The sequence below is a fragment of the Dipteris shenzhenensis genome, chromosome 27 (assembly GCF_047967505.1).
Source record: "Dipteris shenzhenensis isolate YYH24624 ecotype China chromosome 27, Dip_SZ_1.0, whole genome shotgun sequence".
In the NCBI taxonomy this organism is placed as follows: Eukaryota; Viridiplantae; Streptophyta; class Polypodiopsida; order Gleicheniales; family Dipteridaceae; genus Dipteris; species Dipteris shenzhenensis.
Genome location: NC_141622.1, coordinates 43,280,777 through 43,424,955, shown reverse-complemented (window position 1 = coordinate 43,424,955; position 144,179 = coordinate 43,280,777). Strand labels below are relative to the sequence as shown.

Here is a 144,179-nt window from a genome sequence, read left to right as displayed (position 1 = left end):
CCATGTTAGGGAAGTCTTTTGGTGATCCTGTTGCTATCTCAAATATTTCCTTTTTCAGTTTCCCAAGCAATCACCATATCAATTAAACTTGCTAGAAATATTGTGGCCTTCCTTGCTATAGCAGTGACTCTAGATCCAATTGCAATCATTTCTTCCTCCTCCTCCGTCATCTATGAAAAAATACAAAAGCTTGTGAGATTGATAGATTATCGTTAAATACAATGCTTGTAAACGAACAAGTAAATTTGAAGAGACAGATTTTATACCAAAATATACGTCCGTGGTTTCTTTGCATAATCTTGTGAGCCATCAAGATCATCCATGTCATCATCTGCAATCATCTCTACATCATTACATGCATCCTCTTCATCATTATATGCATACTCTTTATCTTGGGAGCCATCAAGATTATCCATATCATCATCTCCAATCCTCTTATGTTCCACCTATGACTTGTAGCCGATAGTTAGATCATCTTGCAAGTGAAAGTGTGCCATACAAGCCTTTCTTTCAATAATATTGGTGGAATATCCTTTTTTGACAAGATCTTCAAAAAGATATCCCATCTGCAACAATGAGGTGACCTCCAATTAGGTGGTTGTTGCAAGTATTTCAACATAGTAATCAATAAACTTCCACTTTTCGCTCGACATTTGTAGATTTTTGAGTGCTTTAGATGATGAGAGGACCTGTGGGTTTCTTGCTTTTCTAGCATGAGATGCAAACTCTTGAAAGTCCCCTTATGTTATCCTTTAGTGAGTGGTCAAGATATGGATTGTGCATGCACAATAAGAATGATTTGAGGCATTGGATCTTTAATCCACATTCTCTCTTACATCTCTTTGTTGCATACACACCATTGTAGATCTTGAAATTAGAGGAATATACTTTTTCCAAAGTGTTATGCATCTCTTCTTTGTTTTCATTATTAATAAAAATGACAATGTTGCAGATTCCCACTCTACTAATGGTACTATATAGGATTCTATCGATGAATTGGTGAATATCATTGGAAGAAACCTCATTCATGAAGAATACTTGGGGCTTATCCCATCTTGATTCATCAAGTAGAAAGTCCTCATCTGAAACTCCCCTATACGGTACAACCTTCCAGATTCCAAAGTGATCTTCACATTGAATTGAAAGCCATGGTTGACATCCCTCGATATCCTCATTTGGTGCTCATTCACCAGCTTCTCAACATACAAAATCACCTGTTGTGGGATTTGGGCTCTTATGAATGAGGTAACTACTTCTGACCCATCTTCCTGGTTCTTTGTGCACTTATGTGCCTATGTGATTTGCTTAGCTACAAATAAAGCTGCTATATGCTTCACAATACTAGGGACAATATTGCATTGACCAATAGGGATATCTTTTTTTGTGAGCAAATATCTTATTGCACTATCCACTACATCATGTTCCCCTATACGTTGACGTACTCCTCCATCAATGACCTTTGTACTCCTTACCAAAAAACCATTCTTGCTAGAGGAATCTCTTCACTGCCATGGTTACACAGATGTCCGACAAATATTTTATGGGACTCCACATTCTTGCCATTGCCTCTTTTTTCTCAACCTTTGACTTTTGTGATAGAAAACAAAGGACCTTCATAGGTCACATCACCCATCTCATATGCAGGGCAGACCTCCACAACTTACTGAAACACCTCATCGGGCCAAAAAATAATACTTGTGTAGTCTACATATCTATCTCTCGTTACCTTCAAGCTTGTGAGAGATTCTTCCAATTCTTGATTTCCCCTTGATAAAACTGCACTTAAACATGTATAAAAATTTACCAATGTGTCTGCATTTGCTTTTGCGGTAGTTCTCTTCAAATGCATTGTTGGAGAACCAAGTGTCATCCATAGACACCTCGCTTTCATAGGATTTTCGATGTCGAGGTTATGTTACACTTTGCAAAAATATCATGATTCAATCTTTTAGACTCAATCAAATATTTTTTTAGGTGCTTGAAAATACATATTGTGGCCATATAAAAACTGAAGGGAAGAACTTTCAAAATTTGCATTGGAGTCAGTCTTCTAGACTCCCTTGCTTGTCTAGTGAGTTCATTGCAAGCGTAAGTGTAATGCTGACCATCAATCCGCTCAAATTTACAATGTAGCAAGATTTTTTCTTTGCCTCTTTCAAATTTCTCTCAGAATTCACCTCCTTTCGTGTGGGACTTGCTAAAGGTATTGTGTGAAGAATCAGGTGAACGTCTCCTCAAAATGCATAGGTTCTTCAAACATAACTCCATTGTCACAGCTGCCTATCTTTGGACAGAACATCATTGGATGCACCACTACATTAGAGACCACCAGTTTCTTGCCATCCACCAAAGCCTTGAATATTTGCATAGCAGAAGATATATCAAGATTCTTATTGTTAGTGAGAATGCTTGTTGCCTCCACATCCCAAGCATTAACACCCCCCCTCAATGTCCACCCACAAGTGAACTACTTTTTTGGCCCAATGCCAAGTCGATGAAGATGCCTCTCCAGCAAGTCTCTTCCAAGAGCCTTTGTGAAGATGTCCGCAGCATTCTCTGTAGTCGGACACTACACCAAGTCGACCTCTCCATCCATGATGATCTCGCGTACAAAGTGATATTGAATCTCAATGTGTTTTATGAGAGCGTGGAACACAGGCTTCTTGGCGATTGCCATGCAACTCTGATTGTCACATGATAACTGCATAGGCTTGTTCTACATTGCACCCATGTCCCCTAGAATCGTTCTCAACCACACTGCCTCACAAGAAGCAAAACATGTTGATTTGTACTTAGCCTCGGTAGAAGAAAGAGCAACTATAGGCTGCTTCTTACTGACCCATGAGACAGCTCCAGATCCAAGTGAGAAACAATAACCTGTCGCTGATCTCCTACTGTCCACGTCTCCTGCCCAATCCGAGTCACAAAATTCGGTCAAGGTGTTGCCCTTGGTATAGGTGATGCCATAATCAAGTGTGCCTTTGATGTATTTCAGCACCCGCATCCCTGCCCTCCAATGATTCTCCTGAGCTTATTGGAAAACTTGCTTAGTACACCAGTTGCAAAACTGATATCCGACCGCATGTTGCACAAGTAAATCAAGCTACCCACAAGCCTTCTGTACTTCGCTTCGTCCACCAATGGTGATGAATCCTCTTTTGAGAGCTTCACATCAACCTCCATAGGGGTGCCAACTGTCTTGCACTCAGCCATGCCAAATGCCTTCAGTATCTCTCTAGCATACTTTAGCTGTGAGATGAAGATCTGTTTTGGCTCTTGCCAAACTTCAATCCCCAAACAGAAATACGTCAGCCCGAGGTCTGTCATTTCAAACTCTCTTCTTAGCAACTGCTTTGTCTGCGGGATCTTCTCTTCATGGTTCCCTATTATGACAAGGTCATCCACATAAAGGACCACGATCATACACCTACCTCCTTCTCTGTAGATATACAAATTTGCATCAGATGGGCTCCTCCTAAACCCGTTTTGCAGAAAGTAGGCATCAATCCACTGGTACCATGCTCGTGGGGCCTGTTTTAGCCCATAAAGTTCCTTCTTCAGTTTACAGACTTTACCTTCTGAACTAGGGATCACAAATCCTGGTGGTTGTTCCACGTATACCTCCTCCTTGAGATGTCCATTCAGAAAGGTGGATTTTACATCCATCTGAAACACGGGCCAACTTTCCTATGTTGCTAAGGCCAAAACACTGCGAATTGTGGTTAGTCGAGCTGTGGGAGCGAAGGTATCCTGATAATCAAAACCATGTACCTGTGCGAATCCCTTTGCCACGAGCCGAGCCTTGTACTTATCCAATGTGCCGTCGGACTTGTACTTGGTCTTGTACACCCACTTGGTGCCAATTACCTTGCGTTTTGGTGGTCGATCCACAAGGTCCCAAGTGTTGTTCTTCATTATGGAGCCATACTCCGACTGCATAGCCTCCATCCACCCATCATCACCCTATGCCTCTTTAAGACACTTGGGTTCTTTAGCACGGATCACCTCTGTCATCAAAGCGTAGTTGACTAAGTGTTCCTGTGCCCTTCTTTGCTCCTCTAATCTATTGGACCGGAGGTATTCGGATGGTGCTTCCTCAATGGCTAGAGGTTCTCTGCTATCCAAAAGCTGCTTTACCCACTTCGGGAATGGCCGTTGCTGTTGTGGTTCTAAAGGCTCATCTTCCTCTTCTTCTTGAATCCTCCCAAGCACCATTGGGGGAGTTCGGTTTGCTGCTGGTGGTTGTACTGGATGGATATCCTTGTCCTAGTTGTTTGGAAAGGAAGCATCCTCCTCCAATTGATGCGGCTGTTCTGAGAAGACCACATCGCGACTTACTATTACCTTCTTGGTAACAGGATTATAGAGACAGAAACCCTTTGCCTCTCCACTGTAGCCCAAGAAAAAACATTTCCGACTCTTCAGTTCCCATTTGGTCCTGTTGGCATCAGGGACATGCACAAAACAGTCACAGCCAAAAACTCTTAAATGTGCAGCTGAAGGTTTCTTACCAAAAAAGGCCTACAGTGGAGTCGTCCCATTCATAGCCTTTGTGTAGCTACGATTCAGAATGTAAACTGTCGTGCTACAAGCTTCAGCCCAGAAAGTCTTTGGCAATTCTTTCCCTTTCATCATACTCCTGCCCATTTTGCAGATGACATGCATCTTGCACTCTGCTACTCCATTTTGTTGTGGTGTATGTGGCGAGGGTTTCTGCTCTTGATCCCGTGACTTTTGCAGTAACTTTCAAATTCACCTAATGTGAACTCACCACCTCTATCTGATCTTAACTTCTTCAACTTCCTCCCCGATTCTTTCTCGACCATTACATGCCATTCTTTGAACTTACCAAAAGCCTCATCTTTAGTCTTTAGGAAGTATATCCATATCCTTCTACTGTAGTCATCGATCAGCGTCATGAAATAGTAGGAACCACCCAAAGCTTCCATCTCCATCTTTCCGTAGAGGTCCGTGTGAACGAGCTCTAGAGGAGCCTTTGCCCTACTGGCCTCTTTAGGAAAGGGCTACCAATGCTGCTTGCCCATCATGCAAGCTTCACATACATCAGGCAGATCTGTAATTTCTAGTAGGTCTGCAATCATTCCACTTTTATGCATCTCCTTTATAGAACTAAGGTTTAGATGACCAAACCTCTCATGCCACAACTTACTGTTGCTCACATCGGCACAAGCACTGAAAGATGAGAGTTTGTAGATGTTGTTGCACCATGTACCTTTACCAACGACCTTCCCTTGATCTAAAATCTGTGCACCATCCTTATCGAAGTGAACTTTGAGGTCCCGATCCCTGATTGCAGAAACGGACAAGTTCCTCTTGATGTCTGGCACATGAAGAACATTGGACAACTGTTTTACAACTCCATCTGACTTGAGAGCAATCGTACCTTTTCCTTTTGCTTGACATTTTGCATCATTGTCAACTGCTACCAAGATGTCATTCCCTACCGGATGTAGAGAGGTATACCAATCCTTACGACTGGTCATGTGGCGCGATGCACCACTGTCAATAATCCAAGGTTCATCTGCAGGTACATGAACTGCCTCCGTGCAAATCTCCTCAATCGCTATGAACAACTCTACTAGTACTGCCTATGCACTATTGCTGGACTCTTTCTTTACTCCGTTCTTCTCATCTACAATCTTCTTCCGATACTCATTCTACTTGTGCCTTGCCTTGTTGCAATAGAAGCACTTGATCTTCTTCTTTTTCTTTTTGTCCTCAAAAGAAGATGGGTTACCAGAGTCCTTACCCATACCTTTCTTTGATCCAGCCAAGAAAGCTAAATCTTCTCCAGTCCTCATCTTTTGATGCATCTCCTCCTCCAGAAGCATCGCGCTGAAATCCTCAAAGTTGAGGGGTGGACTTCTGTTCTACGTACTCAACGCCATAACAAGGCCATCGTACTTTGGTGGGAGAATCTATATGCACCTTCATGCTAGATTTTTGCTGGTGATGGTGATGCCAATCGCAGTCATCTGATCGTGCAGATTCTTCACCCTGGTGATGAACTTCTCTGCCGTTTCAAACTCAGATAGTTTCTCGTTCGCGAGTTGAGTCTCCAGATTCTAAATCCGCGTCTGATTCGTGGTCTCATACTGATTTTTCAAGACCATCCATGCCTCCTCCGCCATGGTGACATGTTGAATTAATGCCATGACAGAATCACTTACATTGCAGACAATAGAACACAGCGCATTTGCATTTCTTCTTGTCCACGCGAGAATCTGATCCGCAGTTGGTACTATCTGTTGTCCTGCATTGGCTAGATCTGGCCTCGTAACCAGCTTCACATCCACCCCAGTAGCAGTATTCCAAAGCTCCTATGTGCTCAGGATGGTCTTCATCTTGAACTTCCAGAGTGGATAGTTAGAGCTGTCCAACTTTCTGCTTTCACCGAACGGTGGGATTCACAGACTTGCGGGCTGGGCCATTTCTCACAATCTGCTCGCAAACAGAAACACACTACCAAATCTTCTTGCTACCAAGCTCTGATACCATGTAAGAAAACAATACAATGTCTGTGCTCAACAGATAACACGATCTCGTATGCAAGAGAGAAAAGCTAATAGTATGGAGAATCAAAGATTTGATTACTATAGAACTGGTACAATAGATGGCGCTGCCTCCCACCCATGCACTCCTATGTGAGAAGCTTTAATGGCATGCTGGAAACAATAGAGGATGGAGGCTGGATGCTAAGGAATCAGGGTTGCTATAGCTAGTGATGATTATGGGCTTCATGAGCTTGCTCTTATATAGCCACCAGTCGTAGTCGATTAGACCCAATTGGGAGACTGACTCAGTCAGCCCAAAACGGCCAACTGGAGTTGGTCCCGAAATAGGCCACCGACCACTCGTTAGAACAATGGCGCAAAATAGAGCAACTAACCTACGGTCTCCATTTAGCCCAGAGCCATCCGGGATTATCTGGGGCTCCAAACGGGCCCCGCAACTCGAGAGTAAGCTGCCCCGAGAAATGCTCCATCTACCCTCAGTGCGGTCAGTCATGGGATGCCTTCCCGCACTTGCATGTAGCCTAGTTGGCAGTGTGCCAATCAGGCCACACTTGGCCCCCATCTAGTATCCAAACCAGGACCTACTGGATAACCTAGCTACTCAAATGCCTTCTCCTCATATGGGGGGCTCACAAGTAGAGTTAGCTAGTTCCCGCATAGTTACACGAGAGTGGAGCATTGATATCTAACAATCTGACTCTTGTTCATCTTTCTCTTTTCTTTCTTGTTCCTCTTTCACCTATAGTTTCTTAAAGGAGGGACATTGTCTTTTTTTGGAGGTAGCCTTTGGAACTATGTCCCTTGCAATACTAACCTTTCGCATTTTGTGTCTTTCTTTGGATTTGACAAACTACACCAACATGGCTCGTCCTTCCTCTTCTTCTATCTTTTGTATTTCTCTTGCACTCAAGGGTTGTGTTGCTTCTTTTTTTTTCTCTTCAATTGCAGCATCTGCTTCCGTTTCTATCTCAAAGAGTTTGTGTGCAAACCCTTGATTTGGGACTCCTTGTCTAGGCTACTTTTAAACCAAAATAGCATCCCTCTAATCTTGCTTGTGTCCTCCTTGGAATTCGTGTTATATCTCACATGGAGATCTCTTACAGTACTCAACCATAATCTTTTTATCTACTTGCCTCTGCACTTAGAAATATGCTCCATTCATCCATGAGAGCCTCCAATGCAGCCCGTAATTCTATAAAGTTTGATGGTGGAGGAGGTGGCATTGAGAACCTCTTTACAGCTCTTGATAAGATAAAATGATACCCCCCAATGTCAGGTTGTGAACACTTCATGAAATTTTCTATGAATGGTTTCTTTGGCACCATAATGATTCCATGCTAGAAGTTATATCTTTCTTAGAATAGCTTTCATTCCACGGCTCCTCATTTTGCTCGATATCTTTCCTCAACATCATAAGATGTGGCTCAGTTTTTCTTTGAAGGAGAAACCAAACTTTTCTTCCCATGTGCATGTGAGTCCAGTTCCCAAACTTATCATGGGCATACTCTTTCCCATTGAAATCTAAGGTGGTTCCGTAGAAAAATGCTCTAATCTCTTCACAATGCTCCATAATAATTAGAAATCCTACATGAAAAAATAATGAAGATTTTAGATAGATACAATGTATCAACAAATACAATCTCCAAAATACCTATATATTAAATGTGTTACAAGTCTTGATATAGAAATAGATGAGGGAAATAGCCCAAAAGGCTTTACAAGGCTCAAATATGTCAACAACTGCAACAAAAATAGCCAATAAGGCTTTACAATGAAGTTATATAAAGTGTAAAATGTAAGACAATGCATTTTGCCCATCATACGATTGTAATGTGCCCATGCAATTGCAATAATGTAATGTACCAAATGATACAATTGCATGTGCCCACTCATAAAATTGCAATATCTGAAATGTGCCCAATGATACAATTGCAATATGCCCACTTATACAACCGCATGTGTCCACTCAGCAATATCTTTGAAAACTTTGCGGTGGATGGTCAGGAAACACCCTTGAAGGCTTTACAAGGCTCATATATGTACATAAATGGGAAAAGGATAGCCAATAAGGCTTTGCAATGATAGCATGGAAAGTGTAAAATGAAATCACAATCTACCCATGATTAACAATTGCAATGTGCCCATTGAAACTCTGCTCATTGATCCGTCAACAATCTGTCCACTGAAAGTTTGCTTATAGGATTATGCTATGAGTGTGAAACCGCATGTGAGCAAAGGATCGTCGCTCCGATTAGGAACTAGTTGGCAATTTTTTAGCATGGCTTTGATTGGTTACTTTGGAGTTCTCTCCTCTATGGATAAACTAATCTATGCTAGCCTAGGCTACACCAACCATTGAAGCAAAGAAAATGCAAGAAATAGTTTCTTTTCCTTGTTCTTTTTAATAGGTTATCTACAAGTGACAAAGGAGCACTACATATTATATTCAAATTTCAATCAACTAATATATATATATATATATATAAAGTATATTTAAGTTACTTTTAAATATTTTGCTAGATTAAATATACTTTGTGTGTGTGTGTGTGTGTGTGTGTGTGTGTGTGTGTGTACTAACTAATTGATTTGAATTTTAAAATCTAAACAAATTTAATTGATTTAAATGTAAATTCAACACCATAATTGATTTAAATTTAAATATCTAAACAAAATTAAATATATTAACCAATTGATCTAAATACAATTTAAAAAATATGAACCATAAGATAATATAAATATTAATTTAAAAATTAAAAATTAAATTAGTTAGTTAGTATATATTAAAACTTATATATTTGATTTAAATATTTGATTTAAATTAAAACTTTACTTTAAATAGAATTTATCTTTTAATATATACAAAGTAATCAATTTTAATTTTTATACATATGATTAAATTTAAAGTCGAAATTGAATTTTATTTAAAAACAAACTAATTTCCACTTTTGAAAAATATATATAAATCAATTAAAGTAACTAATTAATATATAAATTAATTAACTAAAAGATTAAATTAATGAATTTTAATAAAAATTAGCATCTTCCCTTACTTCTAGTGACCACGGCCACCGTCGAGAGGGGGCTACAACCCCCCTCCCTTACCACTTGGAGGCCCCCCTCCCTTACCTCACGGTGGCCGCGACCGCCGAGGGGTAAGGGAGAGGGGGGACTCCACCATCCCTTACCCCCTGGTGGCTATGACTATTGAGGGGTAAAAGAGGGGGAATATAATTCCCCAAACCTCCCTCTAGTGCTCCTCTAGCATCCCCTCCCCACTACTTTCCTCGTGATCCTTCCCTGCATCGATTCTTTCCACGTCACGCCATCACCGCCGCAATTGTTGACCAAAGGTAGAGAGACACACCAGTGGAAGGTAGAGGGATAGGAGAAGGAGCGGACAGTAGAAGCTAGAGGAGAAGGAAGGGATGGGGTAGGGAAAGGAGTCACCGTGAGGTGAAGAGAGAGAGGGGGGGAGAGAGGAAGAGGTCATGGTGAGAGGGGATATGAGAGAGATGTGATTAGTGAGAGGGAATGGGAGGGTTGGAAGAAAATCTTACCAACAAGAGTGGAGAGAAGGAAGAAACAATGTTACGAGAGAGAAGACAGGAAGAGGAAAGAAAAGGGGAGTGCGGGGAGATTTAAATTTCAATTAAGAAAAGGGGAATGCAAGAGATTCAAATTTCAATTAAGAAAAGAGGAGTGCGAGAGATTCAAAGTGCAAGAAATTTGAATTTTTTCGTGCACAACACTCTCTTAAACATTCTCCTAGATATTCCTTCACTTTATGACATTCCTTCCTTGCTTGATGACATTCCTTCCTTACTTCACAACATTCTCTTCCACACGACATTCTCTTTGTGCATTCTAGTACGTTGGTAAGTTCTTTGCCTCTCTCTCTTTCATCGTACTTCACCCGATAGTCTTTCTCTTTCATCGTACTTCTCTTGACACTCTTTCTCTCTCTTTCATCGTACTTCTCTTGACACTCTTTGTGTCTCTCTATGTCGTATTCTTCTCTCTCTCCTTTCATCATCCTTTCTCTTCTCTCTCTATGTTCCCTCACACTTCCTCTCCCTTTTGCAAATTCCATCGTCCCTTCTCCTTTTCGTCTACCCTCCCAACGCAACTTTCCTTTTCCATTCCATCCACTCCTCCCAATGCAACTTCCCTTCTCTTCCTCTCCTCATCCATGTCCATCACTTGTGTCCCACCACCCCATGAGAGAGTAAGGAAAGGGGGAAGGAGGTTTTCCCATCCATCTGTCTATTGTTGACTTCCGTCTAGCCATTGTTGGTCGTCCATCCATCTATCATTGACCACCGTCTACCCGTCATTGACCATCCATCCATCTACTTTCCCTCAGCCCCACCGAGGGGTAAGGGAGGGGGACCATAGCCCCCTCTCCCTTGCCCCTTAATGGTTGTGGCCACCAAGGGGTAAGGGAGTGGGGCTAATCCCTCAAACTCTTGCTTCTCCTCTCTCGCTGCTACCACCACTTGAAACTCTGAAACTTCATTGTCGTCACCGATCCCCTCCTCTTCCTACCTCTCTCCCTCGCACCGGCCTCCCTTCATCTTTCTCTCATGGCTGATCCAACCCTCCCTCTCGCCATCTCGACCATCAATCCCCTCCTTCACCCATCCGCGCTGCCCCTGCTGAATCCCTCCTTCCCTCAGCTACAAGGAGAGCCACTAATATTCTCCTTTCCTTGGTTGTAGCACCACACCTCTCCCTCCCTCTTCTTTCCTCCCACCATGGCTGTGCCTCCCCCTCCCTCCTCCTCTCTTCTCCTTCCTCCCACCCATGGCTGTGCCTCCCCATCCCTCCTCCTCTCTTCTCTCTTTTCCTCCTCCATCCTGTAGCCATCCCATCTCTCCCCTCTCTTCTCTTGACAATTTCTCTCTCTTTATGTTTTACAATTGTAAAAAACAAAAGTGAACGTGGACCTAAATCTTCATACCTGGCTCAGAGTTGGTAGATAAGGAGTAGACTCGCTCTCCTTGCTCAAATCGATTGAGGGAAGAATGACTGAAGGAAAAAGACTTTTTATATGGAAAATTAGTATTTCCCTTCCTCCCCTCTTCCTTGTGATTTTCTATTCCTTTCCTTTCCCTCTCCTCTTCCTTCCCAAATATGCTCCACAAATAATCTAATAAGAACAATGTTGAGATATCGAGCTCCACTCGTGATATGCTAGGGTGATCGTTGTGCATTTACGTCACCAACTTGTTAGCTGTAGATCCGGTTGGTACACCGCCCATGAATAATAGCTAGATGACAGCTATCTTTATGTACTCTAGTTAGTGGCTCAATTAGTATGCCACCTTAGTTAGCTGAGTTTGGTTTGAGACCCACATATAGGGTTCACCTATTCCTTTGTACTTAGAGTTCTTTTGGCTTTCACAACTAAGAAGAGGAAAATTGTTTTCAGCCTCCACCTTTGTGTGTATTCCCCCATTGTGTATGTGAGAAAGCTGCAAGTGAGACTCCTTCCTTCTCTCCCACTCTCTTCACAAACAATTGTCCATAAATATGTTCCATATATTCATAAATGTGCTCCACAAATAGCCTAATAAGAATAATTGTCCATGAGAGTAGCCGCCTTTCCATCGATCAGATAGATTATGACAATCGTACCAACAAATCAATTCAAATCAGCACCATTAAATATGTGTGAATCATGCCTTTTTGAAGCCATTAGATCTAAAGAAGATCTAACTGTCTACAAATGGCATCTATTTCTGACAATTAGATCTTCACCAAAATGGCTGCCATAAAGCTGCCATGAGCAAGTAAAAAATCACATCACTTACATCGAACTTAGATCCATTTTCAAATTCTATGGACCATTTGATGGGTGACAAGTGTCACCCATTTTCAAATTCTACGGACCGTTTGATGGGTGACAAGTATCATTCGACTCTCCACTGCTTTTGATGGTTGTGAATCCGATCTCAATCTAAAGGCATTCTATGGTGACACATGTCATGCCACCTCCTCATCCTGTTGATGGCCAAGAATCTAGCCTCGGTCAAAAACGGGAGCAATCAGCTTTCGACCTCGAGCCAGATGCCACATGGCCTTGGTTTCCTTTTGAGAATCCCACTTTTAGAGCCTATTTCGTACTTCTTTCAACTCGTTGCCTTTTATCCTTCTTTCTAGATAATGTTTTTATAAATCACATAGCCCCTCCTTCCTCCCCGGTAACATAGGAAGGCCCAAAACAAGCCTCAACTGTTGCGGCAACAACAATTTTGAAACAATTCATAGAGAAAATGCTTTACTCAATCCCATCTATCTGAAATGCACCTTCCAATAGGCTTGATGAAAAAAAAAGTATTTGACTCTATTGGAGAAACATAAAGGCAAAGAGGGCATGCTTCGGTGTCTTCTCACTTTTTGTATACTCTTTGAAGGAAGATATTTGGACATGTTAAAGTCCTAAAGAGGCAAAAAATATCAAAGTGTAGTGAAGACTGTGATGATCTAAAGCGAAAAATTGAGATTGCAACGTCTCTAGAACAAAGACAATCACAAAAGTAAGCAAAATTTTCATCATGTACTTGTTCAGCATTCTATACTAAATTTTGCATTTTGGAAGGAGCAAGTTATTTCCCATCCCAATGAGTACATGTGTCTTATTATAGATGGTATGGATCAAAATACAACAACATTTCCTCTATTTGTTAACACACCACCTAAGCTACAAGGAAAATACTTTTTTAAGACACATTTATGTGGAGTATTAGTGCATGGATTTAATTTTTTTGCAAACATATGGATTGATTCCTTGCATTTACATGATAGCAATCAAGTTGTAACATGCATTAAGAAGGCAATTCACAATGTACATGCAGAAATGTACATGCAGAAAGCAGTCGCCTACTAGCAATTTTGAGAATAGAAATAGACAATTGTGGAAAAGAGAATAAGAAAGTACTCTTGTTTGAATTTTGATTAATGCTAATTGCTCATCAAATCTTCAATGAGATTGAAGTTGGATTTTTGTTGGTTGGGTATACACATGAGGATATCAATCAAGTTTTTAGCATGGTCTCAAGAGAGCTAAACACAAGGGATGCATGACTTGATAAGAAGATGTGGGAGGAAAATTGGTCATTGTAAAGAAGGTACACTATGCTTTAGAATCGAAAGAATGTATTATTGGAAGAGCTTTATTCTACCTTTCATACAAGTAGGTACCTGGTGATGCCTTGATAGGTCAACACTACTTTTGCTTTTTCTTAAAGGATGAAAAACTAGTGATGTAGTGTCAACAATATTCTCATGATACAACATGGGAACCTGAAGAACCTTATAGTCTCTTGACTTCAATTACAAGCAAGGAAATTTATCCAAAATGGGTTCCTAAAAAATAATTCACAAGAAATCCAAGTGTGATATAGAATGCTTAAAAGCTTTTATTACATACAAAGAGGAAATGCTTCAGAGATTTCTTGATTGGAAGCCCTCTTAGAAGGAACACACTATTACTATAATTAACAAGACCTTGTTGAGAGTTCACACTCAACATCATGTGATCACGTGTGCATAGCACCATCATGTGATCATGTGTGCATAGCACTAACCTGATAGAGTGCTATAAAGGAAAGGGTTAGATCCCCAAGCCCTAACCCTAAATGGGTTTGTATATATTCTATTTTTTCAACTAAATCTAGTGTATAGTTAGTCATTTGTGGTGTGCTCTCTCACTGTGCCCTCTCTCCTCATCTCCACTCTTCTCCCCTCCCCTCTTCATATTTTGTCATGGTATCAGTGCATGGTTCTGCCTTCCACTGAGGCACCATCCTTCTTGTGAGAGTGACAGAGTGATTGAGAGATTGAGATCGAGTTTTCTCTTCTGTGAGAGAAATTTTCGTTCGTGTGAGAATCCCGTCCATGATAGATTAAGAGAAGAATTTCCATCCATTCCGTTCATCTCTATGTGAGAGAGAGTTCCTTGATTGAAAGCAAGAGAAATTGAGAGAAATCTTCTAAGAGGGATTCAATTCATTACTGAGAGAGAGAGAGAAAGAGAGAATTTTCGTCGAATTCTAGTCATTCTGTCTGAGAGAGATATAGGGAGAGATCTGTTCTTTCGAGAGAAACGAGTGAAAGAGATAGAGAAAGAGTAATCTCTCGACTAAGGAGAATCATTCGTAGAGCTCCTACATACAAGCTACGACTTCCATAGCTCCCAGAGCTCCTAGTGCCTGATGGCTCATCCTGTCTCCTACAAACAAAGCAGTCAGCTAGCTCGTCGACCTCAACAACTAATAGCGTCTTATGACTGGCTGCACAGTCATGACCAGGGCCACCTCTAAGGATTTTGAGCTCCCTACATCTTGCAAGCTCTAAGGCTCCAAGGCTCCATGAGACTGCAACGGCCTCTGAGACTGACGGCCTCCAGCTGCCAATGTTCATAACAAGGCGGCTCCATCACGAGCTTCAGCGCCTTGCATCCAACTTCGAACAACGAGCTTCAGTGCCTTGCATCCAACTTTGAACAACTGCTGCACATAGGTCATAGCCAAGCAATGGCCTCTTCAGAGATTCAAGTTCGGACGGCCACTCCAAGCCTCTAAGGCTCACCGCCATCAATGTACTTACCGTCAACCTCAAGCTTTAGCCCACCGGCTCTCTTCTTCAAAGCATCCAACCCAAAGACTGCTTCAGATCAAATGGGACGACAAGGTGCTCAACTCCAAGGATAGGATCAACAAGCACTTCAGATTATGGCTCCTAGAGCCACTCCAACGATCGGTCACAGTACCTTCTCCACAGTACCAAGGCAGCTCCTCCAATTAGCTATGCCAACTGACCTTCAATGATCTCTAGCAAACACTCCATTTTGAGATGCCTACGAACTGTGCTAGCCTCTCGACTAGTTCACAGAATGTAGCAGACAAGGCTCCATCCAAGCCTTGCTCCTACAAGCGAGCTCCTTACACTTGCCTCCAGTGACCAAAGCAGCTACAACCACTACCTACCACCAACGTGATCGGGAGGAGCAGAGCATCCATGCTCTATGACAGCAAATGGACCCCCCATCAATGCCACACAGTCAACGAAGGCTAGGTGACGGAATCCTGAAGATTTCATTTGGCACACAAATTTCGTCATAGATTTCGACAGCCCACATCAAGCCACGTGTCTTCTTGTGGCACTTTAGCCACAACTACCATGTCATCTGTAGTAAAGTGACACGTGGCTCGAGTGCCATGTCATCTTATCTGCCATGCGGCAGATAAGGCTCTCTAATCTTGACACATGGCACGATTGCCACATCAGCTCATCAGCCACATCATTTGGCCACATCATCCTACCAACTCATCAGCCACATCATCACTGACACGTCAATTGCCACATCATCACTTTAACCAATCAATAGTCAACTACCACCTCATCAATCAACAGTTGACCAATCAACACTGCCACCTCAGCATCCTAGTCAACTGCCACATCATCAGTGCCACATGGCATACTGGACCTCTGCAGGCGCACACACAGTGATCCACAGTCACTGCATGTCACCACTCCTGCCACCTTAGCACAGGAGTCCATTGGCACACCTCTTGCTAGGAACAGTGCCACATCATCACTGCATGTGACCCACAATGACACATTATCATTGAGCACCATTTGCACTCCTTTTGCCCCTCCTAGATTAAGCCACATCTCTTGATCCAGGAAGAATTTGAGGGTGCTCCAAAAAGGAAAGTCGCTCGATTTTTTATGCTCTATGCGCTTGTTACATCATACACACATTTTGGTGCAAGTTACACTCACATTTGAGCCTCATTGACAAAACCACTTTCCTTCAGGCACATTCGCCTCTACATCAACGCATCTGACCCAGCACTTAAAAAGAACAAAAGAAAAGGAATTATTTATTGTTCTTTCTTCGATAGACAGTTGGTATAGATCTAGATCAACGTAGACTAGATCGCCATAGAGAGGATGCTTTGAATTTCCCCAAGTTGCCAATCTAAGCCATGCCCTAAATTCCCGACTAGTACCTACTCAAAGTCAGCCCATACGCTCACATACGGTTTCACATCATTACATTACCTGAAACCTTACGTTCATCAGTTCAGTAAGCAGACTTCAGAGAGCAGAGAGTACAGAGGCATTGCAGATTGTTTCAGTGGACAGATAGCACTTGATTTCACACACACATGCCACCATTGTAAAGCCTATTCGGCTATTTCATGACATTGTGCACATCATTTCAGCCTTGTATAGCCTCTTGGCTATTCCTGGCATCATTTGCCACAAGCCTTGTAATATAGATCAGATTTTATATATTGCAGTTCTATCTTCACCAATGGTTCAGAGATTTCACTTGGCACAGTCAGTGTATTTGCAGTTGGACACTTTTGAGTACATTTCTTGCACCATGTCTACGACTAGCAACCTCAATCTGGAGGCATCTGCTAAGTTAGACAACTCCAATTATGGTACATGGAAATACCGAATGGAGACCATTCTTGTACTTCAGGACAAATGGGAGTATGTCGATGGGTCTACACCTAGACCATTGGATGATCCAGCCACCAATAGCTCTACTCCACCTGTTGTCAAAGCACTAGCAACGGGATCTACAATGGCATCTACAGCTACACAAGCAGTTTCTGCACCAGTAGCATATCCTGCCATCGCCTGAGCTCAGGCAGAATGGGATAAGAAAGACAAGTATGCCTATCATCTAATCAAGCAGAATGTGCAAGATGTCATGCTAGGACAACTCAACACAGTCAAGACATTGAAAGAAGGATGGGATATGTTTGCAGCTCTCTACAAGTCCAAGAACACATCGAGGATTCTCACACTGAGAAACCAGATCAACCAGAGTTTTTGCAACAGCAGTGAAACCGGTCATGCTTATGTACTCCGCATAAAAGACTACAATAATCAACTTGCAGCAGCAGGAGAGACTATGAACCCCACAAAAATGGTTCAAGTCATCCTGAATGGACTAGGAGAGGGATATGAGAATCTAGTCCAGAGTATTGCCATCCAATGACAAATTTCGACACTGGAAGAACTTCAATCAGTCCTACTTGTGAAGAACTTGAGACTCAAGCCATCCAAGCATGAAAAGGTCATTCTAATGATCAGGCATTTACAGCTTCAGAAGAAGCAGAGGCAAAGGCAGAGGCAAAGGTAGATCACATCAAAGAAGTGGTAATCATTAGCAACAACAAGGTCATCATCAGCAAAATCAAAATCAGCATTAGCATCATCCTCAGCAACATCAGAATCAGCAAAAAGAGGAAATCATTCCAATCGAGGAAGATTTCAAGGATGAGGGAATGCATCCACCAACGTGTCAAACATCCAGTGCAATTACTGTCACAAGTTTGGACACTATGAAAGAGATTGCCGCAAGAAGCAGTACAATCAAGGCGGTCAATCCAGCAATAATCGAGGGAATTTTTGAGGCAGAGGAAATCATCGTGGTGGACATTCTAGTCATTGTCATTTTGCAAATGAACATGGGAATATGTTTCTTGCAAGCGAGGAAATGCAACAGACTGATACAGTGTACCCACACACTGATTACAATCCCAAAGAGGATTTCAGCTATCAAGTCGACCAAGCGGAACAGGATCCTTGGTATATCGATAGTGGTGCATCATCTCACATGACAAATCATCAGGAATGTGGTTCACAGAAATGAAACCATTAAAAGGTAATAAAAATGTCATCTACACAGTAGAAAATACACCAAATCCGGTTCAAGAAACAGGCATTATCCCTATGAACAATTTCACTGGTATGAAAGGATTGGTGAAAGATGTGCTCTATGTTTGAAAGCTTAACAAGAACCTCTTGTCAGTAGGTCAAATGACGGAACGCAACTACAGAGTCATCTTCGACGGAGATGAATGCACTATCAAAGATAAATCCAAAAGATGTCAGCTAGTAGCAAAAGGTGTCAAGGAAGGACGCTTATACAAAATGCTAGCTACATTACCAGATAAGCATGCCATGTCAGATCAACTGCAACATATGCCACTATCTGCAGAATGGCACGAGACATATGGTCATGTCAACTTCAAGTACTTGTTAGATCTCAAGAATCAGAATATGGCAATTGGGATTCCGAAGCTACAATTTCTTGGAAAAGTTTGCAAAGCATGCTGCTTCGACAAACAAAAGCGAACCAACTTTGGTAGAAGTACCTCTCATGCACGAGGTATTCTTGATTTAATTCATACAGATGTATGGGGTTATGCCCAGACCCGCAGCATCAATGGTTCACTTTACTACTTGACTTTCATCGATGACTACAGCAAATATTTTTGGGTCTACTTTCTGAAAGAGAAGTCTGAAGTCTTTTCCAGATTTCAAGAATTCAAAGCCATGGTAGAAAACCAGACAGGCAAAAAGATCAAGGTCATGAGATCAGATAGAGGAGGTGAATACATGTCTTTAGCATTCATGAACTTTTCTAGAAATCACGGCATTTGAAGACAATTCACATGTGCGGAGAGTCCTCAGTAGAATGCAAGAGCTGAAAGGAAGAATGGGACTTTAGCAGACAGTGTTAGAGCAATGCTTAGTGAAAAGCATCTTTTGAATCAGTATTGGGCAGAAGCAATAGCTACAACAAACTACTTGCTTAATCGGCTTCCTACCAAACCGATACAGGGTATGACTCCTTATGAAGCATTCACTGGACATAAGACACACATTGGGCATCTCCGCATATTTGATTGCATAGCATATACCCACATACATGATGATCATCATAGGAAATAGGATGCGAAGTCACACAAATGCATCATGGTTGGCTACAGTGAAGAAAGCAAAGAATGCAAGTTGTATGATCCCATCAACCGCAAGGTCATTATCTTCAAAGATGTAATCTTTGATGAGGAATCTGAATGGAAAACCTCACCTACACAGGAGATAGAACCATCGACTTCACAGTCATCTACAGAATAGGTTGATGAAGAAGAGCAAGAATTGCCAGAAACACCCCAAGCAGAGCCACAGCAGCTCAGACGGTCTACTAGGGGAAGCAAACCACCAACCAGATTGGCATATCCTCAAAAAGGAAAAGCAATTCAAATGGAAACCACGAACTATGCTCTTATGACTACCATTATGGCTATAGAAGAGCCACTGTACTTCGAAGATGCAGTAGACAAGCCAGAATGGCAAACTGTTATGAATGAAGAAATAGATGCTTTGTATAAGAATAATACTTGGGAATTATGTGACCTACCACCAGGAAAGAAGGCCATAGCAAACAAATGGGTATACAAAGTGAAGTACAATCCAGATGGAAGTATTCAGAGATACAAAGCCAGACTAGTTGCAAAAGGATTTGCACAGGAATATGGTCAAGACTATGATGAGACTTATGCTCCAATAGCAAAGATGGATTCCATATGGTTCTTGATATCCCTAGTGACACTCAACAGATGGAATGTGTACCAGCTCGATGTCAAGAATGCATTTCTCAATGGTTACCTAGACGAGGAAGTCTACATGCAACAACTAACAGGTTATGTTGAACCAGGAAAGAAGAATAAGGCTTGCCATCTCAAGAAAAGTCTCTACCGCTTAAAGCAAGCACCCAGAAGTTGGTACAGCAGAATTGACAAGTATTTTGCTAATCTGGGATACATGAAATCCAATGCAGATCATACTTTCTACTACAAAGTTCAAGGGGAAGACATTACTATTGCATTTTTGTACATAGATGATCTGATTGTGACAGGAAGCAAGGATAGCTTCATTAGAAAATTGAAACAAGACTTATGTGCAGCTCATCGAATCTCTTATATATCTGACTATCACTCGGCCAGATATTTGTTATGCAGTAAGCTCACTAATCACAATTTATGGCAAATCCAAAACAGTCTCATTGGAATGTAGCCAAAAGAGTCTTGAGATACATCAAAGGTACAAGATAGTTTGGGATAGAATACAGAGGAAGTCATCCACGGTTGCATGGATACTGTGACAGTGACTATGGCGGAGATCATGAGACCAGGAGATTGACATAGGGATATGCATTTTTCCTTGGTCAAGGTGCTATATCATGGTTGTCAAACAAACAGCCAACTGTTTTTTTATCTTCGACTAAAGCAGAAAAATATAGAGCACTCACTACAGGTGCATGTGAGGCTATATGGCTCAGAAGACTATTGTCAGAAATAGATTACTTTGATGAGTCAAAGCCAACAACAATATACTGTGATAATCAATCGGCTCAAGAATTGGCCAAGAATCCAGTATATCACTCCAGGACAAAGCACATTGATGTCTTCGGTGACATCACACTGCAGCATTGTGATAGCAAAGAGAACGTTGTAAACATCTTTACCAAACCACTCGGTAAAGAGCTATTCGAGAAACACCGACTAGCTCTTGGTTTGTCTCAGAGGAAGGGCATTCCCATTAAAGGGGTGTGATGGAATGTAATGCTCAGTCCTTCTTTGATTCCCCAAAATCATCATCTTGCCTACTTCATGATGTTGATCTTGAGGGAAGGTGTTGAGAATTCACGCTCAACATCATGTGATCACGTGTGCATAGGACCATCATGTGATCATATGTGCATAGCACTAACCTTATAGAGTGCTATAAAGGAAAGGGTTAGATCCCCTAACCCTAACCCTAAATGGGTTTGTATATATTCTATTTTTTCAACTAAATCTAGTGTACATTTAGTCATTTGTGGTGTGCTCTCTAGCTGTGCCCTCTCTCCTCATCTCCACTCTTCTCCTCTCCCCTCTTCATATTTTGTCAGACCTACCAATTGATAAAGGACCTTGAGAAAATATGGGAAGAGGATGTTAAGGAAGAATGCCCTTTATTTTGTCCAAATCTAGGTAATGACTTGCACCCAGCTTGTGGACTCTTTGAAAATGAATTCAAATCACTACTCCTACATCCATAATGTCGTGGACCAAAGAAGAGAGAGTTTATGCCACAAGTAGATATAGAATTCCATTGTTGTCACATTTTTACTATTGGATGATGAACATGAGAATGTGAAGTTCTAGGTTGCAAAAGTGGTGGACGTGAGCATGTATGACCAGGGGAGAGCTACAACATTTATAGTGGTATGGTATGATCCAAAGGGCAAGAAGAAGAATATGGATAACAATACATTGTATACTAATTGTATAAAAAAGGAATTGGTCCCAAACCATGAAGCAGTTTCAAAGCTTTCCACAGAGATAGTCATAGCATCTTGGAGATCAAGGACAAAGAAAATAAAGAAGCACATGGGGTATGATGTAGAAGAAAAAATAAGAATACCACCAGCAGCAATCACAAAATATTAGTGGACCTGCAGTGTCCTCTAGCAGTGGTTCACATACTTCACCATGGACAGGCAGATTGAGATCAGGAGAATCTCCTCAAAGCAATGTAGATAGTGGTATGCAGGTATCACAAAAAGGAAAAGAGAAGGTAGATCATGCCATGTATGATGTGAATGCAGGTCACTCTTATGTGGATGGTGAATCCAGTGGCTCAGAATAGAGCATTGATGATGAGTTGGGTATTCCTTCTGTTGTTACACCTGGAGTAAGGAAGACCAGGGATGTTTTGAGAGCACCTGGAAGTGAGCCTATTTTGTGCAGGTCTACTAGAGCTAGGTATCCTGTGGATAGGCTGAAATATGATGGATTTATAGCCCATTCACTATGCCTATATGGTCAAAGTGATACAGGAACCAGAACCCACTTCTTTTGAGCAAGCCATGGGAAAAGAAAAATGGGAGAAAGCCATGGATGAAGAAATGGATGCCTTGGAAGCAAATGCTACATGGGAATTGGTGCCTTTGCCTAAAGACAAGAATGCAATTGGCTGTAAGTGGGTTTATAAGGTGAAGCACAATGCAGATGGTTCTGTGAACAGATACAAGGCAAGATTAGTTGTTAAGGGGTATGCACAAACATATGGCATTAATTATGAAGAAACATTCAGTCTGGTTGCAAGGATGGCAACTGTAAGAGTAGTCATTGCTATGGCTGCATCAAAGGGATGGTCTTTACATCAGATGGATGTAAAGAATGCCTTCTTGCATGGTGATTTGTAAGAAGAGGTCTTTATGGAGCAGCCACCAAGTTATGTACATGCTGTTCATCCTGAGTTTGTTTGCAGGTTGAAGAAAGCCTTGTATGGCTTGAAGCAAGCACCTAGAGCATGGTCTGACAAGATAGGACAGTATCTTGTCACTATTGGCTTTCAGATTTCCAAGGCAGATTTCTCACTTTATGTGAGAAAAATAGAGAAAGGTATTATGCTGCTTGTCATTTATGTTGATGATTTGATCATCACAGGTGATAGTGATGAAGATATCCTTCATGTGAAAATGCTATTGAAGCAGAAGTTTGACATGAAGGATTTGGGAGAGCTGCGTTATTTCTTGGGCATTGAGGTGATTAGATCACCAAGTGGGATACGGCTCTTGCAGAGGCAATATGGATTGGACATGCTGTCCAAATATGGGATGACAGGCTGTAAGCCTATTTCAGTTTCTTTGGAGCAGAATGTGAAGCTGAACACAGATGCAAGTGAGCTTCTGGAAGATGCTACTATGTACAGGCGCATAGTAGGAAGTTTGATTTATATGACTATTACCAGGCCAAATTTGAGCTATGATGTTGGATTGGTAAGTCAGTTTATGCAGGCTCCAAGGAAACCGCATTTGGATGCGGCTAGACGCATACTCAGGTATGTGAAGTCCACATTGCAGTATGGACTATTTTATGAGACTGGGGTTCAGATACAGTTGCATGGATACACTGATGCTAATTGGGTTGGTAGTATTTCTGATAGACGATCTACCAGTGGATATGTGTTCTCTTTTGGGAGTGCTGCAGTCACTTGGAGCAGCAAGAAAGAGCCTACAGTTGCCTTGTCGATCACAGAGGCTAAGTACAGGGGTGCAGCAATGGCTGCATGTGAGGTAGCTTGGTTGCATAAGCTACTTTATGATATGCATCAGTCTACAGATGGGCCAGTTGTCATTTATTATGACAACATGAGTAGTATACACTTGGCAAATAACCTAGTCTATCATGCTAGAACAAAGCACATTAAGGTGCATTATCACTATGTGTGGGAGAAGGTTTTACTAGGTTTTATTGATCTAGTTTATGTCAGCACAGAGGATCAGGTAGCTGACATATTCATGAAGGCATTGGGCACAGAGAAGCTGCGCAAATTCAGAGACCTGTTTGGTGTGCAGGAATTGGGATTGAGCTCGAGGGGGAGTGTTCAGATATCGAGCTCCACTCGTGATATGCCAGGATCACCGTTGTGCATTTATGTCACCGACTTGTTAGCTGCAGATGCGGTTGGTACACCGCCCATGAATAATAGCTGGATGACAGCTATCCTTATGTACTCTAGTTCGTGGCTCAGTTAGTATGCCACCTTAGTTAGCTGAGTTTGGTTTGAGACCCACATATAGGGTTCTTCTCTATTTCTGTATACTAGAGCTCCTTTGGGTTTCACAACTAAGAAGAGGAAAACTATTTTCAGCCTCCACCTTTGTGTGTATTCCCCCATTGTGTATGTGAGAAACTCGTGAGAAAGCCGCAAGTGAGACTCCTTCCTTCTCTCCCACTATCTTCACAATAGATTGGTAATCACATCATAAGCACAATTTGCATGCACAAGATGTGGGGGCGAGAGTTGGAGAGGATGGGCTATCTCATTAGAGTCAATCTCTATCTCCTTCTTTGTCCATATATCTGGTTTTATATCTTTCAATGCTTCCATCTGGATTGTACTTCACTTTGTAAACCCATCTATTTGCAATGGCCTTCTTTCCTAGTGGAAGGTCGCAAGTGTTGTTTTTGTACAGCTTCCATTTCTTCATTCATAGCATTTTGCCATTATGGCTTATCAACTGCATCTTCAAAGTACACTGGCTCTTTTGTAACCATGATGGTAGTCACAATAGCATAATTAGTGGTTTTAATCTAAATTCTTTTCCCTTTTTGAGCATATGTCAACCTAGTTGATGGCCTGCTTTCTCTTCTTGGGGTGGATCCTCTCACAATTCTTGCTCTTCTTCATCAACCTTTGCTATAGGTGACTGAGTAGTCGATGTGATCATCTCCTATCTATTTGATGTTTTCCATTCTGATTCTTCATCAAATATTACATCTCGGAAGATTATTAACTTTTGGATATCTTTTCACTATAGCCAACCATGATGCATTTATGTCACTTGACATCCAACTTTATTGTGATCATCATGTATATGGGTATATGCTATGCAACAAAATATGTAGAGATGCCCAATGCATGGCTGATATCCAGTGAATGCCTCATAAGTTGTCATACCCTGAATCGGTTCAGTTGGTGGAAGCCAATTAAGCAAGTAGTTTGTAGTGGAAATTGCGTCTGCCCAATATTGATTTGGAGGATGCTTTTCACTTGGAATTGCTCTAGCACTTTCTGCTAAAGTCCCATTCCTCCTTTCAGCTATTGCATTTTGTTGAGGAGTATCTGCACATGTGAATTGTCTTCAAATGCCATTATTTCTGCAAAAGTCCATGAATGTTGAAAATATGTATTCACCTCCTCTGTCTGATCTCATGACTTTGATATTTTTTCCTGTCTCGTTCTCTACCATGGCCTTGAATTCTTGAAATCTAGAAAAAACTTCATATTTCTCTTTCAAAAAATAGATACAAGAATATATGCCGTAATCATCAATGAAAGTCAAGTTATCTAAGTGAACCATTGATGCAACAGTTTGTGCATAACCCCATACATCAGCATGTATCAAATCAAGAATACCTCTTGCTTGAGAGGTGCTTCCACCAAAGCACTTTTGTTTACTAAAGCAACATAACTCGCAAATTTTTTAAAGAAACTGTAGTTTTGGAATGCCAAGTGCCATATCATGGTTTCTTAACTACATCAAGTTTTTAAAATTGACATGTCCATATCTCTTGTGCCATATTGTAGAAATTAGCATTGGTTGCTACTGAGCTGACATGGCATGCAAGTCTGGTACTAAAGCTAGCATTCTAAACAAGCACCCTTCCTTGACTATTTTTCCCACTAGTTGTTGATATCCTCTAGATTGATCTTTGATTGTGCATTCATTTCCATCAAAGATGACTCGATAGTTGTGTTTCGTCATTTGCCCAACTTACAAGAGTTTTTTGCTGAGATTTGGAACATAGAGTACATCTTTCACCAATCCTTTCGTACCAGTGAAATTGTTCATAGGAATAATGCATTTCCGTTGAACTGCATTTGATGTGTTATTTGCAATGTAGATAACATTCTTTGGACCTTCTAATGGTTTCATCTTTGTTAACCATTCGCGATACTTTGTCATGCGCAATGATGTATCATTGTCTATGTACCAGGGATCTTGATCTACTTGATCAACTTCATAGATGCATTCCCCTTTGGAATTATAATCAATGTCAATATACACTATGTAAGTCTTTTGCATATCCTCACTTAGAAGATACATTGTCTACATTTCATTGGCATAATGACTATGACTTGAATGTCCACCACAGTGATTTCCTCTTTCACAAAAGCTCCCTTTCTTCTGGTAAATTAACCTCCTTAGTCATACATCTTCTTGCGGTAATCTCTTTCATAGTGTCCAAACTTATGACAGTAGTTGCATTGAATATTTGACATGTTGGTGGATGCATTCTCTCTTCCTTGAAATCTCCCTCAATTGGAATGATTTTCTCTTGGATGCTAATGCTGATGCTGCTATGGACGTTGTTATTGTTGCTGATGGTGATGACCACTTCTCTGAGATGCTCTACCTCTACCTTTGCCTCTGTCTGAGGTGTGAATGCTTGATTATTAGGATGACCTTTGCATGCTTGAATAGCTTAAGTCTTGAGTTCTTCACCAAATAACACTGACTGTAGCTCTTTTTCTATTGGAATTTGTCTTTAAAGGGAAATACTCTAAACTAGAAACTCTTATCCCTCTCCTAGTCCATTTAGGATGACTTGAACCATTTCTACTGGATTCATAGTCTAACCTGCTACTACAAGTTGATTGTTGTAATCCTTGCTCCTGAGTACGTAAGCATGACTAGTCTCGTTGCTGTTGTAGAAACTTTGCTTGATCTATTTCCTCAATGTGAGAATCTTGGATGTGTACTTCGACTTATAAAGAGCTACAAACATATCCCATGCTTCTTTGGATGTCTTCACTCTGTGTTGATCTATTTAAGCATGACATCTTGCACATTGTGTTTGATCAAATGATTTGCATATTTATCTTTATTTTCCCATTTTTCTTGTGCTCAGGCACTGGTAGGATCTTTTGCAGGTATGGACACCGTTGGTGAAGGTTTTGTGGGGGTTAAAGGTCATTGTGCCTTTACCCCGGTTATGTACAATACTCAAACACATATATAAATGAATGAAAAAGAAGATTAGAGTGTTCTGCACCCACCAAAACTTGTGTGGCTCTCTATTTCTCTCTCTCCTTCTTCCCTTCTTGCTTTCGTTGAGAGCACTCTCAACTGGTATCAGAGCTCGGGTGATCTAGTTGAGCATGCATGAATGCTTGGAAGCTCATCAACTCTGTGGAGGAAGGAGAAGCTCTGTGGGAAGCTTTGTGGGTGATTTTACTTGCATCCAAGTGCGCAGAGACCTTGAAGGAACCTTTAAAAAGTCACTTTGGTTTTGTGAAATGGTTTTGAGAGCCTGTTAAGTGTTTTCAAAGAAAAAGTCGTTTTTAAAGCTTTTCCATGTTCTGTTCGATAACAGAGACTCCGTATTGACTTATAGAGGCAACTATTGCTTGCTTTTGGTGTCCACTTCACTTCAAGAGCTTGGAAACACCTTCATTCTTGAATTTGGGATCATTTCATTGGTTTTTTGACTCACTGTGTCAGTTCCTACGTTTTTCTGCCTAGGTGTTGGAACTCAAGTTTGGAGCAACCATTTGCAGATCTGTCAGTTCCGGTGGACTCAGGAGGTCCTAAAACTTCTATGTTGCTCATTATTCGCACTCCGGTGGAGTTTACAAACAGTTCAGTTTCTAAAACGTTTTTCAGTCTGTGTGTTGGACCTAGTGATTGGGACCACGGTTTCCAAAACCATCTGTCCCATTGCGTTTCCAACGCCTAAAACCCCCTACTTGTCAGTTCTTACGTGATTCGGTGGAGTATTTTAAGAGTTATAGATCTCTGTGTATTGGATTTCGTCTCTCTGCTATGCATTTTTCATTCTAAGGTTTTGAAACCTTAGATTTATGCCACATGGCAGTGGATAAGTGTTGACTCCCATTTCTCACTCATCAGTTGGGATTTTGGAGTTCCAGTAGAAGAGAGATATTTGCATATTTTTTTGTTAAGTCCGATTATGCAATGGCGCCCATGGTTTGAGGCATCTCAGGTTCTATTTTCAGTAGCGGTCATTGCCGTGGGACCATGATTTCTTGAGCATACCTTATGCAGATCACTCTGGTTGCAGTTTGAGCCATGTGCAGTCATTTGTGGTGCATTGGGTTGTAGTGGATGATTTATAGGCCTTTTGGATGCATTGCGATCCTTATTGGATGCACTGATAGGCCCAGATTGCCTTGTGGGATGCTATTTTTATGGACGCTTTGCACATGGATGCTATTTTATGCTGAGGGACAACTTTGACACATTGTAGTTGATGCACTGATAGTGTTATGCTCTCTTGGATGAGATATTATTGATGCTTATGCCCATGGATGGTGTTTATGCTTAAGGCATTTGGCACTTATTGGCATTTTGGATTGCCATTGCAGTTGGCATTTTCTTTTGGGCTAGATTTGCTCATATGGATGCATAGTACATGCATATGAGTCAGCTGCATATTTTGATGCTTTGAGCTTTGAGATTTGGTGATATTTCACTCTATTGTGGCATACACATTTGGGTGCACCTGGTATTTTGTGTGATTCTCTCTTGCAGGCACTAGCATTTGGGATTTTGTTTCATTTGCATCATGGCATCCTCTTCCATGTCTGAAAATTCAGCATTAAAAAGTTTGATGGGACAAACTTTTCTTTGTGGAAAGAACAAATAAGGGATGTGCTTATTCAAAAGAAGCAGATTAAACCCTTGGCAAGGATTGAAGCTAAGCCTGCAGATATGTTTGAGGATGATTGGAATGAGTTGGATGCATTAACAAAGTCTACTATTAGACTTCATCTTGTAGAGTCAGTTTATTTCACAGTAGTAAATGAGCAAACAACGAAAGATTTGTGGAAGAAATTGTGTGCCACTTACGAGAAGGAAACTGCCTCTAATAAAGTTTACCTCATGAAGAGGTTGTTTGAGTTACAGATGAAGGAAGGGGTCTCCATTGCTTCTCACTTGAATGAATTAAATATTATTTTCAGCCAGCTTCAGGCTCAAAAGATGAATTTTGATGCAAAGACTAAGGCAATATTTCTCTTATGTTCATTGCCATCCTCATGGGATACCTTCCGTACAGTTGTCAGTAACTCTGCACCTAGTGGAGTACTGAAATTTGATGATGTTGTGGGTAGCTTGTTGGCTGAGGAGATTAGACAAAAGTCTATGGACGGCAACAAGTAGGATGCAGCCTTGAATGTGCAAAGGGGTAGATCACAGTTCAAGGGGAAGTCCCAAGAAAGAGGGAAGTCTCGTAGCAAATCCAGGGCACGGAACATTGAGTGTTATCACTGTGGCAAGAAGGGCCACATGAAAAAGGATTGCTACAAGCTGAAAAGAAAGCAAAAGGATAAGAAAAAGAATGCAAATTGGGGTGCAAATCAGAAGGAAGAGAGTCCAAGGGAGGACAAAGGAAAAGTGAAGATCGAGGAGATCAATGCAATCACACATGATAGTGACAATGACATTCTCTTCATGTCTAGTTTATCTGCAGAGTTGCTTACCACTTCAGATGATGCATATTCCCAGGATTGGATTTTGGATTCTGGTGCTTCATTCCATGTTACTCCCCATAGGGAATGGTTCTCCACTTATGACAGTGGAAAGACAGGTTGTGTGCATCTTGGAAATGACTATGCATGTGACAAAGTGGGAGCAGGTGACATAAAGTTTTCTTTTGCAAATGGGTTGCATTTGTTTTGAAACATGTGAGACATGTGCCTAAGTTGACCAAGAGTCTTATTTCAGTAGGTCAGCTAGATGATGCTAGTTTTCACACCACTTTTGGCTTTCAGAGTTGGAAAATTCAGAAGGGCTCTATGCTTTTGGCCATGGGTGCCAAGTGTGGGACTTTGTATCCCTTACATGTATCAGGGGTGTTTGATCATGTTGCTGCAATAACCGACCAGCCAAGCACTTCTTTATGGCATTGCGAGTTGGGCCATATGAGCCAAAATGGGATGAAACTCTTATGTCGTTTGGGTTATGTACCGCATTTGAGTTTCTCTGATTTTGAATTTTGTGAGCACTGCCTCTATGGGAAGCAGACTAAATCAGCCCATAAAAGAAGGGGAAAGAAAGAGTCTGAAAAGCTTGATTTGGTGCATTCAAACGTATGTGGTCCCATGCCTACACGATCATTAGGCGAGGCTGAATACTATGTGACATTCATTGATGATGCAACTAGGAAAGTGTGGGCTTATGCTATAGCTCAAAAGAGTGATGTGTTCCAGGTATTTCAAAAATGGCTGGCCTTGGTTGAGAATCAGTCAAGTAGAACGCTTAAATGCCTACGGACTGACAATGGTGGAGAGTATCTCTCTCATGACTTTCAGCATTTCTGTGATACACGTGGGATTAAGAGGGAGCTCACATCCCCTTGTACTCCAGAGCAAAATTCAATTGCAGAAAAGATGAACCATACCATTCAAGAAAGGTTGCAATGCATGCTTTCCAATGCAAGTCTTTCTGGTGGTTTTTGGGCTGAGGCAATGAAGAGTGCAGTGCATGTGATCAAAAGATCACCTAGTAAGAGTTTGGATGGTGGTATTCCTGAAGAGGCATGGAGTGGCAAGAAGCCCTCTTACTCTCATCTATGTATATTTGGGTGTAAGGCATATGCACATGTGCCAAAAGAGCTTCGAAAGAAGCTAGATCCTAAGTCTAGGAAATGCATCTTTCTAGGTTATGGTGAAAGTGGAGAGATGGGCTATCATCTCTGGGATCCAGAAGCAAAGAAAATCATACGCAGCCATGATGTAGTCTTCAATGAAAAGAAGATGCATAAGGCACCCATGAGGGATGTGGAAATGAGGAGAATCACTTTCCAGGACATGAATCCACTTGCATATGTTGATAGACAGCAAGCTGTCCATGCACCAAATGCACAAGAAATGGTACCACCAAGTACTCCCACAGGTATACAATCAAGGGTAGATGATGGATCATCTATTGTGGAAATGATAAGCCAAATGTGGCTGATATGCAGGTGGGACAGCAAGCTGAAATGCCCTTGAGAAGATCATCTAGAGTGTCTAGACCGCCTGATAGGTTTGTTCCAGGGGTAGACTATGTGATGCTTACTGATTGCGGGGAGCCTTCTTACTACAGAGAGGCTATGATGCGCGAGGATCAATGCAAGTGGGAGTATGCTATGCAATCAGAGATGAGTTCACTTATGAAGAATAAGACTTGGGACTTGGTTTCTTTGCCACATGGAAAGAAAGCATTGCCATGTAAATGGGTCTACAAGATGAAGGTCACAGGTGATGATGTGCCTAGGTACAAGGCCCGTTTGGTCGCTAAAGGGTTCAAGCAAGAGAAGGGTGTGGACTTTGATGAGATATTCTCTCCGGTTGTGAAGATGACCACACTTAGATGCATGCTTAGACTAGTAGCAGCAGAGGATATGGAGCTTATGTAGATGGATTTCAAGACAGCTTTCTTGCATGGGGATCTCCATGAGGAAATTTACAAGGTGCAGCCGGAAGGTTTTGAAGAAAAGAGCAAAGAGAATTTAGTTTGCAAGCTGAAGAAGAGTCTCTATGGTCTTAAGCAAGTGCATAGAGAATGGTATCAGAAGTTTTATGCTTTCATTTGGTCCCAGGGTTTTACAAGGAGTGAAATTGATCACTGCCTCTACACTAAAAGGGCTAAGGATAATAGCCTGATACTCCTGGCACTATATGTGGATGATATGCTATTGGCTAGCAAGAATACTTATGAGCTAGATGCATTAAAGACCAAGTTGCATGAGGCCTTTGATATGAAGGATTTGGGACTTGCATGTCATATTCTTGGTATGCACATCACGCGTGATCGGGGTAGGAAACTCCTTTGGCTTTCATGGAAGGAGTATGTTACCAAATTATTGCAGCGTTTCAATATGGAGGGGGGGAAGGCAGTGAGTACTCCATTGCCTCCATATGTGAAACTGAGTCATACAGATAGTCCCAAATCAGATGAGGAGAGGGCCATGATGGCCAAGGTTCCTTATGCATCAGCGGTTGGGAGTCTTATGTATGCTATGATAGCTACTAGACCAGACATTGCATTTGCAGTGGGAGTTGTTAGCCGGTATATGGCTAATCCAGGAAAGAGGCATTGGGAGGCAGTTAAGTGCATCATGAGGTACATGAAGGGTACCAAGGAGATGTGCATCTGCTTTGGTAGAGGAGACATCCATGTACTTGGGTACACAGATTTAGACTATGCAGGGCATGTGGATAGTAGGAGATCCACTTTTGGTTATGTGTTCACCTTTGCAGGTGGTGCGGTGTCATGGATGTCTCATGCACAGAAGTGTGTTGCTTTGTCTACCACAGAGGTTGAGTATGTTGCAGCCATAGAGGGTTGCAAGGAGGCTATATGGCTTGATGGGCTAGTGGGAGATTTGGGGATTCATACAGGTGTACTGACATTGCATAGTGATTCCATGAGCGCTATTCAGCTAGCATGGAATCCGGTCTTTCATGCAAAGACCAAACACATTGAGGTCAGGTACCATTTCATCAAGGAGGTACTTGAGGACAAGCGCATAGAGCTTGTCAAGGTTCATGCAGATGATAACCCTGCATATATGCTGACAAAGAGTCTACCTAGTCAGGGGTTTGAGTATTGTCATGTATTGATGGGCATAGGATAGTATTCTCACTGGTTGTTCTCCCTTAAAGGCACATTGTCCTTTAAGTGGGAGGTTTTGGGGGTTAAAGGTCACTGTGCTTTTACCCCGGTTATGTACAATACTCAAACACATATATAAATGAATGAAAAAGAAGATTAGGGTATTCTGCACCCACCAAAACTTGTGTGGCTCTCTATTTCTCTCTCTCCTTCTTTTGTTCTTACTTCCGTTGAGGGCACTCTTAGGTGTAGATCCTTTTGCTTGTGGTGGGGCAATGGTGGGAGTTGTTGCTAGTGCATTAGATGGTCGAGGTGTAGATCCATCGATGTACTCCCATTTGTCTTGAAGTACAAGAATTTTATCCATTTGCTATTTGCATGTGCCGTAATTGGAATTGTTCAACTTAGAAGATGCCTCCAAATTCAGGTTGCTAGTGGTAGACATGATGCAAGAAATGTACTCAAAGTGCCTGTGAAAAACACTCTCTGAATCAATTGCAATTTGAAGATATATATCAAATCTATTACAAGGATTATGTGGCAAATGATGCCAAGAATAGAAGAGGCTTTACAAGGTTCACATAAAGTGCACAGATGCCAAAAAATGGCCTATAAGACTTTACAATGAAGGCATGTGAGTGCAAAATGTATCGATGTGCAATTTGCCTACTGATCAATCTGCCAATACCTCTGAATACTCTAGAATCTACTCACTGATGTGTAGATGATTAGGTTTCAGGTTATGTAATGATGTGAAACTACATGAGAATGTAAGGACTGACTCCGAGTACAAACTAGTCGGGAATGTTTAGGCATGGATTTGATTGGTTGCTTTGGAGTTGTTGAAGAACAAATTGATGTACTGGGATCTTACCAAGGGTCATAAGGTCTATGGTTGTGAGTGTGATCACATGAGTGAGTGTGTGAACACGTGTGTGTAGGTGTGCTTGAGTTAGGTGTGACTGATGATGTGTTAGTTAGTAGGTGTGAATGAGTGAATCTAGGAGTGTGGTGTGTGATTGAGAGATTCATGGAGATGATTGTGGATCTAGATGCTCCCTATTGAGCTCACATATGATGTAATCTATGGATGTACCCAGTTTCTATATAATGACACTCTCTCAATGAATAACCAAGCTTCATAGTTCATCTTGTTGCCTCTACCTTGTCACCATGCATTTCCAACATGTGGTATCAGAGCCACTCTGACCTCCATGAGCCTTTAAAGCTTCCAAAACTGTCATGTCATCATCTTCCCCATCTCTCTCCTTCTTCATGTTTTCTTCCACCTTATTTCCCAATTTTCCTTAAGCTTGTTCTCCCGATCTAGGCGACCATTTCCCAAACCCTTTGAGCTGAAGCATCCTTGTGTTGGGACAAATTCTTAGCTAGGTGGAATTAGGGAATAGTTTCCTCTATCACTTGTGCCGACACGTTTTCCAACCGACCGAAGAAATGCGCAATTCTCCCTATAGGCGCTGCCATTAATCAAATGGCTCTAGCTACTGTTGGGCGATGCTACAAGGAGCATGCTGTTGAAGTTTGAGCAACAATGGTCTAGTATACAAAGCCCGAGGGGGTCCACTAGGGTTTATCATATGGTACCACGTGAGTGTAAGGGAGGGGGGTTATATAAGGGAAGGAAGGTACATTTTATAAGGTAAGGTCCCATAAATAGGGGTAGATAAGGGGAATTTTCATATATTTATTGCACACAGGTGACGTCTCCTTATTGCTACTAGTGAATCCCCCGTGTATACAAGGAGAATAGATAGAAAAACCAGTCGAGAAAGGCACTACTCTTACAAATGTTATGACATAGCATTGCACAATTCTTCTCTAGGGGATCCTCTCTGGTAATAGAGCTTCCTTTCCATGCTAAAATCCCTCTAAAAGCCAACTCTAGCAGTGCAAATTGGATCCTCCAGTTCTTGACTATTCGATTTGGGGGTTTCTTGCATTACTTCCTCATGTTACATGCAATGTTGATGGTTATGTGCTCAAAACTTTGGTTACTTTGCTACTTTCACTTTGCATTGATGGCTGTTTGTCATATAAGTGGATGGATGAAGTATTTTATGGTCAAAAAATTGATTCTCACTATGAAAATCATGGTCTTTGAGTCATATGTTTGGATGAAGGGCTACATTGACAACAAGAATGTAGCATACATGATGTTTGGAGATGACTTAGTGGTCTATGAAATATATTTTGTGATGTATGCAACTTCTTTGCATCTATATGGGGATGACATGATGATTGTGCTCTCGAAGAATGAGTTCTCAAGTTCCACTTGCTTGAGTCTATTTGCCAAACCTTGTAAGGCATTAGACACTGCCCATGTGGTAAGACCTTGCCTAGAATTGGATACTTTGCTTCACATGGACAAAAAGATTATGCTTTGGTATACCAAGAAGATACACAAAGAAGGAAAGCTTTGCTTCATCATCGACACTAAGTACAATGCAATGGACAAGCAAGTTTATGAGTCTGATGTAATGGTGGCTTGGAAACGACACTAGAAAAAGATTGCGATCAAGGGGGGGAATTTCCCCACATCTTGAACTTATAATTTTTGTGTGTGGTCAATAAGGGTTCTCTGGCCTGGGATGTCCCCCCTAAATGATTGTTAGTTTTATGTGTGAGTTCCTTGTTAGACCCATGGGATTTCCCATGCATAGTCATTGTCCAGTCTCCCAATTGTAAACCAAGAGACCAAAGTAAGAGTGAGATCATGTTGGGATGAGGATGCCCAAATGAGTCTACTGCTGATGCAACTAGAGTGAGTACCGGGTTGGGATCATGAGTGTTGTCACTAAAGGTGGACAAGCCATGAAGTTTCCCATGGACTACTGCTAGGGTTGAGGTCATTAATTTGTGGGGGGCTATGAAGAACAAATTGATGTATTGGGATCATACCAAGGGTAATAAGTTCTGTGCATTGTTATGGATAAAATTGTCTAAGGAAAAAGGCATTAATATGTGTGTGTGTTTGTATGTGTGGCAATAGTATAATAAAATATGTGCATAGGGCCCAGGGTTGAGGTGGCAGGGCATGACCATGTGCCACCCTTCCACGTAAGAGGACCCATAAGGTGTGATGTACATAATCCATGGTAGTAATATTATAAAATGTAAGGTGGCATGGCTCCTCCATGTGCCACCCCTCCACCTAGGCTGCATTTAGTGAGATATGGCTCAAAGTCCATGGGAGAAGTAATATAAAATAGGTGGAGATGGATATTATATTGGGTTATTCTCTCCATATAGGATAGGCTCATGTGGGGGAGGTATAGAAGGTCCAAGAGAGCAAGTTAAATAATGGGGAAAGTAGGATGAGGTGGCAAGATTCCTTGTGCCAACCCTCCACTTGTCCTCCTAGAGGTTTGAACATATTATAAAATTGGGGAGAGACCAAGGGAGTATCATAGACTTGAGATATGGGGCTTGATTTATGTGGAAATTTGAGGCAAAGGGTTGTCGCACACAATTGAGAGTGCGTAACCGCCTAGCCCACATGGGAGACTTTTCCACACACACCATACATGTGGGAGGATGCATTTATTGGGAGAGAGCCCCTCTCTTGGCTATAAAAGGAGGGGGCTATTCCTTGATGAGACACGCTCATTCTTGTAAAGCCACCTAGCTAGTACTTTGATTTCCCCTTCCCTTCCTTTCAAATAAAGCATGGTCCTCTCCCCTTGATGTCTCCATCTTTACATTCCTCCTCCCATCATGTACATGCTTCTCTTCCCCCTCTCCCTTTCCCCTTGTGTCATAGTCTCCCTCTTCATTCCCTCCCCTTCTAATTCTTTTTCTCCTCTCATGATAACGTTTCGCCCTCACGTTCTCCTTTCCTCTATGGCCCTCGAGCATCGCCATGCTTAGCCTCTAGCCTCTAGTCCTGATTTCTTTTCTGGCTAATAGCACACACCATGATTTAAGGAAAGAAGGTGGCATTTGTATGGTTTTGCAATAGTATTATGCTAGATACATGGAATGTAGATCATTTCATTCAAAGTGTCCCACAAAACTCTCTAGATGTATGGAATGTTGCTTTAGGGGATATCATTGACTGTGGATGAGAGGGATAACCTCATAAGAGACTAATGATGCCAAGGCTAATGGGACCCCTATCTAATGGGATGTCACTAACTTTGGATGAGGGGGGCAACTTGACAAGAGTAGGGTTGATGCCAAGGCTATGTTGGGAATAAAGAATTCAAAGAGATAATTAAAAAAGAAAGGGAGGTTCTAAGGGATCATGCCCAAGGGTTCACCTCACAGAATTTGAGTCTTCCATGTGCATTCAAAAGGATGGTTACAATAATAGGAGGGGTTTTTTATTTCAAACGTAGAGAAAAATTCATCAGTTTATAACTAAAGAGGGGTGGTTTTAATGGAAGGAAAATTTTAGCTGAGGGTTTTTAAAATATCCCTTGAACGCATGTGATATGTAAAATTTATAAGTAGTGCACACCCCGAGATAGCATTACTATTTCAAAGAGGTGCATGTGTTTCATGTTCATATTCTTGGTTCAATTGCCATGTGATTGACATCATCTATTGTTAATTTAAAATTTCCATGCTGCACGTGTCTTGAATTCACACATACGGAAGCAAGAAAGCTTGTCCTTATATGCCCTATACATACATACATACATGCATGCATGCATGCAAATATATATATATATATATATTGATACTAGGCATCAATTTATGCACCAGTTAGCATTTACAACGGCTCATCTCTTCTATAGTGTTCTGCTCTACATATTGATTATACAGTTTATTCTCCTTTTATGTGTATAATTCATTTTGTCTTTGGATAAGGTCAGGTATATGGAAAATCTACTTTTACGAGCATCGGTAGGATGGTATCTTAAACTAAAATGTGAGCTACATTAGTTATTTTGGATCAAATTTATGACTTATAAAAAATTTTGGTTTTTGTGCTTGGTTCTCTATAGCCACTATGAAAGATGCTACAATGTGATTCTGAGTTGCAATTTCAAAGCCATGAGTACATTTGATTATTATCTTTTACCATTGAAAATACTTAACATCTTTGAAGTGATCTTAATGAGGTGATATTTGAAAAGGGATTACTCACGTACTTATTGTTTTATCTCACTTCCCTTGATGGGATTTCGCTCCTTTTCTTGTTATCCTCTCCAAGATGTGAGCCCAAGATGGTCCATATTAGTGTTGTTCTAGAGTATGATTTCAAAGAAAATTTTGAAAACCTATAGGTATGTGTTTGCATGGAGATATGAATGGCATTGAGCCACAATTTTATCAAGGGGGGTCCCTTTGTGGCACATCCTCCAACACACAACTTAAAGAAGGAAGCTAGTAGTCTTCTAGGAACTAGTAGAAGGAAATATGAAATGAGACTCTTATTCATGGAAAACCTCACTCTCTAATTGGAACTTTTAGCGTGACATAACTTGAGCTGTACAACTTTGTTTTAGTAGCTACAAGGACAAGAGCTAAACAAATTAGGCTATACGAATTGGTATGGATCTGAGCAACAATTGAAGTAACCATGAACTTAAAAGTTGAGCACTATGACTAGAACTACAAGTACTATGGCAGAACCATTTTTTATGCCTTGCCTTCTCCACTCGAAGGCAATATTTTGTCCACAATCTTGTCTCATCTAGTCGTTCAAGATCGATAGGCACTCAGCTAAAGCATTTCAGTGAGCCTTTCCTTGATGCAAAGGCTGGGGCACTACATACTCCATTGGCATAACTGCCTCCACTCCGAAAGCTAAGTTGAAGGGAGTGCAGTTTGTTGCCACTTTGTAAGATGTTTGGTAGGCCCACACTGCTACGATGGCCTTGTGCTCCCAGTCGGTATGACTGGCTTCAACTATACAAGTTATAATCAGGTAGCATGTTTTGTTTGAGTTTTCAGCTAGGCCATTTGCTCTATGATAATATGGCGTAGATTTCCTATGTATGATCATGAATTTGCTAGTTAGGATCGCTATTGTTGCATTGAGGAAATGAGTTCCTCAGTCGTTGACTAGTTCTAAGGGACAGCCAAACCGTGTGATTACTTGTTCATATAAAAACTTAGATGTGAACCACACATTAGCTTTCTTTGTGGCTCAGCCCTCCACCCATTTGGTGAAATAATCTGAAGCTAGTATGATGTACCTACAAGTACTCTTGCTTGAAACAAACTCACACCTTGAATTCTACAAGTGTGGAGAAGCAAGGTGGAGTGGCTATGGCTTTGATACCTGTTGAGAGAAATGGGAGGAGGAGAGTATCCTTCATATACTAGGATCTCTATGCAAAAATATACACTTCTCGATATTCCTTTCATGTTCAAAATGAGGGTTACAATGATATATAGGTAAACCTTAGATTGGGACCCCTATTGGTTACTTTGCAATCACACTTTAGAATTCCTTTTACCACTCTTATGTACTTGTTTACTTTGAATTATTCAATTTACATACCAACATGGAGTAATAGGCTCCCATTAAGGTCATTAGAATTCTAGTTCCATCTTTATACTAGCTCCACCCAACAAAGATCTACTTTTTCTAGCTACCCATCATCCCATGGCCAATGTAGAGGTTGATAGAAGGGACATATCATTGTTTGCAATAGTAGATTTGGAGATGGAAGCGCATTGCTTTTGGAGCTACCCTTGGCCTAGAGAATTTGATTGGGATCTCTCAAGATTATGGCCAAAGTGCAAAGCATTTGTTGGATTTTCACTTGGAGCATGGTGGCCTGGCTACCTAAGGGGGTTTCTCACTTCAAACAATGCTTTTTCCCAGTAGTAACTCCTCGTGGACTCTTTGGTTTTTTCCTTCTATTCGAAGCATCCATGACACCGGAAGAAAGGTAGTACCATGGGTACACCCCAATGTTGATGGAATGGTGACTTGACTTACAGAGGGAATGGTGGCTCTCACTTGGGGGATGGTTGCTTGACTTAAAAAGGGGAGGCATGCCTTCTGCCTTGGGATAACCTCACCAACCTACTTGATTGATTGTGAGCAAGTCACCATCTAGGATATCCTTGAGGCATTCTCTTTGACATGATGCAAAGCTCTCATCGAAGGATAATAGTTGAAAAATAGTTTTTAGCATCACCACAAGGAATATTTGGGTGGCTCAATGAAAGGGGGTCAATAAAACCAATATACAACCACCCTCATTAGCATTTGGTCTCATCTATACTCTACATGATATCGCCTTTATTCTGCATCCCACATGGGAGAAAGGTAGTACAAATTCTAGCAAGACCACCAAAAGGTGTGAGAATTTATGCAAGGCTTGGCCTACGTGTATCTTCTTCTATATTTTCATGGATCATATCCATTGATCGGATATACCCCCCCCAACATTGTTGGCACCCGCTTTTGGGGTACATTGAGTGGTGGGTTATAGAACATCCAACGTTGATTTATTAAACTACATTTCTATCGCTGTAAGTATGATGGGACGTGCGGTTTGCACTTTGACCTCTAGCTCTCCTATGAGAAACCTTTTGTGAATTGTCTCTATTTTTTTCAATATTCGATGGAGAGTCAAAATGCACAGGCATTTAGTACCATTATTTGAACAATCTTTGTGCATCGGACCTTCTGCATTTCCTAGTTCAATAGATGTACTTTCTTGAAATTGGTTTGGTAGTTGTATAAATCTTTTAAGCCTCTTATGATTCTTCTTTCCACCTGTGCATTCCACTTGTAGGTGTTGTCAAAGTTAAGCCCCAAGTATTTGTAGGCTATGACTACTTCTAGGGTTTGCCTTTGAACATGAAGGGCATTTGCCTATTTCTTATTCTAGTTACCATAAATTTGTCATTGCAATATAAACTTTCATCTGAGAGAGAGAGAGAGAGAGAGAGAGAGAGAGAGAGAGAGAGAGAGGGAGAGGGAGAGGGAGAGGGAGAGGGAGAGGGAGAGGGAGAGAGAGAGAGAGAGAGAGAGAGAGAGAGAGAGAGTGCAAGAAATCTAGCTATTGAGAGTGATCAATGCCGATCTTAGTTTTTAATCCCTTCTCACACAAAGAAACAATAGATAGGACATCATATGAGATCTTTTATTGTCAATGAAGGATCATTTTTGGAGGATCATTCGGGTTCCTATTCACATTTTTATCTCTTTTTTAAACTCATTTTTGTCCTTGAATGCATATTCTTGCTTTATTCAATGGGCTAGTTAAGGGAGCTTGTAGCACTCCTTTTGGTCCCCAACACTCTTTACTTGATCTTGTGGTGTTTATAAAATGCATGCTTGGTATCACTCAATAGTTTCAAGTTTGTAACATTGGTTGTCAAGTTCCTAGGCTCTCAGATTTAATATTGAAGGGGCATACGATGCGTTAGTGAGGTGATGCCTCATTTGTAAATGTAAGATACGATTTGTCCAATCAAGACCTTTTGTTTGGGGTGACCCTTCTTTGGGATTACTTGGCCATGCTTTCAAGGTGTGGGCACCTCATGGATTGGTCCCCTTACCATAGCGACATGACTCAAATCAATTTACTCACATTAGTATCTTGTTAGTGTTGTATCCAAGCATACTCATGAGAATCAAATACTTAAATCATACCATAGTCTTAGGGGATTCAACCTTGAATAGTCTACCATGTAGTGCTATTGGCCCACAACTTTTGTGAGCATTATTTGAACCACGAGCAGAGCTAAGGGTTTGGTAAAACAAGTTGTCATTTGTTTCACACATTTGTGGTATGTGGAGAAAACATAAAGTTTATTCATCAAGGGAATACATAATCATATGAAAACAACTCCAAAAAGCCATGCCAAATCCCCAAACTACTCATATAAAACTAGCACTTAACCAAGCATTTGTGTAACATCCTTATCAGACTTTCAAACTTACCTAAAACTAGCACCTAACCAAGCATTTGTGTAACATCCCTGTCAGACTTTCAAACTTACCTCTGAGGATAGTCTAGAGATATATGTGTCCAAACAAATCAAGTCACCCTCCTTCACCTCAAATGGGTACCCTCCTTCACTGGGGCAAGATTCCTATCTTAGCAAGTATGATGGGATGTGTGGTTTGCTCTTTGACCTCTAGCTCTCCTATGAGAAATTGTTCCTATTTTTTTATGGAGAGTCTAAGCGCACAAGCTTGGAAAGCATTTAATACCATTGTTTGAACAAGCTTTGTGCATACGAACTTCTTCATTTCCTAGCTCAGTAAATGTACTTTTTTTTGGGGGTGATAAAAGGAAACTTTATTAACATAAAAAGAGTAATACAAAAGAAGAGAGACTGGACAACTTTACAGCTAGGACATATTCAAACCCAACACCTTGGCAGCAGCACAACTAGAAAGACTTCTCTCTTCTTCCCAAAGAAGAAAAGAGCATCTCGAATGTCTCTGCATATTCGACAATGGAAATCAATTGGCACCGGCATTGTCTGAAAAACCAAGCGGGTCAGATCATGTGAGCAGATATCGCCCCGAGCAAATGCCAAACAAGGAGCCGAGAGTCATGACATTCTTTGAAATGGGTTTGGAAGTTGTATTGGGACCTAGGTTATGGGTGAATGCAAATGGAATTTGAAATTGGGCCATATGAAATAGGTTCCCTCCAACAAAGAACACTTGCAAGGATGAATCATTTCCTCCACGTTCGTCCCCCCTATGTCCATGCCAAGCATTGGGGCATTGCAGCCCCTTTGCACCATCCTCTTTTTCCTCCCCCAGTCCACCTCTCACCTTTTCCTAGTCTCACTTTTTCCTCTTGCAGCATGAGTCTCTTTAGTGCTCTCCCCAAGTCTACCCTGGCCCTGTCCGTAGATTACGACCCAGAGCCCACCTCCTCTTCACTAGACGAATTTGTGCAATTGGGCCATAAGCTTGCTGATGCAGCGGGAGAGATCGTCAGGCAATACTTTCGTCAGCCGTTCGATATCGTGGACAAGGAAGATCTCAGTGAGTGAGTCATAAAGATAGTTAGACAGATGGATTCCATTAAAACCATGTAGAGGCTTTTGAAAAGGAAAAAGGACAAAGATCTTGTGTCCAGATTGCATTGTTATTGTGCATGTTTAGTTCATCCAAAATTATTTTTAAGGTGTGTCGTTTGTGTTGGCCCGATGCAGCCCTCCTGTCCCCCTCTTTCATTTTTCACTATTTCTCTTTTGGTTGGAGTTGATGTATTTTAGACTTTTGTACATATATGTACACATAAATGTATGTCTAAAATACGATGCATATACAATGTATTTATGTATTTCGCAGCAAAGCATTTTATGTTTTTTAGCAGCTATGTATACAAATTCATGGTAGAAGATGTGTTTATGTATTTAGCAGCTATGTATACAAATTCATGATAAAAGATCATGAGACCTTTGAATGTGTCAAAGGCATTTCTGCTTCATTTTGCTGAACGGGTTTTGGTATTTTAAAAGCTTGTTTGTGTTGGAAGTATAGGGTCAATGGTCCACTCACGAGCCCCCAAATGAGGAGAGCAACGGGGTGTAGTCTATTCCACAGATGCACAAGTAAAGGAGTGAAGAAGACTGCCATGTGGGCAGCCCTCTAGGACATCGTTCACTTGGGCTGATGTGCAGGTCTGCGCAGGCCCTGGTACAGGCCCAAGCAGTGGGCAGTTGGGTTGGTATGCAGCCAGCAGAATGAGTCAGCAGGAGGCATCTGATAGGCAGGGGAACTGAACAGCAAGTCGGCAAACCTGGCTGCTGATCGGGTTAGTTACAGACTGGGTTGGCAGACCCTGGTCTGTGGTAATACAGACTTGCCACGTCGGCAGTCTGTTGTAGGTCGGTTGACCTGTTGCTGGGTCGGTTGGTTGGCTGACTGGGTCGACCAGCTAGAGAGCTACCCTGTCCTATATAAGGCCCCATTGTGGGGGACTTTTGTTAGTTCAGTCTATGTGCAGCCCTTGGTCAGTATTGGGCTCTACGGGACGCGCACTTACAGTGTGTAGAGATTGCATGTGATTGCAGGAGGGAGAGCACCACCCTAGGGCAAGCTCTTGAAGCCTACAAAGAGGTGCGTGGTGATCCAGGAGGGTTCTACTTCAGAGGATCAGCAAACAGAGCTCATGGTATTGCCAAACCTCAAGGTATGCTTGTTGCAGGTGGTGGTACATATTTTGGAGCTGCTTGTGTATGGCTTTCTGTTTTGTAGATGCCTAATCCCAAGTTTGGGGAGAAGGGGATGTTGGACATGAACAATTACCTGATTTGGAAGATCAAGCTGAGCGGCACATGGTGATGAGGGAACTTTGGCAGGTTAGTAAGGTTGTTGAGGTCAAGCCCTAGGACCTAAAAGGTGCGACAAGCAAGGCGGTGATGAAGGCAGATCTAGACGATGTCAAAGATTGGGTGCTTAGAGATGTTGAGGCATTGTCGTCGATGATTATCAGGACGATTGCAGATTTCACATTCAATTGCAGTCTCGATCGCAAGTGAGGCCTAGAAGATTTTAAAGGATATGCATGAAACCAACAATGTGGCATGGATACTTGCTCACTGGAATCAATTATTCTTGATGACTTTGGTAGAGGGAGAATTTATTAATAACCTTTTGGTCAAGGTTACTTTTCTCAAGAATCAACTTGTGGTGGTGGGCTAGAAGATTGATAGCAATCAGCTTGCCATGCTGTTTCTCAGCAAGCTTGCATGCAGCTCCAATTGGTTGGTGAGTGCCTTGACGGCTGGAGAAAGTTGAGGCCTCTCATGTTCGAGAGGTCTGCCCTTTGTTGCTCAAGTAGGAAGCGAGGTGGAAGTTGTAGGATCTAGAGAGTGAAGAAAAGACATTTACCCAAACCTGATAAGGGTAAGCCAAATAAGAAGGATTGTTCAAGGGATAGCAACTCTTTTGACAATGACAGTAAGAAAAAGTCAAAATGCTATTAATACATAATCTTGGACGTCCTTATTTAAAAGAATTGTCTTTTCAGAAATGCATGTCTTTTGAATTTCCAGGTGTCCTGTACTAGGATTATCATGACAATAAAAAAGATTGTGGCGCCTGATGTCCTTATTATCTGGGAGACATGCCTTACCTTTGTGGAACAAGTAGCCTTTTTCAACAGTATTTTTTGTCCCCTTGAGCTCTTTATCATCTACTTGCTGTGTGTCACCATTACCATGCTACTGTTCAATGAAAGCTCCTAGACCTATCGGACCCCTTTCATTAATTGCTTTCAATATTTAGAAAAGTGAGGATCATGCTCACATTTTCCTTTTAAAGACTCTAGGAAATTATTTTGAAATTGATAAAACTCAATTTATTAACCATTGGCATTTGGCTTAGGGAATTTGCTACCACATTGAATTTCCCCTTCGATATGCTAATTGCATATCAAATTCTTGCATTAAATTCAGCCCATCTTTCATTTGATACTTTCTTGATCAAGTATGTAGCCCTCTCAACATGAGTAAATTGAAGACAACCAAGAACTACTACGTCGCTCCCACTCGAGCTCCTACTAGCACTGCCCTCGACTCTCTCGTAGCCCTCCCGCCTGCTGTTGCTGCTCTTTTGTCCTCAGCTGCGCCTCCATCCCCCTTGCTGCAGTTTTGCTGCCCCACCCGTGCAAATTGCTTTGCCCTTGCTCTGAGCTAGTTGGCTCCCACTCTTGCTCTCCCTTCTCCTGCTTGTGTGCACTTACGTTCAGAAATTCTACCGTTTGCATGCAATTTGTTGGATGCGCAGCAGCAATAGCTTGCTCCTTGCATCCTTTGGATTGGTTGCGGGTCTTTTTCTAGGCGTAGTTTCTTTGTGCTTGCTTTCCAGATGCCTCGCTCGATAGAGACGGCTGATCAAGATAGGTCTCCACGTCCCCCCTGATGGCTTCAAGTAGCTGAGTCTTTATTTGGGTCTGTTTTTTGGGACTGCAACTGCTTCACAGCTCCCTTTCCCTCTTTTCTCTTCTTGACTACACTTTGCAGCGCCTTCTTGGTTATCCTTTCCTTTCTTTTTCTTTTTCCACCCCTTGCCACTACTTTCTCCCTTTGCTAGTACGTGTATCTCATTAGTTTATTTTTTGTGCCTTAAGGTGATCGTTGAGTTCTGTGAGTCTTTGTCGGATGAGATCTTTCTCGAGGCTAGACAGGGGAGAGCTTCGGTTGAGGGTTGAGGTGTTTGCCCCCTTGGGTCAGTGCCTTCCAGGCGGATGGGCCACTTGGCAAGGGCCTATCTTAAGGGAGCAGGTTAGACACCTCCTCTCTCATAGCCTTGACCGGAACAACAGTGTGAGGACAGATCTTAGAGACCGGCCAAGCAGGCGCAGGAGTCTCAGACTCGTGGAGCCTTTCAAGGACGCTTGGACTAGGGTGCTCCGGAAGAAGCCATGCAGGAGAGCCACAAAGAATTGCAGATGGCCAGCTTGCAAGCACCACCAGGTGAGCTTAGGCCCTGCACCAGATTCCTCAACTCAGGGGGAAGCATGCAGCTAGAGTGTTAGAAATGACCCAACAGAGCGTATGCACAGCGGAATGGTCCGGAAGAAGCCATGCAAGAGAGCCACAAAGAATTGCAGATGGCCAGCTTGCAAGCGCCAGCAGGTGAGCTTAGGCCCTGCACCAGATTCCTCAACTCAGGGGGAAGCATGCAGCTAGAGTGTTAGAAATGACCCAACAGAGGGTACGCACAGCGGAAGACTTATAGTAATGCCTAGGAGCTCACACAGTGTGCGTGTGGGGTGTGGAATCACAAATTTCTTTACTCATGTGCATAAAATAGATGTGCAGACTCATCAATAGACAATGAACCAGCCAGATATAGAAGACACCAAAACTCATATATTTCCGTCCAAAGCTATGGACACAATACAAAAGAGAGAGATCCAGAGTCCCACCAATGGTGTGGTCCTCTGATCTTACCTCAAGGTCCTTCTCCTATCTGCCAGTTATCTCTAGACTCGAGCCCGTGTGGTCCACCTCGAGCGTCTGTAGACTTTCCGTCTAGTGTGTTCTTCTCCACCTTACTGCTTGTGAATCAGCCTAGGTGGGCAGCCCTTGCCAAGCTTTGTTTGCAGCACACAGGTCCCCTTGGTCCTCCTAAATGTAGGTCCCAAGATAGCTGTTCCACTGCTCCAACCTGCTTGTGAATGGCTGCTCCAGAAGGTATGATGATCTCAGCACCTTGCTGCCCTAGAAGACAGCCAAGGTCCAGCCTCTTGCTGGAGCTAAGTCTTGCAGCACTTGTTGCACTCTCTCACCTCCTGTAGATAGGCCCAAAGAGTAGGCTCCTACCTCCCACTTAAAGGACAATGTGCCTTTAAGGGAGAAAACAACCAGTGAGCATACTATCCAGTGCCCATCAATACACGACAATACTCAAACCGCTGACTAGATAGACTCTTCGTCAGCATATCTGCAGGGTTATCATCTGTATGAACCTTGACAAGCTCTATGCGCTTGTCCTCAAGTACCTCCCTGATGAAATGGTACCTGACCTCAATGTGTTTGGTCTTTGCATGAAAGACCGGATTCCGTGCTAGCTGAATAGCACTCATGGAATCACTATGCAATGTCGGTACACCTGTATGAATCCCCAAATCTCCCACTAGCCGATCAAGCCATATAGCCTCCTTGCAACCCTCTGTGGCTGCAACATACTCAGCCTCTGTGGTAGACAAAGCAATGCACTTCTGTGCGCGAGACATCCACGACACTGCACCACCTGCAAAGGTGAACACATAACCAGAAGTGGATCTCCTACTATCCACATGCCCTGCATAGTCTGAATCTGTGTACCCAAGTACACGCATGTCTCCTTTACCAAAGCAAATGCACATCTCCTTGGTACCCTTCATGTACCTCATGATGCACTTAACTGCCTCCCAATGCCTCTTTCCTGGATTAGCCATATATCGGCTAACAACTCCCACTGCAAATGCAATGTCTGGTCTAGTAGCTATCATAGCATACATAAGACTCCCAACTGCTGATGCATAAGGAACCTTGGCCATCATGGCCCTTTCCTCATCTGATTTGGGACTATCTGTATGACTCAGTTTCACATATGGAGGCAATGGAGTACTCACTGCCTTCCCCCCCTCCATATTGAAACGCTGCAATACTTTAGTAACATACTCTTTTTGTGAAAGCCAAAGGAGTTTCCTACTCCGATCACGCGTGATGCGCATACCAAGAATATGACCTGCAAATCCCAAATCCTTCATATCAAAGGCCTCATGCAACTTGGCCTTTAATGCATCTAGCTCATAAGTATTCTTGCTAGCCAATAGCATATCATCCACATATAGTGCCAGGATTATCAGGCTACTATCCTTAGCCCTTTTAGTGTAGAGGCAGTGATCAATTTCACTCCTCCTAAAACCTTGGGACCGAATGAAAGCATCAAACTTCTGATACCATTCTCTAGGTGCTTGCTTAAGACCATAGAGACTCTTTTTCAGCTTGCAAACTAAATGCTCTTTGCCCTTTTCTTCAAAGCCTTCCGGCTGCACCATGTAGATGTCCTCATGCAAATCCCCATGCAAGAAAGCTGTCTTGACATCCATCTGCATAAGCTCCATATCCTCTACTGCCACTAGTCCAAGCATGCATCTAAGTGTGGTCATCTTCACAACCGGAGAGAATATCTCATCAAAGTCCACACCCTTCTCTTGCTTGAACCCTTTAGCAACCAAACGGGCCTTGTACCTAGGCACATCATCACCTGTGACCTTCATTTTGTAGACCCATTTACATGGCAATGCTTTCTTTCCATGTGGCAAAGAAACCAAGTCCCAAGTCTTATTCTTCATAAGTGAACTCATCTCTGATTGCATAGCATACTCCCACTTGCGTTGATCCTCACGCATCATAGCCTCTATATAGCAAGAAGGCTCCCCGCAATCAGTAAGCATCACATAGTCTACCCCTGGAGCAAACCTATCAGGCGGTCTAGACACTCTAGATGATCTTCTCAAGGGCATTTCAGCTTGCTGTCCCATTTGCATATCAGCCACATTTGGCTCATCATTTCCACCAATAGATGATTCATCATCTACCCTTGATTGTATACCTGTGGGAGTACTTGGTGGCACCATTTCTTGCACATTTGGTGCATGGACAGCTTGCTGTCTATCAACATATGCAGGTGGATTCACATCCTGGAAAGTGATTCTCCTCATTTCCACATCCCTCATGGGTGCCTTATGCATCTTCTTCTCATTGAAGACCACATCATGGCTGCGTATGATCTTCTTTGCTTCTGGATCCCAGAGACGATAGCCCATCTCTCCACTTTCACCATAACCTAGAAAGATGCATTTCTTAGACTTAGGATCTAGCTTCTTTCGAAGCTCTTTTGGCACATGTGCATATGCCTCACACCCAAATATACGCAAATGAGAGTAAGAGGGCTTCTTGCCACTCCATGCCTCTTCAGGAATACCACCATCCAAACTCTTACTAGGTGATCTATTGATCACATGCACTGCAGTCTTCATTGCCTCAGCCCAAAAACCACCAGAAAGACTTGCATTGGAAAGCATGCATTGCAACCTTTCTTGAATGGTACGATTCATCTTTTCTGCAACTGGATTTTGCTCTGGAGTACGAGGGGATGTGAGCTCCCTCTTAATCCCACGTGTATCACAGAAATGCTGAAAGTCATGAGAGAGATACTCTCCACCATTGTCAGTCCGTAGGCATTTAAGCGTTCTACCTGACTGATTCTCAACCAAGGCCAACCATTTCTGAAATGCCTGGAACACATCACTCTTCCGAGCTATAGCATAAGCCCACACTTTCCTAGTTGCATCATCAATGAATGTCACATAGTATTCAGCCCCGCCTAATGACCGTGTAGGCATGGGACCACATACGTTTGAATGCACCAAATCAAGCATTTCAAACTCTTTCTTTCCCCTTCTTTTATGGGCTGATTTAGTCTGCTTCCCATAGAGACAGTGCTCACAAAATTCAAAATCAGAGAAACTCAAATGCGGTACATAACCTAAACGGCATAAGAGTTTCATTCCATTCTGGCTCATGTGTCCCAACCTGCAATGCCACAAAGAAGTGCTTGGCTGCTCGGTTATTGCAACAACATGATCAAATACCGCTGATACATGTAAGGGATACAAAGTCCCACACTTGGCACCCCTAGCCAAAAGCATAGAGCCCTTTTGAATTTTCCAACTTTGAAAGCCAAAAGTGGTGTGAAAACCAGCATCATCTAGCTGACCCACTGAAATAAGACTCTTGGTCAGCTTAGGCACATGTCTCACATGTTTCAAAACAAATGCAGACCCATTTGCAAAAGAAAACTTTATGTCACCTGCTCCCACTATGTCACATGCATAGTCATTTCCAAGATGCACACAACCTGTCTTTCCACTATCATAAGTGGAGAACCATTCCCTATGGGGAGTAACATGGAATGAAGCACCAGAATCCAAAATCCAATCCTGGGAATATGCATCATCTGAAGTCGTAAGCAACTCTGCAGATAAAGTAGACATGAAGAGAACATCATTGTCACTATCATGTGTGACTGCATTGATCTCCTCGATCTTCACTTTTCCTTTGTCCTCCCTTGGACTCTCTTCCTTTTGATTTGCACCCCAATTTGCATTCTTTTTCTTATCCTTTTGCTCTCTTTTCAGCTTGTAGCAATCCTTTTTCATATGGCCCTTCTTGCCACAATGGTAACACTCAATGTTTCGTGCCCTGGATTTGCTACGAGACTTCCCCCTGAACTGTGATCTGCCCCTTTGCACATTTAAGGCTGCATCCTGCTTGTTGCCATCCATAGACTTCCGTCTAATCTCCTCGGCCAACAAGCTACCCACAACATCATCAAATTTCAGTACTCCACCAGGTGCAGAGTTACTGACAGCTGTACGGAAGGTATCCCATGCGGATGGCAATGAACATAAGAGAAATATTGCCTTAGTCTCCGCATCAAAATTCATTTTCTGAGCCTGAAGCTGGCTGAAAATAATATTGAATTCATTCAAATGAGAAGCAATGGAGATCCCTTCCTTCATCTGCAGCTCAAACAACCTCTTCATGAGGTAAACTTTATTAGAGGCAGTTTCCTTCTCATAAGTGGCACACAGTTTCTTCCACAAATCTTCGGTAGTCTGCTCATTTACTACTGTGAAATAAACTGACTCTGCAAGATGAAGTCTAATAGTAGACTTTGCTAATGCATCCAACTCATTCCAATCATCCTCAAACATATTTGCAGGCTTAGCTTCAATCCCTGCCAAGGGTTTAATCTGCTTCTTTTGAATAAGCACATCCCTTATCTGTTCTTTCCACAAAGAAAAGTTTGTCCCATCAAACTTTTTAATGCTGAAAAACTCCTTTTCAGGCATGGAAGAGGATGCCATGATGCAAATAAAGCAAAATCCCAAATGCTAGTGCCTGCAAGAGAGAATCACACCAAATACCAAGTGCACCCAAATGTGTATGCCACAATAGAGTGAAATATTACCAAAAGCTCAAAGCTCAAAGCATCTAAAGATGCATTTGACTCATGTGCATATACTATGCATCCATATGAGCAAATCTGGCCCAAAAGAAAATGCCAATAAGTGCCAAATGACTCAAGCATAAACACCGTCCACTGGCATATGCATCAATAATGTCTCATCCAAGAGAGCATAGCACTATCAGTGCATCACCTGCAATGTTTCAAAGCTGTCCCTTAGCTTAAAATAGCATCCATGTGCAAAACGTCCATAAAAAATAGCATCCCATAAGGCAATTTGGGCCTATCAGCGCATCCAACAAGGACCGCAATGCATCCAAATGGCCTATAAATCATCCACTGCAACCCAATGCATACCACGACGAATGAGCGCACACTGCTCAAACTGCAACCAGAGTGATCTGCATAAGGTATGCTCAAGAAATCATAGTCCCACGGTAATGAGCGCTACTGAAAATAGAACCTGAGATGCCTCAAAACATGGGCGCCATTGCATAATCGGAATCAGCAAGAAAATCTGCAAATATCTCTCTTGTGCCAGAACTCCAAAATCCCAACCGATGAGTGAGAAATGGGAGTCAACACTTATCCACTGCCATGTGGCATAAATCTAAGGTTTCAAAACCTTAGTATGAAAAATGCATAACAGAGAGACGAAATCGAATACACAGAGATTTATAACTCTGAAAATCCTCCACCGAATCACGCAAGAACTGATAGGTAGGGGTTTTTGGGCATCCGGAACGCAATGGGATAGACGGTTTTGGAAACCGTGGCCTCAATCACTGGGTCCAACACACGGACTGAAAAACGTTTTTGGAAACAGAGCTATCTGTAAACTCCACCGGAGTGCGAATGATGAGCAACATAGAAGTTTTAGGACCTCCTGAGTCCACCAGAACTGACAGATCTGCAAATGGTTGCTCCAAACTTGAGTTCCAACACCCGGGCAAAAAACGCAGGAATTGACACAGTGAGTGAGAAATCCACTAAAATGATCTCAGATTCAAGAATGAAGGTGTTTCCAAGCTCCTGAAGTAATGTGGACACCAAAAGCAAGCAATAGTTGCTTCCACAAGTCAATACGGAGTCTCTGTCATCGAACGGAACAGGGAAAAGCTCAAAAAACGACTTTTTCTTTGAAAGCTCTTAACAGGCTCTCAAAACCACTTCGTAAAGCCAAAGTGACTTTTCCAAAGGTTCCTCCAAGGTCTCTGCACACTCGGATGCAAGTAAAGTCACCCACAAAGCTTCCCACAAAGCTTCTCCTTCCTCCCACAGAGCTGTTGAGCTTCCAGCATTCACGCACGCTCAGCTAGATCACTCGGGCTCTGATACCAGTTGAGAGTGCTCTCAACGGAAGCAAGAATGAAAGAAGGAGAGAGAGAGAGAGACAGAGAACCACACAAGTTTTGGTGGGTGCAGAACCACCCTAATCTTCTTTTTCATTCATTTATATATGTGTTTGAGTATTGTACAGTGACCTTTAACCCCCACACTCCCTGCTGCTCCTTTCTGCCCTGGAACTGCTGGCTATGCTGGATGTTGAAATGAGGCAAGTGCCTCTCCTTTTATAGGCCTAGGGGCCTGTCAAAAAAACTGACCAGTCAGCTTCATACTGGCCGACCAGTCGGCTGCTGGTCCAGCCCTTTAAGGGCTCTAAAACTGGGGCCCTTTGGCCCAAACTTCTAGGGCCTTTGGCCCACACTTCCATGCAAGGGCTGAGCCCTTGGCCAGCCCTAGATAGGGCCTGGTTGGCTGGCTTTGCCCAGCCCAACCAGCCCTCCATATGGGCTGCCATGTGCTGCTCCATCCCCCCGCCATGTCAGCGCCTTTTTGTCCTGCTGGTTCTGCTCTCTGCCAGGCTCTTCTCCAGCGCCGTACAGTTCCGTACAATTGCTGATGTCATCGTGCCTTTTACCTAGGACACCCCGCCAACCATGAATGCTCCAGATCTGTCCCAGATCCACACATCTAGGTAATCTCTCTTTGGGCACATCCTGCCCTAGGTCTCCCTCCCCCATGCTCTCCTCATTTGGGGGCTTACAGATGGGGAGGTGACCTTTCCAACATAGAGTCCCCCCCAAGAGACCCCGAGACTCCTGAGGGAGAGATCTTCTTTGACCTCTTAGTAGAGTTGCCAGAATAAGAGGCCTAGAGCTCGCAGGTGGCTTCTCAGAGGTAGGACACATGAGAGCCCATCTTACCTACCCTGGCTGTCCCTCTTTTACACCCCTCCCCCGCCTCGCCCCCTAGATCTTCCCCCCTTCCTTCCTCGCTGCCTTGCTCTCCTTTGCCCACCTCCCCTTCCTCTCTGCTCGTTCATTCCTCCTTGTCACACTGCACGCTTGCGCCCGGTCTCACAGTTGCCTTTGCGTAGCAAGTGATCACCCTCACCACCCACCTCGTATCTTTATCTCTTCTCCGCCCCCTCTCCCTCTGTTATAGTGGGCTCTATAATACTCTCTATGCCTAATTCACGAAGCTCTATTCCTATCTTGGATACAAATCACGGGCGATGGCATTTGGTTGTTCCACCCAGCCAAACTCTCATGGATGGCTCTCATTAGATTTCTACGTTATTTCATTTCTATCCATGAGACCCTCAATTCCCTAGATAGTTCTCCCTGCCAAATGTCATCATTATAGCCTCTCCACTTGGTGCACCTTTTTACCCCTCTCTTGGGCACATTAAAATCCACTTGCCCCTTGGCATTATTGCACATTTAGGTGCACCTAGGCCTTAGCACTTAGAACTATCTAGTCAATGCCATTCCGCCCTCACCTAGGACCTTGGCAGTTACTTCTCTTGACCATTTTAATTACGCACATTAACTATTACAAAAGTTGGTCATCTAAGAGAAAATGCCCACCGATCTATCCGAGGTCATGCTATCTCAGCTAGAGCATAACATTCCTTCCCTCTTCAAGCATTAGCGTCCTCGATGATGAAATTTGGGAACGCTCTCCGTAACTGGTATACGGATTCCCAGGTAGCTTCCGATAGAGGTTGACCATGCCATGCAACCAACACCGTGGGTATCTTCCGATTTCGTATTTGCATTGTTCCTCGGTCCAGGATTCTTGTTGGCTGGCGCCTTGCAATATCCTCTATCTCCTGAAACAAAACCACACCTTCGATTAGTGAGTCACCTGTATGCAAAAATTTCTTTAAGCGCGAAACATGAAAAACCGGGTGCACCTTACACCCCTGTGGCAATTCTAATTTATAGGCTACACTGCCTATTCTCTTTAGAATTAACCACGGCAAGTGCTAGCATCTCCCGCATCTGAACTACAAAGTTCGCGGCACTAGGCACTTTCTGAGATACTCCAACTATAGTCGGATTGGCTGTTCTATAACCATAGTTCAGCTCAAACGGACTGAACCCGGTAGAGGAATGTTTCCTATCATTGTAGGCAAACTCCAACAATGGCAACCACTTGTCCCATGTATGTTGCCTCAATGACACATATGCCCTCAGCATATCCTCTAAAGTCTGGTTGACTCTCTCCGTCTGACCATCCATCTCAGGATGATCCCCACTACTCATTCCCAACTCAGTCCTTAGTGTCTCAAATACCGCTGTCCAAAAATGACCAGTAAATCTAACATCTCTGTCTGACACTATGGATCTAGGCAATCCATGCAGACGAAATATATGTCTAATGAACAAATCCGCCACTTGCGGGGCACTAACAGACTCTCTAGTCGGAATGAAGTGAGCCATCTTGGTTAGACAATCAACCACCACAAGGATAGAATTATACCCTCCTTGTGTTGCAGGTAGCCCTACAATAAAATCCATGGAAATGCTCTCCCACTTACTTAGTGGTATTTCCAAGGGCTGTAAAAGTCCGGGTGGCTTCACCCGCTCGGCCTTACTTACCTGACACGAGAAACACCGTGTCACATACTCATGAATATGCTTTTTCATCTTTGGCCAAAAGAAATCTCGCTTCACGAGATCATATGTCTTCTCGACACCTGGATGTCCCGCACACGGGCTATCATGGCATTATCGAATGACTCTCTGCCTGAGATCATTCTGACCATGTACTACAACCTTGCCATTTCTAACTAGCATACCATCCCTTATGGTATATCTTGCATAAGTTTGGCCTTTTCTGGATGCCAGGTCATCCTTTTCACTTTCCCCGGGTTTTAACACATGAGCTTTAGGCCATAAGCTCTGGACAAACTCGTCCACTCTTTGAGTTTCTCTGATCTCGGTCATTAGAGCACTCTCTAATACCGTGAAACTCAGGTTGTGCATAATGCGCGACAACGCATCAGCCACCTTATTGTCTTTTCCTCTTCGGTACCGAATCGTTAGATTAAACTCCTGCATGAGCTCTGCCCACCTAGCTTGGCGGCCCCTCAAGTCAGGCTGTTTGCAAAAATGTTTCAGAGTATCATGATCCACATCCACATAAAACTCTGAACCATACAGATAATGCCTCCATGTTTTCAAAGCATGGATAACAGCATACAACTCCAATTCATGAGTTGGCCAATTCCTATGAGAGGGAGAAAGCTTCTTGCTTTCAAAGGCTACTGGCCTTCCCTCTTGAAGGAGGACTGCTCCTACCGCAATACCACTTGCATCGGTTTCTAGGAACAACGGTTTCTGGGGATCAACTATTTTTAACACCGGTCCTGAGACCACAGCTTGTTTTATGGTGTTAAAACTTTCTTGTTGATTCTGTCCCCAAACAAAAGGTACTTTATCTGAGGTCAGATCAGTCAATGGCGATACTATTCCGGAATATCCTTTGATATGCCTTCTATAAAACTGGACAAATCCCAAGAATGATCGCAACGCGGTCAGACTCTGAGGGATTGACCAAGTTAGTATCGCAGCCACTTTCTTCGGATCCATTTCTACCCCCTGTGGAGTAATTATGAACCCTAAATACTCAAGCCTAACCATACACAGTATAGTTTTCTTTTTATTCACATAAAGACTGGCTTTCCTCAAAGTACTGAACACTATCCTTAAGTGTTCACGATGTTCAGTAACACTCTTACTGAATATCATGATATCGTCACTAAAATGTACTACGAACTTTCTGATATACGGACGTAGTAAATCATTCATAAGCATGACGAAGGTCGCTGGAGCATTGGTAAGTCCGAAGGGCATTACCAAAAACTCATAATGACCAAACCTGCTCCTGAAAGCGGTTTTATGCACATCCTCGGCTCTAATCCGGATCTGATGGTAGCCACACTTAAGATCTATCTTACTGAAAATCACGGCTCCATGTAATGCATCTAGCAAATCATCAATCCGAGCCATCGGATACCTGTGCTTAACAGTGATATTATTCAATGCTTTGTAATCTATACAGAGGCGAAACGTATCATCCTTTTTCCTCTTTAATATCACTGGCGAAGCAAAAGGTGAGAAACTTGGTTGAATCTGCCCCAACTTGAGGTATTCTTCCAGTTGTCTACGCACCTCCGCCTCTTCAGCAAAACTCATTCTATAGGGAGGTCTATTTACAAGTTCTGCCCCCGGGATCAGTTCAATCTTATGCTGAACTTTCCGCTCTGGAGGTAACCCATAAGGTAGTTCATCCCTAAAACATTCAGAGAACTCCTCTGTTATAAGATTAGCCAGCTTGGCCATCTCACCACTTTGCGTAACATCAGTGCTAGCCGAAGACTCATCCACCGGCTCTACCGATGCTGTGCAAAGGAATAAAAACTCAACTTGAGCTTTTCTGATTTCCATCACGGAAACCAACGGTCCCTGAGGTATATCTTTTTCACCTCGTAAGACATAAAGCACATCATTCATCTTGAATTGATATATGTGCTTTTTCCAATCAATGGCTGGATTCTTCTTAGAATGCCACGCCATTCCCAGGGCTATATCTGCATGAGCAAGCTTGGTCATTTCAAAATCAAGCTTCTTAGCATAGTCCTGAATCCGAAGCTCCAACTGGGTAACCCTTTGGTCCCATACTTCAGTTGAACTTCCATCGGCCATCCTGACTGTATACGCATAGTCAGATGGACTTGTCTTTAATTTCAGCCTCTTCACGAGCTTGGAGTTAATCACATTGTGAGTTGATGCCGAGTCAAACAACACAATGACATCATGACTGGCCACTTGCCCTTTCATTTTAATTAACTCCGTATCATTAAAGGCCGTATACCCCGTTGCTGCGGGCTTAGATAGGATGTTATCAGGTGCACTCGTCACTAACTTAGCAACAGATACACATAACAAACAAGGTACTAACCTCTGAGAAGGTCCCGCCAGTTGCATCTGCATATGTTCCGCACTGGGACTCTCCTGCATTTCTACGTCGCATTCAGATATTATCATATTAGCCGTGCGACGGTCTTTATTCAGTGGACAATCCTTCCACTGATGTCGCTGAAGGCAGCCGAAGCACAATCCTTCTTTTCTAGCTTTCTCTTTTTGTTCAGGGGTCAACGAGGACTTTGACCAAGCCCGGGCTGCCATTGGAGTTATTTTCCTTTTCACCCCAACGGTGGTACTTGTTTTTACTGGTCCCTCAATCGGCTTCACCTGCTTGGTTTGGCCACTTGGCTGCGAGACACTTGTCTTTGAAACCCATTTCCTCTGAAATCCCCCTTTTCTCGGGTGCTCATATTGAGTCCCTGCCTGCACAAATCCACCAGATCTGCCTCTAGCATCCTCATAGTTCAGGGCTACTGCTATAGATTCATCTAGTGTAGTCACATATTTAGCCCGAACTTCCATTTTGATCTTATCGTTCAGTCCATAGATATAGTCTTTTAACTGAACCGACATAGGGAGAGGGTCTGTTCTTTTCATGACACATTCTCTGAATTTGTCAGTGTACTCTGCCACTGACAAACTCCTCTGACGAAGATTTCTATAAGCATCCCAAGCTCGGGATTCTTCATCAGGTGGGAGAAAGTGTTTCTTGAATTCAGCTTTAAACCCTTCCCAGGTGGTTGGAGCAACTTGATCCTTCTATTGCTTTATCCACCATCTGTCCGCTGCCTCAATAAACAGGTGTGTGGCCTCGCGGATTTTCTTTAGATCGGATCTAATCTCACAAATGGCGAAGGCTTCTTCCCACTTGTGCAACCAAACCTCGATCACATCAGAGCTGCGCTCGGTCATCCGACCAGCGTACTTCTCCGGTCTATAATTAGCGATATTGGGCACTTTGACCCTTGCGCGCTCTAAGGAATGTATACTGGGCTCTGGCTCTGCTGGAGCTTTGCCCTTATCAATCCTAGACGGTCTAGCCGACAAGGCTTGCACCATCTCCCCGATCTCATTTTGACCAGCGTTCACTTGAAGCTGCTGGTTCATAATCTGCTGTAAAGCATCCTCTAATATCGAAATCCTACCAATCAAAGTAGGTGCTGCCTGATGTGACATCTGTTGTGTAGACTGTACTCTAGACTCACTAGGATTCACTCTTGAATTCTGTCCTTCTGCTTCCATAGGTTCACAGTGGAAGAGGGGTTTTTTTTTTTTTTTTTCCCTACGGTGCAGAAATAACAGGACCATATGCAAACAAAAAAACTGTATGGAAGGAAAGAGCTCCCTGATTTCTCCTCAAAGGCTGTCTTTGGTCCCCTGCTGCTTCACTGTAGGAGCGTGATCCTCCGTCTACGCAACCGAATGCCCACGTAACAAAATCTCACGGCCCAAACTGCAGGCTGTCTACTGCAGGCTGTCTAAACTCTTCATCTAATTCAACCGTGCGCAGTCGTTTAATCTCTATGCACTACCGACTTGCCCCTACAGCCACCAGTGCATGCAGTAGACACGGTCCAATCCTGACGCTCCAAGCAACGCCTAAACGAGCAAGCCCTCCTGCATCTACTTTCGAATCAGCATCCAGTCACGAACCACGAACTAGCTCTTCCGTTTGTGATTCTGCCTCTTTCGCTATCTGGTTCGACCGATTGACCCGCAAGCTGCGTTGAGGCCTTCAAAGATCATACGTGAGGTCTTCACCCGCAAGCTGCTCATCAAGGATTCCAGATCGTGCGCTGCCTTACGGGACATAGGCCGATTCCAATTCCAGATCGTGCGTTAATTAGATCCTACACCTTCACCTACGAATATCCACGTCCCCTCTACGCTGCAGTTTCGATTTAGAAAAACCGGCCTGGTTTTCTTTCCCGTCGACTGCCGAACCACCACGCTAATTAAATGCTTCATAAGCCACGGTATCCCTGCGCTCAACCTGCTCCCAGCCGCTGCGTCACGTCTGATCCCGTGACGAATTCCAGGCTTAACGACTTCCTATCCCTTATTAGACCCTACGCTCCTCTTGGCGTAGATCAATCACCCGTCAGCGCGTCACCCACACCGGTCGTCGTAGCAGAAGACCAAACAAAATTGGCCGTCCACCTTCCCTTCACGCACCGCCTTGGCCTAGGTGAGGATGAGCCCGTCAGCTTTCCGTCGATCTTTTCCTTGCCTTGGCTCTGATACCAACTATAATACTCTCTATGCCTAATTCACGAAGCTCTATTCCTATCTTGGATACAAATCACGGGCGATGGCATTTGGTTGTTCCACCCAGCCAAACTCTCATGGATGGCTCTCATCAGATTTCTACGTTATTTCATTTCTATCCATGAGACCCTCAATTCCCTAGATAGTTCTCCCTGCCAAATGTCATCATTATAGCCTCTCCACTTGGTGCACCTTTTTACCCCTCTCTTGGGCACATTAAAATCCACTTGCCCCTTGGCATTATTGCACATTTAGGTGCACCTAGGCCTTAGCACTCAGAACTATCTAGTCAATGCCATTCCGCCCTCACCTAGGACCTTGGCAGTTACTTCTCTTGACCATTTTAATTACGCACATTAACTATTACAAAAGTTGGTCATCTAAGAGAAAATGCCCACCGATCTATCCGAGGTCATGCTATCTCAGCTAGAGCATAACAGGCTCTCTAGCTTACACAACCTCGGCTTCTTCCTCGCATCCTTGGCTCTCTCTTGGCACAAGATGCAACTCCCATGGAGCCTATGGAGGCAGATGACCCTTTCAAGACTGATCCTTGTCGAAGGTTGTGGTTTTGACCCTAGGGCACTCGGATAGGGTGGAGGAGGTGCCCTTCTTCTCGTGCACGTCTCGCATAGGCAGACGTCTTTAGGTTGAGGCAATAACCTGGACCCCCTCGAGAGAGCGTCATTGGTGGGAGCAGCAGGTTCCTCAAGAGATTCTCTCTCGCTTTGGGTCACGTCTATGGAACAACGGAGGTCACAGAAGATCTACTTCTGGATGGTGGTGCATGGAGGCTCGCCTTGGCTGGAGCAGATCAGATAGATGGTAGTTGCCACTATTGTGGAGACAGTTTTGGAGACAATCCCACATTGTCTCTGGGGCTGCCTAGCAACGTAGATGATTTGGATGGGTGCCCTTTGGATTTTGGCTAGCACGCAAGGATGCAGCGAGTATTCACGTGGAGGATGGCTGCATGGTTGACTGTGGGGGGTCGTGCCTCCTCCATTGATCCAGCCTCTTTAGCCTACAAGATCTAGAACCAATGGGCATTTAGTATAGAGGCATATGATGCGATGCCTGTTACAGCAAAAGAATGCAGCGGAAGCCTAACCCCAACGTTAGTTATGTGGGGGAGGAACTCATACAGTGGTGTACTTGGAATCCAAAACTTCTTTCCTTAATGTGTACTTAGCATAGATGTGCAGCAAGTAAGTGAACAATGCACAAAAGGGATGTAGAACCCGCAAATATATATTTCCGTCTATGGGAAAGAATAGAGTGAGAGCTGGTGGTGGGGGCAGATGAGAACAGAGATGAGAGGGAGTGTCTTGCCAACGCTCCCCCAACATGATTCAATAGATACAAGAGTTCCATGAAGGGTAGTGAGAGCCAACGCCCCTGGATTCCCGAGAATGAGAACAGATAACTGAGGGAAGATGGACACAATACAAAATGAATGTCCAGTGTCTCCCCCTTGAGTATACTGGGGATATTCATGGCGCCTCATTGTAAGTCAACATTCTGATCGAGAAGCAGAAGGAGAACAGAGATCTACATCACCATTCAAGGACCACAGAATTGGGCTCCACTCCAGGGCAGCAAAGAGGTCAGGAATTGTTGATGTCGGAGCAGACATACAACAGATCCAGAGCAGACCATGTTGCAGACTTACATTCAGTAGGAGAGCATAAGGATCTGCGGAGGAAGCCTCTATCAAGAGAGGATATCGGAGCAGAACTTTGCAAGAGCACTCAGCCTTGAGCAGCTATTGAAGCCTACCATAGAAGCGTGTGGCAGAGGGGAAGAGTTTCTTACAGAGGGTGCAGCGAATCAGAGCCTATTTTGGTACCTTACCTCATAGATTGTCTCCAGAATGTTGGTACATATGTGGCCAAGTTTTTGTACTTAAGATTCATCTATATATCTTTCTGTTTTTGGCTATACATCTGAGTACTCTTTCAGATCTAGATTGTCCTCTTACATTGAAGTAAAGCACATAAGTTTGAGTTGTGTTCCACATTAATGGCTTGTGATCATGGGATACGTCTTCCGCTGTGGAGTGGTGTAGGCCTTAAGCAAACAACTTACCTCTAGTTTTCTAATAGAAATAACAGTGAGGGCATAGAAGGTGTACAAACGTGGGAGGAGGAAGGAAGAGAGTAGGGGGATAACATTAGATGTCGCAGCGAAAAGTCCCTACAAAATGGTAGGTTGGACGTATATAGTCGCCTCCACACTCCCCTCTAACTCTCTCTATGGTAGTACTACATTAGTCCCATTACCCCCCTTCATTACACAATTGATTCTAGAGTCTAACTCTTCATATATATCTAGATGAATTCAGGAACATGCCCAAACTCGTCCTTTAAAAACAGAACACATAGTATAGTTTCAATATCATGACGGTCACTCACAAGGTTGAAAACCATAATCTTCATCACACATAGTAGGGACTAGCTACTATGACATCCCAAACGTTGTCATCAGCGTTCGCCTCAGGCAGATCCTTCAAAATCTTCCAAGCCTCACAAGCCGTCTCCGTGAATTGAATGTGTGGAAGAAATGAGTCTCCAGTTGTCTCAATGATAATCGATAGTGCCTCAGCATCCTTGAGTACCAATTCTTTGACCTCATTTGGATTTGCTTGGATAACTACCTTACTTGTCGCATACTTTTGGTCCTCGTGCTTGATCTTGACACTTTCAGTAATTTCCTATGCTGCTTTCTCCACCATGTGATTACGTAGCTTCATCTCCTAGATTGGGTAATGGCTCCCATTTAGTATCCCGTAGCTTCCTAGATTGGGTAATTGCTCCCATTTAGTATCCCCTTTTCTCCAAAGTTGAGGATATGCATATGAGATGCCATGTGTGCATCTGTGGATTCCCTAAAATCTTTGTCAAATACATACCTTTGCACTCACTGCAACTCTTGGAATCACTGCACCTAGCTGAATCATTCTCATCTCTTTGAGCAAGAGCCTTACCTCCTTCAGCTGTAAGTAGATCATCTCTGGGGTAGGGGCTATCTGGCCTTTACCAGGGAATTCACCTCCCTGGCTCTGATACCATGTTGGGAAACACACCTATGTATCTCTAGCTTAATAAAAAGCTCAGACTCTGTGTAGATAGAGCAATGGCCTTGCGTCAAACACCAAAATTGACTACAGTCATCGAATGTGAAAACTTTGCCCAGATACCACGCCCGCAATCTCACTTCAATGTATGTGCACACAAGCAATCTAGAGAACAATTTAACTATGGAAAGATGGCCCAGAATAGTACAGCCAAGACTCATGTATAGATAGATGATATCAAGCACAAACCTGCACCACACAGGGCCACTAGTTGCGGTCTAGTACATCCAAGTGTAGCACCCTTTGTGCAATTTTTGCTGCTCCTATTGTTGTAGAGCTGGCTCCAAAACAATTGTCTCTTGTAGACTTCAGTAGTTGCACATTCTTTAGATCTTTTGCTCCCTCCCTTCTACAGGGTGCAGGTCTGCACCATGTAGTGCCCTAGACTGCACAGGGAATGCCAGAGACTGAACTAACTTTTGCCCAGCCAAGGGGCCCAAATATGAATGACTAGGCCTCTGCCAAGCAGCTCCAATCTGGCCCTGCTAGCTTCACAGTCTGTGGACTGCTGATTGGTCTGGTCTGGCCGACATGACCTGGTAGACCAGCCCTCCGTATTATACGGAACATGCCGTACTGTACAATATATAAAAGGGTAGGTACTAGAACTACTAGGTTTGAGAATCTGGCCAGAGTTGGTAGCATTGGAATATTAGAGATCACCTCTCCATTTGTGAGTCCTCAAATGAGGAGAGCATGGTGTGAAGAGAGTGGGAGAGAAGGAAGGAGTCTCACTTGCGGCTTTCTCACATACACAATGGGGAAATACAGACACAGGTGGAGGCTGAAAACAGTTTTCCTCTTCTTAGTTGTGAAAGCCAAAAGAACTCCAAGTACAAAAGAATAGATGAACCCTATATGTGGGTCTCAAACCAAACTCAGCTAACTAAGGTGGCATACTAACTGAGCCACTAACTAGAGTACATAAAGATAGTTGTCATCCAGCTATTATTCATGGGCGGTGTACCAACTGCATCTACAGCTAACAAGTCGGTGACATAATTGCACAATGGTCACCCTGGCATATCACGAGTAGTGCTCGATATCTCAACACTCCTCCTCGAGCTCAATCCTAATTCTTGCACACTAAGCAGGTCTCTGAACTTACGTAGCTTCTTTGCGCCCAATGACTTCGTGAATATGTTAGCTACCTGATCCTCTGTGCTAACATAAACTAGATCAATAAAACCTAATAGAACCTTCTCCCGCACATAGTGATAATGCATCTCAATGTGCTTTGTTCTAGCATGATAGATTGGGTTATTGCCAAGTGTATACTGCTCATGTTGTCATAATAAATGACAACTGGCCCATCGGTAGACTGATGCATATCATAAAGTAGCTTATGCAACCAAGCTATCTCACATGCAGCCATTGCTGCACCCCTGTACTCAGTCTCTATGCTCGACAAGGCAACTGTAGGCTGTTTCTTGCTTCTCCAAGTGACTGCATCACTCCCAAAAGAGAACACATATCCATTGGTAGATCGTCTATCAGAAATCCTACCAGCCCAATCAGTATCAGTGTATCCATGCAATTGTATCTGAACCCGTCTCATAAAATAGTCCATACTGCAATGTGGACTTCACATACCTCAGTATGCGTCTAGTCGCATCCAAATGCGGTTTCCTTGGAGCCTGCATAAACTGACTTACCAAACTAACAGCATAGCTCAAATCTGGCCTGGTAATAGTCATATAAATCAGATTTCCTACTATGCGTTTGTACATAGTAGGGTCTTCCAGAAGCTGACTTGCATTTGCGCTCAGCTTCACATTCTGCTTCAAAGGAACTGAAATAGGCTTACAGCCTGTCATCCCATATTTGGACAGCATGTCCAATCCATACTGCCTCTGCAAGAGCCATATCCCACTTGTGGATCTAATCACCTCAATGCCCAAGAAGTAATGCAGCTCTCCCAAATCCTTCATCTCAAACTTGTGCTTCAATAGTATTTTTACATGAAGGATATCTTCATCACTATCACCTATAATGATCAAATCATCAACATAAATGACAAGCAGCATAATACTTTTCTCTGTTTTTCTCACATAAAGTGAGAAATCTACCTTGGAAATTTGAAAGCCAATAGTGACAAGATACTGTCCTATCTTGTCAGACCATGCTCTGAGTGCTTGCTTCAAGCCATATAAGGCTTTCTTCAATCTGCAAACAAACTCAGGATGAACAGCATGAACATAACTTGGTGGCTGCTCCATATAGACCGCTTCTTGTAAATCACCATGCAAGAAAGCATTCTTTACATCCATCTGATGTAAAGACTATCCCTTTGATGCATCCATAGCAATGATTGCTCTTACAGTTGCCATTCTTGCAACCGGACTAAATGTTTCTTCATAATCAATGTCATATGTGTGTGCATACCCCTTGACAACTAATCTTGCCTTGTATCTGTTCACAGAACCATCTGCATTGTGCTTCACCTTATAAATTCACTTGCAGCCAATTGTATTCTTGTCTTTAGGCAAAGGCACCAATTCCCATGTAGCTTTTGCTTCTAAGGCATCCATTTCTTCATCCATGGCTTTCTTCCATTTTTCTTTTCCCATGGCTTGCTCAAAAGAAGTGGGTTTTGGTTCCTGTATCACTTTGATCATATAGGCATAGTGAATGGTTGTAAATCCATCATATTTCAGTCTATCCACAGGATACCTAGCTCTGGTAGATCTGCGCAAAACAGGGTCCTTACCAAGTGCTCTCAAAACATCCCTGGTCTTCCTTACTCCAGGTGTAACAACAGAAGGAATATCCAACTCATCATCAAGACTCTGTTTTGAGTCACTGGATTCATCATCCACATAAGAGTGACTTGCATTCACATCAACGATGGGCTGATCTACTTTTTCTTTTTCTTTTCGTGATACCTGCATACCACTATCTGCATTGCTTTGAGGAGATCCTCCTGATCTCAATCTGTCTGTCCATGGCGAAGGATGTGAACTACTGCTAGAGGACACTGCAGGTCTACTAATATTTTGTAATTGCTGCTGTGAATTCTGTGCAGTATTATCATTTTGTGCATTTACATCATCAATCACATTTACTGGTTTATACCAGCTGCTCATCTCATAAAAAACATCTCTGCTCACTGTAAACTTATGAGTAGAAGGGTTATAGCATCTATACTCTTTCTGCTACATAGAATAACCAATAAAGATGTACTTCTCAGCTTTTAGATCCAACTTGGATCTCAACTCATCTGGCACATGAACATAGGCAATGCAATAAAAAACTTTCAAATGAGAAATATCTGGCTTTCTATTAGGATACGTCTCCTCTGGCGTCATGCCATGTATTGGTGCAGTGGGAGTCCTGTTTATTATGTAGATTGCTGTAGTAACCGCTTTAGTCTAATAATAATCTGGCAGGTCTTTTTCGTTGAGCATGGCATGAGATATCTCTCCAATATGCATGTTTTTTTTTTCTGCAAGTCCATTTTGCTGTAGGGTATGATTGCATGAATATTGCTGCTTTATGCCATGCTTTTGCAGGAAACTTGCAAACTCATTTGAGAGATATTCTTCCCCTCCATTTGACCTTAGGCATTTTATTTACAGGCATGTTTCTTTTTCAACCATAGCTTTAAAAGCTTTGAAATGACCAAATACTTCATTTTTCTTTTTCATAAAATACATCCAAACTTTTCTGCTGTAGTCATCAATAAAAGTGACAAAATAATGACAGCCTCCAATAGATGTAGCTTTAGTAGTCCACACATCAGAGTGGATTAATTCTAATGGCCTCTTACTCTCTTGAACATGTCTAGGAACTGGTTTTCTTGCTTGTTTTTCAAATTGACAGGCTTCACATACCTTATGTATTTTTGCAACCTTGAACTTAGGTAATCTTACAACAATATTTTGAGCCTGCATTAATTTAAGTCGTTGTACATTAACATGACCAATGCGTTTATGCCAGATATCAATATCTATAACTACACCGGTCCCATGTGCAAACATTGCTGCACTCAATTCAGGCATGTCCGCATTTAACGTAAACATCCTGTTTTTCTTTTTTTCTTTTGCTATCAAGCGACCTTTATTTTTCATATCCTCAACAAAGCATCCATAAGGATTAAATTTGACCTGCAAATCCTGCTCAATCATTTGGCCAACAGAAACTAGGTTCTTGGTGATATTCGGGACATGAAATACATCAGATATGTATTTCTTTTTTCCATCCTGCATAGACAAAGGAAAATTTCTCAATCTGCACAATAGGATGTGCAGTATCATCACCAGTCTTCACAAATCTTGGTCTTTCCATTTTCCTTGCATCCTGCATCCATTCTGCATGACTTGTCATGTGGTTTGACGCACCTGAGTCAACATACCACACATCATTGCTTTTTTCTGCACTTGTCATAGAATTGGTATGTGCTGCACCATAAACAGATGCTCATTCTGTCATTACCTTGTCTACTAGAAGATGCATAATTGCCTTGTTGTAATTTTTCAGTCATGATGTCATTTTGCTTTTTATAGCAGTCTTTAACCATATGATTCATTTTATCACAATAGTAGCATTCAACATTGCTGTTTGCATTTTGGTCTCTTTGCCATCCACCACGATCTCTTTGGCTCCCCTTGTCTCTAAAGTTACCACGTCCTCCTCCATAGGACTGGTTTTCTTGAATTTGCTGCATATTCCGATTTTTGTCACGGTCTCCAGATCGGCCTGCTCTACCTCTGCCTCTACCTCTGCCTTCATTTGAGTAGAAGATAGTTTCTTTTGAAGTTCCTTCTGAAGAAGATGTACCACCATTTCTCTGCTCTTCAGAAATTAGAAGAGCAATCAACTCTCCAAAATCAGGAAAATTCTCACGGACGGCAATGGATGTCCGGAACTGTGCATAATCCTTTCTTAGACCATTCAAGGTCACAGAAACTAAATCATCATCTTCCACTGGCGACCCAATGGAAGTAAGTGCATCTGCAATCTTCTTCACCTTCATGTGGTAGTCATTATTGCTCATATTTTCTCTCTGCACATTGTGCAACTCCTGCTTGAGCTACATTTTCTTGGCCTGCATATTTGTGCTATACATTTTTGTCAAAGTATTCCACGTCTCCTTCGGCGTGCTTGTATCCTGAACATGCACAACCATAGAATCTGAAATACTAATAGACAGCCAATACATAACTTTTCTGGCTCTCTCATGCCAGCCTTTAATTGCTTGCATTTCTTGTTGATTGGGAACATTAGGAAGAACTGGTTCTTCTTAAGCTCCAGTAATGAACTCCCAATAGCCTTTTTCCATAAGGAAATTCGTCATTCTAAACTTCCATGCTTGGAAGTTGTTCTTGTCAAGCTTTTCAGTGACAATCTGTGAAAGAGCATCAGACGCCATCACAGAACACTGCAAAAATATTCTATCACTATTTGACCACACAGTCACTTCCTAGTGACGATTTTGTATTAAGAGGCAATAAGAATGATTCTGTTACTCCCAATATCTCTGCGCACAGGCATACGATGCAATTTCTGCGACAACTTTTCTTCGATCTGCAGAACAGTGGTCGCACAACAAATACAGGGCACTTTTCTGAGAGCCTGCGGAAAACTTTCGTCACCAAAACGGGCCCCGAAACGGGCTCGAATCAAAAAAATAATGTCACTAAGGACTTCGTTCTTATCAGCAGCATATACTGTTCTCTCGCCACATCGCAAAGGGCGTCCCAATCTGAGACAGTGCACTCTTGTACTTTTCGACTGTGCTACTTGCAGAGATTTGCTCCCAAACTCGAAAAAGGAAAGCAACTTACCAGGACACTGCGAACTTGGTTTGCTTTCTTGAGCTCCTTACCACGAATCGGGCTCTGATACCATGTGAAGAGAGTGGGAGAGAAGGAAGGAGTCTCACTTGCAGCCTTCTCACATACACAATGGGGAAATATACACACAGTTGGAGGCTGAAAACAGTTTTCCTCTTCTTAGTTGTGAAAGCCAAAAGAACTCCAAGTACAAAAGAATAGATGAACCCTATATGTGGGTCTCAAACCAAACTCAGCTAACTAAGGTGGCATACTAACTGAGCCACTAACTAGAGTACATAAAGATAGCTGTCATCTAGCTATTATTCATGGGCGGTGTACTAACCGCATCTGCAGCTTACAAGTCGGTGACATAAATGCACAACGGATCCTGGCATATCACGAGTGGAGCTCGATATCTCAACACATGGAGGGAGGGGGCGTGAACCTAGGGTTTGAGAGAATGCCACATGGGCAGCATTGTGGCTTCATCTGGGCAGCGATTAGACAAAGACACAAAGAGAGGAAGTACCTGGCAGAGGAAAGCCACTATGGAGGGCAGATCTGAGGCAGCAAATCTGAGTCAGAAGTGTCTATACGCTTGCCATGCTTGGAGAAGGCAAGTTTGTGCAGGGTTTTCAGCAAGCAAGGGCTACATGGATAGGGCGTTGATGTCAACAGGAGCCGGGCAGGTACAGCAGGTTGACGGGCTGTCCTGGACTATCTTTGGGGCCCGGAAGGGACCTGACAAGAGGTGAACTGATAGCAGAGGACTGCTGCACTGTTCGTGGCAGGTTTAGGCAGGATTTGGGGCAAAGAACATTCCCCAATATGGGCTGGATCAGCTGGGGCCACTGGCTGGTGGCCAAGCAGGCCAGCAAAAGGCCTCACAAAGAGGATCCTACAGGTCAGTTAGTGCAGACCCCTTGGTTGGCTAGCAGGGGGCCACTGAGTCGGTATATAAGGGGGAGCTTTTAGTCGTAGAAAGGGGTGCCTCTCCATTCCCCAAGGAACATTGCTCTCCTACTGGAGGATCCCTGCATGCTCATCTAAGTGGCCATCAATGTATGTATAGTATTTGTCCAAATACCGGCCAATGTATGGGAGGGGTGGACCTTGGATTGGTATGGAGCCTCTGTGCGTCTAGCTCTCTAGATATGCCATGCTGAAATGCTTTCCAGAATCTCCCAAGAGGAATCCACCAAAGCATGTATCGCTTTGAAAGGTAGGGCTGATACATCATCCAAAGGGCATGACTCTTCTAAGTGTTGTCGAACTGAGAAAGCCGAAGAAGAGTCATGCCTCTTGTAAAGTACCTGTGGGCCTAAAAGGGAAAGCCAAGCAACTGAATCCCAGGTGGGGTGACGAGAAAAGGTGCTAAAAATCCTAGCAATACCCTTGGAAGTGATTCTCGCCTATCTGCAGCCCGATAAGCAATGCTGAACTGATTCCATTGCAAAGTGGCAACGAGGACACGTAGAGTCCGTCCCAACCTTGGATCTCCACAAGTTAACTGCAATCCCACCATGAATAGAAAGGCAAAATAATAGAGTGAACTTTCTATTCTTGTGGGATTTCCAGAGTCTCCTCCAAAAAACTCTCTACATATCAAAAGAAATCTGAAAATTCTCCCCGTAAGAAGCCCTAGAAGGTCTCCAGCCTTTGCAACCGATGTGAAACTGCATGGCATTACTTATGTAATGAAAGAAGGGGAGGCTCTTCTCTAAATGCCCTTCATCAATCCATTCCCACTCTTGGGTCCCACTATAAATACTTTAATGAGGCCCTACCATAGGGCCATAATGAACCCAAGGCCAAGAGAAGTGGGTCAAGTTCAAGATACCATTGAGAATCCGGGTCGTGCTCTACGAAGCCTTATAAGCTGGAAAGCAATCCCCAAAAGAACATCATCTGAAGATCTAGACAGCTGCCTCCCCCTTGAACATAAAAAACCAAGGCATCCTTGTGTAGTCATGGCAAAGTAATAATCTGAAGAGGAATCTCCAATCTTGAGAAGGCTCCCATCCAAGTGGAACAAGAAATAGGCATATTATTCGTCTCAATCTAATCCATTGGAATGGCTGCATCAATCTGTTGAATCGAGGGGCAAATATATTCTTGGCGCCTCACTTGCAAGTCAACATTCTGAGTAAGGAGAACAGAGATCTACATCACCATTCAAGGACCGCAGAATTGGGCTCCATTCCAGGGCAGCAAAGAGGTCCTTTGCAAGAACTTACTGTCGGTAAGTTAGATGGACAAAAACAACATGTCAGTTCTCTTTCAGGATGGCAAGGTCACCGTGACATCCAAAGCAAATGGACAGATGGTGGCTCAAGGAGTTAAAGAGAACGGACTGTACCGCCTCAGTGTAATGTTGGTTCATGAAGACAATGGAAAGTCCAAACTTTGGCATGAGCGCTTCGGTCACGTCAGCTATGGAACCTTGGCTAAAATGTCAAAAGTCAAAGATGGTGGATGGACTTCCACCCATTACAAGCAAGGATGGTGTCTGTAGGGCTTGTCTAGAAGGCAAGCAGCACAGGGATAAATTCCCACAAGAGGCCTCGTTTCGGGCCAGCAAACCACTTGAGTTGGTTCATGCCGACATTTGTGGCCCAATGTCTACAGCATCATGGGCAGGATCCAGGTACTCTCTTCTCTTTGTGGATGATTTCAGTAGAATGACTTGGGTGTATTGCTTGGCTAAAAAGTCACAGGCTTTCGAGAAGTTCAAGGACTAGAAGGCGAGAGTTGAAAAGGAGACAGGGGAGGATGTCAAGATGTTCCGTACAGACAGGGGGGGGAGAATTCACCTTTGATGAGTTCAACACATTTTGTCGCAAGCATGGGATCAAGCGACAACTTGCCACCGCTTGGGCATCTCAACAGAATGGGGTAGTCGAGAGGAAGCACAGAACCACCACGGAGACGGGGTTGGCTATGCTACGAGGGAGGAACCTTTCTAAAGCCTATTGGAGTGAAGTTGTTAATACAGCAGTACACATCCTCAACAGGACCAAGACAAAGGCCGTCACGGACAAGACTCCATATGAGGCATTTTATGGTAAGAAGCCCTCTATCACTCATCTTCGCATTTTTGGTTCTAACGCATGGGTGCATGTGCACAAGGAAGAAAGGACCAAGCTTGATTCCCGGAGCAGAAAATGTATCTTTGTTGGGTATAGCAAAGAATCCAAGGCCTATCGACTCTTCGACCCAGTAAAGAAGCAAATCCTTATCAGTCGGGATGTTATCTTCGAAGAAAAGGAATCTGAACCCCCAGGAGGAGCCTCAGATTGAGGAGGAGGAGATTGTTTAACCCCCGAACCCACCCCGCCCCAGGTTGACCATTCAAGAGGTGAAGAAATCGGAAGCTGACGTTCCACAAGGTACTGAGGAAGAGCAGGATGTTCGAGAAGCAGTTCCAGTTCCTCCTCCCACTGAGAAGCAGAAGGGGTTGCCCCAATGGTACCTACGGACATTGGAAGAATCTCGGGTCACCAAAATACCTGAGAGTAGCAGTTTCGGATTGCGACGGTCCCATTTGTGAATTTTGCGTTGGTTGCTCAGCTTGAAGAGCCAAGGACCTTCGAGGAGGCGAAGGACAATCCAGAATGGCAGGCTGCCATGCAGTCAGAGATGGATGCTATCTGGAAAAACAATACCTGGGACTTAGTGGCCAGACCCCCGCGACGGAAAGTCATCGGCACTAAGTGGGTATACAAACTTAAAGACAAATCAGATGGCAGCTTGGATAAGTACAAAGCAATGTTAGTGGTCAAAGGTTTTACTCAAATTGAAGGCATGGATTTTGATGAAACCTTTGCTCCCACAGCTCGCATGGCTACTATCCGGACAATGATTGCCCTTGCAGCCCAATTCCAGTGGCCTATTTTTCAGATGGACGTGAAGTCCACATTCCTTAATGGAACCCTGGAGGAGGAGGTATATGTGGAGCAGCCACCGGGCTTTCAAGATCCAGGGTCCCCATTAAAGGTCTGCAAGTTGAAAAAGGCGTTATACGGGCTGAAACAGCCCCCAGAGCTTGGTACCAAAGGATTGATGTATTCTTTCAGAAGATAGGGCTAAGTCGGAGTCCTTCTGAGGCAAACCTTTACTTGTTCATTGAGAAGGGGTTGCGATTGGTACTCATCCTCTATGTTGATGATCTTATCTTGACAGGTGACCATGTCAAGAAGATTTCTCAGGTCAAGGAGCTAATCATGTCTGAGTTTGAGATGACTGACCTTAGGTTATTATACTACTTCCTTGGGATAGAAGTAAAACAGGCCAAAGATAGGATTTTCATTTCACAGGAGAAATATTGCAGAGAACTTCTGAAGAGATTTCAAATGGAGGATTGCAGGACAGCAGCAACTCCCATGGAGGTCGGGCTCAAGCTAAGTGTCCACGACACATCTCAGCCGGTCGATACTTCTCTTTACCGACGATTGGTAGGAAGCTTGCTTTACCTTACGAATACTCGACCTGATATTTGTTATGCAGTTGGGCTATTATGCCAGTTCTCTGCTTCTCCTAGGAAGAGTCATTGGGAGGCAGGTTTACGGGTGCTGAGGTATCTAAAGGGTACTTGCACCTACGGGATCACCTACACCAAAGGCATCGAACTAGGCGGGTTCTGTGACAGTGATTGGGCGGGTGATGTTGACACCAGAAGATCGACAACAGGGTATTGTTTTTTACTTGCATCTGGTGCCATCTCTTGGCTGAGTAAGAAGCACCCACAGTGGCCCTTTCATCTACAGAGGCAGAGTACAGAGCCGCGTGTACAGTAGCCTGTGATACACTGTGGTTGAGGTGGATTCTGGAGGACATGGATGTGTGTCAGGAGGACGCAACAGTGCTAATGTGCGACAATCAGAGTTGCATAGCCATTGCCAAGGATCCAGTGTACCATGCACGGACCAAGCACATCGGAGTTCATTACCACTTTGTCCGAGAGCTCATCATCGACGACGTGATCGAGCTCATGTACTGCCCAATTGCCGATAACTTGTCCGACTTCTTCACGAAGGCACTCCCTCGAGAACAGATGGAGCACCTCATCAAACGCATGGGGATTGGCCCACAGTTGTGACATTGAGGGGGGGTGTTAGAAACTCACTGTGCCCACCTGCGAGCCCTCGATTTGAGGGGACAAGGGGCAGTGAGAGGTAGGGGGGCTGCGAGAGAGTGACTCAAGCCAGAAACAGAGGCAGAAAGAGGCGACCGGCACACGGGCTGGTCGCTGCCTGCAACAACAAGAAAACAGGGGCCTTAGGCCTCACTTGGAGGCCCCTGCAGCTGCGTAGACTGGCTGCCCAGGGCACCCTTAAATAGGGGCATGTGGCAGGCCAAGTCGGCCCAACTAGGGCCACCGACCAAGGCCAACCCTGGTCGGTTTTCTAGGGCCCACCTGGTCGGCCACCAGACAGGGTACCGACCCTGCTGGTCGATCAACTCAAGGGGCTTGGGCAGTGCCTATAAAAGGCCCACTCCTTCAGTCATTCCAGCATCAAGTGCAAGAACTGAAAGCCCCTCTCCAAGGCTGTGTTTAGCACTCAGAGCTGGTTCAGTTTGTGAGAGAGAGTCCATTAGAAAAGTTTTCTCCAGACTCCGCTGAGTTTTGTATTGCTCCCTTGGAGCCATTTTCTGCCCACCGTCCGGTGGATGAATATACTCTCTCTCTCTCTCTCTCTCTCTCTCTCTCCATTTATATTTCTGAGTGTTAGTTTTGCACATCTGTGATCATCTATCTGAGTTGAGTGTGTAAGGGTTGGAGAGATCTTGGGTGGAGGTTTGAGTGATTCATTCCCTTCTATTCTCTAACAACATGATGCCCATCCTGTGTGAGGACAGCTCCAATACCATTTTTACCACAAGCATCCGCATGCACATGAAAAGACTTCCTCAAGTCAGGCAAAATCAGCACCGGATCTGTTGTAAGTTTGCGCTTCAGCTCCCCAAAAGAGTCATTCTCCGCTTGTGTCCATTGGAAAGGCCTTTCCTTCTTGGAAAGTGCATGCATAGGGGCTGCAATTTCTGCAAAGTGACGGACAAAACGATGGTAGTAGGAACACAATCCCAAGAAACTATGAACCTCGTGCAAATTCTTTGGTTGTGGCTAACTCCGTATTGCTTCCACTTTAGCTGGATCCATACGAACCCCATCCTTGGAAACAATATGTCCCCAAAAATGAATCTCAGCCATGAAAAACTCACTCTTTTTGGGGTTTATGAACAGCCTCTGCTTCCTGAGCTCAGCGAACACAATCGTGAGATGCTCCCGATGCTCCTCCTCATCTTTTGAAAACACAATCATGTCATCAAAGAATGTACCCACGAAGGCTCTGTGGTCTCGAAAGATCTTGGCTCATGATCTCCTCCTGCTGCGCCGCACTAACTCTGTAAGGTGGTTTGTTAGATGGACTACTGCCAGGTATGACGTCCATGCATCTAAGAACCCAAAACGATGAAGAGTGTCCTCTAGGAAATTCCAATCTACTCTGTCATAGGCTTTCTCGAAATCCAAGAATATAATTGCTAATTTCTGTCCACTTTGCTTAGAAATCTGACGACCAAACAAACTCTTTAGATGAAGAGAACAAGAAGAAGAGAAAGAAAGAAAAGAAATGCTTCTATTGTGATGAGACATGGCATTTTGTCAAGGACTGCAGAAAGAAAACGGTTGATAAGAAGAAGGGGACCAGCTGAGAGTCAGAGGAGTCAAACTTAGCTCAGTTGGTGGTCAAAGAGGAACTTTTTAGTGGCATCTCCCACTGCTATTGAGATTAGGTATATGTACCCCGATGTTACTGTCAGGATTTCTGACATTGAGGAACGGTCAGGAGAGGAATCAGAGACCTTGTGAAGGTGATGGACTGTGATGGATGCCTGGTACCATTTGGATGCCTGGCTGGTCGTGCTGACACAAAGGGGAATTTTTTGGTAGGACCTGAGGACTTAGGGTCAGATGGAGGCTGTGACTTAGAGGGGGACAACATAAAACCACACATGGAGCTTTACAGTCTAGGTAATCTGGATTTATGCTTGGGTATGCTATTTGGTTGTAGATCTAGCTAGACGGAGGACGGCGGGTTGAAATAGACCTCGAGAGCATGGTGCTTGGAGAAATTCAGGCTATTCACCCATCGTGAGGGGGACAGTTGGAGGATGCTAGTGCTTGGAGTGCGGTTCGTGATTGAAGGTGATGGTACCATCAAGTCCTACCTTGGATGGACGTGTGTACTAGTTTGGTGTACTTATGCGGAACTGGACTTGGCGGAGCCATTGGAAATGAATACGACACGACACAAGAGTAACTAGAGCATCTACAACGACGGATGATTGGGTTCAGGCTAAGATGTGTTAGTGAGGGGGGGTGTTGGAATATTGGAGGTCACCTCCCCATCTATGAGTAAAGTGGCTAACTAAGGGGATATCCTTGTGTTTTTTATATTGTACGCTTCATTGGGAGTTGGATTTTTCTTGGTGTCTGTGTCACTAAGGAGTTTAATAATAGGATGTTCTTTTAAGTTTTAAATAGAAAAAAAACTTTCTTCTGATAATACGCGTCTTACAATGCAGGTCCTGTGACGATAGCAGATCAAGCTGCTGAACAAGCAATGCGCTCTCTTGTTTCCGAGCAGTTTCCTTCTCATGCAATGTAAGGATGATGTTTTTCTTTTCTTAAAAATGTATATATTTCCTTCCGGTACTATAGAGCATGCCTATAATATGCTTGGATTTAGTGATAAATTCATTTTACCATCTTTGGTACTTTCCAATACTATAAGTTAGACTGTACCTACATCAATGACACTGATCCCTGAGCTACTATGTGTAACCATCAAGAACAACTTACTAGTCACCTCTTACCAAATTAGCTGTATCTGACTGGTGACAGCCCCTCATGATTGCAAAGGACGTGTTTTTGCTGCCCATGTTCTACAGACTGGCCAGTTTGCAGTTTGTGGGTGTAGAAAAATAGGGACGGGATTGATTCTTGACGAGATTCAAAAGCATGCAATTACAGATATCAACCCAAGATATATCCAGCATGTATATGCGCAGTCCAAGCACAAAATAATGCACCATGTTCAAGAAATATATCCACTAACTGTGAAGAAGAACGATTACATTGCTTGAGCCCAGAGATTCAACTTACGAAGTAAGGAGGCGACATAGTTCATGACACAACTTGACTTGTTTATTAGAAACTCGACTGACTAGACGGACTTGCAGCTCACCATATACGTGTTTGTTGCTGCTTATATAGAGATAGAATCTAGAGACTCTTGTAAGGACCTCCTACAAACTCTAGAGTAGCTACTCTGCATCTACAACTTTTAGGGACAGAAAAACATTACAACGACTCTCATAGAAGCTGAACACTCACAAGCCACCGCACGAGCTTGTTAGAAAGAAGGATGTCACTGTCATTCCTCTGTGTTTGTGGAAGACATAGGCTGCTCGATTTGACCTCCACGCGCCATGTTTATTAACACTTGGCAGCCATGCTCAGTCCACCACATAGATCCACTAATCACAAAGCCTTCGTGTAAGCTACGTGAATTCACCAACCACAGTTGGATACCTACATCAAGAAAATAATCAACAGCTAATCGTTTCATGGGTTTTTCAAGTTCTTCATACCCTCTCAATGAAGCACCCCCCCCTACGAGGGATTATCCCAATATTTCCCCCCTAAGACTTAATGGGGAAACATATAAGCGATGAAGAAAGATTTTCTACACAAGGCATCATTTCCAAACATTTCCTAAACAAGTGCCAAACAACACAACTTACTCGCAAAGAGCCTAAGTCATAACACATAGCGAATGCCCACAAAGAGCCGAATCACTCCAAAACGTCTGTACACCCACAAAGGGCCAGTACAAACCTGAATGCACTTGTAGAAGTTCCAGAATGCCCAATAGTCCAACCCCCTTAAAAGCTAGGTGCAGCCTGTAACCAGAAGGTACAGCTATCGAAGCTGGAATTTTTAAGCCCTCAAGTGGGCTCTTGGTCTCGTGCAGGGAACGTCCAGCTGCGGATGCAGAGTCTAACAAATTGGCAAGCAAGCGTAGCGCTGAAGTAACGAAATGAATGATTCTGAGCATCGTATCCGATGGCAAGGGCAGGCGACACGCACAGATGCGCAAGAAACAGGACCAGCGGAAGGAAGGGGCTTGGAAAGCTCCCAGCTGCCAAGGTGTTGGATTATACGAGATGAAAGGAGGAAAAAAAGATGTTCTGAAAAATGAATGGGCTGTCTCAGATAGGATGCATAGATGGACGATTTTGGAAGATAGAGGTGTTCTATGGACTCACGGGAGGAGGCTGGGTTCTATGGAAGATAGAGGTGTTCTATGGACGCCTGGGCTTTGGAGAGCTATTAAAGCTTTTCAAAATCTTGATGGTATGATTGATGAGGAATCACAAAAGTCGGACCACCTAGGCAACAATCAAAAATTAAGGACACCACAGGAAAGGTTTGAGAGGGGCACCTCTCCCTAGGCCCCCCCTTAATCCCTTTGTATTTGGTGAAGTCAAATTCGGTCAAGTTGACTGTCTTAGCGAGTGGGATTAGTACTCATTAAGTTTTAATTGTTAATGTTAATCAAGTTTTAGTTGTTAATGGACATTAGAGGTTGCCTTTCTTTAGTTCTACCTCAACTACTCTTATACTTCCATTACAGGAGAGCCATTGCCCATTTTAGGGAAGTAGTTGTTAATGGCCATCTTGTTTTTATAGTATCGCCATTCACCTCAGCAAAATAAGCCATTGCATCTGATTCTTCAGATGTACATGCTCTCTCTTTTTCCTTCGAGATCTTCATTTTCTCATCATAACTGCTTTGTGTAGCAGAATCATGAAAGAGCTTTTGATTGTTTCTCCTCACTCAACTACAGGGAAACAACATCGAGGAAATCAAGATTGTCATTCATTCTCATATTGTCAACAATTTCTCAGTACTGGGGATGAAGGCTTGCCAACAAAATAGCCTTTGCATCGTATTCGTTGACTTTTGATTCGAGAGCATTGTAGAAAAGTTCCAAGATTCTCATCCTCTCTCATTTGAACACTAAACAGCTCCTGTTTCAAATTTGCTTTGGAGCGTTTCATCTTGACACCAAATAAAGAATCTAACATTATCCAATTAATTGCAGGCAGACTTCATAACATCGAGGTGATAGAGAAAATTAGACCCGAGTTCTCGTCCCAGAAGTGGATTGCTTTTTAGTTCTTTTGTTCTCATACAATCACCTTATCAACTTCTCTCACTTTAGGCCTTTTTTGTCTTGGATACCACACTCCACATCTATTGATAAGCCAAAGTCATGAACTGCCACAAAGCAAAATTACATCCATTGAATTTTAGGATGGAACCCTCCACTGACTTCTCTTGCTTTTTCCAAGCATCCATTGCCAGGGTTGATGTATAGCCTAAGGATCTACAATGAAAAGTCCACATGCCCAACCTTTTACAAAGGCCTTCGTCTCCTCGCAGATCCTCACAAATAATCTCTCTAATATCAACTGCCACCTCACAAGTCCTCAAAGAACCTAGCTTTAATACCAAGTGTAGAAAAATAGGGACGGGATCTATTCTTGACGAGATTCAAATTCAGATATCAATCCAAAATATACCCAGCATGTGTATGCAGTCTGAGCATAAAATGATGCACTATGTTCAAGAAATATATCCACTAACTATGAAGAAGAATGATTGTATGCATGCAGCTCAGAGATTCAATTTATGAATAAGGAGGCGACACAGTTCATGACATGAAAATACTTGTTTATTAGAAACTTGACTGACTAGGCGGACTTATAGCTCACCATATACATGTTTGTCGCTGCTTACAGAGAGATAGACTCGAGAGACTCTTCCAAGGACCTCCTACGAACTCTGGAGTAGTTACTCTACATCTATGACTGTCAAAGATGGAAAAACATTATAACGACTTTCATAGAAGCTGAACACTCACAATCGCTGTGCAGGTCTGTTAAAAAGGAGGAGGTCACTGCCATTCCTCCTTGTTTGTAGAAGGCACAACCACTCGATGGGACCTCCATGCACCATGCTTATCAACAGTTGGAAGCCATGCTCAGTCCACCACATAGATCTACCAATCACAGAGTCTTCATGTAAGCTATGTGAATTTGCCACTCACAGTCGGATACCCACATCAACGTGCAAATCAACAGCCATCGTTTCATGGGTTTTTCAACCTTTTATGCCCTCTCAATGAAGCACCCCTTCATGAGAGATTAGCGCAACAATGGGAGCACTTCCGCTCCTATAAAAGGGCTTCCTTAGCATTTCTTATGTGGGGGATCATAGGTAGGACATTGACCCTCATATTCCAGTAGGATGAAGGGGACCTCTTATGGTTAATCCATTTCTTGATATGCATGTTCTATAAAGCAATCATGCATTCTAGTTAAACTCATCTAGTCCCCGCCTCAAGCATCATTTGAATGACAATTCACGAGTCTAAACGTATTATTTGAATGACTACATCATTTACGAGCGACCACTTCGAAAGTAGATTTCATTCGCTTTCTTTGTAAATTGACAATTCAAAGCCAGGTAATAATTCACTTATTTACAAGTGACGTCAGCATAATCAATGCAGTCGTGAATCTAGGGCAACTAGCCATACGGTAATTTTTCAATGCAAGTTTTTCCTATACATTGTTCTATTATTTACATAAGACCACTAGCAACAATCATAGGCGTATTTGAATACTCTACTTAGATTCCCACAGTTATTCGAATACTCATAGGAGATCATAAGACTACTAGCAACATTCGTAGGCGTATTTGAATGCTCTACTTAGACTCCCACAGTTGAATACTCAGTACATGGCACATATGACAAAGGCAAAGTGTTCGTAGCCATCATTGAAGTTTTCCCATGTGATGCGGAGAACTGTGAACAAAGCATATTTGCAAAGACTTGTAGCCCTTGTGAAGGGTTGTGCCTGGTGGGAAGTCTCCCGTCAAAGGGCTTACTGTTTCACAATTGTCCATCCGGATTCCGTACCCTTTCACAATTGTCTATCCGATGAGGAATCCATAAGTCAATGATTATGAAAGGAATACATCATGGATCACAAGAATGACGACTCAATATTTGAGATTTAGTAAGTCGATCTTTTATGTAGGCGGTCTAGACAGTTACCGACTTGGTTGCCAGTGTAAAAATTGTTTTTAAGCACCCGTAACTTCTTCCTCTTTATTTTGTTCCTTCAAAACACTGCACATCAGTCTTCATGTTTCTAAGGTAATGGAAGATTGTTTCTGTTTTGAATCTGCCCCAAGCCCTCAATGAAATAATTGCATGTTTATGTAAAGGGATTTTGGTGTGGTATGGCACTGGCTAGACCAAGGATGAATGTGAGAAGGAAACATATCACTGCCCACAAAAGAAAGAGGAAGGACAACCTAAGAAGTGACTTGCCAAAGTATCATGCAGATGTAGAAGCTTGCTTGCTTGCCTCATGCTTCAAGATAGGGCACATAGTAGTCTTCCAAGAATATTCAATGGAGGTACGCAGTTTTGTCTTTTGAGTTGGCTGAAACACATATACAATTATTTGTTTTGTAAAACCTCAAATGAGGGGGCATGGGAGCAATTTTTCAAACTTTTACAAGGCGTGGAAAGGCTAATCTTATGTATGTCCTGTCATGAATGCAATAAACAATTCTCATAGTGCCAATGTGTGATGTTTTATTCACTGGATTGGGGGAGGTGAAACAAGTGAGGTGAGCATCCTTTCTTTAAATTGAAATAAAGTTTTTTTTTTTTTTTTTTCAGATTTGGAGAAGAATGGGGATTGACTTCATCTAAAGAAGAGACCGATTATATATGGGTGTTGGACCCTATTGATGGCACCAAGAGCTTTATAACAGGTGAAAATTATGGATCCTGTTTTGTATTTTGCACCACTGTCCATTATCATAAGGAGTTTAAATAGTAAAGGAAGCACCCTTTGTGTTGATGTAATTGCTATATATAGTTTCTGAGGTGCAAGCAACTTTATATGGTAGAAGAGATGCTTGAACTTTGAGAAGTCTTAATCTTCGAGTGACTAGGATATTTCATTGATAGCACAAATTTCTCAAGCTTTCACTTGGTGGTTGTCATTTATATTTTTGTTTGTGTAAGATGGTTTTCTTATGTTATATTTGAGTGTATTGTCACTTATAGGCTGTTTGTTTCAACCATAGACCTGAGATAATTTGAAGTTTTAAAAATGGTTTGGAATTTTTTCGTGCACATGCCTAAGGATTACTTGTGATATTTTAATGTTAAAAACGGCCTTTAATGAGAGGTCAACTTTAGAACGATGGCTAACATACTTATGGCAGATTACGGCCATTGAAGTAATTGTGTTGTTCATGCAATTTAAATTGCAATAGTCCTTACAATCACTACATAACCATTCATATTATTTACAATCACTACTTACCATTCATATTGTGTTCTAAATCTGCATGCAGTCAAAAAATGTTAAAAAGTTCATTCTCAGTTTTATAGGATTAGATGCAGTTTGAAGGCCAAGCATGGGCCATTCTTGTTAAGCTAAGATAGGGCAGCTTGCCTACACAATGGGCTAGGGTTTGAAAACCCTAGCTTAGGTCTAGAATGTTGCATGTTTTTTGTAGATGCTATGCCTCTCCTTTTTAAAGGACTTTTCTTAATGAAAGCCAGTTTTTTTTCCCTCTACTTTTGCACAGCTTCGTTTTCACTCTAAAATGGTGTTCTAGCTAATGGAGATGCTATTTTAGTCTGCTATGAGGATTCCAACAATTGCAGCTCGTTGTGATTACCAAAGTGCAGGAGAAACATACACATTCCTCAATTTAGCCAATAGATCGATTCTTATGTGATCACATTCAAGCTGCAGCTCCTCTCCGTCACCCCTCCTGCCCTTGCCCCCTCCCTCTGGTTGCTGTGCCCCCCTCCCTTTTGCCGCCTGCTTTGCCTACCCGCCTTCCCCCTCCATGAGCCTCTCCCTCCCCCTTTTGATTGCTCTCCCCTACACCTCCCCCGTCCCTCGTCCACGACTGTCCCCTGCTCCTCCCGCCTAGTTGTTGTCTCCCCCCCTTCCCCTCCCTCCGTGCTGTTGCTGCCCCCCCCAAGCACCACCCTGCCCCCCTTTCGCCTTCCTCCTCCACTTCTGTCCTTTGGCACGGCTCCCTCTCAGTTCCTTCGGCACCTCCTTCACATCCTCGACAGAGATTCCTTTGACACCTCCTGCGCGTTCAACACCTTTTGCCCCTAGTTGGGTTGCAGTTAGAGTTGGTATGCCTGCACCAATTTGTGCAAGTGAGGAGGCCACTTCTCCTGTTTTAACTTTCTCTCACTTTGTTTTGGTTGTGGCTAGAGATGGCATTCCTTCAGCTCCTTCTCTTGCAGATCAAGAGGCTCCCCTCCTCCATCGGATCCTGGCCCTTCTCCTTTTGTGCAGTCTCCTTCCCCTTCAACACACAAGTAGCTCTTCTTGGTCAAGGGCCTAGGGCGGCCCTTGGCTTTGCAGCCTGCCTTGTAAGCAGATATCTTACGGACTTGAACATTGCTATTGGTCTATAGGAACTCTTTCTTCCCTCTAGTTCGTCGTGGAGTCTTGACAGATTTTGTGTCCTCCAACTTTGTTGACGTTGTTCTTCCAGATCATATTGATAGAGCATCCACTTATATAGGTTTGAGGATCCTTTCCCCTGTGGACTTTCCTCTCCTCCACTACTCCAAGAGATCCACTTTATAGGAGGGAGGTGTTTTTGCCACCGGGTCCGGTATCCCGAGCATCTGGAGCAGCCAGCCTAGAATCTGAAATGCAAGATAAAAAGGCATAATCCTGTCCAACAAAGTTGGCTGCAGCATCCCCACTGTCAGATGCATGAGGAGCTGAATCTGAAACAGCCATAGCGGAGCTGTTTTTCTTCTCTTTTGCAAGCCTTTTCCTGCATTCTGCAATGTGATGACCTGGCTTTTTGCAGTATTGACAAAAACCCTTCTTCTTGGGCTTACTTGCATCATTTTTAGCCTTTTGTGAAGGCTGTCCTGACCCACTAGAAGGCTGATTTACTGATGTCTTCGCGTGTCCCTTTGTTTTGGATTTAAACTTTGAGAGCATAGCTTGTTCACCTGCACGTGAAGCCAAGTTTTTCCTGGTCTGCTCTTCCTGAAGCAGAAGTCCTATCAACTCATGAAAAGTGAGAGGATTTGCACCCCCCCTCAATGATAAGTTCAGCGAGGTATGAAAGCTGAGATAAGACTCAGGAAGAGAATTCAGAGTGGTTGTAATCATCTCTGAATCAGGAATAATCTCATCTATGTTTAATAATTGCTCTCTGAGATCCTGTAGCTTTGTGAGGTGGACTGACATGGAGTCACCCTCTTCCATATGGGTATTACTTAACTCTCTTTTCAAGAAAGATACCCTTGCATCATTCTGGGCTGCATATATGCTTTCTAAAATATCCCACGCTGCCTTCGAGGTCTTACACGATCGGATATGCGGAATGATAAATCTTTTCACTGAAAGAGAGATGCATGACAAAGCTAAGACATCCCGTGAATCCCATCTCTTCTGCTCTGGAGTAGTGGCTATAGCTGCACCAACAACTTGTTCTACAGCTGCACCCTGTGCACGACCTCTTCCACCTCCTTGCTGAGGAGGGGTATTAGGTGCCATACCTGCTGGTCGGATCTCACCCCCATTCACATAATCCCATAAATTGCGAGAAATCAGAATATTGCGTACCATAAAACTCCAGAGGGAGTAGTTGGTACCATCCAACTTGTCTTCCTGTGAAAGACCACCGAACTGGAAGTCATTCTGATTTTGCTGGGCCATATCCGAGAAAGAAATTTAAACAGATACAAAACTGAATTCCCTCACTGGGAATGAAATGCACAACTCCCAAAAAACACAGCCAAGCACTGGTTGTAAATGCAACTCAGATTTCTGTACTTGCACTGTCAGAAATCTATCCAAGCATCAAAAACTCTCCAGAATCTGCCAAAAGTGCTGCAAAACACTTCAAGAAAGGCAGTATGAACTGAAAACTCCAGAAATTGCTCTCCCAACACAAAAGCCCCAAAATAGGCCTGAAATTGCAACCGGAAAGGGGCAAATTGATCAAAAGCCCCAAATGTTGCAAGAATTGCACTCTGTTTGCAAAAGTCCCAAATTTCACTGCGAAATTGCAGTGTAATTACAAAATCTCCAATTTTCTTCAAGAAATTGTACTGCAAAACCGAAAGCCCCAAATTTCGAGCTTGAAATTGCAACCAGAAAGGGGCAGAAGTACAGAAAGCCCCAAATTTTGCAATTTCAATAGAAAGCCCCAAATTTTTGGCTAAACCTTTGAATCTGCCTGCAATGTCTGCTTCACAAGCAACAATGAACCCGAAAATACCCAAATGACTGCAAAGATTTGCAAATGTCTGCACAAATACCACCAGATCTACTGGTACGATGACTGTACGACAGAGTACTGATTAGAATGTACGGATGTACAACAGAGTACGGATCAGTTGGTACAGTTGTACGGACGAACAGAGTACGGATCAGTTGGTACAGTTGTACGGACGAACAAAGTACGGATCAATTGGTACAGTTGTACGGACGAACAAAGTACGGATCAGTGGGTACAGTTGTACGGTGCAGAAACTTATGAAGACTTGTACGGAAGCAGGGATGACGACTTGTTGAACGGCTTGTACGTGCTGGTACGGACGGTGACAGCGAATTGTACGGCAAGTGGCAGCGAACCGTACGCGCATGTACGGAACTGTACAGTCTAGCGATGGATTGTACGGCACTTGTACGGACGACGGGCTGTACGACGACCACGCGTGTTGCAGATCTGTATGGCGCAGGAACTATACGATCGTTGGTTGCTTCGCTTGTACGGACGACGCAGGAGCAGTACAGTAGGGTACAGTACGGCAGGTAGCAGGAGGAGCGTGGGCTGTAGGTTGGAGCTGAACGGGGAAGAAGCAGGGAGCGGGATCAATTGCTCTGATACCAAATGTGAGATATTGGAGAGAGAGAGAGAGCAAGAGAGAGTGAGCTGGAGAGCTGAAAGCTTGAGAGCTGAGTTGCAATAGAAGAGTGTAAAGAGTACAACTCAAAGAGTGAGAGATAAGGTTTTGTCCTAGTGACAAAACCTTAGTAGTCACTAACCATAGTTAGTGAACTAACTACGGTTAGGGGGAAAAACCTCTTAAAGAGGGAAAAGTGCCCCTAACTAGCTTATTAAATTACATTGGTCACTGCTGAATTATATCTATAATTCTAACATGAATTGCAGAAGACATTTGAGATGTCGGATTTGGTGCTGCTACACAATTACTGGGGCGTTCAATTTGTACAAGATGACAAGGGCATTGGCTCATTGCAGTCCAAGTACATTGGGAAACTGCTTGGATGGTTCAAATTTCGGAATTGCAAGCCCATCTCAATTCCTATAGAGCCCGGGCTTAAGTTATCCATGCATGATAACAATGAGCTGTGTGATGCCACCATTTACAGCCAGGTTGTGGGATGCCTAATTTACATGTGCAACACATGCCTATAAATTTAGTATGCAATATCCCGGTTGAGTAGATTTATGCACAGCCCCAAGACTTCTCATTGGAAAGCTGTGAAGTGTGTTTTTAGACACTCGCAAGGTACTTGGTCTCTTGGTTTGCTATTTCCCAGGGGGGTAACTTGCATTTACATATTTACAGTGATTTAGATTGGGCTTGTGACTTTGACACTAGGCAGGCAACGAGTGGTAATTGCTTCTTTCTTGGACACCAGTGTATTTCTTGGTTGAGGAAGAAACAATCGACGGTTGCTACCTAATCGTGTGAAGCTGAGTACATGGCAGCTTTCGCAACCACAGTGGAGTGTGTATGGTTGAGACATTTGTTGGCAGATCTACATGCATCATTGGAGGAGCCTATTCCAATTCTCATTGATAGTAAGAGTGCCATTGTCGTGGCATGGAATCTTGTGTTTCATGCACTTACAAAAAACATAGAGATACATTTTGATTATGTTAGAGAGCGGCTACATGCTCGGGAGATCACCTTGGTCTTTCTTCCTACACATCAGAGTGTGGTAGATCTCTTCACCAAAGCTTACCCTGTGAGAAGTTGCAGCTTTCTGTAAAGCTTTAAACTTATCTGTTTGATGATTGATGTTATTCCTTGTACATTTTGACATTGTCACTGTAGGGTGTGTTGGAAATATTGGAATATCTAAGGCAGTGGCCAATGTATTAGGAGGGCTAGGGGCATTTTTCCTTCGAAGGTTTTTTTCCCCTAACCACAATTAGTTGTTGAATTAGTGGTACAATCAGTTTTGACTCACCCTAGGGTTTTAGGGTTTTGTCACGTTGATAGCCCTCTTGTACTTCATTCTTGCAATGTCATTGCAGCTAAGCTCCACGTTTTTGAGCTCTCCACCTCCACAAACTCTCACATAGTACATCTCCTCTTGTCCCTCGGAGAAATACCAGTCACCAAAAAATGCGTTTCGGGCATTCGAAATGTGTAGAAATGTTTCTGCCCGAAACATTTCTTAAGAAACGTGCGAAACGTGGCATTTAGGGCGAAATGCCCTGGGTACAAAATGGCATGCACGGCTGTTTTCTACGCCGATTCGATTAGCCTCTCCCTTGCTTGCCCTGCTGCTTGCAAAACACTCTACTCTACCCAGCCTAAGCCCTCTATTCCAGCCTCTACTCCATGCTCCAGTCTCTACTCCAGCCTGCTGCCTAAGCCCTCTATTCGAGCCTCTACTCCATGCTCCAGCCTCTACTCCAGCCTGCTGCCTAAGCCCTCTACCCCCTTACTAAGCCCTCTACTCTACTCCCTTGCTAAACCCTTCTACCCTCCCTTGCTAAAGCCTAGCTGCAATATTATTTATGAAGTATATATAATATACATAAAATACAGTATTTTTACGTGTTTCTAGACGAAACGCTTGCCCAAATCTAGAAATGTTTCTTGTGACATTGAGAAATACCTCTGCTTTTTTTGCACTTCCTTTGTGTGTCTATGATTCCACCATTTACTCATCATTCTCCAATTTGTTGTCTATTGTTACTCTATATTCTTCACCGTGTTTGAGATGCCTTCACCTTACCGTTTCATCGTGGATCCATTGTGTCCGCCATGTTCGCTAGTAGTAGCTAAGGATGCCATTGGTAGCTACTAATGCTCGTGGTGCCTACTCCGAATGTTCACTTTGTCCGGTCCATAAGCTATCCAGTTTGTCTTATCCGTCCAGTTCATGCAGTTGTGTGATTAGAGCTTTCTAATTGTTGGCTTCTTTTAAAGACACCTTAGATAGGTCCATATAGCATAGGTACAAAAGTAATCCTTTGGAAGAATTAACTTAAAAAGCAGCATACTTGTTACTCTTACCACTCCAAGATTTGATTGGATTGGTACTTTTACACTTAAGTATTGTTCTTTTGGAGCTTGCTATAGTGTTGTAAAGGTATGTTTTTATGTCACTGTTTTATAACCAGCTTTTCTTTTTTTCCTAAAGTTCCTGAAAATTATCTACGAAGCATTTTAATATTGATCACTGTAGTGACTTGAACTATAACATGGTTCCTTTCTTTGCCTTGTATATATCTTGACAATTTAGTGTTTCTATCTTTCTTTCTCTTACTTGTATATATCTTGATAGTTTGGTATTTCTATCTTTCTTCAACATCAAAGCTCTACTTAGAAATGGTATTGAATGAATGCATATTTGAAAGTACTCAGAATGATCCATGCATTTTACGACTTTTTTAGTACGTTACATAGTTGTATAAATTTAGACAATTTATATGACAATTCAATTATTACATTGCAGGAAAGCCCGTCTTTGGCACACTTATTTGCCTGGTTTACAAAGGAGTCCCAGTAAGCCCACATTAGCTCGTACAACACAAATTGAAGAGATGGGTTTCAACATTTTAAATAGACAAATCTAACTCTTGAAAGTTTGTCTAGCAATATTTACATTCATTTGTTGTAGGAGATCTCACCCTTACCTTTCTTACAGGATGTGTAGTTAATCTAGAAATTTATGCTAGGTTTTACATGTCAGTTGTTTTCTTTATGAAAGGCATGTTGTTGGTACGTTTAAGTTTATCCAATGCAACATTCAAGCACAAATGAGGAGCTTCAAAGTCTCATTCTTTTGAAAATTAGGCTATGTATTAGTCTTGAATTTTTTGCGCAAATCTTGACTTGGCCTTCTTGCCCTCTTGATGAGGAGGCTACATGAGTGACACATACCAAGGTAGACAATCTGGGTCAATGGTGGCACCCTACCAGAAAGTGTGAGGGCAGGTTTGTACAATAGGAGGATGGATAGAATGATCATAAGCAACCTTGTTTGTCCTCTACATGATGCAAAGCATGAGAAACATATTGTAAGCGGTAGAAGACCTACTCATTAGAGAGAGCTAGAAGAGTAAAAAGGTTGAGGCTGAAAATGCCACGTCAACCCTACGGTGGACTTCGAGAAAAACGGCCAATCTCTGAGGAAAATATATACCTTTGTAAGACTAGAATATATCTAATCATACAAATTTAGATTTTTTGTTGTTCTAAAGTCCAAAAATCTACACAGAGAATAAAAGAGAAAATGAAAGAGAAGGAAAAAGAGGTAACAAAAACTCTTTGAAAAACAAAAGGAAGACATACTTAGCAAGCAAAGCAACACTTGTCGTCATCAGTGCCCAAGCATAAGCAACTATACTGGGTTACTAAAGATCTGCGGAGTCCTCTTAGCAAAAGTTGTCTAGGAAGACCCGTGCATGCTCGCCCAAATGGCTATCAAGTGTATACAATATTTGTTCAAATACTAGCCTGTGTGTGAAGGGTGGATGTGTGAGAGCCCATGCAAAGTCTTTGTGCATCTGGATCTCCAAATATGCCACACTGGAATGCTTGCCAGAATCTCCCAAAAAGTCTCCACTGAGGCGTGTGTAGCTCTGTAAGGAAATTTGGAAACATCATCTAGAGAGCATAACTAAACTAAGTGTTGTCAAACTAAAAGATCCCAAGAAGAGTCATGCGTCTCATAAAAGACATGAGGCCCCAAAAGAGAGACCCAAACCAGCAAACATAGTTTAGGAGGAAGGGGGAAGCAACAAAAGAGCAAAAGACTAGTAATCCCCTTCTGGATAAATCTTGCATGTCTGCAATCCCATAGAAAATGGACTCCTCAGTAGATAGGCAACGAGCTCAAGTAGGGGCTGTCCAAAGCTAGACCTCCACAAGTTCATTACAATCCCTCCGCGAATAGAAAGCCAAAAGAAAAGAGTGATGTTTGTATTCCTGAGGGGTTTCCAGAGTCTCCTCCAAGACGATTGGGAGAATTTTCAGATTTCTGCAAGTCAGCAGAATTCTCCCGTGAAGAGCTTTGGTGGGCTTCTAGCCTTAAGACTGAGATGTAATCTCCTAGCCATTACCAATTGTGTAATGACGGGGAGGCTGTTCCTTCTCCGTTCCCACTCAGGGAGCAAATGGAATCTATGTGTAGAAAAAAGGATACTTGGAGGCCTACAAGCCTTGTTCAACTTACAAGAGGTACCGACTTTCTCAATGATGTCATTACTGACCTCATCACCCAACTGCAAATTGTTCACAAGACCTCTAGTTCATACTACCCTCGAGCCAATGGTTTGGCAGAGAGCTCCAATCGGACCATGTCTCATATTGTGGCTCGGTTATGCCTTCATTCCTTGATAGATTGGGATATTCTACTACCAGTCGCTCTTTTTGCTTACAGAACAGCATACAAGGCTAGCACTGGATATTCACCATTCCAGCTAGTTTACGGGAGGCGGTTATGCCCTATGAGTTCCACATGAAGACTACTAGGGTCATGGCAGAGATGGATGATAACTTGGAGGCATGCACGCTTGAGCGATTATGGGATCTTGAAGCCTTGGATGAACATCGTCGTGAAGCAATCCTTACTCAGGAAGTATGGCAAAGGAGGTAGAAAGCATGGCATGATAGAAATCTCAGGAAGAGGGAATTCCAAGTTGGCAACTTGGTCTTGTTATATTCCAGTAAGTTCCTGAAGCATAAACCCAAATTTGTCAGTGGCTGGACAGGGCCCTTCTTTATCACAAGGATTATTCCAAGTGGAGGGGTTTATTTGGCCACCTTGGAGGGCAAGAAGTTACCAGCACCCGTAAATGGCTCACGGGTAAAGAAGTATCATCCTCATTGACTCTCTCTCTATAGATAAGGATTGCCATTCCTATTTTTTGGATTTTTATTCATTAAAAAAAAAAAAATTCCTTTTCCTAACTCTGTCAAGGTTGTACTCTCTGCCAAGTTGTGCTCTTTTGGTGGGAGATCAATAAATACTAAGCTTTTTTCTCCTTCTATGGCAAGATGGAAACAGCCCTTGCCTTCTCTGGAACACACTTCTCCTTAATCCCTCTTCACCCCTCTGTCACCCATGTTCACCCAGTGTTCACCCATGTTCACCTCATGTTCACCTCTAGTTCACCTCTAGTTCACCCATGTTCACCTCAAGTTTACCCTTGTTCACCTCTCTGTCACCCTTGTTCACCCCTAGTTCACCTATGTTCACTCCTATGTCACCTTTCCATGTTCACCTCTCTGTCACCCCTGTTCACCCCTAGTTCACATATGTTCACTCCTATGTCACCTTTCCATGTTCACCTCTCTGTCACCCATGTTCACCTCTAGGTCACCCCTGTTCACCCCTAGTTCACCTATGTTCACTCCTATGTCATCTTCCCATGTTCACCTCTTTGTCACCCATGTTCACCTCTCTGTCACCCATGTTCACCCCTAGTTTACCTATATGTCACCTTTCCATGTTCACCTCTCTGCCACCCATGTTCACCTCTAGGTCACCGCTGTTCACCCCTAGTTCACCTATGTTCACTCCTATGTCACCTTTCCATGTTCACCTCTCTGCCCATGTTCACCTCTCTGTCACCCCTGTTCACCCCTAGTTCACCTATGTTCACTCCTATGTCACCTTTCACCCCTAGTTCACCTATGTTCACTCCTATGTCACCTTTCCATGTTCACCTCTCTGTCACCCCTGTTCACCCCTAGTTCACCTATGTTCACTTGTATGTCACCTTCCCATGTTCACCTCTCTGTCACCCATGTTCACCCCTAGTTCACCTATGTTCACTCCTATGTCACCTTTCCATGTTACCTCTCTGACGCTCGCTTTCAACAAGAAAGCATCCCGAGCTCCAAGTTGCTACCTAGACATCGACACACTCGCTCCGGTGGTAGCTCTCGAGGACCCAGAGCAAGAGGGAATGAAAGCAGTCTTCGAGGAATATGGCGAACTCATTGACATGGCTGACCGAATGACCTATCGGGACAGGTATGCATGGGCTAAAAGATTGGTTCATATGGCTCAGCGCATTATAGATGACAGCTTCATTTAGATGGGTGCCTCCCTCTTTAATACTAAGGGTCAAGTTTGCAAGCTTGTGTCACAGAAGCAACACCTACGCTTGGAACATGAAAAGCAGGTAGCAAACATGCATAAAGAATGGGATACAACATTACAGGTGAAAGAAGTGGATTGGGGAACAACTCTACAGGCAAGGGAGGTTGCGTGGAAAGCTCAGTAGGACGAGCTCCAGAGCGGAAAGTTCAACATAAAATTGAACTGATCCCGGGGGCAGAACCTGTAAATAGACCTCCCTATAGAATGAGTTTTACTGAAGAGGCGGAGGTGCGTAGACAATTGGAAGAATACCTCAAGTTGGGGCAGATTCAACCAAGTTTCTCACCTTTTGCTTCGCCAGTGATATTAAAGAGGAAAAAGGATGATACGTTTCGCCTCTGTATAGATTACAGAGCATTAAATAATATCACTGTTAAGCACAGGTATCCGATGGCTCGGATTGATGATTTGCTAGATGCATTACATGGAGCCGTGATTTTCAGCAAGATAGATCTTAAGTGCGGCTATCATCAGATCCGGATTAGAGCCGAGGATGTGCATAAAACCGCTTTCAGGAGCAGGTTTGGTCATTATGAGTTTTTGGTAATGCCCTTCGGACTTACCAATGCTCCAGCGACCTTCGTCATGCTTATGAATGATTTACTACGTCCGTATATCGGAAAGTTCGTAGTACATTTTATTGACGATATCCTGATATTCAGTAAAAGTGTTACTGAGCATTGTGAACACTTAAGGATAGTGTTCAGTACTTTGAGGAAAGCCAGTCTTTATGTGAATAAAAAGAAAACTATACTGTGTATGGTTAGGCTTGAGTATTTAGGGTTCATAATTACTCCACAGGGGGTAGAAATGGATCCGAAGAAAGTGGCTGCGATACTAACTTGGCCAATCCCTCAGAGTCTGACCGCGTTGCGATCATTCTTGGGATTTGTCCAGTTTTATAGAAGGCATATCAAAGGATATTCCGGAATAGTATCGCCGTTGACTGATCTGACCTCAGATAAAGTACCTTTTATTTGGGGACAGAATCAACAAGACAGTTTTAACACCATAAAACAAGCTGTGGTCTCAGGACCGGTGTTAAAAATAGTTGATCCCCAGAAACCGTTGTTCCTAGAAACCGATGCAAGTGGCATTGCGGTAGGAGCAGTTCTCCTTCAAGAGGGAAGGCCAGTAGCCTTTGAAAGCAAGAAGCTTTCTCCCTCTCAAAGGAATTGGCCAACTCATGAATTAGAGTTGTATGCTGTTATCCATGCTTTGAAAACATGGAGACATTATTTGTATGGTTCAGAGTTTTATGTGGATGTGGATCATGATACTCTGAAACATTTTTGTAAACAACCTGACTTGAGGGGCCGCCAAGCTAGGTGGGCAGAGCTCATGCAGGAGTTTAATTTGACGATTCGGTACCGAAGAGGAAAAGACAATAAGGTAGCTGATGCGTTGTCTCGCATTATGCACAACCTGAGTTTCACGGTATTAGAGAGTGCTCTAATGACCGAGATCAGAGAAACTCAAAAGGTGGACGAGTTTGTCCAGAGCTTATGGCCTAAGGCTCATGTGTTAAAACCCGGGGAAAGTGAAAAGGATGACCTGGCATCCAGAAAAGGCCAAACTTATGCAAGATATACCATAAGGGATGGTATGCTAGTTAGAAATGGCAAGGTTGTAGTACCTGGTCAGAATGATCTCAGGCAGAGAGTCATTCGACAATGCCATGATAGCCCGTGTGCGGGACATCCAGGAGTCGAGAAGACATATGATCTCGTGAAGCGAGATTTCTTTTGGCCAAAGATGAAAAAGCATATTCATGAATATGTGACACGGTGTTTCTCGTGTCAGGTGAGTAAGGCCGAGCGGGTGAAGCCACCCGGACTTTTACAGCCCTTGGAAATACCACTAAGTAAGTGGGAGAGCATTTCCATGGACTTTATTGTAGGGCTACCTGCAACACAAGGAGGTTATAATTCTATCCTTGTGGTGGTTGATCGTCTAACCAAGATGGCTCACTTCATTCCGACTAGAGAGTCTATTAGTGCCCCGCAAGTAGCGGAGTTGTTTATTAGACATATATTTCGTCTGCATGGATTGCCTAGATCCATAGTATCAGACAGAGATGTCAGATTTACCGGTCATTTTTGGACAGCGGTATTTGAGACACTAAGGACGGAGTTGGGAATGAGTAGTGGGGATCATCCTGAGACGGATGGTCAGACGGAGAGAGTCAACCAGACATTAGAGGATATGCTGAGAGCATATGTGTCATTGAGGCAACATACATGGGACAAGTGGTTGCCATTGTTGGAGTTTGCCTACAATGATAGGAAACATTCATCTACTGGGTTCAATCCGTTTGAACTGAACTATGGTTATATTCAACAATGTCTTGGAGCGAAGGAGGCAGAGTGGGCAGCCAGCAAGAAGGTTTTGGAGGATAATCATTTAGCCAGCAGTCTGAGATCCAGAGGGAGCTTGCAGCCCTATAGGATAGATACACCTCACTAGCAGAGGACAAGCACTGTGGATCAACAGATGGAGGTGGTGCAGAGTCAGATGAAGCAGATTCTTGAGGAGAAGGACCGTCTCCAAGTTTCACATTCCAAGTTGTAGGACGACTTCCATGGGCTGCAAACTGAAAATTCTGCACTCAAATCTAAATATGATCATTACAGGTCTGGGTACCACAGATATAAATCAAAGTACGAGGACATCCGCAACCTCATGGACACAGTTGAGGAGGAGGCAAAGACCACCCTCAGAACATCAGCACAGCCAGCACATCCTCCCCCTCCCCCTCTGTGACCTTCATCCACCAAGCAGTAGCTATTGGATCTTTAACTTTGTCAGTTCTTTTTCATAGCTCTGTCCATTTGGATTATGCAGTTCTCATGTAAATAAAGGAATTTTGGAGTTGTATGGCCATGAGCCAGTTTTATTTCAGTTTTGGAATTGTATGGCCATGAGCCAGTTTTATTTCAGTTTTGGAGTTGTATGGCCATGAGCCAGTTATATTCCAGTTTTGGAGTTGTAAGGCCATGACCCATTTCTTTTTTAGTTTTGTGGATGTCAGACTCAAGGTCACTTTCTTATTTGCAAATTATACTTAAAGTTTTCTCACACAGAACCTCAGTCATTCACCAGGACGGTGAATGATAGTGGCGGGGGAGTTGTTGTACTCTGAGTCTCCGGTAAGGGACTCCCACCAAGAGTCACGGTCACATCATGGTCACCTGAGCAACACGCCAAGGTTGTTGGACCTTGGTCACAACTAGTCGCATCGTGTTCACATCTTGGTCACTTTGGAGCAGACAATACATGACTTGGACATGACTTGACAGTGTTGGTGCACATGGGAAGTAGTCCAATAGTTAAGAGGTATAGGTGGTGCACCAACCCTCGCAACCAACTAGTGTCAGGAGCACATGGAATAGACAGGAGTAGACATGGAGAAGAAGATTCATTGACTCGGAACAGAGTGGAGTGTTGCAGAATCTATCAAGGACGAAGCGGCTGACAAACGGTGGAATGGCTAAGGATGCAAGAAGACATCCACTAGGAAGGAGGGAAGGAGATTTCCAGCGGAGGGGAGCAGATGAGGAGAAGGTGAAGAGGGGGAAACGGAGGAGGGGGGGACATTCTAGTAGAGGTGAAAGGCGTGAGTGAGGGAGTGAGAGGCTAGAGTCAAAAGCTTGCCTCGTGTGTATCTTCTCCTGGTGTATCAGTCATGTGGCTTTCTAATGAACTATGCTACTTCCCATCTTTGCTCGCTTCTCTAAGATCTCTTCCCGTTGTGTTCTCCTTACTTCCTCTCCCTTGATCTGGTACAACGGACCTTGTGTCATGTGGTGTCGAGGGTTGGATTTTATGATGTTGTTCCGCTTTAGTCTTCTTCTCGCTTACATCACTTCTGCACCATTGACTAGCACTCGCCTACGCACCATCAGTGACACCTATGGCATGTCTTACTTGCTTCTCGCACCAGCGGCCCTAGGCCTCCGGTAATACTTCCGGAAGTATTCCCCTCAGACAGTAGCCTATGCACATAGGCCTAGTCAGTTGAGAAGAAAGCTCGATGATAAGGCACTTAAATACATTTTTTGTTGGCTACAGCAGTGAAGAGCAAGGCTGAGTTTGATAGACAGGTGCAGACAAGCACTTGGGATGTGTTTGAATGGTTCTTCCACATAAAGGCAATTGAGAGCAGCCAGTAGAAAATCAAAATATTCAACCTGCACATGCTGATGCACAGCGCCCTTTGGATGCTCCAGATCAGGTCCAAGATTAGCCTCACACACATGAGGATTTGCAAGAGGTTGCTAGAGAAGAGAGAGCTGCTTCACAGGAAGCTAGAACAGTCCCTAGATGGCTGTTACAGACTCTGAAGGACAGCAGACTTTCTGTCCCTCTCCAGTAGGACAAGGGCTGGTTTAAGAGGACGGGGAGCAAGCTTTGTTGATTCAGCTTGGATGAGCCCACTGCATGATTGAGAAGAACCAAGCAGTTTTGAGGATGCTCAAGGCAATGAGCATTGGATGAGGGCCATGCTAGTAGGATTGGATTTTGTCATGAAGAACAATACATGAGTACTGGTGGATTTGCCCGAAGGAAAGAAAGCTATTGGGCCAAAGTGTGTGTACAAGATTAAAAGAAGATATGATGGTACCATTGACAGGTACAAGGCAAAGTTGATTGCCAAGGTTTATTCTCAGTAGAAGGGGATAGATTAGGATGGAACCTTTGCCCCCATTCCAAGATGACCACCATTAGGGGTGTTGTTTCATTGGCTGCTCATTTTGGTTGCAAAGTACATCAGTTGGATCTTAAAACAGCCTTTCTCAATGGGGACTTGAGTTAGCTTGTTGGTGTCAGATGTTTGGTAAGGAATTTAAAGTATGCAGGCTTTACAAGGGCTGAAAAAACAAGCCCTACGGGCTTGGTTATAGAAAATCCATACACTTTTGACCAATGGGGGTGTACAAAATAGTTCAACTACAAGCACTCTTTATGTCAAGAAAAGACAAAAAGGATTTGCTAATTATCATTCTGTATGTGGATGATATGTTTCTTGCAGGCACAAATGAAGAGAAAATTACAGAATTCAAGAAGGATCCTGGAGCTTCATTTGAAATGTCTGGTCTGGGTTTGAATGTGAGCTACCTCTCGAAGACCACAGAGGAGGAGAGAGGAGCCCAAGCAGGCTCCCCAGGTTGAGCATTAGCAGTGTTCTGTCATTGACTGCCTCTCTTGACAACGCCAACCTTCACTCGAGGCACTGCCAGCCGAGATCATCCCTTCTATCTTATTTGGATTTAGTCTCCTAGACAACATACAGAGTTTTGACACCTAGACAACAGTTATGGTTGTTTCAGAGGAAGGACAGTTGCTTCTAGAATTCTAGTGGAGCTTTCTCTTTGCATGGATCAACTCTCAACGTAGAAGCAGTCAAGTTTTGTAGTAGGCTGTGGGTCTCTATTCGAAAGAGCAGAGGAGGCAACCTTGCATACATGAAAACTTTGGTGTCTCTATCTCTAGTGGAGAGAATGATTTGATCTCGGGATCCTCTCTTTGGTGGTGGGATATCTGAGAATGAAGTGTCCGCAAGCTTGTCCTCTACAAACTCTAGTTTGCTAAAGTGTCTTGGTTCCCTATGCTGTTAGCAAGCTCAATTTTACACATCCAAGGTACCAATTAGGAGGGGCCCAACTCGTGATATGCCCAATATTTTTAGCACTTAGCCTTGGTATGTGCCTTGTAGGTCAGGTCAACTCATAGAGTTGACTTCATTGGTCAACCATATGGTTGATTTGGGGGCCATATAGGCCATTCCTTTGTACTTTCTCATCATCCATTTGCAAGTACTCTCAATTTCCTTTAGCTGTTGTTGCTCCCTTGCATTTCACTTCCTTCCATTGCTTCCTGCACCCAATAGTGGTATTAGAGCATTTTGTATCTTGCTCCTGTGAGCATCTCTTGCCTTCAGCCCTGACACTGGATTTACTTCAGCTACAATAGGTCGAGCTGCACAACATTTCACACAACATTTCCACCACTAACAGTTTGCAAGCAAATTTGTGTCATTTTTAGCGTGATAGCAGCGCTAGTTTGACGTATCATCAGTTGTACAAGTTGCGTAACAGTCGAATGGACTGTTTCTGAAGCGCAGTCCAGCATAGCCATGCAACGTCGTCAAATGTGGGCTGCATCAAATCGACTTATCAATCGTTGCTACAATCATAGTACTTGCTTGCTGCCTGCTCATCGTACATCACCATACATCAGCGGCTTTGGCTGTCCATACAATATCACGTCTGCAGTTGACCATACAAACATACGGAAATTCACCGTACAGTTCCAATTCACGTCCGTACAAGCATACAGAATTTTACCGTGCAAGTCCGGTTTGTGTCCGTAGAAGCATACGGAAGTTTGCTGTAAAGTCTGGTTTTTATCCGTACAATCGCTCATGCAGCTTGCGCCACATCCTGAAATCTGCCGTACAACTTTAAAACTGTCCATATAGTCTACCAAAAATGTCTGTACACGTAAATTTGTAGCTCTCATTTGCAAGCTCGCAAGAAATTGGGGCATTTTTCTTGTTTCAATAGATATTGTAGTAAAATTGCCGAATAGCGCACAAGTTTGGGGCTTTTCTAGCAATTGCCCTCTTTTTGGCTTAATTTTGCTCTACAAATTGCATTGGGCTGTAATTTTGCAGAAAACAAGACATTTGGCAGCTTTGCAGGCATTTTTGTCACTCAATGTGAGTTAGAATTGCAGACATTAGCTAATTTTAGCAGTCTGAATTGATAGATTTTGGGGATTTTTGCAGCTAGGTGCAATTTATTGCAAACATTGCATGCAGGAGCGTTGACATTGGCTTGAAATTGCAGCACATTGAGTCACATTGGCAGGTTGCAGCACAATTTGGAGCTTTTCATAATTTCCCTCTTTTTGGCTATTTGCCTCTCAGAATTCGGGGCTTTTGCCAGAGTGACCTTTGCTTGGTATAGCCGGATTTGGGATTTTCTTGCATTTGCCCTTTGATTTGGATATCTTGTCTTATAGATTTTGGGGCTTTTACCCCCATGGCACTCCACTTGGCACTCGTGCCCCGGAACTGCCACCATTTGGGAGCAGATTGATTTGCAGGTATTTGCCCTTTGATTTGGGCTGGCCACCTTTGACAAGAGCTTCTTTGTGGGACAAATTTTGCAGGACACCTTGTGCATTTGCTCATTGTTTGACCAGTCACTTTTGCAGTCACTTTGCAGGAGGGGTCCTTTGATTGCCTCCTCCTCCTGCAGCCTACAAATCGCATATCAGAAGATTGAGTAGTTGTCTCTCCTCCTGCAAATGTAATATCAAGCATAACCTTTGATTTTGTGGAAGATTATCCTGGCATGCCTTGTTGCTTAGTTTATTTGATGAAATCCTAAAATCCTAAAAGAGGGAGAAATGAAGGAGAAGCAACAGGGAAAGAGCAGGTGTAGACGAGAGGAACTCAAAGGGAAGTGCAAAAGATGAATAGCTGGAGCAAAGAGCAATGAATGTGTGTAAACAAAAGCCATCATTTGGTAAAAAAAAAGAGTCAGAAGACCACCTTACCAGTTAGACTGGGGGAAACTATCATGAGAGAGGACAAAAAGTATAAGCATGTGGGTTGGATAAGGAAGGGTAAAAAATGCTTCGGCAAGACAGGATTCGAAATCAAATTTGTGCTGTCAAATGTGAAAGTGGTGCTTGCTCAGGAAGGGGTGAGAAGGGCAAAGGGTGGGAAGGAAAATTGTGGGTGGGAAGGGCAAAGGGCTGCAAAGGAACGTTGAGTGCCTTTTTATCCCTGCAATGGAAATGTGAAGAAGGCCCATTTGTGTACATGCAAGATAGATGAAATTTACACCAAGAAGTGTGAGCAAGAGAGCTGAACGTAGTGCTTGCAATAGATGAAGTGAAGAAGTATAACAAAAGGGAAAGGTTTTGTCTAAGTGAAAAAACCTTATCCTTCACTAACCGTAGTTAGTGAACTAACTGTGGTTAGGGGAAAAAACCTCTAAAATGAGGGAAAAGTGCCCCTAACCTACTTATTACATTACATTGGTCACTGCTAGAATATAATAATAATTCTAACACCCCCCTGCAGTGCCAATGTCATGTACAAGGAAATAATCAATCACCAAAAGGAGATAAGTTGAGGGCGTTGCGAAATGCCTCAAACTTTTCACGTGGAAGTGCTTTCGTGAAGATGTCTGCAACATTGTCATGTGTTGACACATAGATCATACTGATCTCTCCTGCATGCAACTTCTATTTGACATAGTGATAGTGAACCTCAATGTGCTTCGTGTGAGCATGAAACACAGGATTCTTTGCCATTGCTATAGCACTCTGACTATCAGTGAGAATCAGAGAAGGACCCTCCAATGAAAGATGAAGATCAGTAAACAAACGATGCAGCCAAACACATTCAACTGTCGCTGTGAAAGCTGCCCTGTACTCAGCTTCACATGAGGAGGTAGCCACCGTAGATTGTTTCTTGCTCAACCAAGATGCAAGCATGTCCTAGAAAGAAACAATTCCCACTGGTGAACTGCCTAGTATCATAGTCTCCAGCCCAATCTGAGTCACTGTAAGCATGCATCTGCAAGTCACCCCCCCTGGGAAACATCAAGCTAAAAGACTTTGTACCTTGCAAGTAACGGAAGTCACTGTAAGCATGCATCTGCAAGTCACCCCCCTTGGGAAACATCAAGCCAAAAGACTTTGTACCTTGCAAGTAACGGAAGATGCGTTTTACAGCCTGCCAATGCATAACCTTTGGGCTGTGCATATACCTGCTCACCTGAGAAACTGAAAACTGAATATCAAGTCGTGTATTGCAGAGATAAATGAGGCATCCAACAGCTTGACTATAGAGTGTGACATCATGCATTGTAAGCTTCAGCCCCGGCTCCATGGGAGTGGACATAGGCTTGCAATCATGCATGTTAAATCTGTCCAAGAGCTTTTGAACAATGCTACGTTTCTCTTGAATAAATTGGATCCCCAAAAAGAAATGTAACAAGCCCAAGTCTGACATATCAAATGTAGCTTTCAATTGGGCTTTGAAATCTGCAATTACTTCCTCATTTGATCCGGTGAGCAGCATGTCATCTACATAAAGAATGATGACCAAAATGTCCCCCCCATCCTTCTTGATGTAGAGGGTGCTCTCAGTTGGACTATTGTGCAGCCCCTTGCTGGTCAGAAAGGCATCAATTTTGGCATACCATGCACGTGGGGCTTGTTTCAGCCCATACAAAGCTTTTTTCAGCTTGCATACTTGATGTGCATTTCCTGAAATTTCAAAGCCCGGAGGTTGTTTGACATAAACCTCTTCCAATAAGTCTCCATTAAGGAAAGCTGTTTTAATGTCCAATTGATGAACATTCCATTCAAAATTTGCAGCCATTGCTATAATTGACCTGATGGTGGTCATCGTGGATGTAGGAGCAAAAGTCTCCTCATAATCTATGCCCTTTTTTTGAGCATATCCTTTTGCAACCAGCCTTGCCTTGTACCGATCAATGGACCCATCTGGCTTTCTTTTGACTTTGAAAACCCACTGTGTACCTATGGCATTCTTACCTGGTGGCGAATCCACAACATCCCAAGTCTGATTTTTATGAATGGACTGCAACTCATCGTGCATGGCATTCATCCAATGCACATTATCCTTTGCTTCTTCAAATGTCTCAGGCTCCTCCTCATCAAGAAGAGTACCTGCATAAGCTGATTCAACTGAATGAGCTCCCTCCATGTGCCTTACTGCACTACGAGTTCTGCCAGGCAATGGAGCTTTAAGTCTACTCTCCCTGAGAGTCTGAAGCAACCAATGCGGGACTGTTTTGGCTGCGTGTATCTCTTGAATTTCTTGCTTGACAACTTCATCCACACCCTGAGGTTGTACCAATTCAACTGGGGGCTGAATCTGTACTTGTGGAACTGGCGGAGGTTGCCGTAAATTCTGAGTTTCAGCGGGGGAACCAAATGCTATAGGAAGCATCCCCTCAAACACATCATTTGAAGAGGCCAGAATCTGAAATTCACCATGTGTATGTGCATAATTTTCAGAGAACATAACATCTCTACTAACAAAAATCTTGCGTGTAGCAGGATTATAGAGACGATAGCCTTTGCTTTGTGAACTATATCCCACAAAAATGCATTTGAGTGCCTTATCTGACAACTTGTGTCTGAATTCCACAGGCACGGGGGCATATGCAACACAACCAAAAACTCTGAAGTGGTCCATTGAAGGCTTTCTCCCATGCCATGCCTCATAGGTGAGACGTGGGAGTGAGAGAGAAAGAGAGAGCACACCGACACACACAGTAGACACGAGAGTGTGGGGATAATGAAGTATGTGTGTACCTCCCAAGCACACAGTCAACCTTTTATATCAATGGATAAGGTTACAACACTAAGTACACCGTACTTAGTGTACTTAGCAATAAAAGTACTAACTGTACTTAAGTGTACTAACTGTACTGGGGTGGCCATAATTCCTTTACCCCAACAACCTCCCACTTAAAGGCAATATGTCCTCAAGTAAAAATAAATGAGAAAAATACAGCATATACACAATGGAGTACATGGCCAAATGAGGCTCAACCTATACCCATCAACTGTCGGCAGTGTGCAAACCGCTCTGCAGGCAAGCCTTTTGTCAACAAATCTGCTGGATTGTCATCCGTGTGAATCTTGACAAGCTGAATCAGCTTATCATCTATCACCTCTCTGATGAAGTGATACTTCACATCAATGTGCTTCGTCTTTGCATGAAAGATAGGATTGTGTGCCAACTGAATAGCACTCTGACTGTCACAATGCAGCAATGGAATATCACCTGTAATGCCCAAGTCTCCCACTAGCCGAGATAGCCATAAGGCCTCCTTGCATGCCTCTGTAGCTGCAATATATTCAGCTTCCGTGGTAGACAAGGCTATGCACTGCTGCATCCTTGATACCCATGACACTGCACCTCCAGTGAATGTATAAACATAACCGGTAGTAGACTTCCGGTTATCTGGATGACCAGCATAATCTGAATCCACATAACCATGCACCTTTGCATCCTGCTTGCCAAAGCATATGCACAACTCCTGTGTGTCCTTCAGGGATCTCATGATACCTTTCACTGCATCCCAATGCTTCTTGCCTGGATTTGCCATATACCTGCTAACCACTCCCATTGCAAACGCAATATCAGGTCTGGTAGCAACCATGGCATACATGAGACTGCCACAAGCTGAAGCATACGGAATCTTGGCCATTTCAGCCCTATCAGCATCTGACTGTGGGCTATCCATTGCACTGAGTTTCACGTATGGAGGCAATGGAGAACTAAGGGTCTTCCCCCCCTCCATATAAAACCTTTGCAATACTTTGCCAATATACTCGGTTTGAGACAAATACAACAAATGCTGTCCCCTGTCTCTCCGTATCCGCATGCCCAGTATGTGATTTGCATCACCAAGGTCCTTCATATCAAAGGCCTCATGCAATCTCTTCTTAAGGTCATCAAGCTCCTTACGAGCCTTACCAGCAATAAGCATGTCATCCACATATAAAATGAGAATGATTAAGCTGCCATTTGCAGCCCTTTTGGTATATAAGCAGTGATCGACATCACTTCTCCTGAAACCTTGGGACTTCATGAAGGTATCAAATTTCTTTTACCATTCCCTTGGTGCCTGTTTCAGCCCATAAAGGCTCTTCTTAAGCTTGCATACAAGGGACTCCTTGCCCTTGACTGCAAATCCCTCTGGCTGCTGCATGTAGATCTCCTCATGAAGATCACCGTGAAGAAAAGCTGTCTTCACATCCATTTGGCATAATTCCAAATCCTCACATGCAACCAAAGCAAGTACAGTCCTGAGTGTGGTCATCTTAACCACTGGAGAAAAGATCTCATCAAAGTCGACACCATACTCCTGCTTAAAGCCCTTGGCAGCCAACCTGGCTTTATACCTTGGCTTAGCTCCAAGTGTGACTTTCAATCTATACACCCACTTACATGGCAGTACTTTCATGCCCTTAGGCAACTGCACCAATTTCCAAGTACCATTTTTATGGAGACTGTCCATTTCGGACTTCATGGCTAGTTCCCATAGCCTTTTATCATGCATTTGCATGGCTTCCTTGTAACAGGAAGGTTCTCCACAGTCTGTAAGCATAATAAAATCTGCCCCTGGAACAAATCTGTCTGGCTGCCTCGTTTGTCGAGTGGACCTTCGGACCCATTGGTCTTGCTGTCCAGCCTGCTGTTCACCTAAAACAGGTGGCTGTTCCAGTAGATCAGGCTGCAGAATTATGCCTGGGAGATCTTCCAAAGGTGGTATATCCTGTAGGACATCTTCCGCCACTGCGGGGTGTCCATTTGGACCTGCTGCAGCATCATGCATTGGCTGATTTCGCTGCTGTTGTGGCTTATTTGCAGCCTGCCTGAATTGTACAGGATGTCCCGAGTCATCAATGTCAACCTCTGAAGCATCAAAGGAGGTTTTCTTGTCCAAAGCTCCTCTGGCACTATGCCATCCAGTCTCTTATTTGGTGACCTATTGATGAGGTGTACTGCTGTTTTTACAGCCTCAGCCCAAAATCCATAAGATAAAGCAGCATGTGACGTCATAGAGCGGACCTTTTCCTGTATGGTTCTGTTCATACGCTCTGCAGTGCCATTCTGCGGTGGACTGTAAGGAGCAAGGAGTTCCCTTTTAATACCTCTAGCATCACAAAATGCATTGAATGCATTAGATATATACTCCCCACCGTTATCTGACCGCAAAGCCTTCAATGTTCTGCCTGTTTGGTTCTCAACCAAAGCAAGCCATTTCTGGAACACTGGAAAGACATCACTCTTCAATCGAAGAGGATACACCCACACCTTCCGTGTGGAATCATCTATAAATGTGACAAAGTACCGTGCACCTCCAAGTGAAGGACTAGGCATCTCACACACATCTGTATGCACAAGCTCAAGTTGAGCATCTTTATGTCCTAATCTCCTCTTATGAGGACACTATAATTGTCTACCATATATGCAGTGCTCACAAAACTTTAAATCAGAAAATTTCAGAGACGGTAAGTAGCCAAGGCGAGCCAATTGCTCCATTCCACTTATGCTCATATGTCCCAACCGGCTATGCCACATAGAAATATTCGGCAGCTCGGTGGCATGAATATCAGTATGATTACATACTTTAGCATGAAGGGTATACATCATGTCAACCTTAGGACCTCTGGCAACAACCAGGGCACCTTTGGTGACCTTCCAGAAACCATGACCAAAGCTGGTCACAAAACCTTTGTCATCCAACATGCCAGTAGAAATCAAAATTTTCTTGACTTCGGGTACATGCCTGACATTGTGAAGCATAAGCTGAGTACCATCAGCAAATACAAGCCTGACATCTCCAACACCGACAATATTGCATGCATGATTATCCCCTAGAAACACGACTCCATCCTGCATACCTGACAAACAACTCTCTGTAAGGTGTAACATGGAATGAGGCACCTGAGTCAATGATCCAAGAGTGCATGTCTGCAAAACCGCCTGCATGGAGAGCATGAGCATCCAAAGTAGAGAGAAATAGAACCTCTCCCTCACTGTCATAACCGTGTGTAGAATGAAGCTCTTCAATCTTCACACTGCTCTTGCCCTTGCTTACTGGTACAATTGACTTTGCATCTGACGCATCAGTGTCCTTGGCCTTGTCTCTCTTATCATTTTTCGGTTTAAAGCACTGCTTTTTGGTATTTCCCTTTTTGCCACAGTAGTAGCACTCAGCATCTTTGTTTGAGCGGGACTTGCTCCTGCCTTTTCCCCTTTCCTGTTATTTGCCTCTTTGCTGACTTCTCCCCCTTGCATTCAAGGCATTGTTAGGCTTTACTGCATCTTGAGCTTTCAGCTTCTGCTCTTCTTGCAAAATCAGCCCTGTGATATCTGCAAAACTTATGAAAGTGTTTGCATTTGTCACAGCTGTGGTGAACGTATCCCAACTCTCAGGAAGAGAGATCAAGAGTGCCATACCCTTGGTTTCCTCATCCACCATGTACTTCTGATTCGCAAGCTGAGTAACAATTGAATTAAACTCATTGAGATGTGCATCCATGGAGGTCCCTTCCTTCATCTTCAGATTGAAGAACTTGCGCAACCAATATATCTTTGTGGCTGCACTTTGCTGCTCATATGTGTCCTGTAGCTTTTTCCACACACCCCAGGCTGTAGTTTCACCGTCCACATTCCAAACAACACTCTCATGGAGTGACGATTCAATTATGGACTTTGCCGACAGATCGGCCAGTGCCCAAGCATCATCAGATATGCGAGTGGGCTTCACACCTTTGTGTACAATAGGAGCATGAAACTGCCTGAAGATTAGCAAGACCATCTTTTTCCACATGGGGTAGTTAGCAGCACCCTGCAACTTCTTAATATTAAGAAGAGAGGACTCCGAGGATGAAGCCATTACAATCAGCAAGAAATATAACCCACACTTGGGTGCCCAACTCCCTGCAAACCAAGTGCACACAGGCACTTGAACTGTGCTCAAAAAATTTAATTCCTGCAGCGGAACAACAGGAACTGCACCTGCAACTGTTTCTCCCACTTAAACAGAGAATTATAACTGTTTACTGCTTGCTGCAGTTTCTGAACAGCAACTCTGTTTGCATCATTAAATGCACTGTTGTACAATCAGCAGTACTCTGATATTAAAACAGCATCTGCCCTGCAATTACAGTGAAAAACAGCAGTGTATTTTGCACTCTGTACTTCTGTACAGTGACTGTAATCAGCCCCACAGTTGACACAGAACAGTACCTGACTGTACCAAAAAGTACAGAATCAGTAAATGACTGTTTGACTGCTCAAACCTGTCAACTTCAAGCTTCTAGATACCACTAAAACTGTATAACACAGTTTAGAGTAGGATTTAGGCAAAAGCCCCTTGACTGGAGGCAAAATTCTCACAATTTGAGTGCATTTACCGCTTCACTGACCACTGTAAGGCATTTAATTGCTTCCCCCAGCACTGATATGCATCCAATTGCAAAACCCCCAATTTGACTGGCACATTCAGTGCTCAAGTCTACAATGTAGTGCTCAATGCATCTTCCACTGTCCCGTAGGTCAACAAATGCATACGAATCCTACAAGAATCAACTCCAAACAGGAGGATAAACGCAATGCGTGCGTATACAAGCCAATACTTGGCACTGGCTACAAAAGCCCCTTGATTCTGCAATCCAATGTTGAGGATTTCCTCACACAGTAGGCAAGACTGTATATCTGCTTACTGTACTTGCATTTGACCAGTAATGCTCACAATGAGCTCGAAGACTGCACCTGTACCTGCAAGTACACGAGTGCTATAGGAAGACGGAGCGTACCGTAAGAAATCAGAGGAAGGGGGGGCGACTGATTTCGCTGCAATAGCAACCGAAACCAGATCTGGTATCCCCCAACGGGCACCTGTGCCTGTATCGCTGCCGGAGCAGTTGGCGAGCTCCTGGCGGGAGCTCGTAGGCCTGGCGGGCTGCTGGCGAGTTGCTCGCCCGCGTGGCGAGCTGATGGCGGGCTACTGCAGGCGTCGCCTGGCTGGCGACCTGGCGACGCTGCTAGCTGGCGTCGCTTGGTTGGGCGACGCTGGCGGCGTTTGCTGGCGCCGCCGCTGTTGGCGTCGCCTGTGGGCGACGCTGGCTTCGTTGGCTGCTGGCACTGGTAGCGTTGGTTGCTGCCGGCTCTGCTGAAGCAGCAGCTCGTTGCTGCTGGCGGCGAAATGCAGCAGCTTAGGCTGTTGCTGCTGCTGCTTGAAGACGCTGCTGCTGGCGAGCTCCACAACACAATGCTGCTGCTGCTAGTCCTCAAATCGTTGCTGCTGTTGGACGAATGCTGAGACCCACGTTTGGGCAAGTGTTGCAAACAGAAAACGTGGTGCAGCTGAGAGGACGAGTGGGAGGGAGATGTGCAAGCTCAAGCTCTGATACCAGTTGAGACGTGGGAGTGAGAGAGAAAGAGAGAGCACACCGACACACACAGTAGACACGAGAGTGTGGGGATAATGAAGTATGTGTGTACCTCCCCAAGCACACAGTCAACCTTTTATATCAATGGATAAGGTTACAACACTAAGTACACCGTACTTAGTGTACTTAGCAATAAAAGTACTAACTGTACTGGGGTGGCCATAATGCCTTTACCCCAACAATAGGGAGTGATTGTCTTCAAAGCCTTTGTAGGAGCCCGATTCAAAATATAGTTGGCACACATGAGGCCTTCCAGCCAAAACCTGTGCGGCAACTTCTTACTTGTGAGCATGCATCTCTCCATTTCCATGGCGGTGTGATTCTTCCGCTCAGCTTTGCCATTCTATTGAGATGTAAGCCTCACTGTAAGCTGATGCATAATGCCTTTTTCTTTCAGAAATGTCTCAAATTCATGAGACATATACTCCCTCCCTCGATCTGTGCGAAGTGTCTGCACCTTGAGTCCTGTCTCATTTTCAACCATAGCCACAAAGTTTTTGAAATGCATAAACACTTCTGATTTTGCCTTGAGACCATAGACCCAAGTGTAATTGGTAAATTCATCTATGAATGTAACAAAATAGAGATAACCCCCAAAAGCAGGTGTCCTCATGGGACCGTAGACATCACTGTGAATAAGCTGCAATTTTCTTGTAGCTTTCACTGTACCATCCTTCTTAAAGGGAAGCCTATGCATTTTGCCAAGAATGCAGCCCTCACATGCATGAGGAGGAGGTGACTCCAAAGGAGGCAATGCATCAACCATATCATGCCTGTGAAGTGTCATTCAGCTGCCATAGCTCATGTGCCCATACCTGGCATGCCATAACTCCGCATTTTGCATCGCAGCAGTGGGAGTGCTAACTGATAATGCAAGATGGGATCTTTTCTCATATAAATCAAGCTGAAAAAGACCCCGATACAAAGTGCCAGACAACCTCAAAGCATAGTCATTTTCTTTGTCTCTGACTACACACTTGTCATCATAAAAAACAACCTGAAATCCTTCTCTATTGAGAGAGGACACTGAAAGCAAATTCTTCTTTATACCTGGCACAAAGAGTACATCTGAAATTCTGAAATCTGTGCCATCAGTGGATGTGAGAATAATGTCTCCCACTCCACACACCGAATAAGAAGAATTATTTGCACAAGTTATCTTCTTCTTGGTGGGTGAAGAATGCAGAGTCACAAACATATTTTTCTTGGAAGTTATGTGCTTTGAAGCACCATTGTCAAAATACCAAGTATGTAGTGTCTCATCAACACTAAAAGAGCATTCATCCTTTGAAGGATCGTAACTGCAAGTCAAGAAAGCATGTGGGTCATCATCATTAGTGGCTGTAGTATCTGAACTACCCACTGAAAAATCTGAAGTGCAAGACAAAAAGGCATAGTGCTCTTCAACCAAGTTGGTTGCAACATCTCCTCCATCATGAGAATGTGGAACTGATGCATCTGACACAGCCATACCGGAATCCCTTTTCTTCTATTTGGCTATGCGCTTCTTGCACTCTCCGATATAATGACCTGGCTTCTTGCAATAATGACAGATGCCCTTCTTTTTCTGCTTATTTGTATCACCCTGTGCCTTATAAGAAGGCTGTCTAGAATCAGATGTATGCTGATGTGTGGACTGATTGGCATGTGGCTTATGCTGCCCTTTACCCTTGGGCTTAAACTTGGAGAGCATAGCATGCTCGCCAGCCCGGGTTGCCATATTTTTGCATGTTTGTTCCTCCTGCAACAGAAGTCCTACCAACTCGTGAAAGGAGAGAGGATTGCTGCCCCCCTCAATGACAGATTCAGCGAGGTGTGGAAACCGAGATAGGACTCAGGAAAAGAGTTCAGAGTGGTGGTGATCTCTCTGAATCCGGAATGACTTCATCAATATTCAGCAATTGTTCCCTGAGGTCCTGAAGCTTTGTGAGGTGAGAGTTCATGGAATCTCCCTCCTCCATATTTGTATGAGAAAGTTCTCGCTTTAGAAAGGAAACCCTGGCATTGTTTCTTGCTGCAAACATACTTCAAGTATCTCCCAAGCTGCCATAGATGTCTTGCATGACCGAATATGAGGTATAATGAACCTCTTGACAGAAAGAGAAATTACTGAAAGAGCTTGTGCATCTCTAGAGTCCCATCTTTTTTGCTCTGCTGTGGGAGCTCCTGGAGCTGCTGCTCCAACCACCTGTGCTGTATTTGTACCTCTACCCCTGCCTCCAACTGTGGGAGTGACAGGTGTAGTCGTTGTATCTGGTCTTGCTTCATCTCCATTGACATAATCCCAAAGATGTCTGCTAACCAAGATGTTGCGAACCATGAAACTCCACAAGGAGTAGTTGGGGCCATCCAACTTATCCTCCTGTGTGAGAACCCCGAACACCTCATTGGAGTTGTTCTGAGCCATTTATACCAAATAATATAAAAAAAAAAGCAGACTGACCAACTGAAATCCCTTCTTGGGATATAAAATGCACAAGTAAAATCTGCAAAGAAAAACATGCCCACAGTGACAAATATTGTTACAGCCTGTCAAAGGTTCAGAATGCACTTCAATTGTCCTGCAAATGCTCTAAAAAACTTCCAAAAAACACTGCAGAATTTGCCAATGTCTGCAATGTCACTCAAAGTGAGTTCAAAATTGCCTGCAACAGTCCCAAAATGCTTTTACACTGCCAAATTGCATTAAAAGCCCCAATTTCTTCAGGGAAATTGCATCCAAAAGAGGGCAAATTGCCTGAAAGCCCCAAAAATGCAAGAAATTGCCGTGTAAAGCAAAAAGCCCCAAATTTTTGCAAGGAATCGCAATTCAAAAGGGGCAAATTGACTGAAAGCCCCAATTTGCAATTTATCTGCAAAAAGAACCAAATTCTACTGCCTATGTGTGCAAATGAGCACACCCTTAATCCCAAAATGCACTTGCTTGAATCCACAACCAGAATCCACAGCCAAACAATGGCTATTGCACAAATGCCTGACAAAGATAAAAACACCTGCAAGATTCACGTGCAATGAGACTTGCTTGAATCCACAACTAGAATCCACAGCCAAACAATGGCTATTGCACAAATGCCTGACAAAGATAAAAACACCTGCAAGATTCACCTGCAATGAGAACTCTCCAAATGACCAAGGCACCAGTTTGCAGAAGGATTAGAACAGCCTGTATAGTATGGATTGTACGGTTGTACGGACATCTAACGAGAGCTGTACGGCCCAGCGCATGTACAATTGATCAAAATAGTACGGATGACCGTACTATTGTACGGCCTAATACACGTTGATGGAGCAGCTGTTGCAAGTACGTACGGAAGAACTGGCAATACGAACAGTGCAAGAAAGCAGGTGTACGGTCAACCAATCGGTAGTCTGTTGTCAGTTGTACGGCAATCGTACAACAAAGGTACAATGCAGGTACATACGACAGTGTACGGATGGACGACATCACTTGTACGGACGGGCTGTACGCAGAATGTACAGACGACAGTACTCGTACGGCGCTGTACGTACGACGGATTCCACTGTACGGAACAACCAACTATGGCTGTATGGAGTCGTCCGTACAAATTGTACGCAAATAGAAGGTCCAGCAAGGGGTTGGATGTAACGGGCTGTGAGCAGGGAGCTAGGAGCTAGGCTTGAAGCTAGGAGCAGGGTCTTGCGGCTCTGATACCAAATGTGAGCAAGAGAGCTGAACGTAGTGCTTGCAATAGATGAAGTGAGTTAGGGGGAAAAACCTCTAAAATGAGGGAAAAGTGCCCCTAACCTACTTATTACATTACATTGGTCACTGCTAGAATATAATAATAATTCTAACAAGAAGTTGTTTCAAAAAACTCTAGGAAAGTGGCTCAACATGTTGTGGAGGCTCTTGACATAAACATGAGAAATAATGTCATGAAGATGATAGATGCGGAGCTGGGATCATTGAGTCACGAGAATACTAGCATATGGACGGTCTTTTATAATGCCTAAGTTATCATTAGGGTAGATGAAAGATGGCATGAGAGGAGCTTGGAAGTGAATTGAAAGTAAGCCACATATCCATAAAGCTATAGGTAGCATACATGGTGCTCCCTCTTGAATCCCGTACATCTTGTCAGAAAATAGAGAGCCGCTTGCTGTAGCTATTAGAGGTGGTGGCCTTCACCCCTTGTGTGGTTATTGGTTTCATTAAAGGAGCTCGCGATATGTGACACGTGTACAAGATGAATGGGGACTTATACCATAAGCTATAATGTGAATTGGAGATCCTTGGATATATTGGGCCTTGAACCCCTCTCTCTCATATCCCTCCCGGGATATTTTGGGAGGAGAGACTCCAACCTGGCTATGGGGCGGGATTGGGACCTCGTACCCGAGGCTGACACATAGCTCTCTGTAGAGCCAATTGTAGGCTCAAGGAAGCGGAAGGAGGTACAAACATGGAGCAAAGAGCTGAAAGCCATCACATCAACAACTAAATGAAATGAAAGTACAAAGTACAATAAAAGAGAACCCTAGGACCTAGTGTCCTAGTGGTACCACTAGTACTAGGTGTCATAAGACACTAAAAGTACTAGGTGACCTAAGTGCCAATAACTAAAGCTACATGGCACATACTAGGGCCCAGAGGGCATCAATACGACAAGGAGAAGATGGCCTATAAACCCCCTTCCATGGTACAAACATGGAGCAAAGAGCTGAAAGCTGTCACATCAACAACTAAATGAAATGAAAGTACAAAGTATAATAAAAGAGAACCCTAGGACCTAGTGTCCTAGTGGTACCACTAGTACTAGGTGTCATAAGACACTAAAAGTACTAGGTGACCTAAGTGCCAATAACTAAAGCTACATGGCACAATTAGGGCCCAGAGGGCATCAATACGACCAGGAGAAGATGGCCTACACCAACAATGGTATTAGAGCAGCCGATCAGATTGCGGACTGTGCAAGATTTTGGCGCAGCCCCTGTCGGTGTCACGTGGCTTAGCACGGCATTTCCATTTTTGACTAGCTGAGTTGTCGCGATCTGTAGGCAGCTTTGAGTGCTACTTAATTTGATTTTACGGTGGCGGCTCTTAATGACCCCATGACGTCAATGTGTGCCTCTCGTGGACTTTGGCAGACATGCTACCCATGGAATTTGTGGCGGCCAGTCTTTGTGGTTGGTGTGAACTTTGGGGCAACTTTGGTTTGTCGACCCCCATGCACATCGCCTTGTTTGGTTTGATCAGGTTCGTCAGTCTGGTTTACCCAGGCACAGGGGGGTGTTGGAGGTGGTGGCCTTCACCCCTTGTGTGGTTAGTGGTTTCATTGAGGGAGCTCGCGGGAATGTGACACCTGTACAAGATGAATGGGGACTTATCCCATAAGCTATAATGTGAATTGGAGATCCTTTGATATATTTGGCCTTGAACCCCTCTCTCTCATATCCCTCCGGGGATTTGTTGGGAGGAGAGAGGCTCCAGCCTGGCTATGGGGCAGGATTGGGACCAAGTATCCGAGGCTGACACGTGGCTCTCTCTGCCGATCCAACAGTAGCCAACTCCCCAACCGTGGAGAAGTTGTCCCAAGCTTCACACAATGCAAAACAATCTCACCCCGTCTTGCACACACACGTGTTGCTGAAGTAGACACGCACATCTGGATGAATAGACAGCCATGTGGACACCAACAGAATATTTGTTACGCTCCTAAAAGGGACAGAACCATATACAAAATACTCTGCTCAAAGTTTGCCACATGGACAGCTTGCTGCTGCTCCACCTCGCAGTAAACTGAGGGCTTCACCTACTGTCCTACTGCTGTTCACCTCCTTCAGATGCGTAGACCAACAATGACCTTCTGTGTCCCCCAAAAGGATTTTCCAGGGCAGGACTTTGCTGCTCCTATGTGTGCACTTTTTCTTGCTCTTCTCCCTTATGGAGATCTGCAGACGTGAATGCCACAACTACTGAATGAATGGACCCCGTCATTCCCTAACGGGGTCCATTTTTATGGGGCTGCCTCATAGTCTGGCCGACCAGCTCCAGAAGTAGCCGACCAAAGACAGGCCGACCCTGCCCTAATTCTGCCATCACCAGCTGTCTGTACGGCCATCTGTACAGACCTGTACAGTGACCCCTCTAAGCTGGCCTGGCCCGCTCTCTGTGAGCCCTGAATCCTGTGGATTGCTGTTCTGCAGTCCTGTCTGCTGACCTTTCTCTTGGGCCTATAAAAGACCCTTTGGCAGCCCTTCTTGGCTGCCTCATTTATTGGCACTGCTCCCCACTTCTTTGGGCCTTGTACCAAACTGCATAGGCCTCTAGATGCTGCCTACATGGCAGCCACTAGATCCCATGCCCCTTTCTCTCTTCTCAGGTTACCCCACATGGAATCTATGTTCTCAGCCCATGTGGGCTCGCTCTGATCCCTGTCTTTGCTACCGGTCATCCTTCCACATGTCCTCATTTGGGGGCTCACAGACTACTAATCGCCGACACATCTTTGTAGCATGTGTGGCTGATTCATCCTGTATCAGCCAAACATTTCCCATATCTATCTGGGAAGGTGCACATCTATAGATACTGCTGGATGCCAAATTGTTGTCCTCTCTCTTGAACCCAGTGCTGAGCGTCTGTTGTGTTAGAAAATGATGTGGGATCTAATGTTCTGATTCAATTCAGATTAATCAAACAAGTCTATATCAAAGAAACCATCAGTTTTTTCATGAGACTTTGAGAGGACATTGGTCAGGAAATATCTGATTTCTCTCATTATATATGAATAAAAGCCGATGGGTGCTAGTTGCTATGAAAGGGAAGGCATAGCTAGTGGTCATGTTCTCATTTTTTATCTTTTTCATTGGATCTATTCATGTCAAGTTGGTTTATGAACGAAATCGAATTTGATGGCTTGAAATAACTGATAGCATCTTATTGTTTTTCAGAAAGCTTTTGTTATATCTCATTATTTCCTGTAGTGAGTTTGAGAGTGTTATGTGGCTAGGGTTCTGTATTTTATGTGAATGCTTATGTATTAGTGAGTATTAATGGCGTCTTTAAAATTAAAGCTTTTAGCTATAAACTGCTGTTAAAGCTACAAACATTACAAATACTAATGCTAGGGATGTGAATTTGGTAGGTCATCGGAATCATAGATCAGCCTATCCTTAAAGAGCGCTGGATTGGAGTAAGGGGTAGAAGAACACTTTTGAATGATCAAGAGATTTCAACACGTCCATGCAACATTTTGGGCAGTGCGTACTTGTATGGTTTTCTTTTGTTTCATTTTACCGCATCATGATGCTTTTGCCGTACATTTTGAACTGCCAGGAGCTTACTGGATTTTCTTTTTTCGGCTAGAAAAGATGGTTTACAGTGAATATTAGAGCCGTGCTATTAATTTTCTTTGAGGACAACATGAACGAACAGTTGGTGGTGTTAATATTAACATTAGTTTGGTGGAAGGCCAGAAAAAATGTCCTAGGACACTTCTATGTCCTGTTAACTTAGCTATTTCCTAGAATTATTCTAGGGCATCGATAAGACATTTTGGGGTTTTCATTATTGACTATGATAGCTTATGTGTTGAAAAAAACTTGGATTGAAACTCACACCTATGACTTTGAATTTTACCTAAAGTTTTAAAGGTTTAGAGTTAGAGTCAAAGGCACCTAAGCCAACAAGACGAACCTCGGCAAAGGAGAGGAGGTTACCAAGATGGTACCTGAAGACCTTGGAGGAGTTAGGAGTCACAGACATTCCAGAGAGCAGTGTGGTGGTAAGGAGATCTCAAAGGGAAGCTCCAATTGTGAACTATGCTCTAATGGTTCAGATTCAAAAGATCGTGGAACTAAAGACCTTTGACGAAACAAAGAGTGGTGGGCTGCCATGGAAGCAGAAATGGAGGCCATTCTGAAGAACTAGGGGACCTGTTTCATAGACCTCGGAAGAGGAAGATCATAGGAATCAAGTACAAATCTGATGGGACCTTGGATAAGTACACTGCCATGGAAGCAGAAATGGAGGCCATTCTGAAGAACTAGGGGACCTGTTTCATAGACCTCGGAAGAGGAAGATCATAGGAATCAAGTACAAATCTGATGGGACCTTGGATAAGTACAAAGCGAGACTTGTTGTCAAAGGCCGAGGGGGTTGTTTACGGGGAGACAGTTGCTGCTACAGCCAAAATGACTGCCATAGGTGTTACGCTCTAGCCGAGGTAGCATGACCTCGGAAGAATCAGTCGACATTTCCCTTAAAGGATCTATCTTTGTAATATATGTGTTTGCGCTTCATGTAAATGATCGGGAGGGATTTAATGTCAAGGTCCTAGGTGAGGGCTGATAGCACCAGACTAGGTAGATCTAAGACCAAGGGCCTAGTGCAAAGATGTGCCTAGGGGCAAGGAATTTAATGCATCCCAAGAGAGGGGTGAAATGTTGCATTAGGAAGGCCCTATAGTGATGACATGTGGCATCTAGATCTATTCGAGGGAATTGGGGCTTGCTGAGGCTAGTGAGAGAGGAGAAGAAGTTAATTCACGTGAAAGAAATCGAAAAAAAATATCTATGTGCTTGTTAGCCTGAGCAAGATTTGGCTGGGAGGTTATTCATGGTGCTGCTCCCGTGATCTGCAGTAAAAGTTAGATAATAGTGCTTCACATTTGGTATCAGAGCAAGGCTAGAGGATGAAAGGGGATTCGTGATCTACGACGAAACTTGGGAAGGCTACTGGTGACGGAACGTCGTGAAGTGATGAAGCGATGGAGCGCAAGGTTCTCGCAAGGATGATCTAATCCGTGTATCGCATGATCAATCCGAGCCGTTGCTGGAGCGCAGGTGTGACAGCAAATGTGTGTGCGTGAAGGGAAGGTGGACGGGCGATTTTGTTTGGTGTAGTATGGAGACCAAAGGCAACCATTGAAGAAGACGATTCGAAATCTTCATGGGAACAAAGACTAGCAAAGCGTTACTATGACCAATCGAGATTTCGAGGAGGAATCAGGGAGCCCTTCTTTCCATATAGTTTTTTTTCATATGGTCTTGTTATTTCTGCACAAAAAAAAAGGGGACGTTTAGAGTGTTTTATAACTGAGAGTTTAGGACACAGGAGAAAAAAAAACAGGAAAGCAGAACAGAAAAGAAGAAAGAAAAATTATAAAGACTGAAAAAAGAAAAAAAAAACCATCTTCTATTGTGAAACTATGGAGGCAGAAGGGCAGAATTCTAGGGTGAATCCTAGTGAGTCTAGAGTGCAGTCTACACAACAGATGTCACACCATGCAGCACCTACTTTGATCGGTAGGATTTCGATATTAGAAGATGCTTTACAGCAGATTATGAAGCAGCAGCTTTAAGTGAATGCTGGACAAAATGAGATCAGGGAGATGGTACAAGCCTTGTCGGCTAGACCGTCTAGAATTGATAAGGGCAAAGCTCCAGCAGAGCCAGAGCCCAGTATTCATTCATTAGAGCGCGCAAGGGTCAAAGTGCCTAATATCGCTAATTATAGACCGGAGAAGTACGTTGGTCGGATGATCGAGCGCAGCTCTGATGTGATCGAGGTTTGGCTACACAAGTGGGAAGAGGCCTTTGCCATTTGTGAAATTAGATCCGATCTAAAGAAAATCCGCGAGGCCACACACCTGTTTATTGAGGCAGCGGATAGATGGTGGATAAAGCAATAGAAGGATCAAGTTGCTCCAACCACCTGGGAAGGATTTAAAGCTGAATTCAAGAAACACTTTCTCCCACCTGATGAAGAGTCCCGAGTTTGGGACGCTTATAGAAGTCTTCGTCAGAGAAGTCTGTCAGTGGCAGAGTACACTGACAAATTCAGAGAATGTGTCATGAAAAGAACAGACCCTCTCCCTATGTCGGTTCAGTTAAAAGACTATATCTATGGACTGAACGATAAGATCAAAATGGAAGTTCGGGCTAAATATGTGACTACACTAGATGAATCTATAGCAGTAGCCCTGAACTATGAGGATGCTAGAGGCAGATCTGGTGGATTTGTGCAGGCAGGGACTCAATATGAGCACCCGAGAAAAGGGGGATTTCAGAGGAAATGGGTTTCAAAGACAAGTGTCTCGCAGCCAAGTGGCCAAACCAAGCAGGTGAAGCCGATTGAGGGACCAGTAAAAACAAGTACCACCGTTGGGGTGAAAAGGAAAATAACTCCAATGGCAAGCCCGGGCTTGGTCAAAGTCCTCGTTGACCCCTGAACAAAAAGAGAAAGCTAGAAAAGAAGGATTGTGCTTCGGCTGCCTTCAGCGACATCAGTGGAAGGATTGTCCACTGAATAAAGACCGTCGCACGGCTAATATGATAATATCTGAATGCGACGTAGAAATGCAGGAGAGTCCCAGTGCGGAACATATGCAGATGCAACTGGCGGGACCTTCTCAGAGGTTAGTACCTTGTTTGTTATGTGTATCTGTTGCTAAGTTAGTGACGAGTGCACCTGATAACATCCTATCTAAGCCCGCAGCAACGGGGTATACGGCCTTTAATGATACGGAGTTAATTAAAATGAAAGGGCAAGTGGCCAGTCATGATGTCATTGTGTTGTTTGACTCGGCATCAACTCACAATGTGATTAACTCCAAGCTCGTGAAGAGGCTGAAATTAAAGACAAGTCCATCTGACTATGCGTATACAGTCAGGATGGCCGATGGAAGTTCAACTGAAGTATGGGACCAAAGGGTTACCCAGTTGGAGCTTCGGATTCAGGACTATGCTAAGAAGCTTGATTTTGAAATGACCAAGCTTGCTCATGCAGATATAGCCCTGGGAATGGCGTGGCATTCTAAGAAGAATCCAGCCATTGATTGGAAAAAGCACATATATCAATTCAAGATGAATGATGTGCTTTATGTCTTACGAGGTGAAAAAGATATACCTCAGGGACCGTTGGTTTCCGTGATGGAAATCAGAAAAGCTCAAGTTGAGTTTTTATTCCTTTGCACAGCATCGGTAGAGCCGGTGGATGAGTCTTCGGCTAGCACTGATGTTACGCAAAGTGGTGAGATGGCCAAGCTGGCTAATCTTATAACAGAGGAGTTCTCTGAATGTTTTAGGGATGAACTACCTTATGGGTTACCTCCAGAGCGGAAAGTTCAGCATAAGATTGAACTGATCCCGGGGGCAGAACTTGTAAATAGACCTCCCTATAGAATGAGTTTTGCTGAAGAGGCGGAGGTGCGTAGACAACTGGAAGAATACCTCAAGTTGGGGCAGATTCAACCAAGTTTCTCACCTTTTGCTTCGCCAGTGATATTAAAGAGGAAAAAGGATGATACGTTTCGCCTCTGTATAGATTACAAAGCATTGAATAATATCACTGTTAAGCACAGGTATCCGATGGCTCGGATTGATGATTTGCTAGATGCATTACATGGAGCCGTGATTTTCAGTAAGATAGATCTTAAGTGTGGCTACCATCAGATCCGGATTAGAGCCGAGGATGTGCATAAAACCGCTTTCAGGAGCAGGTTTGGTCATTATGAGTTTTTGGTAATGCCCTTCGGACTTACCAATGCTCCAGCGACCTTCGTCATGCTTATGAATGATTTACTACGTCCGTATATCGGAAAGTTCGTAGTACATTTTAGTGACGATATCATGATATTCAGTAAGAGTGTTACTGAACATCGTGAACACTTAAGGATAGTGTTCAGTACTTTGAGGAAAGCCAGTCTTTATGTGAATAAAAAGAAAACTATACTGTGTATGGTTAGGCTTGAGTATTTAGGGTTTCATAATTACTCCACAGGGGGTAGAAATGGATCCGAAGAAAGTGGCTGCGATACTAACTTGGCCAATCCCTCAGTCTGCTGACCGCATTGCGATCATTCTTGGGATTTGTTCAGTTTTATAGAAGGCATATCAAAGGATATTCCGGAATAGTATCGCCATTGACTGATCTGACCTCAGATAAAGTATCTTTTATTTGGGGACAGAATCAACAAGAAAGTTTTAACACCATAAAACAAGCTGTGGTCTCAGGACCGGTGTTAAAAATAGTTGATCCCCAGAAACCGTTGTTTCTAGAAACCGATGCAAGTGGCGTTGCGGTAGGAGCAGTTCTCCTTCAAGAGGGAAGGCCAGTAGCCTTTGAAAGCAAGAAGCTTTCTCCCTCTCAAAGGAATTGGCCAACTCATGAATTGGAGTTGTATGCTGTTATCCATGCTTTGAAAACATGGAGGCATTATTTGTATGGCTCAGAGTTTTATGTGGATGTAGATCATGAAACTCTGAAACATTTTTGTAAACAGCTTGACTTGAGGGGCCGCCAAGCTAGGTGGGCAGAGCTCATGCAGGAGTTTAATCTAACGATTCGGTACCGAAGAGGAAAAGACAATAAGGTTGTTGATGCGTTGTCTCGCATTATGTACAATCTGAGTTTCACGGTATTAGAGAGCTCTAATGACCGAGATAAGAGAAACTCAAAGAGTGGACGAGTTTGTCCGGAGCTTGTGGCCTAAAGCTCATGTGTTAAAACCCGGGGAAAATGAAAAGGATGACTTGGCATCGAGGAAAGGCCAAACTTATGTAAGATATACCATAAGGGATGGTATGCTAGTTAGAAATGGCAAGGTAGTAGTACCTAGTCAGAATGATCTCAGGCAGAGAGTCATTCGACAGTGCCATGATAGCCCGTGTGCGGGACATCCAGGAGTCGAGAAGACATACGATCTCGTGAAGCGAGATTTCTTTTGGCCAAAGATGAAAAAGCATATTCATGAATATGTGACACGGTGTTTCTCGTGTCAGGTAAGCAAGGCCGAGCGGGTGAAGCCACCCGGACTTTTACAGCCCTTGGAAATACCACTAAGTAAGTGGGAGAGCATTTCCATGGACTTTATTGTAGGGCTGCCTACGACACAAGGAGGATATGATTCTATCCTTGTGGTGGTTGATCGTCTAACCAAGATGGCTCACTTCATTCCGACTAGAGAGTCTGTTAGTGCCCCGCAAGTGGCGGATTTGTTTATTAGACATATATTTCGTCTGCATGGATTGTCGAGATCCATAGTGTCAGACCGAGATGTCAGATTTACCGGTCATTTTTGGACAACGGTATTTGAGACACTAAGGACTGAGTTGGGAATGAGTAGTGGGGATCATCCTGAGACGGATGGTCAGACGGAGAGAGTCAACCAGACTTTAGAGGATATGCTGAGAGCATATGTGTCATTGAGGCAACATACATGGGACAAGTGGTTGCCATTGTTGGAGTTTGCCTACAATGATAGGAAACATTCCTCTACCGGGTTCAGTCCGTTTGAGCTGAACTATGGTTATAGACCAGCTAATCCAACTATAGTTGGAGTACCTCAGAAAGTGCCTAGTGCCGCGAACTTTGTGGTTCAGATGCAGGAGATGCTAGCACTTGCGAGAGCTAATATCCGCCAGGCTATGGATAGAGCCAAGGTGTATGCGGATGAAAATCGGTCTATAAGAGTATTTAAGGAAAGAGAAAAAGTTTTTCTCAGAGTTCCTTCGCACTCGAAGTCGTTGACTTCAGGGGAGTGTGCTAAGTTATCACCTCGATACTGTGGGCCGTGGTTAAGTCTAAAGAGAATAGGCAGTGTAGCCTATAAATTAGAATTGCCACAGGGGTGTAAGGTGCACCCGGTTTTTCATGTTTCGCGCTTAAAGAAATTTTTACATTCAGGTGACTCACTAATCGAAGGTGTGGTTTTGTTTCAGGAGATAGAGGATATTGCAAGGCGCAAACCAACAAGAGTCCTGGACGGAGAAACAATGCAAATACGAAATCGGAAGATACCCACGGTGTTGGTTGCATGGCATGGTCAGCCTCTATCCGAAGCTACATGGGAATTCGTATATCAGTTGCGGAGAGTGTTCCCATATTTTATCATCGAGGACGTTGATGTCTGAAGAGGGAAGGAATGTTACGCTCTAGCCGAGGTAGCATGACCTCGGAAGAATCAGTCGACATTTCCCTTAAAGGATCTATCTCTGTAATATATGTGTTTGTGCTTCATGTAAATGATCGGGAGGGATTTAATGTCAAGGTCCTAGGTGAGGGCTGATAGCACCAGACTAGGTAGATCTAAGACCAAGGGCCTAGTGCAAAGATGTGCCTAGGGGCAAGGAATTTAATGCATCCCAAGAGAGGGGTGAAATGTTGCATTAGGAAGGCCCTATAGTGATGACATGTGGCATCTAGATCTATCTAGGGAATTGGGGCTTGCTGAGGCTAGTGAGAGAGGAGAAGAAGTTAATTCACGTGAAAGAAATCGAAAAAAAATATCTATGTGCTTGTTAGCCTGAGCAAGATTTGGCTGGGAGGTTATTCATGGTGCTGCTCCCGTGATCTGCAGTAGAAGTTAGATAATAGTGCTTCACAATAGGCTTGGTCATAGTTTTGGTTGCTCACCATCAGTGGCCAATCTTTCAGATGGAAGTGAAGTTTGCCTTTCTAAATGGAGAAAGAAAGAAAGAAAGAAATTTTATTAGAGTCTTCGGAAGACCGATCGGTCTATGAGACTGAAAGAAAACCTGATACAAATCACAGTAAGGGTGGAGCTACTAAAACGAGCATCATCACCTGTGCTGAATCCTAAGTCTGATCATACGTAATCAAAATACATCTGAGTGTGACAATGAAAAGAAAAAAAATTGGAGCGGAGCGGAATCCTTCGTATGTCATGTCGCCTTGGCTGGTGCGTAGCCGGTGATGGGACGCTGGCGTCCGTCAAGGGGTGTCGTGCGTCTTGGTCTCTTGGACGAGGTGCGACGTAAGACTAGAGCCACCGTGACTCCCGTGGGATGTATCCCGGGTCTAAACAATGACGAGGATCCCCCAGAGTGATCTGTGTGTCCCCTCGATGTCTCGTGTGTCGTGCTGCGGTCGTCGGGTCGGGGTCTCTGTCATGTCTGCGGCTACAGATTGGACGACCAATGTCACTCGATGGGAAGAACTTTGTGATCCTGCTCTGAGAGGTGTCTGATGATGTGGCCAAGCCCCGTCGCCTAAGTAAGTACTCTCTGTGTCGGACCTCCTCGTGAATGAAGGCCGTGAGGCATCTCTGATCTGGGTAGGCGAGGAATCTGGAAAGGAGCCCGGAGCCGCCGCGCAAGCTCGGAGCCGTCTCTGAAGAAGGAAAGTTTAAGTTGAGCAGCCAGAGGACTGCCCACATCCTGGAGAAGGAAAGAAGGTAATTTGGCTGTCACCTCCTTCGGGTACCCTTATGAATGTCTGCAATTTTGCATCCTCCATTGTCTGCACATACCATTTCAGTCCATTTCTTACAAGATTTCTTCGCTTGTTTGGATTGCTGCAATTATTGCTTGTGCTTCTGCTGCTGCACATCCTGCTCCTCCTCAATGTTCACTTTTGGATGATAGAGAAAGAAAGAAAGAAAGTTTATTAATGTCCACTGGGGACCTAAAAGGTCTATGGGACAAAAGAGACCTGCTTATACATCAGTACAGAGAGGGCCATAGGCAACCTCCCTGGGAGTATCATTAGGTTCCTCCAAAAAACAAAAACACATAGAACCTAAAAACATAGAACATAAAACTAGGTACTAGGCTATGGGGTGGCCATTACATCAGTTTAAGACTGAGGGTCTTTAGGTTTTGTCTTAAATTCTCTAATCACTGCAAGACCGTTACGATAGACTGCCCATTTTCCTGCTTCCCTGGCTGCCCGAACCTTAGCAAGCTCGGTAGCTTTGTCCTTCAGTTGGGTTCTTGTAAGCTCCTCAGCAATCCATATCTTTGTCCCCTTCAGCTTATAGGATTGTCGTAGAATCCTCTTCCTGAGTGTCTTCGAGTTGAAGGTGATGATAGCGTGTCCATTCCTGGGTGATAAATAAACTGGGGAAGAATCTTCTTCATCATCATTCTTGTCATCAGTTGGGCTTGCTGACCAGTCAATGGCTGGGACTGCTGCCTTGATTCTCAAGACCAACCTATCTTCAGCCCTTAGGCTGAGCTCAGCCCCTAGGCTCATTTTGGGGTGTTAGAGACAGCAAGAGGGCCCCCAGGTATTCACATGCCACCATGGAGCTCCCAAAAGTGAAGACCTTTGTTGCAACCCCTATCAGTAAACCCTCCTACTCTGACATGGCAGCAACATTCAGCCCATGCACATTGCATTACAAGCAGAGGGTTAGCTCAGATCCACAGGAGTAGATATATTTTCTACAACAGGAAGTAAGGGAGCTTAGACTCATGGTTGCAGCTCTCGGGAAGAAAGTGAAGGAGATGGAGAACAATGGTAAGCAAGACATCATACATGAAGTACTACAGATACACAGGGAAGCAGCACATGCACCACAATTGGTAACCAAAGTCCAAGACATGGTCACCAATGAGGTCAAATCGATCAAAGAGGAAATCTCAGCCACAATGGACAACAAAATCAACGAAAGTGAAGTATATGGTGAGGTACAAGAGCAGGAAAAAAGGGCTGCTAATGCTCGATGTCTACGCATTGGAGGACAACCTGAAGATTGGCATGAAGGGAGCCTTTAAAAAAAAATGGATAATATCATAGCAACAACCCCTCAGATTGAGTGGGACTTAAATGACAACCATTGTCGCTCCTATTGGGACACAAGCCAAAGTGGTGCTCAATGACAAGAAAGCAAGAATCAAGATTCTCATGCAAAAAAATAAGTTGAGAGGTACCAAGGTATGGATGGTGGTTTGAGAGATTGGGGCTTCACATAGACAGGATGCCTCTCTTTCAGTACAGCTTAGACGCTCCATCTATCGCATTGGGATACCACGAGGTCAACCAGGTCATTCGAGAAGGTCTACTACAGTTACACACATTCAGGACCTGGTTGGAGCGGAGGGAGCTTCCAGTGAAGCTCAGTTTCTATAGAGATTATGTCTGCACATCTTTGAGGAGGGTTTCATTGTCCCACCAGAGTAGACTCGAATCCACCTGCCACACTCATTGAGGACCTCTACCGGACAGTTTCGAGTTTCATTACATCGACTCCGTATTAAGAGCGGGCGAGTTGAGGGGATATCCAAGGAGAGACGCATATGCACGTTATGTGATCTCGACAGGAGGTGGAGTCAGAGGAGCACTTCGCGTTCAGATGCCCCGTGTACTACGAGATCCGCGGTCGATACCATTGCCTTTTTAGGGACAGTCTTGGGCCATTATCCAGACTTTCTCATACCCAGACCAGGGATGCCTCGCCGCCTTCATCCATGAGGCGGTCCGCTATAGGGAGCACTTACTTAAGACGTAGAGACAATCCTCAGACACAGGACCTGTTCCCTCTTAGAGTAGGATCACATAGTTCTTCCAGTCAGACCGCATGTGCCCTACAATCACTGATAGCAGACACAGTAGAGACCCAGAGCCTGAGGCACCCCGCACTCGACAATGGACGGACATGCAAATCACACTGAGCGACCTCCCGTCCCTCAGGCCTGGGGCTCTTTGCCCATAGGGGTTACTATAGCCTTGGTCAGGAGTAGAGTCATTGCCAAGAGACCGAGACGGGCGGCACCCACCCACAGATAGTCGCCAGCGTTCCATCACTGGCTACATATCAGTATCCCCTTGACACACATATACCTCTCTGGGGCCGCTTGCATCGACCAGTGCCAGCCAACCCTGATGGTGATTGACCCGAGTATGAGGATGATGATGATGTTGATGACGATGATGATGATGATGTCACTACTGATGATATGACTATGTACTACTTAGCACTTAGCATTCAGCACGGGTGATGATGCTCGTTTAGTAGCTCCACCCTTTCTAGTTGATTTGTATTAGTTTTCTATCAGTCTCATGGACCCATCGGTCTTCCGAAGAATTTAATAAACTTTCTTTCTTTCTTCTCTCTCTCTCTCTGTCTCTCTCTCTGTCTCTCTCTCTCTCTCTCTCTCTCTCTCTCTCTCACGATCACATCCTGAGAGTAACCAAGGATGGACTGATTTTCAAACCACAGTACTTGGAGGACAGGCAAGTCTCACATGCACTGAGGATTGCCATTGGGCAGCTACGGGTCTTGTCCGACCAACTTGGTTGGATTATAGACTCTTTGAGATCCTCAAGGTGGCAAATGGACGTGCATTGATTAGCTGGCATGGCGCCAACATGCAGTGACTTGGCTTCTATGATTCGCATGGCGATGTTTGGCCGTTCGGTCTTCTTATACCTACTGGGAATGTCGTGATCCTTCCTTTTGTCCATTCTAGCTTGCGCAGGCTCGGATAGTCAATGAGTCGATGAGGGTCGGTGTAGAGTTAGTAGTAGTCTATCTTCTCATTGTATGTAGTGGCAAAAAGCCTCGTAGGGATGAGCCAGAGTCCATTTGGTCAAGTCTTCACAGTTGCAATATAGGTCATCTTTCATATTGTGTCGTCTCTGTTTGGATTTTTGTATCAGTTTGGTGGATTTAATTGTGTGACCTAAAACGACATTTTATGTGAGCTATTATCTTATGTGATTAGCATGCATGCAACACTAGATAGTTGAGGTTTCAAATTCCATCAAGCGGTATTCGAGCCAAATTGATTGAAAGACTTTAGGATTTCGTGAGGAAGAGTGGATCTATCTTAGTTCGACTCGCTTGTGGTAGTGCTTTTGATGCATGCGGCTGTGTTCTCTCTTGATGTCGCATCTCATCAAGGTTGTTTGTGGCATACTGAGGTGTCCAGTTTCGTGCTTTGTTCCGGTTTGGAGAAAAGACCGTTTTCTTTTGTGAGCACAGTTGTTTGTGGATCTCTATGGTTGTGGCGGTTCTACTTTGGCATCTCTTTGTGAACTCCACTTTGGTCGAGGGTCAGAAGACAAATCCGAGCGTCTGATGTTGTCGACTATACAGCATAAAGTTGAGAACAATGGATCTTACTAAAAGGAGAAGGTTGTAGAAGGCTCTCTGATGTCGTAACTTTCTCTCGTGGCAATTGGTAACAAGATTGTATTTGATGCAGTAGGGCTTGTGGGGCGTGGTAGACGGAACTGACAAGAAACCAGACTTAGAGTGAGATGCAAATGCATGGGTTCACAAAGTGGTAGGTCTGATTGGCAGAGCTCTTGGTAGTACTGAATATTTTCATCATGTGGACGTGAGGAATATTGCATAAAAAAATTGGCGCATTGGATGAAGCATTCTAAAGCCATGCTGAAACAAGAATTGTTCAGACTGAGAGTCTCGGAACTTTTTTGAACAGGATGCAGGCCTTGCTTAAACAACTAAACAATCTCGGATCTAGGGTAGAGGCTGATGACCAGAAAGCCATTTTACTTAAGAGCTTGCCACCTAAATACAAAGATACTGTTCGGATACTGAGGCTTGATGATGATGCCGATTTTCTTGATTGCGTTGCACTTCTGTTGAGCGAAGAAAAACGCGAGGACTCACTGTTGCCAGCTGGAGAACATGCATATGCCACGAAGGAAAAACGAAAGATTAAGCTAGAAGATAAACGCACAAGCAATTATTGTGGTAAACTTGGCCACATTGAGAGACAATGCTTTAAGAAGCAAAAGATGAAGATTCGAGAAAGCCGTCCAAATAAGTTCCATGTCCTAACCTTAGTGGACAAAAGTCTGATATAATCAAAAGAAACCAACTCGTCGATACAAATATCAAGTTTATATAAACAACTGTGCAGTTCATGCTTCAACCTAAAATGAATTGTAAATAGCTTCCAAGCTTTTAAATCTTAAAAACTTGCTATAATATTCAATCCTTATCCTACAATTTATAAAATTCCTAGGTTGATAGTATGTGCTTGCTCTTTACATCCATCTGATACAATTTATAAAATTTCTAAGTTGATAGTATGTGCTTGCTAGCTGGCCGGCCATGTCCAGAATTTTACTACGGTGTCCCAAAATTTTGCTAACTTGCTTATAATATTCAATCCTAATCCTACAATTTATAAAATTCCTAGGTTGATAGTATGTGCTTGCTCTTTACATCCATCTGATACAATTTACAAAATTCCTAAGTTGATAGTATGTGTTTGCTAGCTGGCCAGCCATGTCAAGAATTTTACAACGGTGTTCCAAAATTTCCTGCTTTTTACTCATCCATGAAATACTAACAATGCTGAGTGAAAAAGTGTAGCCTAAAGTAAACTTCCTGGAGTCTTTGCGTGCCCAATCACTATCACAAAACCTTGCAGCTGTAGAGTTTCGGACTGCATAGTATATTCCATGTACCTGAGGATGCCTTTGGCTGTCCACCAATGGCTAGCTTTCGGATGTGTAGCCATGAGATAAATGAAGCTCCCACTAGCGCTTTGTACAATGTGGCATCCACATCTGGCTCATCCAATCAGTAACACTGAGATATCTAAAATGATTAGGGTCAATTTTTTATGCTCATTGTTTTATGCAACACACAGTACTTTTGGACTAGGGATGTCATCAATTGAATAGCTAAGGGTCAGATGAATAAGCAAGTATTTAAGATTGGGAACCTGTTTGTAATTTAGTTTTTGTAGAAGCATCAGTCAAACAGTTGTACGTATAAACTTGATATTTGTTTATGTTGACACATACATTGAGACGCTTGTTGCACCACCAATTTTGCAAAGCATAGCTTGCTGCTTGGATGGAACAATATGTTGGTGCAGTGGTATACCTTAAATATGTAAATCGTCTTGCTTTTGAATACCTTGTGTTTAAAAGTGCTGCCTCGTATTTGATATGTATAATGTCATCTCTAAACTTATGTTAAAACTGTAGATGGAATCTACCTTCTTGGTTAGGTGAGTTTATAAGAATGATTAAGCTCAAACCAAGCCGGATTGATTCCTGAATCAGATGTTTCACACATTAAGGTTAGAACCTAGAATGTTAACAGGATAAGTACCTGAATTGTGTAAGGTTCTTCACACACTGTGGTTTCTGTTTGTGAAGTTCTGACTTTTTATCCTATTTTTAATGCTTTATCCAGCTACACAACCAGCCCACATCTTTTTTCGGGAGGAGCAGCAGAAGCATTCACTCGCATTAGAGATAAGGTAAGAGTTTGTATGGCCTGTTATGGTGTGTCTGTGACTAATTGGATACATACAGGTGGTGTTCATGTCACACGAGGACCTACCTAAGGAGCTGAAAGAGTGAAAAACTTGTTAATGAAAGCTTCAATTTAATATCAATGTCAATGTTTTGTCACTACAGCATCTTCACAAAGCTTTGTGGCTGTTGGTTTCCTAGCGAGTGTCATCTTAATAGAATGACCACCATCAATTGAAAGAGAGAAAACCAGAATATCGAAATCAGCACTCTTTGCCTTCATGAGCTTTCTAGATCATCCACGTTTAGATTCTCTTCCTTCAGTTTATATTTATTTCTGTGTGAGAAAGAAAAGTGCTTAGCTTCAAGCCACAATTTTGAAGGGCACGAAGTGGATGGAAACCTCTCTCTCTCTCTCTCTTTCTCTCTCTCTCTCTCTCTCTCTCTCTCTCTCTCTCTCTCTCTCGCTCTCTCTCACCACCTATAATGTGCAGGCAGAACTGCGTCACCTTCACAACCAGCGAGCCCAGGACCATGAGGGACTATGGACTGAGCACCTTGCACATGAGATGGAGGTCTAGGCCCCAATCCTTGTGCAACGGTTTAACCAGACTGTTTGTCGCAGGTGTCCCCCCCTCTTGGAGCACTACCACCATTGTCCCGATATACAAGTCAGGAAATTACCGCACGCTCATGATTGGCCACACATTGGCCAAGATCTATGGTTTAGTGTTGCAGAGAGAGATCAGCAACGAGCTTTAGGGCAGGCCGAGTTCAGGAGACATCACTCTACTCTAGATCACCTATTCACTCTACAGGCCATCATTGAGGAGGCGAGAGCGAGATCTGAGGAAGTCGATACTTGTTTCGTTGACTTTCGGAAGGCCTTGATACTATCCCACAGGCTCGCTTGATGAGGAGGCTTCAGGGAATGCGGATTCCCTAGATCATGATATGGGGGTGATGAGTCTGTATGAGAGTCAGAGGCAGAGTACGATCCCGAGGAGGTCTATCTCATTGGGTGGCGAGCACGATTGTTTGAAGCAAGGATGCCCCCTCTCATTGACACTTTTTGGACTCTATATTGATGAGATCACTACCTTCATGGATAGCTTAGGAGGGGAGGGATCACTACTTGCTGATCTGATGGTGCAGATACTGCTTTACGCCGATGACATAGTACTCATATCCTCCTCCACAGTAGGTCTCTAGAAGCATCTACATGCCCTAGAGGTATTTTGTAGAGAAAGGGACTTGACAGTCAACCTTGGCAAGACCAACATTATGATTTTCAACACTTCATGGGTGGTGCTTCATCGACATAGTTTCACCTATCGAGATGAGTTTGTAGAGATTGTGCAGCCCTACACATACCTTGGAGTAGTTTTCTCGGGGCCAGTCTTCAAGATGGTCCACGCAGCCAGAGCACAACTCACACATGGGTAGAGGGCTCTAGCTAGTCTAGAGCGACAATGTTTTTTGGGCACACTTCTAGGAACCTCATACGAAGGGATGGCTTTTTGATACACTCCTGAGACCGACAACCATGTATGCAGCCCTCTTTTGGGGAGGTGACTTCTTGGTGATAGATTGGAAGAAGTTTGAGCGACTACAGGTGATTATGGGCTCTCGGATGATCCGGAGTAAGCCCTCAGTCCTTCATCAGATTATACAAGCAGAGTTCGCCATGACACCTCTCCAAATTGATGCTATCTTCTAGACAGTGACATATATTCACAAGGTTTGGACTTTACCTAGCTAGAGATTGCAGAGATTGGCACTAAGCTTGGTACGCATGTATACCCTGATGGTTTGATAGCCAGGGAATTCTGATTGGACTCCCACCATTTCAGTACAGCCTGGATGCCCCATCTTCCCTGATCCATTGAGGTGAGATCAATTGTATCATACAACTGGATCTACTATAGCTTCACACGACACAGACTTCGGGAGGGGGCCAGGAGTTCTCACCAAGATCTAGTTATATCGAGACCATTTTCTTAGGATCTCAGAGGAGGGAGTGATCATCAGCCCCTTATACCCGGAGGATAGACGCATCTCACACTCGTTGAGGATTGCCATTGGGCAAATGAGAGTCTTATCCCACCAAATGGGGATAGAGGCAGGCACAGTTGTCGGGATAGTGAGAGAGCAACGGCTATGCAGGATTTACACACAAGGAGAGGTGGAGGCAGAGGGGTGCTCTTTATGCGTATGTCTAGCATATTGTGAGATTCGAGGATGGTACCTTTGCCTATACCAGGAGGGACTTGGATTTGGACCTATCTCTCACTTGATCCATTTCTTGGCTTAGGTCTGTGTCGGTCTCTATTTGATGGAGATGAGACGGCATGGATAGACTTTTCTGAGACAGATCAGGTACCTACCGTCTTATCCGAGCCAGAGATAGATGCAGCCCAAAGGCAGGTCACAAGTTTCCATGCCTTTGAGTCATCCCCAGGACACAACGGAGTTGAGGAGGAGGAGATAGATGAGTTGAGGGTAGAGTGGACTTGTGGGAGGAGACGGGATGGAGCGGCAGAGTAGAGTGTAGCTAGACCGCGCACTATGGAGGTCCAAGCTATCACAACCTTTCTCAGAGGCGAGCGCTAGAGCTGACATGGCGCACCGGATACAGAGGTCTCGGAAACCACGCCGCCATTATGTGAGCCGACACGACAGACGCAGCTCCGATATATCCTCGCATCTCACAACCATGACACTTGGATATGCCTTTTGAGTATCTAAGTCTCCATTTATATTGTTTATGAGTCATATCTTATTTGAGCTTTCCTTAATACTCTTCAGGGGTCTTAGCGCACCCCTTGCATCAGTCATAGCGGCTTGTATGAGTCACTTGTGATAGTACTTTGTGTTGTAGTCTCGTGAGGTCTCTCGAAGACGTTATTACATCTAAGGCACGGCTGCCCCCTAGAAAGAGTTCATTTGAGATGTTGGAGGAGGATAAAAGGAGAAACAGTAAAGCCCTAAATGTTTTGTTTCGAGGTCTCACAGTGGGGGACACTCCTATGGCAGATGCAAAAGCCTTGTTCACCAAAATGGGTGTGAACTTGACATGTGAGACAGCTTGGAGAGTTGGCAAGCCCGATGCACCCACAAGGCCACTTGTGATGAAGCTCCGAACAGCCATGGATAGGAAGACCCTCATGAGCACGAGGGTGACTTTGAAAGGAACTCGGATCTACCTTGACGATGATCTCACCCTCCTACAACAGGAACACCAGAGGGAAGGTATGGTACGAGTCATGGCAGCGAGAAGCATGGAAATGGGCTGCATACATGGATGGTAGTGTGATCATCCGAGAGAGAGGAGATCAGGACCAGGGGGAGAAGGAAGAAAAGGAAGAGAAAGAAGAGGGTGAATTATGGCAGTGTGGAATTGCAATGGCACACTTTGGTCTGATCCGGGCGGTTTCTCGGAGACATACACTGACATAGACATGGTCTTCTATACTGAGACACGTGAGAGCGCCGAGAGAGGATTGCCTATTGTGACAGGATATACATGGGAGTCATCTCATAGGAAGAGACGAGGAGAGACATTGGTGTGCGGGGCTCGAGGGGAGTGGCTATCCTCTTTATATCACACATGAGACCTCTCATATCAGTGGCACGAAGAGAGGAGCATGCACGACACATGTGGATACGAGTCCAGCTACTAGACGCACGACCGATACTCATAGCGTTTTGTGCTATTTCCCCCCAGATACTTCATCCTATGCACGTGATGTCACCACAGAGGGGCACAGCCTGTATGAGTCGATTCAAGATGATATCATTGAGTTCTCCAGGCAGGGGGACATCCTCCTTCTTGGTGACTTCAATGCACGCACAAGGGACAAGCAGGTGGGCCTATTGGACTTTGATCGGATTCCCTCATAGTACTAGAGCTAGATGCAGTTGAGCTTGGGATAGTGAGACACTACGCAAAGCACTAGAGGTGAAAGGGTTTCGACGACATCTTCTTGAGCAAGGGGTGGTCTACGATTTGATGATTTACAATGGTCTACAGAGATGGCCATCATTTGGTGGGCTCACTTGTTTCCCGCATGGCGGAGGGACAAGCTACCTATTTAGTCCCTTGGCCTTTACCTCATGGATATACGACTTCATTGTGCCCCCTCCCCCACTTGGTGCTGATCACTCGTACTTAGCCTTTTGTATCTTTGCCACTATGCCAGTCACAGAGGGAGGGTCCCCCCCACACCCACTTCACTTTGATCGTGCCATGGACCCCATCTATGTGAGCAACTTGGCACAGGGGCTTCCAGCCCTACTACTTGGAGATGATGTAGACCTTGCCCACGCAAACACCCTTGTCACAGTGGTCATGGACGCAGCCATCAGGTCTTTCCCCACGTCTCGATCTACACGTGCCTCACCAGGGAAGATGCCACAGAACCCTTGGTATGATGATGAGTGTAGAGAGATGAGAGCTCACCTCACACGTGAGCAAGCCCTTGGCCACTTGACATCACCCGAGGCACAACGGATCTCACAGCAACTGGCACGTCGTAAGCGGCGGGCCTTCCTCACCCACAAAATGGACGAGGTGATCCGTTCATTTCGAGGGGGGGATCCCACAATGCTAGAGGCTTCTATCGGAGGGGAAGCCGCCTATCCCCATCACAGACCCAGGTGTTTGGCACACTTATGCATGCTCTCTTTATGATGTTCCGATGCAGGCACCACGTGATATGTCTACTATGTCTAGGCCCACCACTTGTCAATTGTTCACTGCACAGAATGTGCGGGCTGCACTCCGTCGGCTTCATAACCGGAGAGCACAGGATCATGAGGGGCTACGAACTGAGCATTTCGATCATGGACAGGAGGTTTTGGCTCCGGTCCTAGCGCAGATGTTCAACCGTGCCATATGTCACGGCTTCCAACCCTCTGGAGTACCACCACCATTGTCCCGATACACAAGGCAGGTGATCCCATGGATACTGACAATTATCGCACTCTCATGATTGGCCATATGCTAGCCAAGATCTATGGATCGGTATTGGAGAGGGCGATCAACAACCATACAGAGGCACATGGGAAGTGTGCTCTAGGACAGGTAGGTTTTCGGAGATATCACTCCTCACTAGACCACATCTTCACCCTGAGGACTATCATTGAGGAGGTGAGGTCGAGATGCCAGAAAGTTTACGCTTGTTTTGTAGACTTTTGGAAGGCCTTCAACACTGTCTCCCGATCCCGCATGATCAAGAGACTACATGATATGTAGATTTGAGAGGTTCTGATTTGGGGAGTGGTGAGTCTATATGAGTCCGTCAAAGGGAGAGTTTGTGCCCCAGGAGGCCTATCTGATTGGGTTGACAGCACGATCGGGGTAAAGCAGGGATGCCCTCTCTCACTGACTCTCTTCGGGATCTACATTGATGAGATCACATCTTTCATAGACCTCTTGGGAGGCGAGGGAGCACCACTAGATGACTTGATGATATAGATTCTACTATACGCGGATGACATAGTCCTCTTGGCATCTTCGGCAGAAGGACTTTAGAGACATCTAGATGCCCTAGAGGTGTTGTGCAGAGAGAGAGACCTGATGGCTAACCTTGGGAAGACCAAGGTCATAATCTTCAACACCTCTTACACAGTGCTTCACCGACATAGTTTTACATACCAGAGTCAGCCAGTGGAGATTGTGCAGTCCTACACATACTTGGGTGCAGTTTTCACAGGGCCAGTTTTCACAATGACCAACGTAGCCAGAGCTCGACTCACACGAGGGTATGGTGCTTTGGCCCGACTAGAGCAACAGTGCTTCCAGACGCACTTCTAGGATCCATCGACAAAGTGTTGGCTTTTCGACACTTTGGTGAGGCCAATTGCAATGTATGCGGCACCTTTTTGGGGATGTGATCTTTTAGCAGCAGAATGGAGGAGATTTGAGCGGCTACAGGTGATTATGGGCTCCAGGATGATTTGGAGTAAGCCCTCGGTCCCCCATCAGATAGTATAGGTAGAGTTTGCCATGACCCCTCTCCAAGTTGATGCCATCTTTTAGACAGTGACCTTCCTTCATAGAATTTGAGACCTACCTCGCGAGAGACTTCCGAGACTGGATCTAGTCTTCCATATGACTAGCAGAGAGTGGGGTCGGTACAACATGGTATGCACGCATCATCGCATGGTTTGCCAGTCACGGCATTCAGATGGACCGGCTTCCCCCGTTTCAGTATAGCATGGATGCACCGTCCGAGGCGATCCCACGGGATGAGATTAACTGCATCATACGGTTAGATCTCCTTCAGCTCCACATATCTCGCACTTGGGGGGGGAATCAGAAGTTCCTCACCAAGACCCAACTCTACTATGACCATTTCTTGAGAGTATCGGAGGATGGGCTCCTAGTATCTCGAGGACAGAAGAGTCTCACATGTGTTGAGTATTGCCATCGGACAGATGCGGGTCTCGTCCCATCAGCTGAGGATCGAGGCAAGGTGAGTTGTAGGCATACCTAGAGAGCATGGGACTTGTAGGCTGTGCACGATGGGGGCGGTCGAGATAGAGGAGCATTTTCTATGTGTCTGTGCAGCCTCCACTCTAACGAGTGATCCACTCTAGGACCAAGTTTGTATTGGGCTCTACCTGATGGAGATGCGACGACACAGAGAGACGTTACTATGACATATCAGAGAGCAGCAGGATGGGACCACCGTACCACAGGGCATTGAGGTAGACCGAGCGCAGAGACAAGTCACGGATTTCTATGCATTTGACTCAGCTCCAGGCACTCTGGGGGTAGAGGAGGAGGAGCTAGCCGACATGAGAGATGTATGGATCAGTGTAGAGAGCCGACACATCATTGCTGGACGAGTGACACAGAGACCGTACACGACACGACGGGCAACCAAAGCACACACGATCGAGGTTCGGCCTATTTCAGCTCTCCTCAGGGGAGATCGATCAAGGCGAGGTGTCATCCTTGACATAGCCCATCGGATATAGAGATCGAGGAGACCACGCCCTCCACTACCACGAGAGACAGCCCGACAGATGCAGAAACATGAGCTCTTTGCATCTCATCAGAGAGCCACCATGGAGCTTGGATATGTGGAGCCGGTTCATGCACTTGGGACTCTAGCTTTGAGCACTTGATATTTTCATGCCACCCTCATGCTATTTTGCTACCTTTTTTGCTATTTTGTACTAGTATAGCATTTTAGTACTCAACAAGGGCCTTAGCAAGCCCTTTGTCTTGGCCCACAGTGGTCTGTATGAGTTACTTGATTCGGTAGGACTGCGAGGCCTCCTGCGGACGTTAATCTCTCTCTCTCTCTCTCATAGCCTTTGTGTACTGCACAACCCAGCTCGTACAACTTAGGTGCAGGCCTTCACCAGCAGCAACAGCTCTAGGGTCGACTTTAACAAAAGCAGCAGCAGCCAGTTTGGGGGAGCGCCGCTATAGTAGGTCGGGGGGGGGGGGGGGGGAAATCAGTTAGTTGTTAGTCGAGGTCTAGTTGGGATCAAAACACCTCGGGCTCGGTTGAACGCTCGGCACAGCTTGGGGTTAGCCTAGCCAGCAAAAAGCCCTCCTACGTTGCCATAGCCTCAACATCATCCCCCACATAGTCCAGAGCAAATTCGATCCACATGAGCATATCTATTTCCTAAAGTAAGAACTTAGAGATACATAGCTTCGCATTGCCTCTCTGGAGAAGATAGTTTCAGAAATGAAAAGCAAGGGAAAAGAGGAAGCAATCCAAGAGGTTCTACAACAATGTAATACAGCAGCACCCATGCCACACCTTATGACCAAGGTTGAGGAATTGGTTACCACTCAGCTCAAGTCTATTAAACAAGAATTTACAGCAGCGGTAAATAAAATATTAACAAAATATGCCTATAAAGAAGAATGACAAGTGGACGAAAAACAAAGGGCTATTCAATTAGCCCCCGTCGGCTATGCTCTGGACTCAACTATGCTTTGACTATTGCCCGGGCCCACGACGACTCCAAGATGAACTACCTGCAAAACAACATCAGAGAAACGTCATTGTGGCTTATTGCAAAAAAATACTTTTATACAAAATGAATGAATTTAATCTCTCACCGACAAAGTCAATGCATTGATGCATGACTATCAAATGCTTGTTGAGAATATGCAACTGGAACTAGAAGCATATAAGGTTGCAAATGCAAACATGCAACATGGGTGAGGAGGCTGACAAGGCAACCGAATCCAAGGACACAGGCAGGGGACAGAAGCACCACAGTATGAAATTGCAGATATTTAAAAAGGGATGTAAGCATGCACATGAACAATATCCATTTTGGATATGAAAATGCAGCATAATGGGGATGCAAATGATGAAACAGATGAATCCAAAGCGGTAATTTCAGATCAATTTGGATATAATACAATCTAAAATTAAAGAATAGCAGGATACCCTGTCGATATGTGAAGCGTCATCAGTCTTATATGGCATGGTGGTAATTTAATACCAGTTGGAATGATCCGGTAGGATAGTCTTTTGACTCACAACTTCACCCACACACTAGCTTCCGACATCCTGTCATTGGATGTCACTGATGGATACTTAAGATCCATGGCCTTGGCAATGAAAGAGAAAGACCGTGCTGTAGTCAGTAACAAAGGACCATACTGAACACTGAAGGTGATTGGTCGCACTGAAGATGACAGATAGCACTGAGGGCGATAAGAGCTCTGATGTTCGGAGGAGGTCACAGTAAAGGTGATAAATGTTATGTAGTGACCTCAAGACCATGGATGTCACAATGCATGGTCACAAAGGGATTTATGGGGGGAACTAACGACCTTCAAGGTTGAAAGCGAGGAGCCAAATGCCTCAAAAGGATTCTTGAAGATCAAGCATCAGTCATTAAGGCACTTCAGGTTGAAGTGCAGGACGTTAACAAGGTGGCCCCTGTATCAGATTTCAAGACACTAAAGAAAATTAAATATGAGAATATAGCACTTAAGCTATGTGTCGAAGAGCTCAAGACCAGCCAAGGGCAAGTCTTGGAGGGATCTAAGAGGATGGATTAAAAAATGAGAGTCAATATAGAAGAGCACTCCCAGGTGGATACATCATGGTCAAAGGTGCTCAAAGGGACACAGACACCTAAAGTCATCGAAGAGACTTTCGAGAAGGACACCTGGAGAAAACACAAGACTTGAACGTCAAAAGGGTGGGCAAGAAAGATGTAGTCAGCGCATTGGTAACAGGCCGAGACTTCCTCTATACGACTTTTGGGATAGCAAAAGGCTAGATTGAGAATGCGTGGAGGGTTGGGAAGGATGACACGGGAGAAGCTGTTGATCATTAAATTCAGGTACGTCCAAGTAAGACAAGAGGTCCTAAGTGGCAGATATCCTAACTAAACATTTTGCAAGGGTTAAGCAAGAGAAGTTGTGTTGATGCGCAGCCGTCCTCGCATTGAAGTCCCTGATAAAAGAACTACTCGAAAAATCCTGATGTAGGGCTGCGTACAGTGAGGTCTCAGCCTCCTCATGGAGATCCCCAGCGAAACGTGAGGTCTCAGAAGGGAAATATCAGGCGTATCCTCTGATCCAGAGGGATAATCCGCTACCTGTCTTGATGCCTAATGTATGCCATGGTACTCTGAGCTAGCCTCCATGCATGTGACAGATGGTTCTGGAGATACCTAGGGGGTCTCCAAGTGAAACCATCCTCTGTAATCTAAATAAAATGGTCTCTGTAGAACTCTCTTTGTAGAAAGTATATAAGGGGGCTTAATCCAAGCCGCTGAAGCAAGGAGTTTGTGCCATATATTAAATGCGAAAAGGAATATTGTGTTGTGCCTTCTTGTGTTAATTTGGCCTTTTGTCTAGTCATTCCAAGCGCACTGAATCTTGTTATAATCAGTGATGTCTAGTCATTCCAAGTGCACTGAATCTTGTTATAATCAGTGATGTTAAGTAATCTTACTACAGATCAATGTGCAGCAATGACACATCATATTCCTCCCTATAGGTGAAGGTTCCATTATATGGTTGTGACTGCTACGCATATGGGCTATTGGCAGCTGGACATGTTGACCTTGTAATCGAGTCTGGACTAAAGGTGTCATTTGTTACCTGCTTTTTTCAATTACTCTGTCAATAATGCAGCACTGTACCCTGAATGTCAACTGTAATCTGAATGTGATCTTTCCATAGTTTTATGTTATTGCTATGTCTGGCAGATAATTGTAGGTCACAACCTGGTTGTGATATTGTATTACTAACCATATTGTTGTATGTTTCCAGCCATATGACTTTCTTGCACTTGTACCCATAGTTGAGGGAGCTGGAGGGATAATGACTGATTGGAAGGGACAATGTCTGAGATGGTGGCCATCTACAGACGGGACTGTAATAGGTACAATCTATCTTCTTTGTCAGGTTTTCTATTTAAGGATTACGAAGCCACATTTTAATTATGAAGCTTACATTATCTATCTCATACTTATTAAGAGCCATCATGGTTCTTCTCATTGGATGTCTGATAAGGGAACAGAAAACTAATTTACAGGTTTGCTGTGTTAACCAACCGAAATTGCGAGTTTCAGTTATTTTATCCAAGAGAAACTTAGCTACGTAAATATATCATGGAATTCATCTCTCTGTAACTACACAATAGTTTTTTTTTTGCCAGGCACTGAAGTTATTGCTGCTGGAGATGATAGAGTTCACAAGGCCGCATTAGCCACACTTGCATGGGACTGAGAGATGATTGACAAGAAGCCTCGAAAGGGCCACATGAGGAAATACATGCACCCCTTATGATAACTAATGGCCACCAAAGTCACCGTTCCAAGACTTGTGAGGGAGTGAACAGGCATTGTTTCAGTGCTATTATTTCAGTAGACTTTCTTCACATTACCTCCATGAGTTTATGCATAGATTCACTTGGATTGACAGTCAACTGTCAGCTATTTATACAAAAATAGAAAACAGCAGGTTTTTCTATTGCAGCGCCAGTTCACGTTTTTGTCATGTAACGATTTGACCAACCGAATGATTGACTGGCTGCTTAGTGGAATGGTACCCTTTGTTGAGCTGAAATTTCTTATCCTATCCTTTGGTATATTATACTCTCCGAACTATGAAAAAACACTTTATGGGTTCATTACTCACATTTTTTAATACATATATCATGAAATTGCATGACATTTGTTGGTAACAAAAGCAACTCACCCTAATTAGGTATGTAATAACACCATAAAACCTCTTTTGAATCCCAAATTCTTTGAATTAGTAAAAGTATGCACTCCTCCAGTATTCAATACAGGCACACACTGGAGCTGCTGCTCCTCCCCGTGAGCTACTGCCCCCCCCCTCTCCCTCTCTCAGCCAGCCCCCTCTCCCTCTCCCTCTCCCTCTCCCTCTCGCTCTCCCTCGCTGCCCCCCCTCTCCCCCCCTCGCTGCTCCTACTCTCCCTCCCCTCTCCCTCCTCCCTCTCCCCTTCCTCCTCCCCGCCCTCCCTCTCCCCCCCTGCTGCCCCCTACCTCTCCCTCCCCGCTGCCCCTTCCTCTCCCTCCCCGCCCTACCTCTCCCCCACCCGACAGCCTCCCGCCCCCCTCCTTCACCCCCGCCCCCTCCCTCACCCTCCCCGCCCTCCCTCTCCCCCGCCCCCTTCTCCTACCCCGCCCCCTCCTCTGCCATCCCTCCCCCCCCCGCTGCCCCCTACCTCTCCCTCCCCGCCCCCCCGCGCTGCTCTCCCCCTCCCCCCTTCTTTCCTCTCCCTTGCCCTCCCTTTCCCTCCCTCCTAACCCGCCCTCCTTTCCTCTCCCCCTCCCCCCTCCTTCCTCTCCCCCGCCCTCCCTTTCCCTCCCCGCCAGCCCACTCCCTCCCTCCTAACCCACCCCCTCCCTCCCTCCTAACCCCCCTTCTTTTTTCCTCTCCCCCCCGACCACCCTCTCCCTCCCTGCTCCCTTCCTAACTCAGCTCCCTACGTCTCCTCCCTCAGCCTATCTCCGTCTCCACCTTCAGTCTATCCTCTCCTTCCCTTTTCCTCTCTTCTATCCTCTCTTTCTCCTTCTTGCGCCCGCGTTCAGGGCGTCTTGAGTAGTAGTTTCACAGACGGAGCATTTTCAGTGTTGGAATTGGCCTTTTCACATCGATTGGCGAATGGATTCCCATTCAGTCAATCTCCGTCCACTTCCACCGGCCGCGAGAATCGTCATTTTTTCAGAAGACGAGTTGGAGCAGCTCAAGAAAGATGTGGAATTAGAGGGCTCCACATCACTTTTCGCCCATATCTTTGGGTCATACCCTTCCAGATCACAGGCTAGAAATTGGATGTTGGCGGCATTACCAGATCTCGCTCCACACCTCACGGATATTCGACTTCTGAGACGTGGATTCTTCCAAGTGGTTTTCGACTCCCACGAGTCCACAGTCCTTGTTCTCAAAGCTAATCCCTTGGCTTTGGGTTCGAGGAGGATCTTTCTTTTACCCTACATCTTCCGATGGAGGACAGGAAGATCACATCACTGTTCATAAGATTTCTTGGTCTTTCTCGGGTCTACCATCGACTGCTTGTCACTATCGAAGTCACATTCAGAGTGGTCACTGAGATCTCCTCCCTTCCTGGCATGCCTTCTTCCTCGACAGAGGCAGTCAGTGCAGACGGGGTGCCTCGTGTTAGGATCATTGTCTTTGACCCTAACATCTCAGATGAACACATTATGCTTCAGCGTCCAAATGGCTCTCTCTTTCGACAGAGTCGAGATTTCAGGTAGACAGGTGTTGCCTTCAGACAAAAAGAGAAGCAGACAGGGTGGAATTCATTCTTTGGGGAGGGCAGTTTGGGATGTCTTTCTCTTTCAGTTCAGTGGCAGGGACACTTGGTTGGATGATGCCTTTCATTTTATGCCACAGTCACTCTTGTACTCTTGGTCGAACAAGAGAATACACATGCTTATTCATGCACGGATTGACAGATTTTATATAGACGATTGGGCACTTGACAGAGGAGGATCTGCATGCATTTCTACGGGGTTTTCACCTCAGATCATTTTCCAGTGGTGTTGAAGATTCTTGAGTCTCATCGGAGAGGACGCTCTGCGAGTGTCAGGATTCCGGATGCTTTTTAGATAGAGGAGAGTCTTACGGAAGATATTTTACAGATTTGGGTTTCTCACATACAGGGTGGAGCTGTCCACCCATCTTTGGTAGCTGTAGCCTTATCTAGAATTAGTGACTATTATCATACAGTCATTGATTTCAGGAGACGTGAGCATAGATGATGCCAGAGAGGTTATTTGGCAGTGTATTCTTGTATTGGTGAAGGATGAGATGTATGTTTCTCTGGATGCATCTTTCACCAATGCAGAATTCAAGACTGCTTCACTTGCCCTTCACAAGGGCAAGTGCCCAGGTTCGGACGGACTTACCTCTTTCTTTTTTATTACTTTTTGGGAGCAGATTGGTGATCACATTACATCAGCTCTGCAAGGCGTGTGAGACTCTGGTGAGATGCCGGACTCACTTACAGATGGTTTCATTCATCTCATCCCAAAGGGGGGTAATAGGAATCTTGTGTCTCAATGGAGACCCATCACTCTATTGGGCACCTTTTACAAGATTCAGGCGAAAGTGATCAGTCTACAGCTACAGGTTTTTGTTTCAGATTTGATTCATGACATGCAGACAGGGTTTGTGCATGGCAGAAGTATTTTTTTATAATATTTTCTCATTTTGGGAGGCCTCAGAATAGGTCATGTAGAGCTGTCAGAGATTGGCCATTCTACTCTTGGACTTTGAGAAAGCTTACGACAGAGTAGACTGGGATTTTTTAGAGGGTACTCTATCTCGCTTTGGTTTTTCAGATGCATGGATTAGAGGAGTATCCTCTCTCTACAGATTAGCCCATAGCCACTTGCTCATTGGGGGGATAAGAGAGGACATGTTTCAGATTTCTAGATCAGTCCGCTAGGGATGTCCTCTTGTCCCTTTTCTTTTTCTGTTTGTGGCGGAAGCTATGAGTATCTACATTAGATCTCAAGCTGATATTTATGGGCTGAGGCTTCCTATCCGTCGGGAAGAAGAGCTCCTGGATAGTGAGTTGGTAGAAGATACGGTTGTTTTTTGGGATGCCTTCTCTGGGACACTCACTTTCTTCCAAATAGCCTTGGATTTGTTTTTGGATTTACGATGACACCTCGGATTGGGGTAATGATATTGGCTTCACTTGGGTACAGAGGGGTGTCTCCGTTAGATATTTAGGTTGTCAGGTTGGGGTGGGCATCTCTCCTTCATAACAGTTTGCTCTGGTGTTGGAGAGCATAAGAAGAAAGCTCCTTTTGTGAAGCTCAACCAAACTTGACTTGGCCTCTAGGGTGGTGGTGGTTAACCAGGTTCTTCTAGCCACAGCATGGTTTGTATGCTCTTGTTGGTGCCACTCTAGGAATTGTATCAACCAGCTTAAGAGGCCTGTACGAAACTTTTTATGGAGTGGTCTAGATAGCACAATTGATGTTACAGCCAGGGTGGCTTGGGAGACCTTGATTCTTCCTACAAGAGAAGGGGGTTTGAATATCATCGACTCGGATTTACAGTGCAAAGCTTTACTGTGCAAGTTCGTTGTGAGAGGACTTACGCCAGGGCAAGAGCCTTGGGAGGATTTTTTTATCAGATGCATACAGTCTGGCACGCCCACTTCAGGAGAGGATTGGACACAGTACTACATGGATTTTCACTACAGTCCACTTGAGGTCTCTCTCTTCTCCTCTTATGGTTGCTATCCTAAAAGCATGGACCAGCTTCAGGAGTACTCTTTGCAGGATTTCCCCATCCACTCGTGAAGAGATTGAAAGGCAACCTATCATGTGGAATGATAGGATTTTGGATGAGCTTGGCAGACCACTTAGAGCTTCTCCTTACATGAAGTGGCCAAGATGGGAGAGAGGCCCTACATCTACAGTGAGAGCATGGAAAGCCTTCAGGAAGCTTCTTGCAAATCGATAGTCCCAGATGGTTGTTAATCTCAGAGGGAGTGTACGGAGAGTCCAACAGATTGATGCAACCTTGTCCTTGGATTGGGTGGACACAGATGACATGCCTATTACTTGCTCCACCTGGATGGGGACATTTTCTAGATTGGGAGTTCCTTTACAGGTGATTGCTTTTCATGACACGAGGATGTCTTAGTCTTTGATGTTTCTTTGGGGGGCAGGGTGTCTAGATCCATAGACGATATCTTGTTGGAGGTACCGTTTCAGCGAGTCATGATAGTGGGTTTCATGGAGCATGGCTCTCTTTCACAGTGATAC

The 144,179-nt window shown here is 43.9% G+C and overlaps 1 protein-coding gene across 1 annotated transcript; it reads left to right on the top strand.

The window, feature by feature from the left end:
* The first annotated feature begins 42,094 nt into the window (after positions 1-42,094).
* On the top strand, positions 42,095-139,872 carry IMPL2 (inositol monophosphatase family protein). Its single transcript, XM_087398502.1, has 9 exons — positions 42,095-42,475; positions 75,958-76,036; positions 81,202-81,296; positions 88,259-88,308; positions 115,051-115,175; positions 128,836-128,902; positions 138,896-138,985; positions 139,171-139,282; positions 139,559-139,872. The coding sequence occupies exons 1-9, from the start codon at positions 42,154-42,156 to the stop codon at positions 139,627-139,629; spliced, it is 1,011 nt and encodes a 336-aa protein (XP_087254628.1). The 5' UTR covers positions 42,095-42,153; the 3' UTR covers positions 139,630-139,872.
* Positions 139,873-144,179: the final 4,307 nt, after the last annotated feature.

What these genes read in the sequence shown, in the direction of transcription:
- IMPL2 (XM_087398502.1), top strand. Translation starts at nt 42,154, where the DNA reads ATGAATCATTTCCTCCACGTTCGTCCCCCCTATGTCCATGCCAAGCAT. An exon ending in CGTGGACAAGGAAGATCTCA is followed by an intron (nt 42,476 to 75,957) that starts GTGAGTGAGTCA and finishes CTTACAATGCAG; the next exon opens with GTCCTGTGACGATAGCAGAT. An exon ending in TACAGACGGGACTGTAATAG is followed by an intron (nt 139,283 to 139,558) that starts GTACAATCTATC and finishes TTTTTTTGCCAG; the next exon opens with GCACTGAAGTTATTGCTGCT.